Raw genomic sequence first — 136,871 nt, forward strand, 5'->3', positions numbered from 1 at the left:
CACCAGTTAATAAAGCATATATGCATACACAAAATTGCACCTTGACTCTAAGTAGAACAATAAATTTCTTCATTTAAGCAGTTCCATTTTTAACACAAATAATTCCAGAAAACAGTTCCCAGGTCATTACCATAAGTAAATTCAAAATTACCCCATTGCAATGAAATCTATTGTTCATTTCATTTCTTAGGTCCCAAAATTCAAATACATTCTGGTACTAGCCTTCCAAATATGAAGAATTCCATAACCAAAATCTTCTTGTAGTTTTATCTCATTATTTTAAGTTCAAAAAGTTAAAAAAAATAAATTTCACTTCCAAATATGAAGAGACATTTTACAACCAAAACTTTTTGTAGTTAACAATTTAGTTTAAACAAGCATCTCTGCAACTTTTATTCTCAAGCCAGAGGCCTTTTTAGTTACAGTAACATTTTAAACTGCACTGTTTTTGCTGTTAGCTCAGGTTTTTGTGTTGCATTGATTTTCCATGGATCTCAGCTGCAGATGCCTTGTGCTGGTTCTGGCGTTCGCCATTCTTAGCTTCTTAGCGGCTTCTGGGGCTTTTGAAACCATTCAGACTGCCTACTTTGCAGTCTACTAGGACACTACCTTCTGTGTCTCAGGTTCTTTTACCATATGCATTACGAATAGACTCACACTTAACATTTACATTTTTTTTTTTAACAAACTCACATATAACATTTTGCCTTGCAAAGCATTTAAATTCACATTCAACATTTACACCTTTTTCACAAACTCACGTTTATACTTCTTAAGGACACTATAGAACTACTTTAGCAAATACATTTCTTCTTATTTTAATCTTTTACAACTAACATCTTTACTTATTTACTTCTTATATTTTTATTTAAACTTACAAATTCTTATTTAAACTTAAACTTACATTTACAACTAGCATCTTTACTTCTGACATGTTTTTTGTCTTTTTTTTTTGTTTTTTTTTTGTTTTTGAGGCAGGGTTTCGCTGTGTAGCTTTGTGCCTTTCCTGGATCTCACTCTGTAGATCAGGCTGGCCTCAAACTCACAGAAATCCGCCTGGCTCTGCCTCCTGAGTGCTGGGATTAAAGGCGTGTGTCACCACTGCCCGGCTAATTCTGACATGTCTTAAGCCTACCTTAGGTCCTTCTTGCAAGCTTATATTCTTTTTTTTTTTTTTTTTTTGGTTTTTCGAGACAGGGTTTCTCTGTGTAGCTTTGCGCCTTTCCTGGAACTCATGTGGTAGCCCAGGCTGGCCTTGAACTCACGGAGATCTGCCTGGCTCTGCCTCCCAAGTGCGGGGATTAAAGGCGTGTGGCTTTATATTCTTAAAGGAACTCTGTAGATCTATTTTACAAACTTATATAGGGCTATCATTAGCATATATTTAGTTTAGCAAACACCTAAAGATTTCTTAATACAGAGATCTAACAAGACCGAACAATTTCTACAAACTCACATCTTATTTTCATCTTTTTCTACTTCTTACTCTTAATTATCACTATCTCTATTAGAGATTCTCTTAACTAGACAGGAAGTACGTACATCATTTCTAAAGTTTAGAGTTTATAATCAGTTTTGCTATACAATACTGGCATTTAGTGAGTATTGTCATTATAGAGTTGTGATACTTGTTGCTAGGGGACTGTACATTCTCGGGACAAAGCCACACCCCAAAGTTGCCAAGTTCTCTCAGCTGTTTTGGAACCGGCAGAGATGCACTGTCAGCGGTAAATGGTTTTTAACTAGCTCTCCTAATTGCCTCAATTCAGACAAATGTTTCTATTACAGCAGTACTTTTGGTTTGTTCTACTGAAAAACTTCACTTCATGCTGAGGGTGAAATTACCGTATTTAGTTGCTGTAAAGCTTGTCACAACGTACTGCACAGCTATTAGGTGATATAAAGTATTTTTCTAAAGGAGCTAGTAAAGCCAAAAGCAGCACAGCTCCAAACTCCATTTCCTCACTGTTTCCATTAACCAGTGACAAAACCTCAGAAACACTAATCGAGCCACTTTCATTCTGGTTCCTTTATAGGAACCTCATTGGAGCTGACCTTCCTTAGTTCCACGCTCCTTACCAAATGCCCCCGGTAACCACCAAGCTTCATTCTCCTCTTGTGAAGAAACACAAACATGTCCTCGACCCCATATTAAAACAGGATTGGGACCCTTCCATAATCCCGAGCAGAGATCTTTCCATTTCACTTGAGCAAAAGTCGCTTGGGTGCCACTGTGCCAAAATCTATCTGCGGCAGACTGCTCACAGACATCCATATTCAAAAAGTTCAGAACAAAGAGCATGATTTAATGCATTATGTGGTGATTGAGGGTAAATTTCTTCCTTTTTTATTTTTATTTTTTGAAGTTGTATTTTAAGATTGCTATGAGCCCTTTCCACAATACCTTGTCCCTGAGGATTATAAGGAATACCTGTTTTATGTACGATTTCCCATTGGGTACAAAATTATTGAAATGCCTTACCACTATATCCAGAACCATTATCAGTTTTAATAATTTTTGGTATACCCATATACGAAAAACACCTCAAGCAGTACATAATTACATGTTTTGTAGCTTCCCCAGGCTGTGCACTAGCCATTAAAAATCCTGAATAAATGTCAATGGTCACATGTACATATTTTAATTTGCCAAATTCTGCAATATGCGTAACGCCCATTTGCCATAGATGATTAGGAAGAAGACCTCGAGGGTTTACCCCTAAGTGAGGGACCGGAAAATATTTTGGACATCCCCCACATTGTTTAACTATGATGAGCTGCTTCTTTGGCAAGATTGAATTGCTTTCTTAAGGTTTTACTATTTTGATTATGAAGACCATGTGACTGTTGAACTATTTCCACTTGGGTTAATGCTACTATCTTTGTTAACTTATCAGCCATTACATTACCCTCAGCTAAAGGACCAGGAAGATTGGAGTGAGCTCTAATATGGCCCACAAAGCATGCAGCTTGCTTTTGTGAATAGCGTCTTGAATTTCTTGAAACATTTTGACTTGATTGTTGTTAGTTCCACTATTTCCACCCAAACTGTTACTATTCAAAGGAGTCAAGAAAATAGATGTTCTTTCCTGAAACATATCCTTCATTAGCTTACTCTGAGAAAAAGCATTTTCAGGATTTAGTATTTTCACTTCATTAGTTTATAACTCCTGATATTATCATTATTAGCAGCTGTAATATTTAGCATTGATTTCTTATAAGGAACTTTCAGGTGAAGCAACTTTTTTTTAAGATGGCTAGATTTTCTGAAGTTTGTTCCCATCTATAAAGCAGTCATTTCTTTTTGAATGCCTGTTTCTTTGTATCCTTATTAGATTTGCAAAGGAATCACTCATTGCAGGCTGTTTGTTCAAGAGGTAAAAAATTTTTAATTTTACATGTTTCTTCATATCTAAGACAACGTTCAGTGTATAAACTGCTTTCCCTCGTTTTAAGGATTTTAAAGGGGCTCGTTTGCTCTTATAGGTAGCTTTTTGTCTGATCTGATTAAGCTTTCTAGCATTGCTTTGAGAAACTTCACTCTGAGCTGAAAAGTTTTTTGGACAGTATCGCCATCTTTAGCTGAAATACTACATTTCCCAGAATGCATTTCCCTTCATCAGCTCACTGTCACAAGCTAGCTTTCAGACTTCATTTCCCATAGTTCTTTTCAGGTCTAGGAGTCAACTTCTGGTACTTTTACCGGACTTGCTTACGAAGTTTTTGCTTTTGCAACAAGAGATTTGAACCGAACGTTTTAGTTTTTTACTACGGGACATTGAGAGATTTCTATTCTCTCCTAAGCTGGCTTTAACAGGTGTTTCTCCTTCATCAGACACGGGCCGGATCAGAACTGCACCTGCCTCGTTAGTGCACACTGAGGCTGGCATTTCTGATAGCAACTTTCCTAGGGGCTTTCGTTTGCCTTAGCCAGTCAGTGAAAAACAAAAACATTTACAACAGAGCTTTTCCATGGCTCCTTCAGAGAGATTTCCTCCCACTGATCTTTATCTCATTTTGCTTGAGTCCCCCACCCCCCCATGCAGAGCTTCAGGTATCTATCTATGGCTCTGTACCTCTGCTAGATGCCTTTGGAGGTAGGGGCTTTTATCCCCCAAAATCTGCCTCAAACTCTAGCAGCTTTGTCAGGTCATGCATTTTCTGGGGAGGAATCTGTCCCTTCTCTGTTTCTTCTGAGTCAGTTCCCTGTTTGGTCTCAGTTTATCCCCTCTGCCCCAGAAACAGTTTCCAACACTACACTGGCCGCTTTCCCTGCTACTGGAGGTAGGGGCTTTTTGTCTGTTTCTGTTTTCGGGGTCTGTGAGGTTTGTGTTCATAAATCAAGTTTCTGCTTTTCTAACGGGAGGTTTTTGCCATATCTAAACTCCCATTAGGACAGGTATTTTGCCTCATCAGGCCTTCACCTGGCCCAGTCCCCCAGTGGGTTGTTTGTTTGTCCCTGTGCTCAAGGACAGAGCTTATGCCAGAGGCAATCACCCCTCAGGGCTACACTCCCTCATCTCAGGGAGTCAGTTGAAACAAAACTTTTCTCAAAAATATGCTTTCTCTGATAGAAAAGCTTTACTCCTGGATAGTTCTGTTCTGCCCTGGCTGGGCTCTTTCCCCAGACAGCGTTCTGACTCGGCAGCACAGCTGCTTCAGACACGGTTCAGCTTTACTGTTTTCCCAGAAAGGTCCTTTCTCTGATAGGAAAGCTTTTCTCAGATTTCTTTTTGCAGCTGTGGACCTATCAACCCGGGACTTGTAGGAAAGTGGACAACTGTGCCGTTCCCACCGACTTTAGCTTTGGTTGTTCATTAGCAATCTTCCCCTGGGTTCTGTACCTTCCTGCCTCAGCTCTGTGCTCCAGGAAGTTCACAACTGCAGGAACCCTAGTATCCCCGAAATGCACTCCAACTCAGAGATGCTGGCCAGTCGCCTCAGGGTTTTTGCTCAGAAGCGAGGATACAATGCTAACAGCTTGCATTGCTTCAGGGGAGCTTTGCTTTAGGACGATTAGGAACACCTTTTCATAGCTCACTCAGAAACAAAAACCATCAAGCTGAGCTTGATGCCTCAGCTCAGCTGTACCTGAAAAGCTTGGCTTTTTTGCTTTTCCCAGTAAACAGTTGCCTGCCCTTTTGGGCTCTCTGTAACTCTTTACCCGCACTCTCCCAAGCGTTTCCCTCAGGGTACTCTGACCCACTGTCTTTTACTAGCGTGAAGAGACAGAGCTTAGAAGAGGTTTTTAGGAACTCCATCCCTGCCTCCTGTATTGCAGGGAGGATTTTTAAAGCTTCAAAGACAGAACTTAGGTTTTGCTGTCTTAAGAGGTTTGTTGTTTTCCCTTAGAGCGAATCACAGGTGATTCCCATTCTAATTTTTGTCCTTATGAGAAAGTTAAAGGCTTTAGTTTTTAAGTTTAGGAGAGCTTGTAGTTTGAGAAACATTAAGGTTTTTTAGATTCTTCCCCAAAATTTTCCAAGAAAAGCTTTTAGTTTAAGAGAAAGATTTTTTTTTCCCAAGAGAGAAAGACAAACTTTCCCCAAAACTTCTGAACTTTAAATTTTTTGGCTTCTTACACCCACATTTTTACCTCAGGGAGAAATCACTTTCTCCTGCCACTTGGACTTAGCATTCCAGCTGTCCCCAGGACAAAAGCTTCCATAGGAAACTTTTTCTTCCCCATAAGCTCAAAGAAGAGATTTTTTACTACCCGTAAAGCTCAAAGAAAGATTTTTTTCCCCAGTTTGCGTTCATAGCCCCCAAAGTTAGAAAATTGAGTTTTGCTGTCTAGTTGCTTTTAGCTTAATTTTTCTACATGATCTTACACTTCTAAGTTTTTCCTACACTATATTACTACTCTATACCTTATACTTATTTTTCACAGATAGAAATTGAAAAGGGGATAGAAGATAGAAAATTTTGACAGAATTTTGCGCTGCAGCATCGGACATCCTTCCAGTCTGTTTTTCCTTTTCTCTTGAGGATAAAGCCCCTGCCCCTTAATTATATATATTCCATAACACTGGGCATGCCTCTTTCCACTGGCAAGCCAAAAAAACTCTGTAATAAAACTATTATTTTCCTTTATCTTTAGTCCTTATTACTTTGTCTTTCTTTAGTCCCTGTTCATTTATCTTTAGGCCCCCTCTTTTTTCTTCTTTTTTAAGTCCCTGTTCATGGCGCCATTCTGTGGGGCGTTTGCCCACCAACCCCACAGCTCCCCAGAGTTTTCTTGAGTTTGAGCAGCAGGAAATATTAGATAGAAGGATTTAGATTGTGGAGATGAACAGATAGAAAATAAAAGATAGCCCCGAGAGGGCCTGGAACCTATTCCAACCAGCCCTGACTGTCTCTGCCCCCGGGTATTTATAGAGACGCCAAGGGGTGGCGCAAAAGACCTCCTCCCCCAGCACAGCCAAGTGCAGACCATCTCAGACACCTGCACTCAGGCCCGTGGTCCTGATCATCCTCTATGCGGACCTGCTGGGTAAAGCCAGGAGGAACCTGAAAATGGGCTCCCACAGTGTTGGAAATGCATGCCTTCTAGAACATACTGTGCAGCAAGCGGTGTGACTTCCATTATCTCTGTGGTAATTACATTTACCCTGTATCTGAGAGGTGAGAATGTACACAGCCTCCGGTGAGGGCTGTTGGCGGTGCTCTGCTGACACAGTGCCGTGCTGACTGTGGCTCACAGGCTGTCTAGTCACCAACATCGTTAGGACGGCTGGAGCCACACAGCTGTGACAGCTGCTCCTTTCTAAAGAAATGTAACACAGAGTGAGCCGTTCCAGTGCTTAAAGGTGGACTAATACATATTCTTTTTTTGTTGTTTTTTTGTTTGTTTGTTTTTGTTTTTTGAGACAGGGTTTTTCTGTGTAGTCTTGGTTGTCCTCAAACTCACTCTGTAGACCAGGCTGGCCTTGAACTCACAGAGATCTGCCTGCCTCTGCCTCTCAAGTGTTGGGATTGAAGGTGTGTGCCACCTCCGCCAGATGACGAATATATACATTCATTATCAGAGCTTAGTCTCCAGAATACGGTCTTGACGTTTTCCACTGGAGAATTGCTATTTTAATAGGCTAAAGAAAAGCAGCCTAAGTGCAATGGTTTCCTGATAGAGACTTCTGAAGAAGGGAACACTCATTGCTAAGACCAGCTAAAAATTGGGGAGAGATGGCTGGAAGATTATCATTGTCTTGGAATTAAGGAATAACCTGATGGCTTACCAAAGAATGCTATGAAATGTAAAGTTAGACCAAGTTGACAGTATCTTTTATTTTCATATTAAAAATAGATTTCTCATCAGAATCTAAAAATAACTTATTAAGTCTCGGGGCTTTTAGTACATTCTTTTTCATGGTAACTAGACATACCAGTTATGGACTCAGTGTATGTGGTTAAAAATTCACTGGGAGAACAAAAACATAGCAAGACTGGGGGAGAAAAATAAAAATACTCCCCTTACATTCTGGTTTAGACTATCCACATCTAGTCCCACAAGTACATGTAATTTACAAAAACCACAGTATAAACGGTACAAACACAAACTGCAATGCATTTTCAGTCTTTGATTCACAGGGTCTTGGTAATAAACTGACGTTCCAATTAGGAAGTCAATGAGGTAGAGTAGGCATTTCCTCTTTGTTCACACAAGACTGTATTCCTGACCTCGGCTGAAGCTTCTTTTCCTACAGTAACAGAACAGAGTGGATGCATTAAACCTCTCTAACAGGACACGGTCATACAGAATGAGGTGGTGGTGGTGTGATGGCTGGCAAAGTAACTTGCTTAAGGGCCTCTTTGGAACCTTTTTTTGTAGTGCTGGGGGATGAATCTGGGGATGTACATGTGCTAGGCAAGTGGTCTACCATTAAGCCAAATCCCCAGCCCCCCAAATACTTTAAGGTGAACTGCTACAAAATCATGACTGAAAGGTGAATAGTTATCTTTTATGGGGCTGCCAGACTTCCAAATCTTCCAATTAAATGCCCGGTTGCTAACATACCCTTCAAGCAGGAAACTCAGTGGTGGTAACTGTGTGGTTTGGATGGACCCTGCAGACCTTGAAAGGAGCTCTAAGAAGGAAAAACAATTTTAAGCACAGGAGCCAGCCCCCAATCCTAGCTTCATCTCATAGTGTCCCAGATGTTGTGACAACCCCAGACTTGGACACGGTGCCTACAACTCACCTGCACCTCTAATGTAGAGGACCTCCAAAGCACGTGCATTTTTCTATATCCACGGCTCATAGATGCTCTTACTAAGCCCTTACTGAGTCTATTAAGTTCTGGAAAGCCAAGTGGTTTGGGCCTTTACCTGACTTGTCTCCACCACAAGTGTTAAGGCAATCATGTTAAAATCTCAGTCCTGCTGCTCATTAGCTTTGTGACCCAGGTAAGTCATTTGCCCCTCCTTAGGCCAACTAAAGACCTAACTGTCCCTGGACATTCTTTGGGACACACTGCTTTCTGGTAAAGGTAGGTTGGCCTGTACATCCCCATTTGTCCTTTGCTATATCCTTGACCTGTTGTTTACCACTTTATATAGTTCCTTACCTACATAAAGGGACCATCTGTACCTTCCAGGATGTAAAAATTAAATGGGATGTTGAATGTATAGTGTTTAACATGTACACAGAGTAAGCGCCTGGAAATCGAAGCCATTTTCTGCCCAACCATGTTATTGTTGGCCAGTTCCATGAGTTACTTTATGCTCCTCTTAAATGGTTACTAACTAGACCCCACACAGAAACCCTTGAGAGATTGAGAGTTTTATAAGACAGTGAAGAGGTCCGCATTCAAATGCCTTTGAGAAATGGGCACTCCCTAAAACCCAGGGAAACCCAGACTTGACCCCACAGGTCTAAGCTTTTCTTCTAAAACCGTGTTGTAGCTGTTTTGCCTGCATGTATATGTCTACATCATGTGGGTGCTTGGAAAAAAGGGTATTGGGTCCCCTGGAAGTAGAGTAACAACAGATGATTGTGAACAGCATGTGGGTGCTAGGAAGTGAATCCAAGTCCTCTGGAAGAGCAGCCAGTGCTTTTTTTTTTTTTTTTTTTTTTTTTTTTTTTTTTTTTTAAAAAAGACCTATTTATTTATTATGTATACAGTGCTGTGTCTGCAGGGCCAGAAGAGGGCACCAGATCTCACTACGGATGGTTGTGAGCCACCATGTGGTGGCTGGGAATTGAACTCAGGACCTCTGGAAGAACAGCCAGTCCTATTAACTGCTGAGCCATCCCTCCAGCCCTCAAGGTCTAAGCTCTACATCGATCAAGTAGAAAATAAGGAAATCTCGCAAGTGGAGAGACAAACTGACTACGTTTCTCCTGGGCCCTCCTATCCAGTTCCAGTTCACTAAGCCAGTTCCAGTTCACTAAGCCACCAGTTCGCCTTCTTTCTGAACCTATAGACCAGGTCAACTTTCCCAGGGATGGCAGACAAGGTTTTTGCCAAGACAGCTGGGAGTGCCATTTAGATCCCAAGTCTTGGATCCCCAACCCGAAGTTTTCAAGTAGTCTAAGTAACTCTAGACTCTTTAAGAGCTTCCCTCTTACCTGACTTTGTCCAAGCTGGGAGTCCTCCACAAGGGATGATTCTAGATGAGACAGACTGGGTGATGACGAGTCTACAGAGGTACTAGTGACCAGTTCTCCTAACGCATCGACTTGTCTCCTTAGACTGTGTAAGGTGCCCTCTGTCTGCTGCTTCCCTTTGATTAATACTTCTGCTTGCTTAGACATACAGTGTCGAAGTTGAGCCTGAAAGTGTTACCAGATGTGGGGTTTACACAGAAGAAATGCACCTGAACCATCACTCAGCTTCTTCACCTCTGATAAGCAAGTCTGACTTCAATCAACAGGAGTGAGGGCAGGGCGTGGCAGTATCCCTATTTAGTCCTGGCACTGGGGTGGCTGAGGCAGGATGGCCCCAGGTCAAGGCCCCCCTCTAGTTCCAGGACAGCCTAGGGTATAGAGGGAGACCCTGTCTCAAGGAAGCATTACACAGGTTAAAGAACACAACTTCACATCCGAATTCTGGACTGGACCATGTGCCCTACACTGCTAGGCAAGTGCTGTACCACTGAGCTGTACGTCCAGGGCTCTAGAATTCCAAGGGTTTCGAATAGTGACAGCCAGTTACTACTGTGTGAGGTCAGCTCCCCTGGACTTTTACAATGTGACCACTAAGTGGCCTCCTGAGGGCTGCAATAGAGCGGACTGAGCAGCATGCGGGCATGGAGACGTCTCCCCACTTGCCAAGTGCCAACTATCTCATACTGGCTTTTGTTGTTTTTTTTAAAAGGCAACCTTGAGTCGATCTTCACGGTGGCGCAGTCTCTCACGGAGTGCTTCTCCACGCCAGTGTTCATCCTTTTTCAGAAAGAAAGGAGACCAATGAGTCACCAACTGACATGAGTGGGAGCCTACCATCTTTCCCTCCTATCCTGGCACCCCCAAATCTGTTTTTAGCTTTACTGGGGGAGGTGGGAACCAAACTATCACTCTGTGAAGCCCAGGGAAGAACAGGATGAACTTTACCATGATGTGAACATGGGAAAAGTTGGATTTTTCTTCAAAAAGTCTCTCATTCGTGGTGAATGGGAAGTTCTCTTTCAAGCTTTCCAATGCTCCTAAGTTTTCGTTTCTTTCCAAAACAGCTGCTAGATCCGCTGGTAGTTCTGGAAGAAACTGGTTGAGGTTCTTCAGACTGGTTCTGATTTCATCTTTCACCTCAGACTTAAGTGTCCTCATTGCATCACTGATCTCCATTTGCCTTCTCTCCAGATCTTTTTGGTTTGCCATCTAAAGAATGAATTGAGGTCAAACACCAGTACTTAGAATCGAGTTGCTTATGTGCCATTTATGAAAGGATCTACAAATACTGGACTGGACCAGGAAAGTGCTCGCTTTGCAAGTAGAGGGCCACACAAGGCTGGGCGAGGTGGACCATGTTGAAAGTTCAGTACTGGCGAGGCAGGAACAGGTCAATCTTTGGAGCTCACTGGCTGGCCACCAAGCCTAACTAGTGAGCTGCTTCAGTGAGAGGCCCTGCCTCAAGGCATAAGAGCAACTAGAGGGGGCACCAGGGTCCTTCTCTGGTTGCTACATGAGCTACTCAGCGCATGTAACACCCTAACACCACACCACACCCTAACACCATACAACACCACACACACCACACAACACCCTAACACCACACAACACCCTAACACCACACAACACCCTAACACCACACAACACCCTAACACCACACACACCACACAACACCCTAACACCACACAATACCCTAACACCACACAACACCCTAACACCACACAACACCCTAACACCACACAACACCCTAACACCACACAACACCCTAACACCACACACACCACACAACACCCTAACACCACACAATACCCTAACACCACACAACACCCTAACACCACACAACACCCTAACACCACACAACACCCTAACACCACACAACACCCTAACACCACACCCTAACACCACACACACACCACACCACACAACACCCTAACACCACACCCACCCACCACACCACACAATACCCTAACACCACACACACACACACTCACTATACAATACCTTAACACCACCCCCCCAACAATACCCTAACAACACACACACCAAGCAATACCTTAACATACATATATACACACATACACCAAACAATACCTTGAGGAGATGGTTCAGTACAGTGCAGGCCATAAATCAGGACTGGAGTTTGGTTTCCAGTGTTCACATAAAAATCTGGGTGATGTGTCATTGTGCTTATAATTCCAGTGCTGGGGGACGTGGAGACAGTATGGAGCCTGTCCTAACTGGTAAGCCGCAGGTCCCAGTGAGAGACTGTGTTGCTTAGTTTTATGTCATTTGGGACTTGAGAAGATGCCTCTAAGACTGGCATGAGGTGACCCTGTCAGGCACTGTCTTGATTAATGACTGATGTCAGAGGCCCCAGCACACTGGTTGTTGCCATTTGTGGGCTGATGGTCCTGAGCTGAATAAGCAGACTGAGCAAGCCATGAGAAGCATGCCAGTAAGCAGTGTTCCTCCATGGCCCCTGTTTCAGTTCCTGCCTTGAGTTCCTGCCCTGATTTCCCCCTGTGATGGACTGTTACCTGAGAGTTATAAGCTGAAATAAACCCTTTCCTCCCCACATTGCTTTTGGTCATGGTGTTTATCACAATAGAAACTCTTAAGACAGCAGGGTCGATGTATTCTGAGGACTGACACCTGAGTCTGATCTCTAGCCTCCACATGTGTGTACACATGTGTACTGCTACACATGCACACACAACATAAGAAGTTGGGGGTGGAGGGAGCTGTCAGTCAGTCAATCAAGTACTTGGCTTCCAAGTACGAGGACTTGAGCTCAATCCTCAGAACCCATATAAAATGTTGGGCATGGGGACACATTTGAAATCCTAGTGCTGGAGAAATGGAGACAGGGCCTCCATGGAGTTCCTGCCCAGCTAGTCTAATCTCATAGGAAAGCCCTAGGACAATGAGGGACCCTGTCTAAAGAGACATGGCTAGGGTTCCTGATAATGATAGCCATGGTGTACTCCAACTCCACACATGCAGACCTGCACACTTAGGAGCCTGTGCCTACATAGCCATTTTAAAGTCAGTTGAGCTGGCTCAGCAGGTCAAGCCTGCCAACCTGAGTTGTATCCCCAAGACACAGTAGGAAGGAGAGAACTGACCCCCTCAAGTTATCTTCTGACCTCCTCCACATGTTCACTATAGTGTGTGTCTAGAGGGCATGCAATGGATAAACAAACACATGAATAAATAAACATCATTTTAAAAAAAGATAGTTGAACTTAAAATAATTTCAAAAGTCTATTTTTAACCAATACTTTTTCCTTAAATTTGTGTCTAAATTTTAGGGCTGAAAAAGATTTAACTTACAAAATATTCTTAACCATCAGCTTTTCACAACTCCCACATGCCTCTTAGAGAGAAATACAACAATAAAGCTGCCTGAGCCCTGGGGGAGGGCCTGTATGAAGCCCACATGCTGGCCCAGGCTGGCCAGCAGGCTTCAGGGGTGCACACCTGTTTCTTGAGCTCCAGGTACTCGTGCTGCATCTGGTTGAGCTCCTTCATGAGGCGCCTGGCTCGCTCGTGGTTGTCTTGGGCTACCAGTTCAATTGTGGCCATTTCCTTTTGCATGCAACTATTCTCCTGTTTTTGCTCCTAGCATAGAGAGGGAGGCAAATGGCTTTGTAGTCACGTATGGGCAGTTGTAGTTACTGGCTTCCACACTCACTAGCGCTGTAATGACCTCAGTTTCTATAGCTGTAGAATGGAGCTAAATCCATCTGCCTTCTGGAGGCAGGTGGGTGTAGTGTGGCTGGGAGTCTCCCAAAGTCTGAACCTCAGATCTTTAGCACTATCTCTGACAAGTTACTTTCTCCTTCTCAGCCCCATTAATTATCTATGAAATGGCAACAATATCATCATGAGTTGTATGTGTGAGGGGGTTATTTTATTTATTTATGTATTTGAGACAGGGTCTCACTATGTAGCTATGGCTGGCCTAGAACTTACCATGTAAGTCTAGGCTGGCCTCAAATTCAGAGATCTTCTGGCCTCTAGTTCTGAGTGCTGGGATTAAAGGTGTGTGCTACCATGTCCAGACTAAATTTTAGACATCTAAATTCTATCTCTATGGTCATCGTGTCTAAGTCTTAGGTGTAAGCACACCACCCTCTGGGAAATGCATCCAGATTCCTTTCATATAGCAGATTCCACTATTCCCTGCAGAGAACAGGGAGAACCCATTCCTTGAGAATCCACTGCTCACCGTGCTCAATGATGTAATTATCTCTCCCCTCAACATACTTAGTTCATGGGTAAAAGCATGGTACACCTGACTTCCTGGTTTTAGTATGTTTGATGAAAGCCAAAGTTGACCCAAAAGGGAAAACTGCAGCTATACAAAGGTTCCTACCAACCCAAACCCTGGCAGCCCACAGTAGACTGAACATAACTCTCTACTGTGCTGATAGTGTCCACAGGATGGCCCCTTTTCTCAGGAAAAACTCACTGTGTGCTTCAACAATAAATTATGATTAAATATACCAATAATAACTACTGGATTAGGGCCTGGGCTGATGGGTAATTTCTTTTCTCTCCAGTGAAGCAGTGTATAAGTAAAATGTCTATGTCAAGTCAATGTAAACATACCGTTTTCTCTAGACTTCCAGGGGAGCAAATACTCACCAGAAGGTTCTTCTCCAGCTGGCTCCGCTGGTTCTTTAGAGCTTCCTTTAGGCCAGCCACCTGCTTCTCCGCCTTTTTCCTTTCTGTTAAGAACTGGTTTCGCAGTAGGCTGAAATCTGCCCTCATAGCGTCAGCCTCCTTCTGCAGGGCCAACAGCTCACTTGACTTCTCCATCAGCTGCTGCTCCCGTTCTGAAAGCTGCTGTTCTGGAATGTGAGCATGCTTAGTACGTTTGGCCAGAGGCCCTGGACCATCTGTGGGCAGAGCTTTCTGTATCTCACGGGCAGACTACCTAATCGTGGCGTGTTACCCACTCTGCTGTTTCCTTTGGTACGGGTTTCACAAGCCTGCCCTGACCCACTCCACAGGCTCAAGAAAAGCTCACAAGAGAGAGCAAACTGACTCCGAGATGGAGCCCTGTACTCTAGCACAGCTCATGCGGTCACCTTCGGTGCCGACACTCTTTTTCTCAATAGCTGAAGCCAAATACACCCACGTGCACATTTCCTGAAAATTCGCCCTTCTGAGTCTCTAACTTCTCCCCTTCATGTCCCACTTACCCACTCATCTTCTGGAATGAGGCCGAAGGGCATGAAGGGCCATGCTGGCCAGTCTTGGGGTCAAACCTCCCCATAAAGACACACTCCCTCTGGCCCTGTGTCCTCAGCCATCTCTCCCAGGGCTGCTGCCCTCCTTCCCGCTTCGGTTCTCCTTCCTCCTCCTTGGACTCTGGCCAGGGCCTGGGTCTTCTTCACATACTTCCCAAGACAAGCAGAAGCGCACCCCAGCCAGCCCGACTCAGAGCCCTGAAGTGTACTCACTGGCCTGGGAGAGCGTCTTCTCCAGGCTCTCACTGCACCGCTCCTCTTCCTGCAGGGTCCGGAGGCGTCCTTCAGCGGCCATCACGGCTGTGAGCAGCTGCTCCAGGTTGGTCCTCTGCTCTGTCAACTCCTTCTCCAGCTGCTCCTGCTGCTGCCGCAGTGTAACTTTAGCAGCCTCTAACTTCTGTTCCTCACTTTCTCTTTCCTTCTGGAGCCTTTCAAACATCTGAATAGAAAAGAGCCCCAGTCAGTCACAAAGGGACAAGTGTCCCTGATGATCCTCAGAGAGATTCCAGTCCAAAAGAAAGGAGAGAAATGTCTGTGGGGAATGGGGGAGGGAGTGGGGAGACAGACAGGGAGACCAAATACCAGTGCCTTTATAAAGATGAAGCAGGGGCTGGGAAGCCACCTGGCTACCATGAGAAGAGGATGCATGCTGCTAACTCATTAGCGTGTGGCCATGAAGAGCTTTACCAATGCCTGGTGACTTTTGATGGTCCATAACTTATACTACTCAGAGTCACCCAGAAGATGCACACAGGCAGTCTGATCTGGGGTGGGGAGGTAGGAGGCACAGAGCTCCCAGGAAGCGCAGAACGGCCCCCCTTTCTGTGCAGTACCGTTTCTTGCTGGTCTAGCTGGAGCTTGCTCTCTCTGATCTCATTCTGAAGCTCCTGAAGTTGCTGTTCTTTATTCTCTGCCTCTTTCTGGCAGCTCTCAAACCTGGCAATCCATTTGCTGACGTCCTTCTGCAGCTGCCCCTGCTCACTGAGCAGAGCATTCTGGCGCTGGGTGGTGTGGAGCAGGTCCTTTAGGCGAAAGAACACATTGGGACTCCTCACAAAGCCATTCATTCCTAAGGTGACCAGTGTCTGTTCAGCACCAACCAGGTCTGCAAAGTGTCACACCCTTTACGATCAGCAAACTTACAGAAAAGTGCCCAGAACTCAGAGTTAACACCCAGCTTGCCTTCTCTTAGTGCCTAACAGGTAAGATGGCAAAGGATGGCAAAACCTCAAGAAAAGCTTCAACTGCCTTGTCACCAAGATGGGAATAAACACTGCTCTGCAAATAACCAAGACTGCTGAGGAAATGAAGAGAAAACTACACACAAGGGTTCCTTCTTTTGTTACTATCCGTGTTATTATTATTATTTTTTATTGTTTTTGATTTTTTTGATACAGGGTTTCTCTGTGTAACATTCCTGGCTGTCACTTTGTAGACCAGGTTGGCCTTGAACTCACTGAGATCTGCCTGCCTCTGCCTCCCAAGTGCTGGGATTAAAGGCGTGCTCCAATCGACAGATGCTCTGCAGCTCCATGAGCAGTCTTACAGGGGGTGGGGGTCACCTGTGTCATAGGTCCCCATGTCCCCACAGAGCCTTCTAGGGACTGCTGTTTGGCTCGAGTCTAGCTGCCACCTTGCTTCTTACTAGCTTTGGGTAAACATGAATGGAGGGCTGAAAGAGATCAGAGAACCACCCAAGGACCAAAGCCTTATCAGAAGGCTGTGCTGTGTAAGGGTCTAGGGTGCTGTGTGAGGTCTGTGGTGCTGTGTGAGGTCTAGGGTGCTGTGTGAGGTCTAGGGTCCTGTGTGAGGTCTGTGGTGCTGTGTGAGGTCTGTGGTGCTGTGTGAGGTCTAGGGTGCTGTGTGAGGTCTAGGGTGCTGTGTGAGGTCTATGGTGCTGTGTGAGGTCTATGGTGCTGTGTGAGGTCTGTGGTGCTGTGTGAGGTCTGTGGTGCTGTGTGAGGTCTAGGGTGCTGTGTGAGGTCTGTGGTGCTGTGTGAGGTCTGTGGTGCTGTGTGAGGTCTGTGGTGCTGTGTGAGGTCTAGGGTGCTGTGTGAGGTCTAGGGTGCTGTGTGAGGTCTATGGTGCTGTGTGAGGTCTGTGGTGCTGTGTGAGGTCTGTGGTGCTGTGTGAGGTCTAGGGTGCTGTGTGAGGTCTAGGGTGCTGTGTGAGGTCTAGGGTGCTGTGAGGGTCTATGGTGCTGTGAGGGTCTAGGGTGCTGTGTGAGGTCTATGGTGCTGTGTGAGGTCTGTGGTGCTGTGTGAGGTCTGTGGTGCTGTGTGAGGTCTAGGGTGCTGTGTGAGGTCTAGGGTGCTATGTGAGGTCTATGGTGCTGTGAGGGTCTAGGGTGCTGTGTGAGGTCTGTGGTGCTGTGTGAGGTCTATGGTGCTGTGTGAGGTCTATGGTGCTGTGTGAGGTCTAGGGTGCTGTGTGAGGTCTGTGGTGCTGTGTGAGGTCTATGGTGCTGTGTGAGGTCTAGGGTGCTGTGTGAGGGTCTATGGTGCTGTGTGAGGTCTAGGGTGCTGTGTGAGGTCTAGGGTGCTGTGTGAGGTCTAGGGTGCTGTGTGAGGTCTATGGTGCTGTGAGGGTCTAGGGTGCTGTGTGAGGTCTATGGTGCTGTGTGAGGTCTAGGGTGCTGTGTGAGGTCTGTGGTGCTGTGTGAGGTCTGTGGTGCTGTGTGAGGTCTGTGGTGCTGTGTGAGGTCTATGGTGCTGTGTGTCTGTGAGGTCTATGGTGCTGTGTAAGGGCCTAGGGTGCTGTGTGTGTGTGTGTGTGTGTGTGTGAGGTCTATGGTGCTGTGTGTGAGGTCTATGGTGCTGTGTGAGGTCTATGGTGCTGTGTGAGGTCTAGGGTGCTGTGTGAGGTCTATGGTGCTGTGTGAGGTCTAGGGTGCTGTGTGAGGTCTATGGTGCTGTGTGAGGTCTATGGTGCTGTGTGAGGTCTAGGGTGCTGTGTGAGGTCTAGGGTGCTGTGTAAGGTCTAGGGTGCTGTGTGAGGTCTATGGTGCTGTGTGAGGTCTAGGGTGCTGTGTGAGGTCTAGGGTGCTGTGTGAGGTCTAGGGTGCTGTGTGAGGTCTAGGGTGCTGTGTGAGGTCTAGGGTGCTGTGTGAGGTCTAGGGTGCTGTGTGAGGTCTAGGGTGCTGTGTGAGGGTCTATGGTGCTGTGTGAGGTCTAGGGTGCTGTGTGAGGTCTAGGGTGCTGTGTGAGGTCTAGGGTGCTATGTGAGGTCTAGGGTGCTGTGTGAGGTCTAGGGTGCTGTGTGAGGTCTAGGGTGCTGTGTGAGGTCTAGGGTGCTGTGTGAGGTCTAGGGTGCTGTGTGAGGTCTAGGGTGCTGTGTAAGGCCTATGGTGCTGTAGTGCCAGCAGTAAGAAGCCCATTATATTTGTGAAACTTACCTGCTTTGCTAGGTCCAAATGGTCTTGGGTACTATCTAGTTCCTTCTGTAGGGAGATTATGGCTTCCCGTTTATCTACAAAAACATTTCATAAAATGTTACTTACACATATACATATAGTTTTCCATTTGATCCCCCTTTCAAAGTTTATCAGAACTGAATTTATATTTATTTTTGTCAAATCAATGATGATGCCACACTATCTTATTAAAGGACAAAAGACAGTTACACATACAACCCAGGTAGGGGTTTTCAAAGTCTTCCATATTAAAGAGTAAACAGTTAGATAATAATGTTGGTGAGATTCACGGTTTAGAATGGGTCTACTGTACATTACTTGTGGAAATGTAACCCTCGCAGACTCTTTCCTGAAGACAATCCTAGATAAAATTGGTATCCATTGCTAGCTATGTGATCTTGAGCAAGCTGCAAGAACTTGTTAGTGTTATCACTGTAAATAGACAGAAAACTGGTTTCTATGTCACAAATGCTCCAAAGATTCTGTCTTTGAGACAGTGTTCCATTATGCAGCCCGGTTGGGTTTGAACTTATGTTCCTGCTGCCTCAGCTTACTGAGTGCTGAGTTTACAGGTGTGTATCACCAGATCTGGTTTTGTCATATGATTAAAGATGAGACAGTACATACATCATGACTAGAACATGATACATGCTTAACAAGTACATTATTACCTACAAATACTTAGCCATTTCTACTAAATAAATTAACAGAAGCATTGGTAATAAAAGATGTTTTTACTACTTGCATTCTCTCTCTCTCTCTCTCTCTCTCTCTCTCTCTCTCTCTCTCTCTCATTCACACACACACACACACACACACACACACACACACACACACACACACACGTCACAGTTATGACCTGAGGGGTGATGTTAATTTATTGTGTGTCTCTGTGTGAGTATGAGCATGTGCCATGCATCAGTGTGGAGGGCAGAGGTCAACACTGGGAGTCAATTCTTTCCTTTTATTGTGAGCTTGAAGGACAGGTTGTCGTCAGGCTTTATGGCAAGTGCTTTTTACCTACTGAGCCACCTCACTGGCCCCAAAGTAACTTTATATATATATATATATATATATATATATATTATTATTATTATTTCTAATTTTAAACTGTTCTCTAAGGAACATAAATTAGATTAAAAAAACAGCTTAAGATGAAATTCACATATCATGTGTGTCTTAAAGTCTATGATTTAGACGGTCTATCTATGGAGTGGTATAATCAAATCTGTAACTGAACTTTAGAAAGCGATCCCATGCCCCATTCTGCATCCATCACTTCTCTTGCGGGCAGGCTGTGGGCTGCAGAGTCCATCCCTTACCTTGTAGCTGCTGCTGCACTGTGGAAATGTCGCTGTGCAAGGCTAGCTTGTCTCTGCTCAGGTGCTCCAGCTCCTGCTGCAGCTCTCTGACACGCAGCTCTAGCTTCCCTAAGTTTGACCGCTCCATTCTGTTGCTTTCTTCTGTAGCTGCTAAAACCCTGCCATGGAACAAACCAGACTGCTAAGCAGAAAGCACCCAACACGAAGCCACCTGAGGGGCGGTGTCACCTCCCACAGCGTGCAGTAGGAAGCGGGGATGGGGATAAGGCTGGGATTTAAGATGCCAGAGCTCATTTTCAAAAGATACCTTACCAGCATTCCGAATAGGAGATTAAAACAAAAGATTCACTAAGTTAAAGTTTTACATGCGACATTCAAAATTCCAAAAGCAAAACAAAAGAAAAGTGAGCGATGAACACAGACGGCTAACTCATCAGCAGGTGAAAAAGCAGGAAACACACTATATCTACAATAGCATCTGCCCACATCACAGCCATTCTAGCAAGTGTGCATCTCACTGAGGTTTTAACTTGGGTTATCCTGGTGAGGAATGATGCTGGGCACCTTTTCATGCGCTTCTTTTCCATTATGTATCTTCTATGAAAAGGTATGTTCAAATCTTTTGCCCATTTAAAAAAACTAGGTTATTATTTCCTATCAAGTTTTGAAGGTTCTTTATAACACACATTTTGTGGACTTACATTACACACATGGCTGAAAAAATTTTTCTCCTAACCCTTGTCATATATTTTTATTACATTCAATGGTGTCTTTTGAAGTAGTCTTTTAAATGTCTGGTTTTTATTTTTAAATTTATTTTATTTTGATTTTTTGAGTAAGGGTCTTTCTACAGAGCCCTGGCTGTCCTGGAACTTGCTCTGTAGACCAAGCTGACTTCAGACTCAGAGATCCACCTGCTCTACTTCCTGAGTGCAAGGATTAGAGGTGCATACCATCACACCTGGCCTACACGCCCAGTTTTTAATAAGATCACTTGTTATCACTACTGTGCATATGTCTGAGCTCAGGCCAGAGCACAGCCTCCAGGGGTTCCCTTTCTCCCTGCTGTGGTTTCTCATCATGTTTCTGCTAGACTGTGTTCTCCAGGCTGGCTGGCATGTGGACTTCCAGGTGATTTTCCTATCCCTGCCTCACATCTCTCCCTAAGAGTGCTGGGATTCTCAATGCACAATCCCAGCATCTGGTATGCCTTCTTGTCAGCTTTAAATCTCCTGTTTTATTTATCTAATTTTATGTCTATGTGTAAGCACATAAGGTATGCTTACCTGTACAGGCATGCATAAAATGAGAGTTTCTCTCTGAACCTGGAACTCACTCTTGACTAAACAGGCTGGCCAGTGGGCCCATGGGAGCTTGCCTTCACTCCTCAACGCCTAGCTTTTAACATGCGTTCTGGTCCTGGAACTCAGGTCCTCACTCAGACATCTCCCCACCCCTGTACTTGATTGTTTTATATGGATCATGTTTTTGGTGCCGAGTTAAGAAAATATTTGTCCTACTCAAAGTCACAGAAGGCTTGCTTGCCTTCTCTTAAGTTTCACATTTAATTTTTACATTTACATTTATGGTTCTTTTTTTAAACTTATTTATTCAGTTGGGGAGGGGGCATGCACATGCCATGTTGCATGTGTGGAGATAAAATGACAACTTAGAAGAGTTGGTATTCTCCTTCTACTTTGTGGGTTCAGGGAATTAAACTCAGGGTGTCCCTGCCTCGGTAGCAAGAACCTTTACCCACAGAACCATTGTGTCTGCTTATTCTATGACACGGGTGTCCAGTCTGCATGCACGTCTGTGCACTGCTTGCATGCCCAGTGCTCACAGTGGCCAGAAGGGAGTGCCAGAGTGCCTGGAACCAGAGTTACATGTGGTTGTGTGCTGCCAGTAGGTGGTAAAAATCCAACTCAGAGCCGGGTGGCGGCGGCGGTGGTGGCGCACGCCTTTAATCCCAGCACTTGGGAGGCAGAGGCAGGCGGATCTCTGTGAGTTCGAGGCCAGCCTGGGCTACCAAGTGAGTTCCAGGAAAGGCGCAAAGCTACACAGAGAAACCCTGTCTCGAAAAACAAAAAAAACAAAAACAACAACAACAAAAAAATCCAACTCAGAGTCCCTGGGAGAGCGGCCAATGCTCTTAACTGCTGAACCATCTCTCTACTCCTCCATTTTTTATGTAGTGGAAATATGTATTGCATTTTGGGTTTTGGATCTTCAATTCTTACAATAATAAATCTAAAAAGACTATTTCTCTGTTGAAAAGATGTCTTTAGCTACTTCTCAAAACAGGTGCTTCATATATCACAGTTTATTCCTGGACCCTCTATTCCAGGGGTTCTCAACCTGTAGGTCACAACCTCTTCGGGGGTAGGTAGGACAGGGGTCGCCTAAGACCATCGGGAAAACAGATATTTACATAGGATTCGTAACAGTAGCAGAGTTACAGTTATGAAGTAGCAAGGAAAATAATGTTATGGTTGGGGTCACCCAGCACGAGGAGGGTATTAAAGGGTGAAGCAGCAGGACCATTGAGATCCTCTGTTCTAGTCTGTTCCATGGATCTACTTATCTGAAGACACCAGTATCATGGGGTTTGATTACTATCATTTATATGAAGCTTTAAAATCAAGTGAGGTCAGTCTTAAATCTTTTTCTTATTTCCTAAAGTTTTTTATTGTTGTTGTTTTTGTCTTTTTTTGTGTGCTATGTCTAAAGAATTCTATGAATTGTAGGTCTTTTGCATTTCTTTATAAATTTTAGAATCAACTTTTGAATTTCTAAACAAGGCAGAAAAACATGCTTCCTTGGATTTTGACTGCAACTGTTTTGAATATGTAGATCGATCTGAGAACAATCTGTCTTCTTACAGAAATGAACAAAATGTTCCTTTCCAATTGTTTTCAGCAAAAGATTTTGTATGTGTGTGTGTGCGTGTGCCTGTGTGTCAGAGGACACCCTCAGGTACTTATGAGCGGCTGTCTTTTTGAGGCAGGGCCTCTCTCAGTGGCCTGGAGCTCATGTAGCTAGGCTGGCCGGCCTGGGTGCTTCAGAGACCTCCCTATTGCTGGGATTACAAGTGTGGGTTTTCCTGTCGGGCTGTTTCTGCTTTTAACATGGGCTCTGGAGACTGAACTCAAGTCCTCATGCTTGAAAGGCAAGCTTTACTGTCCAACCCCAGGCAAAATAGTGTAGCTTTGCGCCTTTCCTGGAACTCACTCTGTAGCCCAGGCTGGCCTTGAACTCACAGAGATTCACCTGCCTCTGCCTCCTGAGTGCTGGGATTAAAGGCGTGCACTTGGCTTTTGCTACTGTTTTGAGACAGGATCTTACTAAACAGCACTGGTAATTGGAACCTGCTATGTAGGCCATGGTGGCCACAAATCCACAGCAATGCTCCTGCCTCAGCTTCCTGGGTACCGGGATTACAGACACAGAGCACTAGAGCAGCTCTCTTACCTTTTGGCGTGTGAAGACTTCTGTTCCCAAGTCTCACACTGCTCTCGGAGGTCTTCCTTTTCTTGAGTCAAACACTCCATGCATGACTGCAGTGCCTGCGTCTCGGCCCTCACTCGATCCAGGTCCCGCTTGTCCCTCTCTAGGAGCTGCTTCTGCCACTCAATTTCCCTGCTCTGCTGCTGAGCTGTCTGCTGCAAATTCTCCAGTTCCAGCTTCTCCTGAGTCAAAAAGGAGAGACTTCAGAACCCTGAGGAGAAAGGCAGTGGGCAAAGGCACAGGCTTTCCTCAGTACCTCCAGCACATCCACCTGCGTCTTCTCCAGCTCCGTCACCTTTTGGTCATGCTGTAGCTTCAGACCTTGGAGCGCACTGTTTTCAAGCTGCAGTATGTCTGCAACATTCTTTAGTTCTGAAAGAGACAAAGCAGGGTCAGTGCTAGTAAGAGAACCAGGAGACAGAACAGAACAGAACAGGACAGACTGTGACTCCTTGTTGACTGACACAGAAACACAATTATGTTGAACTGCCTAAATGTTGATTTTATTTGTAAAGGAAAAATATTTTTGAATGTAGTGTTAAAAACGCTAATTTTTAGCTGGGTGGTGGTGGTGGTGCATACCTTTAATGCCAGCACTTGGGAGGTAGAGGCAGGTGGATCTCTGTGAGTTCGAGGCCAGCCTGGTCTATAGAATGAATTCCACAATAGCCAGGGCTGTTACTTAGAGAAATCCTGTCTGGAACCCACTACTCCCCTGCAAAAAAAAACAAAAAAAAAAAACCCAAAAAAACAAAAACAAAAACAAAAACAAAAACAACCAACCAACCAACCAAAAAACAACACTAATTTGTTAAAAACATTTAATAAAATTCTGATTCTAGGAGCATTTATATCCACATAAAATGAGCTAAGTACATTTCATATGAAAAAATATTAATTAAAATAGGAAAAACTTGAAAATACAGGTATTTATTCTTTGGGGACAATCTGGAAAGTAAATGTCAGAAGCCCAACAGTCAAATGATAAGCACTAATGAATGTAGTAAAGAAATCTCTAAAGGGCTGGTAACATGGCTCTTACCACCAAGCTGGTAACCTGAGATCAATAGGAGGGACCCACATGGCGGAAAGAACCAACGCCCCAAAAGTTGTCCTGACTTCCACACTGTTCCTCACATGCACATACACAATGAACAAAACAGTGCAATAAAACAATTCAGAAGATGACTACTACATCAGCATTTTGGGGTGTTTTATTTCAGTACACTTTGTTTGACACGGCATGGCCTCAGACCCATAGTCAATGGTAATTACCTAAAATTCCCAGGAATCCCCAGTCCTCAGGTGGAAGCCAGCTTGACTGGGCAAAGCCTTCCTTCCCTTAGCTCACGAACACTGACAGTGTGTGCACAGACTAGCCAGTGCAGCTCCCTCCTCCCAGATACTTACAGCCCGAGAGACTTCCTACTGAGACTGGACCCCAACCCCACACTGGTGCTGCTCTGGCAGCATGAGTATAGCTCACCTGATCCCCACTGTTGTGTGTGCATGTCTGCCTATCTGTTTCCTCCCATCCCTCACTGCCCAGAAAGGTTTCCCGGACACTGCAGGTAAACTCATTTGCTATGCAGGTCTAAGGACTGGTGTGTGGCTGTGGTGTGGCTGTGCACCTATAACTGTAGTGTTCTCTGTGTGTATGTGCGGGGTAGGGTGGGATGCAGAGTCAGGAGGATCCCTGGGACCAGGTTTAGTGAGAGCCCTTGTCTCAAGGAAAGACAGAGAGTGACCCAGATGTCCTCCTCTGGGCTGTGTACACACATAGGCATGCACACACATGTGACTACACTATACTCACATAAAATAAAACATGATGGAAACATAAATAAATAAATAAATAACTGGGCTATATTCCACAGTCACCATTCACCTACATTTTTCATTCTATTTTTACATGTCATTAAATATTAAACATAAGCCTTTTCCTCCCAGTTTTGTAATTAGAAATCTTGCTGTGGTCCATACACAAAAAGGTATGTGTATACTCAACATAAATTGAGTTTGTTGTTTTTTGTCAGCTTAGTGGCAGCACCCAAATCTACTGAGATTTTAACTACCGTCTGTGGCCCTGCAGCCCTGAGGCCTGGCAGGATTTCCAGTCCCGCCAGCACCAGCTCAACCGAGGCAGCCAAATGTAGTTTTTAACTAAGTCTCTACTGTTCTATTTACCAATAAAGACCCTGGAGTCAGATATTGGGATGAAAACCTGCTAGCTAAGAGAGGCTGAGAAGCAACCAACTGACTCTCCTTTTTGGCCAGAGATCCAGCAAGAAAGCCTCTCTTCAGACGTCCCAAACAAAAAATACCGTGAAACTCAAGTCCCTCTCTACTCCTTCCTATGTGTCTTTCTATCCATCTTCCTGGGTCCTCTGTACTCTCTATGGCTAATTCTTGTCAACTGATCCAAGGCTGACTTTATTAACACAGCTTTGGGTTTCATGTGTGATCAAATACCCCACAAAATTGGTTTTACAAGTCTTAAAAACTGTCTCAGTTACACTTCATCAGCTCTACGAGTCCTTCCTTCCATCGGCATATGCTAATCTGCCACCAATATGGTTATTTTGCTTTAAATCAACCTTAACAAACTAATGTTTCTTTTATAACTTGCTCCTCTTGCTTATCAGTGAGCTTATACAATCCAGAAGATGTGACTCTGGCCAGCTGTGCTTTTCTGTGGCCTGCAGTCAGCTGTCCCCAGCCTCACACTTTGAGACTTGCTCTTTAAACTCACCAGTCTTATGTTTTGACAGCTGCTGTAAAACTACCTGAAGATTTTCTTCCTCTTTCTCCATCTCCTGCTTTATAAGTGCGAGCTGAGTCTTCTTTTCACTGATGTGGACATTCAGTTCTCCTTTCTGAAAACTCAGTTCTTCCAGAAGTGATTTTACTTCCTGTGTTTAAATAAAAGCCCCTCTGTGAAATTAAGAATTGGCATTCTTTTCACAGGAGTCAGTTCTGTTATTATTTTATCTCATATCTAATTTGTAATTTAGTTTATAGCAATTTTTGCCTTTGGTACCAAGAACAGCACTATATTTTGCACTAATATCTACTGTGTGATAGAAAAAAAAGTAACATGTTCATGCAAATGTGTTTGTGCCATTTACCCCAAACAAAGGCTGCTCCGAGTCACAGGACTGTCAGGGCAGAAGGCTAGGAGCACAGACATAATCACAGACTGAGATGCTCAGTAGACAAGCAGCTGCTATCAGATGCATGAGAAAGAAACTCCTTAAGAGCAACTGAAAAAAACCGGGAGGTTGCATGTGGCTGAGCTATGAGAAACAGGCAGAATGGGATGTAGCCTGTGACTGGGATAAGGGCACTCCTGGACAGGAAAGACACGAGAAAGCCAAGAAGCAAGAGAACCCAGAGTATATACAGATGCTACCTGATTGCCTCATCACCAACACATTAACACACACCCAAACAGTGCTATAGAGGAGGCATTTCTATGTCCATTTGGGAAGAACCAGGGAAAAACTTCAAAATAAACTTACAGCACTTCCGAGGACTTCTAAGAAAGCCTACTGCCCAACATACCCTGATGTGACTGCACTTCTCAGCGACTTCTGTCTCGCCCAGTGTCAGGGCTTCCTGGAGGTCAGCTTTTGCCTGGACCAGGCTGTCCTGGAGTAGGAGCAGCTCTTCCCTTCCATGCCCCAACTGAGTGTCTAGGACAGCCAGCTCCTGCTGCTGGCTTGTCACCTGAAAGGGGAGAGCCGGGAAGTGTGACTCCAGGATGTACACATTCTTAATACTTTTCCATCTTTTCTACAATCAAATAAACCTTATCCAGCAACCCTCAAGAAGAAATACATCTTAAACAGTCTTTTCCGAGGGTCTAGCCATACCTGGCTTTTCAGTGTTTCCAGTTCAGCTCTCTTGGCCTGAAGGAGAGTCTCAGACTCTTTAAGGACCTGGAGGTGGTGATCCTCACTGTGTTCTGCTGTCTCAATGTCTGTCTGCAGACTCTGGAGCCTACAAAGCAGGGCAGCACTTGAGCAGCCTCGAAAGGAGCCCGATGCCCACAGCTGCTGCAGCCCCCCAGCACAGCCCCCAGGGCCCTTTACTTACTCTTCTGTCAGTTTCTCCTTCTTCTGGCTCAGACACTGGAAATCTGCATCTTTGGCTGCTATAACTCTGTTTATTTCTTTCAAGATTTCTTCTTGTTTGATTTTGTGCTGCTCCAAGTCCTCTGCATCAGCCTGGAGCAATCTACAACGGAATATTTATGCCCCGGTCCTTCAGGCTTAGCATGCATCAACCATTACTCTGTGCACCTCAGCCCTCAGGGCCCGGGCCCACCCACCTCAGCTGCTGCTCAGCTTTCACGAGGTTGAGCGCAGTCTCTTGGGCTCTCTTTTCTAACGCCTCAGCATCTGACTCGGCTTGTAATAGATTTCTTTCAGCATCAGCAAACTTTTCAACAGCATTCTTTGTCTAGAAGAGAAACTATCATTAAAAACAATTTGCTACAGTACTCACCACAGTTATTCACAGTATTAACTGGTACAACTCTCAGAAAACAAGATAAAAAGAGAAAAACCTGAAAACATTCCTTTGCTGTGACTCTCTAATACTTAGAAAATTGTCCAGAAGCAAATAATTACTATGTAAAAATGTAACTAGCATTTTTAAATGTAACTAGCATTTTTAAATGTAAATGTAACTAGCATTTTTAAATGTAAATCTCAACAAAAGATGAAGTGACAGTGTATTAAAACAGAATACTGTCTAGTCTTTAAAATGACAGTGTAGCAGCACACAGATGTTCCAGTATTAGACCAGAAAAACACCATCGTAAATGGTATAAGCACTGTGAAAGGAACTATATAAAGCCACATCTGTGTCAACAAAAAGCATTTATGAAAAGGTTGTTTGAAGATGATAAGACTGACTGGAGATATCTTTTTATTTAAAATAATTTGATTACATCAAATCTAGCCAACTAAATGGCAATAATTTTACCAAGCTTCCAATCTTCCACATAGCTTCTTCTTACTTCAGACATTATCAGCTGAAATGGACTCTCACTTTGTGATGGGTGATTTACTTATAGTTAAGGAACACAAATACCAAATTCCTTTCAAGTCTTTGGAAATACTCCTATGCTAGACTTGGCAAAAACACTTTTTAAATATCAACTTGGTTTCTTGGTCTGCCTAGAATAAGAGGTTTAATGGATCTAAAAGGAGATTTAGTTTGTACTTGGCTGAATACTGACTCATATCCAGCCTCAAAAGTCAAAGGTGTCTGTGTGTGATGTCTGTCTATGAATTGTCCATGAACGTATACTCGCTGACAGGGTCCACAGCAGTAGACATGTCACTTCTGCTGACTCTTTAGCAAAGCCATGGGCAGAGCTCAGGAAGGAAGGAGCTTTAGTCTCCCAAGAAAGGTTTAAACATATCTGGCACCTTTAGCTGCTTCCTCTCCCCTCCTCCTTTCCAAGCTATGCCAGAGTCCCTGGGAGGAGAAAGCGGCTCCACTGTGTGCACCTCCTCCCTGCTGTGTGTGCGCCTCCTCCTCCCTGCTGTGTGCGCCTCCTCCTCCCTGCTGTGTGCACCTCCTCCTCCTCCCCACTGTGTGCACCTCCTCCTCCTCCCTGCTGTGTGTGCGCCTCCTCCTCCCTGCTGTGTGCGCCTCCTCCTCCCTGCTGTGTGCACCTCCTCCTCCTCCCCACTGTGTGCACCTCCTCCTCCTCCTCCCCACTGTGTGCACCTCCTCCTCCTCCCTGCTGTGTGCGCCTCCTCCTCCCTGCTGTGTGCACCTCCTCCTCCTCCCACTGTGTGCACCTCCTCCTCCTCCCTGCTGTGTGTGCGCCTCCTCCTCCCTGCTGTGTGCGCCTCCTCCTCCCTGCTGTGTGCACCTCCTCCTCCTCCTCACTGTGTGCACCTCCTCCTCCTCCCACTGTGTGCACCTCCTCCTCCTCCTCCCACTGTGTGCACCTCCTCCTCCTCCCTGCTGTGTGCGCCTCCTCCTCCCTGCTGTGTGCACCTCCTCCTCCTCCCCACTGTGTGCACCTCCTCCTCCTCCTCCCCACTGTGTGCACCTCCTCCTCCTCCCTGCTGTGTGCGCCTCCTCCTCCCTGCTGTGTGCACCTCCTCCTCCTCCTCACTGTGTGCACCTCCTCCTCCTCCTCCCCACTGTGTGCACCTCCTCCTCCTCCTCCCCACTGTGTGCACCTCCTCCTCCTCCCTGCTGTGTGCGCCTCCTCCTCCCTGCTGTGTGCACCTCCTCCTCCTCCTCACTGTGTGCACCTCCTCCTCCTCCTCCCACTGTGTGCACCTCCTCCTCCTCCCTGCTGTGTGCGCCTCCTCCTCCCTGCTGTGTGCACCTCCTCCTCCTCCTCACTGTGTGCACCTCCTCCTCCTCCCCACTGTGTGCACCTCCTCCTCCTCCTCACTGTGTGCACCTCCTCCTCCTCCCCACTGTGTGCACCTCCTCCTCCTCCTCACTGTGTGCACCTCCTCCTCCTCCCCACTGTGTGCACCTCCTCCTCCTCCTCACTGTGTGCACCTCCTCCTCCTCCTCACTGTGTGCACCTCCTCCTCCTCACTGTGTGCACCTCCTCCTCCTCCTCCCCACTGTGTGCACCTCCTCCTCCTCCTCCTCACTGTGTGCACCTCCTCCTCCTCCTCCCCACTGTGTGCCTCCACCTCCTCCTCCTCCCCACTGTGTGCACCTCCTCCTCCTCACTGTGTGCACCTCCTCCTCCCCACTGTGTGCACCTCCTCCTCCTCCTCACTGTGTGCACCTCCTCCTCCTCCTCACTGTGTGCACCTCCTCCTCCTCCTCCCACTGTGTGCACCTCCTCCTCCTCCTCCCACTGTGTGCACCTCCTCCTCCTCACTGTGTGCACCTCCTCCTCCTCCTCCCCACTGTGTGCTCCTCCTCCTCCTCCCCACTGTGTGCACCTCCTCCTCCTCCTCCTCACTGTGTGCACCTCCTCCTCCTCCTCCCCACTGTGTGCACCTCCTCCTCCTCCTCCCCACTGTGTGCACCTCCTCCTCCTCACTGTGTGCACCTCCTCCTCCTCCTCCCCACTGTGTGCTCCTCCTCCTCCTCCCCACTGTGTGCACCTCCTCCTCTCCTCCTCCCCACTGTGTGCACCTCCTCCTCCTCCTCCTCACTGTGTGCACCTCCTCCTCCTCCTCACTGTGTGCGCCTCCTCCTCCTCCCCACTGTGTGCACCTCCTCCTCCTCCCCACTGTGTGCACCTCCTCCTCCTCCTCCCCACTGTGTGCACCTCCTCCTCCTCCTCACTGTGTGCACCTCCTCCTCCTCCCCCCCACTGTGTGCACCTCCTCCTCCTCCCCACTGTGTGCACCTCCTCCTCCTCCTCCCACTGTGTGCACCTCCTCCTCCTCCTCCCCACTGTGTGCACCTCCTCCTCCTCCTCACTGTGTGCACCTCCTCCTCCTCCTCCCCACTGTGTGCACCTCCTCCTCCTCCCCACTGTGTGCACCTCCTCCCCACTGTGTGCCCACTGCCACTGCCGAAAACTAACACAAGTGAGAGGTTTTCTCCAGGGTTGTGACGCCCACTTCTCCACACAGTGACGAATGTTCACCGCACAAGGACTATTCAGAAGAGAAGAAATGAGGGCCGGGCGGTGGTGGTGCACACCTTTGATCCCAGCACTCTGGAGGCAGAGGCAGAGGCAGGCGGATCCCTGTGAGTTCCTGGCCAGTGTGGGCTACAGAGAGAGTTCCAGGACAGCCAGGGCTACACAGAGAAACCCTGTCTCAAAACAAAACAAACAAACAAAGAGAAATGAAAAGAAATGAGGACTTACTTCCCTGTTCCCAATGAAGACCATGTGAAGGAGGATTCCTGGAAGGGGCTATGTCAGCAAAGGCTGATGGACCTCAGCGATGTAAAGGGTCCAGAAACTCATTACAGTTTACACTGTGTTAGCGTCAGCCTCCTAAATTAGAGACATGCTTTGCCCACCTCTGTGTAGGACCCAACACCCTATGTGTGGACTAGAAGATAAAACCTGATCTAACATCCTGAAAAACAGGTTAAAAACCAAAACCAAACAAAAAAACCTTTGGGTGGTATTGCAACAACAGTCCACAGAATTTGTTTTTAATAGGTAAGTGAAACCATTCATTCAGTTCCCAAGTAGTAGGTTTCTATTAACTTAATAGATTCAAGTTGAACTAGCAAAGTGAAAATAGTTTCTGAGGTGTTTCATGTGCCGGGGGCTTTTTCCTCTCTAGAGTCTCATTTTATTAAAGAACTCTTGGGAAGGCAGAGCTTCAGCTGCGAGACTCTGGGCAGTTATGAGCCCTTCTGAGCTGCATGAGCAGACCGAGTTTAGTCACCTCGCAGGGCTGCTGGGGATGCTGAGTGAAACGGCACTTGTAAATAGCCACCACACAGGCTCGGGAAATCACTTTCCCTCTCTGGCTTTCTTCTGCGTGGCCTAAAAAATGTTATTATCACTCACTCAGTAGTCCACAGGGGTAAGTTACCAGCAAAGAACATCTCAGAATCTTTCTTGCTTTTTTAAATTTCAACTTGGCTGTACTTAAATGAATGGAAATCTCTATGACCCAGGAACTGAAAACATCATTACTTCTGTTATCATCGTGAAGAAAAGTATGACTTCTCTAAGAATCTGACTGGTCATTTAAAAAGACACAGGTTGAAGAGTCCAAATTAAAAACAAACAACAACCCCCAACATACACACTCAGATGGGGAAGAGAGACAAGCTGCTATCTCAACAGCTTTGGGAATTTAAAGCATGCTATTGACTGCCTACTGAACAGCATGTATGAAGTCTGAGGACCTAAACGACTTACTTACCCAAACGCCCAGCTCCTGACTGGCAGGGTCCAGACTTGGACAGTGTGTCCCTGCAGTCTTAGCTGGGCGGCAGTAGTTTTGTGTCACCACAGAAGCCCTAGCCTGAACCACAGCGGACTTACCTTCTCCTTAGTGCAGGAGAGTTCATGCTCAGCCTCTGCCAGAAGTCGGTCAGCTTCCCTGAGTTCCGAGCGCCGCTTCAGAAGAGTCTTCTCTATGCACGCAACTTCATCAACAATATCCTCATGGCGTTTGAGAGACTTTTCTATTTCTAGTTCAGTCATAAGATTCTCAACATTTCCATCAATGAAGTCCCTAAAAAATTACATATATATTGAGACATTTGAAACAGACCATATGTATAATCATAGAATGTGAATTTACTAACTTTCTAAGAGAGGTAGCTACAATTGGTTATGTTCAACTCGAGTACAAAATATACTCTTATTATAAACACGGAATATTCCTGGCAGTAAATGCACACTATGTAAAATGCCTGATGGATCTGTGCTGTCAACATCTGGCCAAGACAGTGCTGCCACATTATTTTTCTGAAAAACAGAACTACAGGAAATGACTACATGATAATATCCAGTTCCTCTGACAGTCTTCAAGGACAGCCCCCAGGTCAGGCAGCCCCTAACACTGCATGGTTGTGTGACTTACTTCTTTATGTCAGAGTAAAACAGTCATAAAAGATTTGACAAAAAAAAAAAAAAAAGGGACACAAAAGTCAGTAACTCAAGGCTAACATGACAAAATTAAATGAAAATGGACTGCTTCACAGAAAAACATGAAAACAAGCCCAGCACACTGATGTTTTCTTCTTTCTTTACTCAAAGGTATACAGGGAACTTTTTGCTTTTTTTTTTTTTTTTTTAATGTTCTTACAATTTTATTTGGTATTTAATCATATTTTATATTGGTGAACTTTTGCCTTTTTAAAACTCCGATTTGTGTCTCAGGTCTGACACAAATCTCCTGGAATGATCCTTTCGTCGCTCTAAGAGTGGCAGAAGTGGCCCCCTACTGCCCTGCCCACTGTCCTCTTAACACGCATTTGTCATTGGGAAGTAGCTATAACCCCACCCCATTCTTCTCAGCGTGGCTCTCGCTTTCCTCAGCACTGTAATCCCTCAGCTGTCCACTCCTTGATGGCAGTGATCCGCATGCCTCACTCCGCATGCCTCACAGGCCTCCCTACCACCCTGAGCCTTGGCTAGTCTGGATTAAATGACATGAACTAGGGAGCTGCCATAATCCATGGACCAGCACAGAAGACGTTTTAGATGACTGACCAGACAACAGAGGGTATGTGAACTGACTCTATGCTAGGTGCAGGCACCTACAGACGGAGGTCCAGCTATTACCCTTGCTGACTCTGGCTGCTCACAGCACTGCATGAGCAGGGCTATGTCAAGGGTTGCTAACCCTAAATTTTACAGGGTACCTGAGAAGAAGAAAAAAGAAAGGCTTTATGTAAAAGGGATTCCCTGACCTTATTTTAATTTGCTTTTTAGATTTTATGTGTATGAATGTTCTGCTTGCATGTATGTATGTATGTGCACCACTGCATGCCTGGTGTCCACAGAGGTCAAAAGAGGGTGTCAGATCCCCTGAAACTGGAGTTACGGATGTTTGTGAGCACTATGGGGGTGCTGGGAATGAAGCCTGCATCCTCTCCAGAAAGCAACCAGTGCTTTAAAGTGTTGAGCCCTCTCCCCAGTCTCTCCAGCCCAGCTCTGTTTTGAAAGGCAGGACAGAGAGACAGGGCTTGGGGAAGGCATTTCAGGAAGAGGACAGAAGATGTGGAGGTGTGGAGGTGGGGAAAAGTGGTGCGGGGAGACCGTAGAAGTGGGTCAGGTCAAGCACTGTGTGAGGCTGAAGGACGACAGGGAGGCAGGGGTCCGACTGCCTGTGTACTGAGATGGGACTGAGTCCAGTGTTTCCTGACACACTGGAGAGAAAGAGTCTACACATGACGGCAAGCGTGGAACCTTCTCTAGTGGTCTAGAATTCCACTAATTAAAGGGAACGATGGGGTTGGGGATTTAGCTCAGTGGTAGAGCGCTTGCCTAGCAAGTGCAAGGCCCTGGGTTTGGTCCTCAGCTCGGACAAAAAAAAAAAAAAAAAAAAAGGACACGCAGTGAAAATAACAGAAAATGGTCAGAAGGACAAAGAAACCAAACAGACGCCATGGGGAAAGAAGGTTTAAACACCCTATTGTATGTTCTGCTGTGGTAGCTGGGATGGAGAATGGTTATGCCGTTCACCAAAGACAACTACAAAAAGAGCCGATTTGTATTATTTACCAGGAGATCTTAGATATTTGCTGTCCTAAATGGTATTCACCATGTGGGCATTAAACTAACTGCAATTAAATTGTTTCTCAGTTCCTACTGCCACATCTAGAGATCTCCACCCACACATGGCTAACATTTACTATTTTGCCGTTTAGATCTAAGAAATTTCTAAAAAGACAGAATGTTTCATGAAGCAGTGCTGACGGAGGGTGCCCTTCAGAACTGATATCGTACATACCCTCTGGATTATAAAAATAGAATGGCAAATGCTTACTGTCGTTGTTGATGTTTCTGGATTGTTCTGTGCAATTCTTCTACTTCCTGTTCTAATTCCTTCTTCTCTTGCAAAAGGTCGTCAACATTGCGATGCAGCTCTTCTACTTCTTTCTCAGAATGCTGCTTGGATGTTTTCAGCCACTGCTCTTCCCGCCGTTTTGATTTTAGCTGCTGCACTATGTCTTCCAGTCTAGACACTTCATTCTCCTGACCACAGAAAGTGAATGCATTACTACGACATCAGAGGGCGTCTCTTCCCTTTTGCTGTCAAAACTGAAATCAACTGGATCAAGTGGTCTAAAAAATAGTGGGACATTCTAAGACTTCAGTATGGAAAGAAAAATCGAAGCCAGTGTTTTCACCTGGCACAGATGAAACAGACAGACTTCACAAGACCTTTCCACCAGTCTGACGATGCATTAGATTCTCTGTCTCTGGAGCTCCAGATCCAGCAGAACAAACACATTGAAGTCTCTCTTCACTCTCCACACATGGGAGAATTGTTGGAATAGGTTCCTAGAATGTTTTGCCTACATTTTGTAGAATGAATAAGGTAAACTGAATCTCAAGAAATAAAAAGCTAGCCAGGCAGTGGTGGTGCACGCCTTTAATCCCAGCACTTGGGAGGCAGAGGCAGGTGGATTTCCGAGTTGGAGCCCAACCTGGTCTACAGAGCAAGCTCCAAGACAGAGAAACCATGTCTCGAAAAACTTAAAAAAAAACAAAAGCAGCAGTAGCTGCTGCTAAAGTGTCGGAGGTGTGAAAGCACACTGGCGCAGCTGTCTGAGCCCTGTATTCTTGAAGGGCTGCAGGAGGCCCAAGCACAGCAAGCATGGCACTAACAGGTTTGCCCTTCACCTTTCTCTTTCTCTCTTGCTAAAACCATCAGATCACATTCCTAAAGCTGCCACCAAGGCCTGTTCCCTTATTTGGCCACTTCCTCCCCCTGAGGCTAACAAGGTCCAGCTATCAAAGTATTTTAGTCCAGCAATCAGAAGCCCCCTTTTGGCTCACCTAATTAACATGCTCAATCAAAATTAAACATCTCATCCTAACATGGGGGTTTCCCCTTGTCCCTTAATAAACTGTCTCCTCTCTATCTAGAAGCAGCCCTTTGTTCCTCCAGGGCAAATATTCCGCACCCCGCCCCTTCTCTTCTTTCTTGTCCTCTGCCTCCTGTCTTTGTCTCTCTGGGGCAAATAGATCTCTTTTGTGCTGAGAACTAGGTCTCAGTGTGTCCTGTGCCAATTCAGTCCTTTCACTTCTGGAGAGTAGAAGCAGCAATCCAAGCAGTCTCAGCAAATGCTTAACAGACAGATGGTTACAAGCTGAATGTACATCAGAGCCACAGAACATGTGGGTAATTACTGTAGTAGCCACACAAATGCATATGGGCCCTGTGGACCAAGTGTGACCTACTAGAAGGGAACACCAGGTGTTCTGAGGAGGGAGCAAAGAACACCAGTGGGCTGAGGAGGGAGCAAAGAACAAAAGCTCCAAGTGCTCTGAGCTCAAAAGAGGACTTGGAATGCAGTTTTATTATGTTAGAACCCAGAAGTTAGAAAGCAATCAGATCAGGAAGTAATCCCTCCTTAGAATCTAGCCTAAGAAAAGAATAAAAATCACACTTAAGAATCCACACAGTCACCTATTACATCTACAAATAAAGAAAGATTATATAGATGTTAACATGCTGTTTAAAAATATTTGTAGGGACTGTTGTATAACAGTTTCCTCCTATATTGAAACATTCCATACTGCAGGGAAGCTTCTTAAGCAAGAAGGTAAACAACTCAAAATAGCTCCAGGAAGTCCCTGAAACTGACCACATTTACTAAGCCCCTCCCTGCCAGAATAAGCAGAGCTAAGCTACAAAGACTCCTGAGATGCCTGTAAGTGGTTTAGCCCAACTCAGTCACTTGGAAAGGACACTCTCCAACCTGTGAGCTGTCCATGTGTACAGTGTGCTCCAGGTTCCCAGCTTTTGTGAGCCAGGGTGGGCCTTGGTGATGCAACTGTCTGTGATTTCTGTTCCTGTAAGTAACCCCTCACCCACATTCCTGTAAGTGACCCCAATAAACACTCATTGGTTCACCAAGCTGGACTTTGGTGGGATCTGTACTTTGTTGTGGGTTCCCTATACCAGGTGAGGAGATACGTGTGTTGTGTCTCCCCAGGAAAAGTTTTTCATACAACAGTTCTTTCAGAGGACTTAGGTCCCTTACTCAGAACCCACACCAGCTTCTCACAACTATCTGTAACTCCAGCTCCAGGAGAGTTGATACCATTTCTGCCTCTGAGGGCATCACATTCATATGTATACTCTCCCAACACACATATACATGTAATTAAAACCAATAAAACCTTAAATTGTAAACTACTAGGTATTATTTCTAACATTAAATGGGAAAATGGAATTCAAATGTGCATACAACAGTAACCATGGAAATAATGTATGATCATCAGTTAACCCAGAGGTAATTCCAACCCATACCTGCTATATGCTCTTTATACATGTCAGCATATACGGGCACACATGTACATGTGAAGCATACTCACATGTGCATAAGCTATAGGTACCAGTATGTGATAGCATTACATAAACACTCCTACACAGTTAACAAGAGAAAATCATAGGAAAATTGTTGGTTTTTAGACTGAAAGCATTTTAGAAAACAGCTAGCTGTGCCAGGATTTGGGCTTGAGAATTTATTATCCTGTTCAAAATCATATTTTAATAGGAGAATGTTTGGTTCGTAAACATCAATCCTATAATCTCACTCCTGAGGTAGGCCCACATTTCTGTGAACTCATCACATGTGCTGTCTGTCTCAGGCACTGGGAAGTGGTGTGGACAGACTTGTGTTTCCCACTTACTAGGTTATGATACAATGGGATAGAGCTGTGTTTCCCACTTACTAGGTTATGGTACAATGGGGATAGAGTTGTTTCTCACTTACTAGGTTATGGTACAATGACAGAGCTGTGTTTCCCACTTACTAGGTTATGGTACAATGGGATAGAGTTATGTTTCCCACTTTCTAGGTTATGGTACAATGGGGATAGAGTTATGTTTCCCACTTTCTAGGTTATGGTACAATGGGGATAGAGTTATGTTTCCCACTTACTAGGTTATGGTACAATGGGGATAGAGTTATGTTTCCCACTTACTAGGTTATGGTACAATGGGGATAGAGTTATGTTTCCCACTTACTAGGTTATGGTACAATGGGGATAGAGTTGTTTCCCACTTACTAGGTTATGGTGCTCTGGGACGTTGCAATGCTGCACACCCACAGGGACAAGGGGAACAGCAAAGTTGGTGGGAGGAGGTCCACATATGATGGGGGCCCCAGCAGGAGGTGGGCCATAAACCACAGTGCCAGGGGTCAGAGGTTGACTGTTGTTGGGCAAAGGAGGCGATGGTGCATACAAGGCCATTCCCTGGGGTACCGGAGACCCATCAGGAAGCACAGTATACATTATGTACCCAGGAGGAGGCACAAATGAGGGGTCCTCCTGGTCATCCAGTCCACTCTCTTCCTGGCTATCTCCTCCACTGTCCGCATCTTCTGTGAAACAAACAGGAGAGTGTACTAGGTAAGTAGATTTACGAAGAAACAATACCACTTCAATGGAAACAATGGAGACTTAGAACAAAACTCTAAAAATGGTCAACTGTAGTTGTGAGAAACAGATCAATACACAGTGTTTTTAGCAGCCAGCATTTCACGCCTCTTCATCCATTAATTAATAATGTACTCAACAATCATTTGAATATCTGCTTCATCCTACAGAAAATATGTAGAAGTGTTATGAGATCAGGCAGAACTCCAACTGATTCTGCCGTGACATGCAGCACTCTAGTATGGAGGTTTATCTCCCCTTAAGACAGGAGCTGGGCTGGCGGACCTGACATTAAATAAAGCAAGCACACAGCAGCACTCATCCAATACAGAGTTTCTGTTGGTTTGCTTTTGTGTTGCTAGGGGTGGAACTAACAATGAGCCACATCCCCATCCCAACAAATACTTTCTTAATTGGCAAATCATCAAAATGGAGCATTACTATGTCACAGATCAACAGTCTCAGAGCAGTAAAATGATTTGACTTGACCACATAAGTCTCATTCTTTGAACAGAGCTTTGGAAGACTAACCTCTGACAATCTTAGTAGAGCTACTACATAAAGCCATGATATTAAAAAAAAAAAAAAAAAAAAAAAAGGTCCAATGCCCCATGATCCAGAAGCACCAGCCACAGAGCTGTTCAGTTGGAGAGTGGAGGAAGGCACCACACGGGGAGCACAGTCTTACTAAACCCCGACTATGAATTGGTTTGGGGAAGGAAAGAGGAAGACAGCATTACAGAAAAATTGCCTTAAAACATGGAGGTGTAGAGGTTGAGGATGTAGCTCGGTGGCCAAGTGTTCAACCCACAGCACTGAAAACAAACAACAAAGGCAAAGGGGCTTGAGGAACTTGGCGTGCTACAATATCTTTTGAGCAGTGGTTCTCAGCCTTCCTAACGCTGCGCCCTTTAACACAGTTCCTTACGTTGTGGTGACCCCCAACTGTAAAATTATTTCATTATAGTTCGTAACTGTAATTTTGCTACTGTTATGAATCATAATGTAATTAATTATCTGATATGCATGATAAGCAGCCCTGTGAAAGAGTTGTTCAACCCCCAAAGGGTCGCAGTCCACAGGCTGAGAACCACTGCTTTAGACAGATAATGAAGGGACACTAACCAGCCCACTGGAGCATGTGGCTCCGGCAGGCCTTACCCTTCTCCCATTCCCTCTGCCTTGCTAAAATCCTTAGATTACAGTCCTAAAGCTAGCCACCAAGGTCTATTTGGTCAATGTGGCCACTTCCTCCTCCTGAGGCTGACTACCAAGGTCCAGCAATCAAAAGCTCCCTTTGATTCACCTAATTAAATTAAAATTAAACACCTCATCTTAACACAGAGTTTCCCTTTTGCCTTTATGAACTGCCGTTTGCCTAAGGGCCATTGTCCCTCTGGACAGATGCCCCTCCCCCTTCCCCCCCCACATCGTCCTTGATCTCCTCTACCACTGCATCCCAGCCCATCCTAACACAGACCTCCCCTTCTCCCTTAAAGAATGACACCTGCAACATCATTTGCTGCTGTTTTTCTGCCAGAGTCAGAAAGCAGCTGCTTTAACTTTTCTTCCCAGCTTAATAAAGGATTCTCTGTGAAAACAGGTATTTGGGTGGTTTGTGACTAATCTGGGGTCTTGAAGGACCCCCCCCCTCCCCGTGTGGGAGTCCCCTTCAGATAATCTATGGGAAGATAGGTTATTGGCCAACACAGGACCTCAGAGTAAGCTAAAGGACTTTGGAATGCATCTGTAGATTTCAAGGAAACAATAAAAGGTTATTAAATAGGTAAGAGAAATGCAACTTCCCTTATGTGATGTGACCTACCTCTATTTGAAAATGACTTATGCAACCTATTTCTGATGGGTGAATAGACCCAGTATCCTGAAGCAGGCAGAGGTCCACGGTTGTCCTTCTCTTCTTGCTGTCCAGGCTGTGGTTTTCTAAGAGGAGTAGAAGCTGTATACTTTAGACCTAAACCGGAGTCCTTGGTGGCCTGAGAACTATGGCTGGAAACCTAAAAACAGTGACAAGAGAGCACACTGCCTATTACCAATGGAAAGGCTGACCTTTAGATATATCAAAGTACACAGCTAAGGTGAGATACACACAAACTAAGAAAGGATTTGTTATTTCCTTATTATGATTCTTATTTTTCACAGAAATAAGAAATGATTACACAGTTATAAACTATGGTCTATATATATGGCTCAGCTTATTAACATTTCTTTAGCAGAGCAGTGTCAGGAAGGCTGGGCAGAGAGGAGTATATATGCACTGGCTAGAGTTATGTCAAACTTCTCTGTGAAAAGGGAAGGGATCTCTTCAGGAAGTTATGTAATAGCATCTGAAGGGTCCAGGAATATAGAAATATAAAATTGTAAACCTAAAAAATTAAAATAAAAGCTGACAGTCATCAGCTCTAAAGGTTAACTTCTAACAATGGCTCTCTGCTTACAGCCAGCTTCTCTATCAACAGCCAGGGGTTAACTTTTAGCCCCCTTTCCCCTGACAGCCAACAACTGCCCGGACCAAAGTTAACTTTAATAGTTGTTTCTACATGACTCCTAGCATGCACCCCGTGCCTGATGCTTACTTCTACTATAAAAAGGGGCTTGAAATCCACCCCCTTCGCCACAGCTTCAGAATCCCGCGCCCTGGCTGTGATCTCAGCTAACTGACAAGCTTTTGTGCCCTGTGGTAATTTTCTTTTTTTTTTTCTTTCCTTTTTTTTTTTCTTCTAGAATAAAGTCTGCTTCTGGTTTAACAGACTTTGGTGGTCTGTCCTCCATTATTACATGATCCCAGACCCTATATTTGGTGCTAAAACCTGGGACCTCTCGCAATACTGGTTCTGGGGGGCACCTCAGTCTCTGGCAACTTTATCCTACTGGTTTTGGCCAACTGTAAGTTTTTTGTCTGGTTTCTGTATCTGTTGTCTAGATAAAACCGAAGCTCAATAAGAGTGGGTTGACCCACCTGAGCTGGCAGGGATGAAGGACACCTCAACCCCTCTTCTGGCCACTGGTTGCTTCTCTGCGGCCCTTCAGGCCTGGACTGGGAGCCCCAGGTCCCTGCACGCAGTGTTCTTCCTTCTTTATGTCTTGTCTACTCTGTTTGTCATGTTCCCTGTCACCAGTCTCTTTGTGGTGATTGTTAGTAAATTAACCTTTACCCTGGGCCAAGGTTCCTCTATGCCTCAGGCCCCTTTCAGGTCTTGTTCTCTCATTTCCAGGATTTCAAGAACATAACAGTAGTTTTTGCCAGCCTTCCCTGTCTTTCTCCACTTCAGGAGTCCAGGCTCCCCAAGGCAGTTGAGCTGGCTCCAGTCTGTGCAAGCAGCCTGCAGCCAGGAAGAGGACCCTCCATTTCTCTCCGGACCCCAGATGCTGCAGCCTCCTGCCCGAATACCAATGAGGAGCCCAGCAGGGGAGGGCAAAGGAGATTATGAGGCCAGGTGCCTTCTCCTGGACAATAAATGTTTTAAATCTCACAGAAATGGCACATGCTCCAAAGCTGCACAGGAAAGACCAGAGCCGAACAGCAGCAGGAACATCCCCATCAGGAAAGCACAAATGGCATGCTGCCCGCCTCCCTAAAATCCAGCTAAATAAAGTAAGAAAACTTTTGTCTGGTTTGAATGCATAAAGGTGGCTACTAAATGCTTATTCTAAATGTATGAGTCAACTATGTTCAATGTATACTGGCTGCAGCTCTTATTTACTGCCCAAACTTAAAATTTACCTCTGGATTTTCTGGTCATTGGGTCTGATATAATAAGGATAAATAATAATATTTTAAAATTATACTATAAGCTCTTACCTCAGGACTAATAAATTGCTCATGAGATATGAGCTAAATCTATATAATTTATAACAAAATTTGGCTTTAAGCTTATAACAAAAGGCTTATAATTAAAATTCTATACATGGACACACACGGACGCACACACACACACACACACACACACACACACACACACACGCATATATATATATGGTTTGGCCCATATGTATACATAGTCAACTCCTGTTTAAGATGCATATATATGCATGCACATACACAACTTAAACGTAACTCTCTCTATATATATATATCTATATATAAATGAGCTGGACTTAATTATGCATATATGCTTATAACTTAGATTCAACTATTATAGAAAACAAAACAAAAAAAACCTACTGCTAGTTTCAGATGCTTTATGTTGGTACAGTGTTGATGCAAATTTAGAGTTATTTTGTTATGGCATATGTATGTTTAAAATATTGTAGCCACACAATATATTCTAGACTACTGAGGGGAACCACAAGAAAGACTCTGATAAATGTTTTTTATGTTTCAAAAATAAGAAAGAAGGCAGGAGATTGGAAAAATAAAGAGAAAGAAAAGGAAAGAGGAATTAGTCTGAAGCAAAAATATCTTAGGAATCAAAGGAACAGACTGAAGGTATATAGAAGGTTGTAGAAGGCCAGAGGGGATGTGAACTATGTTGGTTATGGTTTGTTATACCTGCAAATACTGAATTTGAAATTTGAGCATATTAGGTTAATTATGGTTGGTTTTCATTTTAAAAATAGCTGATGATTCTTCAGTGCAAAATGTTTATTAAAAAAAAGATATATACATATATATATGAACACATATATGACTTGGATTTAACTCTATATATGTGAATGTAAGCTAGCTTTAACTCTGTATGTGTATGTAACTTGGATCCAACTGTGCAAATGTGTGCATGTAATTACTGTTTAGAAAAACATGTTTTAAACAGCAACCATATGGCTTTCCTCCATCTTGGCTGGTGACCCCATCATGATATAGACAGCCCCCTGGTTGACAGCCAAGTTTTACTAAGGTTATAACCTTATATAGATTTTATAGATAGTAAAAGAGCTATTCAGGTTAACAAAAGCTAACTTAGAGATTTACACCTAAGTCTTTGCCAAATGTTCAATTGCAAGCTTCTAGAGAATTTAAACAGATAGCTACATATGTTTGATAAGATATTTAATAAATAAGATATTAAAGCTAACCTCAATGCTTTTATACACAAGAATGTACCTTGCTCTGGCAACTAAACTTTGCAATTTAAGAGTCGCCCAGGTGATAATGGCTTTAAAGGCATGAAGGGATCGTAGAGAACAGCTGAGGATGGCAAAGGAGAGTCCATTTGCAATGATGGATCCTAACAGTTTTGGAAATGCCAGGGCCAGATGACAGTCATCAGAAGCACCAGCCACAGTGAAATGGAGCAGGCTGAAATCTGAAAGGCAGGCTATGTATATGCTGCCAAGGGTGGGGCCAAAGAAATGATCCAAGCCTTTAAGTTAAACAACTAAAAGGATTGTGAATGAATCCCAGATATTGAACTTTGGGACTGTTTGCACTTGGAGCTTGGTTTTGCCTTATACAGGTTATGGTTATGATATGTTCTCTCCCTTTTAAAGTAAAAAAGGGTGCTTTATTGTTGATATTGCAGGAAGACATTTGAGAGATTTTAATTTTTTATGAACAGTTTTTAAAAATATCTAAATTTATAAGACTATGGAACTGAGGTAATTAATTACAGAGATAAATTTTACTTAGTTCCTTGCATGTTTTCAGGATAGAAACAAAGTTTGTCTATATACCAGATATACCTGGACAGGCTTCAAGTACTTCAGAGATCTGCAGAATATGGCATTTAAAATGTTGACTAAAAAGCTTATTATATCAGACAGAGACTCCCAGACCCTAGCAGTGACCCAAAGTCTCCAAAGATTACAGGGCACCACGATTTCTCTACCTGGATTATGGCGATCCTGACCACTGGGCAAGATGCCCTGATGAAACACTTGCCATGAGGACCCGGCCAGACTGTGGACAAGCAACAGGACACTGAAGAATCGATTGCACCCCGTTTGCCTAGACAAAGTAAGGTTGGTCTACCCCATGTCCCTCTTCCATAGGAAAAACTCTCCCCTTATAGGCCTGGCAGGTGAAGATTGATGCTGTTCTGATACTTCTGTCTGGGTATGGACTAGTCTGTCATATTCTGATAGATCCAGAAGCTGCTTGGTCTGCACTCAGGTACAATTTATCTTTCTCAGATCTCCGACAATATTGACGGCTAGGCTAACTATAACTCTGTCAGTTTAGCAGCATTGGACAACCAGATTAATATATATTATATATATATATATATTAATATATATACATATATTAATATATATACATATATTATATATGTCTCTTGATAAAAAAGACAAGCAGGTTTGCCTTACTCATATGCTTCATATCAAGAGACAAACAGATTTCAAATATGATTTGAAAAGACTGCTCTCAATAATAGCTGCTTATATACCTGATAAACAATTAAATGTAAACCTAGAAGATGTATCTCATCAGGCCAAAGACATCTCTGTCCAATCTATACCTGGCTTGTGGGACAGAAGAAAAATGTACATGCTTTTAACTCAAATACATAGTTTTTGCTAGGACTCAAAAATATAAAAATGATGTAAAATTCATACAGGCTTCAAAGGATCAAAAATGTCCTAAGACTTAAATCTATTTCTCATAGATCAAAAGGACTCCAGCCTAAATTTCCTCTACCTATCTATTCCTGAGGATGATGTCTCTCTCCCTCTCCTGTCTTGGGACTTCTCCCTTTCTCCAATTACTAAGACTTTGGGCCTAAAAGTTCCAATTATAATTTCCCCTTAAATTCCTAAATTTTAACTTGTCTCTAGTCTGTACCTGTTTCAGCAGGTTTCCACTTGACTGGCACACCTACGAATCAGCTGCTGACTTCAACCTGTGAGCCATGGGTTTGCTAAAAAGCTGACATGGACCAATCCAGCCGATATGAATGCTCCTTGTTTGCAGCTGGGTCAAATCAGATGCTTCTGAAAGTGTCTTCTGGCATAAATGCCCTCCTTACCTTTGATTAGCCTTTTAGCCTTCCTGGGTACTGACCATCAATCCCATTTCAGCTTGAAGCAGCTATAGAACAGAATAATCCCTGCCCCCAAAACAGGCTAAAAAGGCCAAGTCAAAGGCTTAAAAAATTATTATTTTTATATAAATCATTCAGGATTATAATCTGGCTCATATTTAGACATAGAAGAATCCAAGGTTTGATTCTGGTTATAACTTAAGGGGGGAAGGAAAGGTCCAGAAATATAGAAATATAAAATTGTAACCCTAAAAAAAAAAAATAAAAATAAAAGCTGACAGTCATCAGCTCTAAAGGTTAACTTCTAACAATGGCTCTCTGCTTACAGCCAGCTTCTCTATCAACAGCCAGGGGTTAACTTTTAGCCCCCTTTCCCCTGACAGCCAACAACTGCTTGGACCAAAGTTAAACTTTTAATAATTGTTCTACATGACTCCTAGCATGCATCCAATGCCTAATGCTTACTTTTGCTATAAAAAGGGGCTTGAAATCCACCCGTTCACCATAGCTTCAGAATCTAGAACCCTGGCTGTGGTCTCATCTAACTGATAAGCTTTTGTGCCCCGCGGCTATTTTCTCTCCTTTCCTTCCTTCCTTCCTTCCTTCCTTCCTTCCTTCCTTCCTTCCTTCCTTCCTTCCTTCCTCCCTCCCTCCCTCCCTCCCTCCCTCCCTCCCTCCCTCCCTCTCTCTCTCCTCCCTCCCTCCCTCCTTCCTTCCTTCCTTTCTTTTTTCTGGAATAAAGTCTGCTTCTAGTTTAACACACTTTGGTGGTCTGTCCCCCATTACTTTGTGACCCCAGACCCAACACGTCCATTTCCCACCTTGCTGTTTTGGCTATTCTCAGGGAATATGAATCCTCACGGCACTGCAGTGGTAAATGCAAGCTGGCTGTCTAACTGAGTTTATTTTATGGAAGAATTTTCCATGAGAGAAAAATAAAAATAAATTCTCCATAAGTGATCAGATCCTTTAGTGTCACATCATCCTTCTACCTGCACTCACCACTTAGTGTCTTCTTCTCTTCCTCTGCTTTGTCCTTAATGGCCCAGTAGCTAAGGTAAAGGAAACCACCCACTCTGGAGGAATATGGAGGTTAGTGTCTTGCTGTCCTGGGAATGTGGTATTTCTATTCCCCGTTTCCCACCACACTCAGCACAGGTGTAGTGTTTTCCTTTTACTTCCTGTTTTTGACCTCCAGCCTTGGCTGCACACAGGGTATTGTTTCCTTCAGAAACATTTCTGGGAGATGGATTCTGCTAGTAGGTTCTAGTTGAGACTACAGTCAGAGCCCAGGGACCCCAGTGTCTGAGCTGCTTCTCCAGCTACTGCTCCACAGCTGACTCGGAGGTATCATTCAGTCCCTCTGCTTTGGATTAAGTCCCACTTAGATCCATTCCTCACTTCCAAAGTCAGATAGCAAGCTCATCCTTTAACATTATCTCTTTTCCAGTGCCACTAATCTAGCTCTGGCCTCTTCTATCTTTCACTTGAATGGTTTCAAATAGCCCCACAAGCTCACCTAGCTACAACTCTAGGCCCCATGCTCAGCTAGAATACCTTTCTGAACTCTGACTCTATTAACAGTAATCTTATTTTCCCATAACATATATAATGTCCCTTTTAAAGAAGGATGGCCTGTGTGGGTTTGAATGAGAATGTCTCCATAAGGCTCTGGTATTTGAACACTTGGTCCATCGCTGGTGGTGCTGTTTGGGAGGTGTGGCCTTGCTGGAAGATGTACATCCTGGGGGTCCCAGTGCATGCTCTCTTTGCTTTGTGCTTGTGGTTCAAGATGTGTGCTTTCAGATTTCTGCTCCTGCTGCCATGCTTCCCCAACATGAGAGACTCCTGCCCTTTGGAACCACAAGCCCAAATAAACTCTTTCTTTTGTTGTTCTGGGTATGCTCATTTATGCTCATTTATCACAGTGGCAGAAAAGCAGCTAACACAGCTCCAATCTACTTTTCCAGCTCTTGTTTCTGCATTCCCAGCTAACTGTTAATACTACAGGTTCCTCAATATGGTTACACTACCCTTCCTCTTCACACGAGCTGTTTCCTCCCTCTTAAGCCCTCTATGGACGTTTGCTCACTGCTCACCTTACAGCCTCAGCTAGTTAGGTTTCTTTCCTGATGAGAAGGATCTTTGAAACCAACCTCTCAGCAACCAGAGCACACCGGCCAAGTCTGCAGTCACAGTATGTCACTGTTCTGTAACCACACTGGCACAGCATGGTTCTTCTGAGTGCAGGGATGCATCTGTTATCACAGCACCCCAGTGCAGCTTAGCACGTGCTCTAGACTTTGGTAAACACTCCAAGGCTTTTTTAAAAAGGAAATCAAACCTAGGTACTCATTACTCTGTCTACACCTCTGCACATTTCTATAATCATTTTCATTCAGCTTGTTGGGCTTAAGTCGCCTTATCCTTTATCTGCTTCATGGCACTGGCCGAGAAAGGCAAGCACTACTGTCTGTGGATAGCTCTATTTTTAAATCTCAAATAACACAAACACTGAAGAACCTAAACGTATGTCTCAGCAGAGAAGTATTTTTATCACCTATTAACAAATTTGGGGAAGGAGAAAAATGTCACTTTCAAGAAAATTCAGTATATACTTCTAGCAACACAGAATTCCTACTTTTGACGATGGCGGTGGTGGTATGAAATACCAATAGCCTTGTCTTTTGAAAGGATCTGTCATGTTGCTGATGTACTCATTCTGAGCAGAAACTTCATGCCGGAGTTCAGCAATTTCCTCTAAAACATTTTCAATGCCTCCTTTATTATCTGTAAAGGAAAGCCATTCTATGAAGTTCATGCATTCATGAACTTCCTTTCTTTTCCAACACAGAAGAGAGACACTGTGAGTCAACAGGTTCTACCATGTCCCCAAAGCTGACTTTCAGCCTGCCCTTGGGTAATTACTTTTTGCTGAACACTGAGAGAACATCCTTTTGTACATCGATTATAAAGTAATCCACAGAAAACAAACAGATTTGTAAACATTATTTTTTTTTAAATTACAGTCTACATGTTGTCTTTTTATAATCAAATCCCCTAACACCACATGGTCAAATGCTTTCTAAGATCTTTAAGTTGTCAAGTAAGCCATGACTCTCGAGATCAGGCAAGGAACTGACACTTTCTGTTAAGTGCTTTTTTCTAAAGGCAGAGAAGGCAGTTCAATTTGATAATTACAGAACCACCCAAATCAAAGCCAACAGTACTTTACCAGTCCCAGTGAGGTTTAGTACATCCCGAAGCCTTGTGATCTCAGCTCTTTGCTTCGCCATGGTCTCATTCAGCGTCTCCATCTCCAGCAGCTGTGAGGTTGCTCCTTTTGAACCTACATCTGCATTCTCCATCTCAATGCGAAACTATTAAAAAGCATACATACCAAGTTACAGGAGCATTTACCCTAAGAAGAGCATTTAACTTAAGAATCCCTCAGTTTTCATGCACTTTTTACAACGAGGACACCACCTTACCCTTTCGTTCTCATGGCATTGCAGAGCTGAGCTAAAGTGCTGCCTACGAGCGGACTTCCGTGTGCTGAGCAGTCACCACAGGGCCTAGTTTAGACACCCAGGACCTCACAAGGAGGGCGGCTCCAGGAACCAACACCGACCTGCCCTCTCTCTGCAGAGTGTCTCTAGGTACCAACACCGACCTGCCCTCTCTCTGCAGAGTGTCTCTAGGTACCAACACCGACCTGCCCTCTCTCTGCAGAGTGTCTCTGGGTACCAACACCGACCTGCCCTCTCTCTGCAGAGTGTCTCTGGGTACCAACACCGACCTGCCCTCTCTCTGCAGAGTGTCTCTGGGTACCAACACTGATCTGCCCTCTCTCTGCAGAATGTCTCTGGGTACCAACACTGACCTGGCCCTCTCTCTGCCTGAGAAGATGCTGTAGGAGCTCGATCTCGGCTTCAGCCCGGGTCAGGTCTCTGGCTGCTTGTGCGGCCTTTCTGCTGAACTTTTCTGCTTCCTGCAGCTCCTATTGGGACAGGACATGAGAAGGGCACGGCCATCATGATGGTCATCTTCAGTCAGTCTTCTTCTCAGAGTGACCCCTATGCCCCATCCTATTACCAGCCTTGCTTACTCCCGCACACAGGGTGCCAAGCCTGACCTGTCATGGGGCAAGAGGAGGGTTTTGCATGAAGAAAAGGACTTTCTCTTCATTATCCTACGGTCTCTCAAGACTGTCTTTCTGGGTTCTCTTCCTATGATCTACTAGCTCAATCTCATTGAAATCTGTGTCACATTGAGCACCTCAACCACCACTGCAGCCACAGCACTAACAGCATGTAAGGTAATGGGTTTCATACACATACACAACATAACCATTTGGAGGCTCATGATGAGCTTGGTGGTACACAGCTTTAATCTCAGAACTTGAAGCAGAGGCTGGTAGATCTCTGTAAGTTTCAGGACAGCCTGGTCTACATAGCCAGTTCCAGGACAGCCAGGGCTACATTGAGAGATCCTATCTCAAACAAACAAACAACCATAAAAAAGAAAAGAAAGACAAAACTTGAGGCTCAGAGGGACTGTATGGGGAGCTTTCAAAACTTCAATCCAAGCATGTACGGACAGTGACTTCTCTAAGGAGACTGCTAGCTTTTACTATTCATTTGATGGTTCCTTTCAGAACTCAGTACAATCTGGGGCCCAGATAGCCCCCATTATGATATAAAATCACTGGGTCTTAAGAAAAGCAGAGTATCGTCAGGTGGTGGCAGCACACACCTTTAATCCCAGCACTCAGGAGGCAGAGCCAAGTGGATCTCTCTGAGTTTGAGGCTAGCCTGATCTACATGAGTGAGATCCAGGACAGGCACCAAAACTATACAGAGAAAACCCTGTTTCAAAACACCAAATAAAGAAAAAAAGAAAGAAAGAAAAGCAGAGTATCACAGCAGTTTGTATGACCAAAGTCTGCAACAAGGATCAATATGTATGCTGCTGCGTTTTTGAGACAGAGCTGGTGAAGATGTCCAAACTTTATGGACTAACCTCTGCTCGCTCCTGATTAATTCTCATGACGGTTCCATGCAGAGACTTGAGCTGGTCTTTGGCGATGGTGAGCTCAGCTGCAGCTAGTTTATCAGAAGCAGCCACAGCTTTCTTCAGACTCTTCAGCTCTTGATCTAGACCAAGGAACTGCTCCTGAGATTTGGCGTCTTCACGCCTCTTCTAAAGTAAGAGAATCATAGCTGAGAGGCAATAAATTAAGATATAAGCTCCAAGAGGGCCAGGAGCTGTTCCTTGCAACATGCCCATGTCTAGAATAATACCTGATGCATACTAGGCAAAAACTGTGTGTGTGTGTGTGTGTGTGTGTGTGTGTGTGTGTGTGTGTGTGTATGTGTGTCCCTCTCAGTCCTTTGAGACAGAATCTTTCTTGGGGCTTGTGTTTCTCAGCTAGGCTGTAGCCAGCAAGTCCTAGCCATCCTCTTGTTTCAGCTTCCCTCACAGCTCTGACTGCAGGTGTATGGAGGAGTCCAGTCTGTTGTGAGGGTTGATTGTCTCTGGTCCTCATGATGGCCAGCACTGCTCCCAACAGCTAAATCATCTCTCCAGCTCCCCAAATACTTAAGATTTTTGAAATAATTCTTTTCTTAGTTAAGAATCTTGGACTGGAAAGATGGCTTAGAGGTCATGAGCACTAGATACTGTTCCAAAAGACCAAGGTTGGATTCCCGGAGCCCACATAGCAGCTCACAGCCATCTGTAACTCAAGTTCCTGGGAATCCAACACCCTCTTCTGGCTTCAGTGGGTACCCGGAGCACACGTGGTGATAAAATACCCATACACATGAAAACAAATGAATAATATTGAAACAAGCAACCTTCCAAACCCAACCTTATTTCTAGGAACCATAGCAGATGGACAAAGCTTTCAAAGTAACTGTATCAGGCTTGGATATACGATAATGAAGACCTTGACATTTTTGAGACTATTGAATGGGTCAGGGTCTTAGGTTTCAAAGACTTGGTCTTTAACAGTGGAGGTTGAGAGAGGAGGTTGGACTGACTACAGCCATTTCCCCATTTCACAGAGGGTGGACTGGTTGCTCTGTGGAATAGGGTCATGTGTAGAATGGAGAAATTGGCTCGGTAGCCCAGCAGCTGAGCAGGAGACTGGCTAGAGGGAGATGGAAGTCAACAGACTTGGAGACTGGAGGGTTCCTATGGGGTAAATCACTCACTGAGATGAAGAAGAGATGGCAGATGTGGAGAGGGACAGACCAAACAGCAAGATGGGAGGCGAGCTTACAGTGAAGAATGATGCCACGTGACACGTGACAGTGAGACTGTAGTGATATTACTGTGCTGGAGAAGGATATTCCACCTCCCCCAGGACCATGCAGACCCCAAGAAAGCAGTGATCTCAGTTTTGTCAGGGGAAGCGAGCTAGGAGAAAAAGAAGAGGGACTTGAAGCTACTTCTTGGTGACAAAAAGACTTAGCAGCTGGCTGTGGACTTGAGGCTGGAAGAGATTGAAAAGCTGGAGGCCAGTGAACAGAAGCTCGAGAAGGCTGAAAAAGCATTAACATGAGGAGCTTAGGAAGACAACAGGCTTCAGTCTGTAGTTTCAGAAGTGCTGAGTGAGTTTCTGAGTGTGACTGTGGAGATGACATGGGGATGGGGAAGGGAGATGGACAAAGGCCATCAGAGAGGCCAGGGCATTGGAAAGGAGAGGAAGAGGATGGACCCAGGTGGCCAAAGTGTGTCTAAGGTGGCGAGCTTACCCCATTATCATTTGTTAAGTGTCACCTACATGACCCTAAGGCGAGTTCTCCTATTTCCAAGTCTCTTGTTTCCCTGTATCAGGAGAGTCTCAGGCCCACAACTGAGTAACAAGCACCCAGCTGTGAGGTCAGCCTCAGCACGGTGCCAGCAGCAGAGAGCTGAATGGGTATTCTACCACTGACTCTGTCACCAGGGGCAGGACCTGAGAAGCAGGTCTCTTACTCTTCTAGGTTCCCCACCTTTTTCTCTAACTCCTGGAGTTGGGCCAGAATTCTTTCCTTTTCTTCATCTGCTTCCTGAAGCTGGAGGTCTGTAAGGCCTTGGATTTCTTCCATACTTTTTAGGTTTTCTTGCAAATAGTGAATTTCATTTTCTAATTGCTGGATTCTTGCATTATGTTGCCTTTTATCAAACTTAATCTGTGAGGAAATAAAATGAAGAACTTTTTCTTTTCTTTTCTTTCTCTCCCTCTCCCTCTCTCTCTCTCTCTCTCTCTCTCTCTCTCTCTCTCTCTCTCTCTCTCTCTCTTTTTTTTTTTTTTTGAGACAGGCTCTTGGTACACAGCCCAAGCCAGCTTTGAACTTGTGACACCCCTACCTACATCTTCCAAGTGATAGGATCACAGGCCTCGTGTGTGTGTGTGTGTGTGTGTGTGTGTACATAAAAACATGTGTATACATACAAACACATGTGACCAAACATATATGTAAGCATACAAACATATAAATATATGTGTATTTTAAGCAAAATAAAAGTGTTATGGAGCTATGGTTTCCTTACCAGGGAATATAAATATAACAAGATTTTATACTAAATAGCGACCATAGATGTTTTTATCTTGTTCTCTGGGATTTGAATGCTTGCCTCAATGTGAACATCAGTAGGTTAAAAAGAACTCAAGATTCTGGCACCACACTATACTTTAGCAATGTGGTATTATTTAATCTGTCCACTGTAAAGTATCTCTCATGTGCTTCCAAAACAAGGAAAGCACTGGTACAAACAGGTCTGATTTTGGCATCAATAACCACACTCAGGACTGGATTTCAGTCACAGACTAGTTCTGAGTGAAAATAACAAGGGTGTGCTCAATCACACGCTGAAGACATCAGCATGTGCTGAGGGTCCCCCTCTGGCTGTCTCTGCCCTTTCTTACTCTGGCCTCAAGCGCTCTTTCGCAGGCCTGCCTGAACTCCTCTTGTCCATTTGCCAGTCTCTCCTGCTGGAGAACCATTTCTTCATGGAGTTTCCTCTCTCGAACTTGTGCTTCCTCTTTTTCCCACTGGGATTGTGCAAGGATTTCACTGAATTGTTTCTGTAGATCAGCGAGACTTTTCCCCAAGATATCTGAAGGACTGTGGATTCTAAGGAGAAAAAACAAGAAGGTATAAATGTGACATTTAATTTGATGCAAACATGTCAAAATGAAGAGTAGGAAGTACTGTGCAAAGGGACTGTTGTCAATTGCAGCATTTTGCTCAAGACCTCCTAAGAGCAAATCACTGTATCAAATCACTGTGGCCACTCTGAAGACACAGGCTAAGAACACGTGTCCACAAATTTGAGGTTATCCTGTTTTGTACTCATTCTCTACTGAAAATGCATACTCTTCTATCGGATGAACTGTCAAGAAAGATTCTTAAACAAATACCTTTATGCTGTTATTAGAATGAAGCAATCCTGCATCACTGTCTTTCAGAAACATCAGTTAGTACTACAAAGACTGAGGACGGGGAGCTCATGGCTGGTCTCAGGCACAGCTCTGAGGTGGGAAGGCTCACTCTAACTTGGGGGTCCTGCTTCTCCTTACCTCATTTCTCCAGCTCCTAGTTTCAACTTTCTCCTTAGCTCATCTACACGAGCTGCCACTTCTTCTGGATGAATCAGACCATCAACCACATGGTTGAGGTGGTTCTGGAAATCTTTTAGCTGCTGCTTTAATAGGCTGTTGTCATCCTGTGTGTAGGGGGGAAATGGAGAAGATGTGTTATCTGCCAACAGATTCATTACTAACAGTTTGCAAGAGCATATCTTGACCACAGAATGAAATTCATATGGTACCTCTGTCAAATAAAAAGAATTGTTAAAATGTCCCCACAATATAAAGAAAAATGTTGTATATCCTAAGAGATAGACGAGTGCTAGTCCCTTGAATGCCTGTAATACCCTAGGGATTACTCTATTTCAAATCCAGGGCAGCACCACTAGTTACAAGGAGGATCTAAAATGGCAAATGCATTTTAAGTACCCACGGCATCTAGGTCTGATCTGTACCCTCCCTCCCAGTACCCTGAACCACAGTGTCCTCCCCCACTTTATGGGTTTTCAACTGTTCTCTCCTGATACTGTGTGGAGGCAAGGAGACCCAGCTCCCGGACTAGCCAGGCTACCAGGGTAATACCTCTATAGTGCACCCAGAGGCCATGTTTTTTACAGTCTTGTGTTTTTGAATGTCATCATGTTTCCAATAAGTAACAACAGATGGCCAACATTTTATTATAAAATAAGCTTTATGTTAAGGTAACTTTTCCTTACTAGACTAAATACATGTATTCTAAGCACATTTAAGGATAGTTGGGCCATAGTATGATATTCAGCTTAGGCATAGTAAAGGTATTTTCATGTTATTTCCCACTTGTAGTGGGTTTGTCAGGACATAACCCCATCATAAATCAAGGACCTCTCTATAGCCTAATCTTGGCCCTATGGGATCTGACTCAAGACCAGCCAACCCACTGAGAGCCAGAAAAATAGGCTCTTACTATCTTCATAGTTTAAAGCTGGATATAGTACATATAAAGTCTGTAAAAGAGTTGGACCTGAAACAATACATAAACTCAGGACTGGGGTTCAGGTCGTGTTAAATATGATACACAGAGAATTAGGAAGAAGAAATAAATATGAGAGCTATTGAGCCCCTAAAAGAGTGATCAATAACTTTGATTCTCAGCAAGTTTTGTGTTGACAGTTTCCTTCTAGATTGAAATATTCCATCCTGTAGGGAAGTACCTTAAGCAGGAATGTAAACAGCTCAAAATAGCTTCACAAACTCCCTGAAACTGACCAGATTCACTAGGCCCCTCCCCGCCAGAGTAAGCAATAGAAGCTGAGAAAACCTCTCAGCCAAGTAAGTTGGGCTGCAAAGAAGACTGAGACCAGAGCAGCTGTCTAGGAATAGCAGAAACCAGCTGAGCTGCCGGGAAGAGGTATAGACCGGTCGCTCAGGAAGGACACTCTTCAACCTGTTGAGCTGCCTGCAGGCTGTGCAGTGTGCTCCAGGCTCCCAGCTTCTGTGAGCTGTCACCTGTGCGCAGGTGGGCATTGGTGATGCAGCTGTCTGTGAGTCATTTCTGCTCCTGTAAGGGACCCCTCACCCACATTCCTGTAAGGAACCCCTCACCCACATTCCAGTAAGTGACTCCTCACCCACATTCCTGTGTTAACACCAATAAACATCCATTGGTTCACCAAGTTGGACTTTGGTGGTATGCATACTTTGGTTTGTCTACTCATCCTATCAAATTGACATTTGAGAAAGATAAAGGTAGAGGGTAAAAGCTATACTCTCCATCAGGAGGCTAGAAGGCCAAGTAGGATCTAATCCTAACCAAGGCAAACCATGGTAAGGCCAGGTTGTAAAGTGGACTTCAGTTTACACTTTAGAGAAAGGCCCCTGAAGACTTGATTTTAGTTCTTTCCAGTAAGAGATTAATATTAAGAAATATTAAGTATTTCTAGGTGAAAATATATTGGGCTTTTCTTTTCTTTTTGAGACGTTTCACTATGTAGTCCTATTGTTCTGGAACTCATTACATATAGACCAGCTGGTCCAGAACTCACAAAGATCTACCTGCCTCTGCCTCCAGACTTGAATTTTTCTTTAAAATATTTCAAAGAAAAAGAACTAAATGAAACAATATTAATAACTGTATAAAACAGGGCTGGAGAGATGGCTCAGCAGTTAAGCACACTGGCTGCTCTTCCAGAGGACCTGGTTTCAAGTCCCAGAACCCACATAGCAGCTTACAATTGTGTGTAACCCCAGTTCCAGGGGATCTGACACCCTCATACAGACACACATTCAGGCAAAACACCAATGTACATTAAAAAAAAATTGTAGCCAGGTGGTGGTGGCACACACCTTTAATCCCAGCACTCGGGAGGCAGAGGCAGGTAGATCTCTGTGAGTTGAGGCCAACCTGGGCTACAGAGTGAGTTCCAGGAAAGGCACAAAGCTACACAAAGAAACCCTGTCTCGAGGAAAAAAAAAACCACCAATAGGTTAAAAAAATTGTATAAAACAGGCAATGGATAAAAGGTCATGGGGTTATTTTGTTTTTGTGATCATCTTAAACTTTCATACTAAAAATAAAAATTAATCCAGTAAAGACTGCAAACACAAACACACACACATACATACACACACACACACACACACACACACACACACACACACACACACCCCACACACACATGGATGAAAAACTGATTATATTTTTAATTGCACCTTTACTGAGAAGACTGTGAGAACTGTTTTTAATTGGGAGACATTTCAATGGAGAGGGTGCACCGATCAAGCAGTCTTAGCTCGGTCTGCTGACAGTTCCTAGGAAGCAGGCAAGCAGCTGCTTTCACAGAGGAGAGTTGACAGATCCTGGCTAATCCAGTTAATGAAAAGCAGCATTAGGAAGACGCAGAGGCTCTGGTGTGACTCCTCCAGAGTTCATTCTCACCTAACAGTTCACGCTGCGTAGTGCATGTTAGAGCAGGCTGTTAACGCCTGAGTCAAGTCACCACAGCTCTGGGTGCTCCACGAGCTCAGGTCTTTACCTGCAACTTTGTAAGCTGTGTGCGGAGCTTGCTGTTCTCCTGGTGCTTCTCTTCTGAGGACTGGGCTTTGCCCAGGACATCCCTGAGGGACTCTCTTTCCTTCTCCAGTTCTGTCTGAAGCACAGACTGCTCTAGCTGGTGTCAGAGGAAGCAATGGTATCAAAGTGAAAAATGGTCACAGTTTATGATCCCAAACGCATAGGTATGTTTACATGTGCACACACACCATGACTATAGCTGTACATTAATACTCTGAAGTTAAAACCCGAGGTCACTTTCCACATGTCACTCTGACTACATGTGAGGAATTCACATCAGAATTAGCTCAGCCTGGATAGACCATCAGAATCTTCAGGGCAGTCTCTAATACCAATCTTTAAAAGCAAACTGTGGCCCTCAAACACCGGTATCAAAATAATTTCATATTTATTAAAAGTGAGGGGGATGGAGAGATGGCTCAGCTGGCTGCTCTTCCAGAAGTCCTGGGTTCAATTCCCAGCACCCACATGGTGGCTCACGACCATCTGTAACCTCAGGTCCAGGCATTAGACACGTCTGGCCTTCGCAGGTACCAGGAACGCATGTGGTGCACAGACAGCCAAGGAAGCAGCACGTGAGGCCTGGTTTGTAATCCCGGCACTTGGAAGGCTGAGGCAGGAGTAGTGAGAGGGTGGCCTGGGGCTACAAAATGAGAACTTGGAGAGAGGGGGAGAGACAGACAGACAGACAGACAGAAGAAAGAAAGAGGGGGAGGGCTCAGCGGTTAAGAGCACTGGCTGTTCTTCCAGAGGTCCTGAGTTCAATTCCCAGCAACCACATGGTGGCTCACAACATCCATAATGAGATCTGGTGCCCTCTTCTGGCCTGCAAGCATGCATGTAAGCAGAACACTGTATACATAACAAATAAATAAATAAATAAATAAATAAATAAATAAATAAATAAATGCATTAATAAATTCATAAATACATAAATAAATAAAATTAAATTAAAAAAAGAAAGTGGGGGAGAAGGGGTGGAGAGAGGGGACAGATAAAAAGAAGTAGGGAGGGAGGGAGGAAGGGAGGGAGGGAAGAAGGAGAGAGAAAAGGAAGGAAGGACAAAACAAAAGAGCAGACGGCCAGACCCCATCTCAGATTGACAGGTCAGAACATCTATGGACTCTGCATCTCACAAGCTTCACAAATGGTTTCATGTAACCACAGTATAGCAACACGAGAGACCAGAGCCTCCATGCTCTGTATTTTCTACATGGCCTGAAGCCCAATCCTGATGGTTAAGGGTAGAGTACTGCTTTCAATGACAAGTGAACATCAAGATCTTCTAACATTTTTGTCAAGACTTAACCAAAAATCAAAGTAGAAGTACAAAAGATAGCATCGTTCAGACTAGTTAGGGAGGACTTGAAAAAAAGTTTAAAGAAATGGCATTTAGAAATTTTATTTACTTTTTTTTTTTTTTTTTTTTTAAAAGTATTCACTTGTATTTTATTTTCCCCAACCTGCTGTTTTCTGTTACTCTGATCCTGCCAAGGGTCTTGTAAAACTTAAAGCTCTTGAAAATGCAATCCTAATTCTTGGCAAGATGCTAACCTCTGGAGAGTGAAGAACAGATCGTTAACCACTACAGTACAAGTCCTATTCTCAGTTCCTTTCCTAATCACAGGACACTCTCAGCATGTGCCTTTATGCTTTATTTATTATTTTATGTGTCTACGTGTTTGCTGGCATGGATGTCTGTAGACTATATGCATATCTGGCACTTGCAGAGGTCAGAAGAGAGCATCTAATTCCCTGGAACTGGAGTTATAATCAGTTGTGAGCCACCATGTGGGTGCTGAGAATCCATTCTGGTCCTCTGTTAATGTTCTTAAACGCTGAGCTATCTTTTCAGCTCCCCAAATTGTATCTTCTTTTTCTTTCTTTCTTTTTTTATTTTTTGAGTTAGGGTTTCTCTATGTAGCCCTGGCTGTCCTGGGACTAGCTCTGTAGACCAGACTGGCCTCGAACCCAGAGATTTGCCTGCCTCTGCCACCATCACCCAGCCCAAACTGTATTTTTTGCTCTGATAAATACTATGCACAGCTGACCTCCCTCTACCTTCTTATATTAAATTTACCCTCTTTCCTCACTCTTCTTTTGCCCTTAGGTCTGAAGATTCTTCTGCAAGGTCACTCACCCCTCCCTTCTCTGTCCCTTTCACTCCTGACCCTCCCTGTGCCCACAGCCTACCCACTCACCCTCCAGGTCACAGCTGAGACTTCATTTCTAAAGGGTGGTCACCTCTTTCTCTCTCTCACCTGTTTCATGTGCTGGACTATCAACTCCCCAAGACAGGTCCTCAGAGGCAAATGAATACTTATTGGATGAATATTGTTTTCTCTAATTTGCAAGTATAACCAAGAAATGGATCTTTCAATCATAAAAGGAAACAGCAAACTAAAATCTAACATTAACTTAAAAAGAAGGTCTTCGAGCTATTCTGAGAAAGGAAAACTAGGATTTTATCAAATCTAACTATACCAAGGGCTTTAATGTCCATTATCTCCATTATCTCCTTTATCTCATCATCTCCTATCTAACAGAGGAACAGGCTGGGAGGCTCAGAGCCCTGAAATGATGATGTGCCCACATTTAACATAGGGGTAATGTTTGAATTCAGAATGCCAGACTCCCAAAATATATTCTCTGACATGTTCCACCAATTCATATCCATTATATTAAAAATATTTACTATTAGGATTACGCCAGGTGTGATTGGTGGCTCATGCCTGTAATCCGAGCACTACAAAGCTGAGAAAGGGTGATTTCCATGAATCCCAGGCCAGCCTAGGCTACACTACATAGTGAGATGCTATCACAGGCTGCTTAGTCTATACTTGGCATATGCTCCACTTACCTGAGTGAGCCTTTTGAGTTTCTCCAGCTCTCCCTTGAGCTGGCTGGCTTCAGCATCCTTTAGTCTTAGCCGAGTCTCCAGCTCAGCTTCGTAGGCACTGAGATCTCCTTGGGCTTGCTGCAGGGATGCATTCACCTCACGCTGCTCCCGGAGGGCACTTTCTAGCTCTATAAGTTCCTGCAAAGATGCAGCATGTTTAAATGCAGCATGTTTAAATGTGTGATCACCTGCAAGTCATTGTAACTAACCTGTGCACCCAATGCTGGCCAACCGCTACTGCCTGGCACAGAAAGATTTATGAACAGCAGGATGGAGTGTCATGCTGGCATATCCAAGTCCTGAAAATTCACCAAGTTACCAACATGCTGTTTCCAAGTAACTATTTGAATGACACTCTACTCTGCAAGCATATGAGAAAGACAGGAGTGGGGAAAGTGTACAAAAAAAGAGAATAACTAAGTGTAAGTAAGGCCTGTTCTTCCCTGGACCTTGTGTTTCACTACCTTCCTAACAGGCCTGGAAGGCAGCTCACGGTTTGTAGGAAAGCAACTGGAGAACCATCTCAGTGACCACATCACCGTGGTGCTAGGAAAAGGAGGTGCATTATGGACCTAGATCTCTGAAGACAAAGTCCACACTTTTCTAAGTAAACCACAGTGTGAACACGGAAGGACTGGCATTCTTAAGATGGCAGTGACTGAGCAGAGTGCTGCCAACAACCAAGTGTTAGCCACTGAAGAAAGGAGAACACTTTCAAAACTGGATTCCTACACTGACACGCCTTCGTATGCTAGTGCACAACTTGGGCCTATTTATTTGGGTGTGGAAGAATTAGCTTAAACCACTGTGAATAACTGCAGTTATTGCACCTATTCCACAAAGGATTAACATCCAAAATACAAAGAATTCTTACAAATCATTAACAAAAGAAAGATGATCCAATACAAAAGAAAAAAATGGTCAAAGAATATCATTAGGAATCCATTAGGCTGAGGAAATCTGAACTTCAAAGAACAAATGAAGGGTGTGTAACCTCTCCAGTACTCAGGGAAAATGAAGTTAAAAGAAGATACTATTTAATATGGAGCACAGAGGAACAAAGTAAACTGTAGTGGGCAGCCATTCCAGCTTTGGTCTGGAAGTTCCAACCACCATTGAGGCTTCGGTAACTGTCACGCCTACAAGGCAGGGCCGAAAGAGGGCCCTGAAGACCCAAGACCCGGATGCTCCAGCCTCTCTTGGTTCCAGGACCCTGGATGCTGGAGGTAGACCGAGCAGAGTTCTCCAGAGAACACCGCTGGACTGTGCTATGCCTTTCCCAGACCCTCTTACCTATCCCTCCACTTGTAAGTTACCCCACAAAATAAACCTCCCTTTTAACTATGTGGAGTGGCCTTAATAATTTCACCAATAGTAAACCAGCACAAGGAACCCATCAAGCACAAGTACAGAATGGAGAGCAATCCAAAGCTTCGCCTGCCTAGACCGCGCAGGCACTCATGCACACAAGCAGGCACATGCGCATGTGCCCCCACACCCACACCACACCCACACCACACCACACCACACCACACCCACACCACACCCACACCACACCACACCACACCACACCACACCCACACCACTGTACAAGACATTTTTGGGGTAGGTAGGAAAATCTGAAGGTAGTTTAACCGTTAGATGACCCCAAGGAAGTACCCTCAGTTTTCCTAGGTGTAAGAATGGCATTCACTGTAGTGATGTCAGAAACTAACAAGAGTGATATGAAAGTATGATGTTTGAAACCTTATGAGCAGGAACAAAGCGTATATATTTATAAAATCCAAACCAAAATATGTATTACTCTAAGTAGGCTCAGAGATATTTAACCACTCTTTCAATGTTCCTGCAAATGTGAAAATTTTCATAATACAAAGTTTGGAGGAAGACACTTTTTAAAATTCAGCAAATTGACAAATAATTACACTTCCTGCTGGTGTGGTGATACACACCTACAATCTCAGCACTCAGGTAGTAGAGGCAGGAGAGTCACAAGTTCAAGGCCAGCCTGAGCTACATATTAAGATTTTTTTTTTTTTTTTTAATTTTGAGACAGCGTTTCTCTGTGTAGCCTTGGAACTCACTCTGTAGCTCAGGCTGGCCTCACACTCACAGAGATCTGCCTGCCTCTGCCTCTCAAGTACTGTGATTAAAGGCATGCACCACCACCACCCAGCTGTAGCAAGATTTTATCTGAAAAAGAGAACTGAGACAGCACAGAGAAATTCTCAAAGTGATGCGGATGGGCAACAAATGAAAGGTCTAACTTACAACCTTATGTCTACCAGCTATAAAACGATGTCAGTTACCAAGTAGTAACAGTAAGATGAACCATGTTATTCCTATAATTTTACTGCATACACCCAACATAAACATTTTATAGATCACTTTGAGTAGATACAATTTCATAATCTTTAGTTGTTTGGCAACCTTTGAGAGACAGAAACAAAGCTAGCATAATCTTTCTAGGTAAAGAAAGAATAACGCTTCCAAGTATACAGAATAAGAAATAGTAGTTGTCATTGTCCTCAACTTGAAAACACACACACACCGAAGAGCCACTAATCCTTTTGTGACTTACAGTGGCACTGTGTCTAACTAAATTTGGACAGCATTTACTTCCGAAGTGCAAACAAACAGGAAGAAAGAAATCATACCTTCCTCATATTTTCTGCATCCATGGCAACTATTTCCAGTTCATCCCTCTCCTGCTTGACGTCCGTCAGTCTCTGCAGCAATGTCTCTTTCTCACCCTGCAGCTTCCTGCATTCATTCTGAGCCTGAGTTGCCTGGCCTTTGATGGTCCCCAGGTACTCTTGCAACCCACTGATGACACCTTCTAAATCCTTCTTCAGAGCTTCATTTGCTGCTATTTGGCCTGTGCAAGGTTAAAACAGAGGGGGTAATATGTATTTTAGAAGTACTTTGTTTCCTTAGTGATTGGTTTTTAGCCCAGAGTGAAATTCTAAGTTTCTTATTTACTTTATTTTTCAAGATAGGATAATTTATTTCCTATAATATTATGCATGTATACAATAAAATAAGCATATTAATGACAAACATCTACAGAATGCCTAATGCTATAAAAATTTAATTTCTGTTATAATAATAAAAAAGGTATATTAAAACTATGAGTTCTTGCTGAATATACAACAAGACCACTCAATAAATGAGACTAACACCAATTTCAGACTGTCAGCATAAATATATACCCTGAAGAGTTAAAAAGAAAGTTCAAACAAAGTGCTATGTGGTATGGGGGTTGGAGAAATGGCCCATCAGTTAGGAGCAACTGGCTCCTGTCATGGCAGCTCACAACTGGCTGTTAACTTCAGTCCCAGGGATCTGACAATCTCTTCTACATTCCATGGGCACCACATGCACATGGTACACAGACATACATGCAGGCAAAGCACCATTCACATACATTTCTGTGTAAGGACTTAAAAATATATGCTGATACATGCTATTTTACAGGATACTTTAAAAACTCGTCTCCACAGCTACTTCTCAAGATATACACAGGTTTAAGGTGGCACACAAAGTGGCAATCAGAGGTGGAATCATGCTGTACACTAAGTGCAGGCTCTCATTACTACCCCACTATTCTGAGAGTGTTCCCATTTAAAACTGCCTTGCAAATGTGGACCCAGACTTCTTTCCACACACTTTCTGTAACTAGACAAGGAGTCTCCTAACGTCAACTGGCTCCTGAAAGGATTTCATGCCACAGAAGATAATCAATGACCAGCTCTTCCTCATCATACTGACTTCATGCTTACCAGTCGTCAATGTAACAAACCATAATAATACAAAATACTTTAAATTTTATCAAACATTCTGGATAAATTCAGCAAAATTTCCCTATCAAATATTAGTACTAATACCCAGACTGTATCCAGCCAAGTCCCAGACTGTCTGTCTGAGTAACTTCTGCTAACACTGAGACCATTCACTTAAATCACACTTCAATCTCACCATCAGTAAGCTGTTGTTCAAGATCCTTGATCTCTTCAGTCTCTTTGGCAATTCTAGAAAGGATCTCATCCAAGCGGCTCTCCAGTTGTGTGTACTGCTTGTTCATAATGTCAAGATGCTGTTCTTTACCCCTTTTCTGGGCTTTCATGTGGGACTGAATTTAGGGGAAAAAAAATCAATAAAACCTAAGTTTTTAAAACTCTTAAAAAAATAATCTTTAGCAACATTTTAAAAGGAAGGATAGAAAATAAAATGTGGCAATTGCATCTGCTTGAGTTAGGCCTGTAGTATTTTCATGTAAGTGGTTCTTGATAAACCCTAGGATGAGTTGAAATAAGATGAGAAATCAGAGCTGATCAGGAAGTGTAAAATATTAAGGTAGGTCATAGAGAAAATTTCAGTGCTTTATGCATAAATTAAAATGTGTCTTTTAAAAAGGTTTCCAGAGCACTGACTATATGGAAAGACAGTATATTAACAAGGAACATCCAAAAGTACATTCTAAAACATAAATAAGCATTATGTCTGTGTACAAGGACTCTAAGAGATTTTATTTATGGGTTTTTATATTTACAAAATTTTGGGGTTGGGAGTTTTATAACAGATAACTAAGGCCTTTTTAATGTGAAAAAAATATATGTGAATGTACTTTAAAAGGTTTCTTGGGAAAAATGGAGGCTTGTAATAACCAAATACTCAGAATTCACGTTTATTTCATGCTATCTTCTATTCAAACACTTTGTTTTTAGATATACTAAACTGGGAATGGTGAGGGTGCTCAAAGACCATTTATTGCAGCAAGTATTCAATGCAGGGCCTGTGAGAGACATTCCTCTCACACTATCCATGGCCTACACACCCCTGCCTCCTGACAATGATGGCGTTCTCCAGCCACTGCCACATGAAAAGAATGGATTCTCTTCCTCAGGTGTGCTGGGGGAAACCAGAGAACCAATGATCTATCTAACCCTTCATTTCACAAATGTAAGCCTGAGTCTCAGATCAATCAAACGTCTTGACTGGGGCCTCCTTTGGCAACATCATACACACAGTAGTTCTGCCTTCCCACTCATTCCGCCTTACCCAACTGCTCGGATAATACAATGACTGAGGGAGGCTGTCAGAACAGTTAGAGCCTGAACAACAAATGCTGAGGTTCTCAAGCCTGAGACCTGTTGGATAGACAAGAACGCCCTCTGTTTGAGAGGTCTCTTTTCAAATGGAGAACGAAGTCATGGCAACGCGCCCTCGTCAGCTTTTATTTTACTACCAGTAAATTTGATCAAGAGATGCTCAAATCTTACCTTTCCCCACACTCCCCACATACTCACACCTTCAATCTTTTGACACTCAGTTACTGTAGATAGGAGTTTACATCCTAATAGTACATACACCCTAGGCTCTAGTGGCTCAAAATGAACAAAAGCCCTGCTGTACTCCTGTCCTAACCAACAACCCTTAAAGTCCCAGCAAAGTACACGCAGCCTCTGCACGCAGGGCAGACATGTGGTTCAAGATGTCGGTGCTGGGCACTAAACACACGGAACGACAGCAGACCGCGGGTTTCTGCAGCAGTGGAGCTCACAAAAGAGGTACTGTGAAAACAGGAACTCGCAGACCTGACTCCTCCTCCTTCCAAGCCCTTTCTTTATACACAGAAGGACCATACCTTAACTCCGAATCTGTCCTGTCACAACTGAGCCATGGAGAACACAAATAGTGGGAGGAAAGCCAAGTTCATCTTGAAATTCATGTGCCCTTCCCTCTGACAGCCGCATCTTTACAAGTGCCTCCGTGCCTAAGTAACTTCCCAGCGCCTCAAACCACCGTCCTAGGCAAGCTGAGTGACAGCGGAGCTGGCCCAGTCACCAGCATGCTCTGTGAACAGCCCGCCCCCAACTTTAAATCAAAACACAGGAAGCTCCCCAGGGCCAATCACGCCCAGAGGCTGAAAGATCACTGGGCTAATTCCCTCCAGGAAAGCAGCACAGATCTTTAGGATGTTTGCTCAGTGATACTGTTCCTCTAGCTGGGAAAACTTGGTAACTACAAGGGGATTCGATTTTAAATGCCGTTTTCCATTCTGAAATCTAATGAAATGTATTTTTAAAAAACATCTGACTAGGCTTGGTTCCTGAGCTATTATTTTATTTCTCATTTTTTTTAATCTTTATTTTTGGATTTTAATCCTTTCCTGAGAATTAAGCAAGGGCCCCATCTCTTCCAGAGTGATCAGGGCAGATAACTCAGTTTTCCAAGTCACATTTCTACCCTCTGCAAACTGAAAACTTGAGATGAGGTGAACTGAGAAGGCTGTGCTCTGTGTGTCTCAGCAGATGGGTTCTAGCCACCCTCACGACATAAGCCACCACTCCTCAGTCTCTTTGGCCTCTCCTCTCTGTGACACTCCACAGAGACACAGTGAAAAGTACACTCCTCTTCTGCCTAGGGTGTCACATCATTTGCTGAAGCAAATACACAATTCAGGCTTTAACTGGACTCAGGACCATCAGGCCGCTTCCTTCCTGCCTTCCAGGGGGGTACAGTTTTCTCTTGTGAGGGCAATCCTTACACAGATGGAAGACTTCTTAATACATAACACATAATAATGTAAGATGCTACTGACTATTATACATCACGGTACTTAAAAATCTCTGAGTTTTCATCTAATAAAAATTCCCGAAAATAACCAAGACTCTTAGGGCTAGTAGGGAGATAGCCATATGGGCATGAGAAGCTGAACTCAGACACCCAGCTCTTACATAAAGCAGGCACAGCACAAGATGGGGGGAGGGCAATCCTTGGATCTCACTGGCCCGCCCGCCTAGCTGAATTACTTAGTTCCAGATTCAGTAAGAGATCCTATCTCAAAAATAAATGAATGAACAAATAAATGAGTGCACAAAGACAGAAAACAAAAGAGGATGGAAAATGGTACTGACTTCTGGCCTCCACACATATACAACATGCACATGTACACACACATAATGTGTGTGTACACTACATATGCATGCATACGCACAATTAAAAATAATACTTTCAGTAAGAATAGTAAGTCTTAAGGCCTTTTTTAGAAAATATGACAATAATGTTACCCTTTGTCAAAATTACCTGACCCTCTATTCATAGGTATGAAAACATGAAGGAATCAGTTTCACCTATTTCAGAAGAGTGGCTAAAATGTAAGCCATTAGTAAGAATCACTGACAAAACACAAAAGTCTGACCCTACCATTCGGCATCTGACTTCATAACTCAGGATGACAAACTCCAGAGAAATGGTTTATTTTTAAGGACAAAATGAACAGGAACAGCAAACAGCTTTTGTGGAATATTTGCATGAAGAGACCTCTGACCCCACCCCTGCTTCAGCACTTTCTTCCTTTAAGGACAGAGAAATTTACAGGGCACCTTGAAGCAAGTCTCTCTTGCTCTAAAATACAATGAATTCAAGCACTGCCCCCCATCTTCCAAAGTGTACCACACAGCCTTCATTTACTGAAAGCCATTCTTTCAAGACTTAGGTTCTTTTGTTTTGGATATGAATGCTTCACATGAATACATAGCATATATTTGTATCTAATTATAGATACATACATATATATCACTTAAATCTGTGTATCAAGCTAAGAGACTTTCAGAAGGGTTCTGCCATTTAAAATGATGAGGCATGTCCTATCTACACACAGAACAAGTCATGATTTCCTATCGTACTCACATGCTTTGGGTCTTTGGAGTCCAGGCTATCTGTGGCTAGTTGCAGGTTGCTGATCTCCTCCTGCTTTTCGGCTGTTTCTTTCCTTTGCTTTTCCATCTGCATTTCTAGATCCAGAGCCTCCTGGCGCAATTTGTTTAGAAGTTGTATTCTATCACTCAACTGCTTGAGAAGAAGGTCCTTCTCTGCTTCTGAAATCTAATTCTCCCCAAACCCCAGCGTGTAATTAACAAAGGAGCAACAACAAGTTATGAAGTTAACATCTATAATTTAAAAAATGCTTCATATCCTAGAAAATGAGTAAAATAAGAGATGTGGCTGTGGTGGTTTGAATGAAAATGGTTCCTATAGGCTCATTTATCTGAATGCTTGATCTCCAGTTGTTTGGGAAGAATAAAGGTTTGGCATTGCTGGAGGAGGTGTACCACTGGGGGCAAGCTCTGAGGTTTCAGAAGCTCAAGCCATTCCCAGTTAGCTCACTGTCCTTGTGTTGTACCGCAAGATGTCATCTCTCAGCTACTGCTCCAGTAAGTACCATGCCTGCCTGCCTGCTGCCACAAAGGTCATGGACTCTAACCCTCTGGAACCCCGAGCCCCCAAATTAAACAATTAATTAATTAATCTTGTTTTTTCAAGACAGGGTTTCTCTGTTTAACAATCCTGACCATCCTGGAACTCTCTTTGTAGACCACACTGGCCTTGAACTCACAGAGATCCACCTGTCTCTGCCTCCTGAGTGCTGGGATTAAAGGTGTGCATCAGCACTACAGCAATTTTACAGGAAGGAAAATAGCATCACAGAAAACTCGGGTATCTTGCTCAAGGTCACATTAGGAGGTTATAGAACCAAGACTATGTGTGACTTTAGACAATTTTACTATTGTATTACAGTTTAAATATGGACATAGTATACCAGTGAGTTCCGAGGATTGACACAGTAGCAATAAATTTATATTCATCTACTACTTCCAACAATTTTTTTCTTCTTTTTGGTTTTTCAAGACAGGGTTTCTTTGTGTAGTCTTGGCCATCCTAGAACTAGTTTGGTAGACCAGGGAGGCTGGTCTCAAACTCACAGAGATCTGTCTGCCTCTGCCTCCCAAATGCTGGGATTAAGGGTGTGGACCACCACCACCTGGCTACTTTCAAAAATTTTTAATGTAGAGATTTATACAAAGTAGCAACGCTTTTCAGAAGTGTAGGATTGAGGATGGACCACACCTTTAATCCCAGCACTTGGGAAGTGGGTGCAGGAGGAAGAATAAGTAGTTCAAGGTTATCCCCAGCTACATAGCCATTTCCAGGCCACCCTGGGCTACATGAGACCCTGTATTTAAAAAAAAAATCCAAAATACATTAAAAATATTTTTTAACCTATGCAACTACATCATGGATTTGAACTGCATGAAACACTTGGCAATTGCTGAAGGTAGTTTTTGGTCGTGTGTCCCCCACCTGACTCACAACCTTGCGTCTGACCATGTTCATGCCCCAGCAGAGGTGTTCTTTGGTTCTTAACCCAAGTCCCAGGTGAAGAGGCTTCATCAGAAGAGATGAGTCAGGGAGCAACACAGTATAGGAGACCGAATACATGTTCTTGTGAGAATTTTTAATATTTATTTTTACTATTTTAATTATTTGTGTATCTGTATGTGAGTTTGTGTGTGTGAGGGCAGATGCCCATGAAGGACAGAAGTGCTAGATCCCCCTGGAGTTGTGAGCTGCCTAACATGGATGTGGGAACTGAACTCTGGTCCTCTGGAAGAGCAGTAATTGATCTTAACTTCTGACCCATCTCTCAGTCTCTGTGTCAATTTTAAGTAATTTATTTCTATACATTTTATGAAATGTTAATAGGATGTTATCATGAATGATATGCTTTAACCATATTCAACTCTAAAAGTTTCCAACAATTAATTTAAAAATGATTTATATGACTATATATCCCTGGTGGTCTGGAACTCACTCTGTAGACCAAGTGGGTCTCGAACTCACAGAGATCTTCCTACCTCTGCCTCCCGAGTGCTGGGATTAATGACATGTGCCACCACTGCTGAAATTCTATAGGTAGGAAGCAAACCCAGTAAAATTATTTCTTTAGCTATGCTTCCACATACCTTTTTTTGTTGTACAGCTTCTTCTAGCTGCTTTAACTCTTGAGTAGCCCGTAGTATTTTCTGTTCCGCTGTTTCTATTTCGTGATGGAGCTCCGACAGTCGCATTTGTGCTGCAAATTTAAAACAATTCTCCTATACACACAAGAAAAACGCTGACTTCTCAAGTTCTTACTGCGTTTCCCTTCTCTGCAGTGAGCTCCAACCTCACTAAGTTGTCCCACTGCAGAACAAGGAAATCATTACTTATGATGGCTTCCATCTCTATTCAGCTCCAGTCTACAAAACTATAATTGATCCTTTTATTTGTATACTTCTTAACGTGAGAAGGACTTGATTTCTCTTGCCACTGTGAACTGTTTTAAGAGAACAGAACTTCATTGCAAAGTAGGTACTTTACATGTTACTAAGTCATAATTCACCCAGGATATTAACAATAACACCACTACCATCACCTTTGTTACAGATTAAATGCTTTATGATGGGATTCAGTATCAAGAAGTTCACCATTTGGAGCTGGGCATGGTGGTGCATGCCTTTAATCTGAGCACTCAGAGGCAGAGCAGGGGGATCTTTGTGAATCTGAGGGCAGCCTGATCTACATGGTGAGTTTCAGGACAGCCAGAACCATAGAGAGATCCTGTCTTGGAAAAAAACAAAAATTGAAACCCAAGTAGTTCGTTGTGGGAAGGCTAGAGCTGGATTTGAGGAAGGACACTTGTCCAGTATGTGCACAAGGCCTTAGGCTTGTTTCCTGGCACCGATGAAGAAAAGAGAAGGAAAGGAAATAAAGAAAAGGGAAGAGAAAGAAAGAAAGAGAGAGAGAGGGAGGGAGGGAGGGAGGGAGGGAGGGAGGGAGGGAGGGAGGGAGGAAGGAAGGAAGGAAGGAAGGAAGGAAGGAAGGAAGGAAGGAAGGAAGGAAGGAAGGATAAACTTTCCTTCGAGGGGACCTCAAATCAGCTACTTTCTACCATAGATTTCATTCTACCCTTTCCCTTGCTCACACTTCATCCTCTCACAAAACCCTCCTGAAGCCAGTTTATACACACATCTCATTTATTTCTGCTTTCTCCTGCCAAAGCTTCCCATAAAATACATGTAAAAAAAGAAATCAGTGTCCACCTGGACTCCTATGTAACTATCAGCTAAGCAAGAATGTGCTGATAATCTGATTAGTGGGCGCCCCACAGTGGACCAGGAGTCCACAAGGTGCACAGACTCCAGTCAGGTTCCCTTTCTTCCCAATCCACACAGCCAGGGACTAAGTGGACTCAGAGCTAGCCCTGGCAGAGAACCTTTAGTACCTCTTGGCTTAACCTCTTCCTGTCCTGGCTTACCAGGAGTGCCAAGATCCCTTGAATTAAACTGGGGGCTGCACACAGGGTTGAGGAACCAGACCGCAGGGCATGTCAGGAAGAGTCAGAGGCCGGCCTGACTTCTAAGCCTAAGGAGAGTGCTCTTCTCCAGTACTGGAAGGCTTTTGCCCTCATGGTTCTTTACCTGCTTCAGTGATTATTAACTATATCTCTAAATGAGTAGTTTCAGTGCCTGTTGGCAGAATCCGATTTACATACTTCCCTCCCCAGACAGGTTTTCACTTTGTAAGAGGTCTGGCTGACCTGCATCTTACTCTGTAGACCAGGCTGGCCTGGAACTCACAGAGATCTGCCTGCCTCTGCCTCCCAAGTGCTGGGATTAAAGACGTGCACCATCACCACCTAGCCAGACTCTTATTAGATCGATTCCTTGACATGTTGCCATCAATTACTGTCAGAGATCTCATTCTCAACTACAACAGGAATCATCTAAAAAGCGGGCTCAATTATCACTACTTAAGCTTTAGACTTTTCATGTAAATAATAAGTACCACCAATGTTCAACTAAAACTTATAAGATAAAAATCAATCTGCACGTCCTGTTAGTTTATGGTTGTCTGTCTGTATGCATGCATTACTTCTCGTAGTGCTAGACACTGAACCACAAGACTTGCACATGCCAGGCAAATGTCCATGGAGCCACATCCCCAGTCTCATATTTTTTAAGAACTTAAGAATAACTTTGTTTAACCTGCACTTATTTTTTTTTCTGTGTCTTCCAACTGTACATCCGGTGATGCATGGGCTCTCAGGGGCACGTGCTCATGTCTAAGCTGTCCTCCTGACGTCATCTTCTGGATCTGAACTGCCTGGGCATCGCTGACAATGTAGGTCTCAGTGGCAAACATGTTTCTCTTGTATCTGGATTTGCCAATATAAGGGCTTTCATCTGGGGATTTGTCAATTTCAGCATACTAAAAGCAAGCATAGCAATAGGTTTCTAGATTAAGAAGCAACCCAACATTATTCATCTTATTGGTGGCAAATATATCACAGAATTACTTATATTTATATTAATCTTATATGTCTAAGAGCTAAAAGATAGAATGTTATTCTTTATCCTCTTTTTCTTTTTTTTTATTTATTTTTATTTTATTTTTACAATACTATTCAGTTCTACATAATAGCCACAGATTCCCTTGTTCTCTCCCTTCCTGCCCCCCTCCCCTTCCCCCCAGCCCACCCCCCATTTCCACCTCCTCCAGATCAAGGTCTCCCCCGAGGACTGGGATCGACCTGATAGACTCAGTCCAGGCAGGTCCATTCCCCTCCTCCCAGATTGAGCCAAGCGTCCCTGCATAAGCCCCGGGTTTCAAATAGCTAACTTATGCAACGAGCCCAGGACCTGGTACCACTGCCTAGATGCCTCCCAAACAGATCAAGCCAATCGACTGTCTCACCTATTCAGAGGGCCTGTTTATCCTCTTTTTCATATAGCAAAAAGGAACTAGAACTAAAAACGGTCTCAAAAGGATTCTCTCTACTAACAAGCTCGGAATAACTAAAGACTACCCATGGCTATAAAACTCCTTAATATTGTTTCATCTTTCAGTCAAAAGCCTGTGTGTATTATGTTGCTTCCTGACCAATATAAGTAAGATCCCAATCTAATACATTTTAATATTAACATTTTAAAACCTAAACATGATACTGTTGGAATTACTGGTCTTGGACATTTGGCAGTTCCTTGTTTCTATGGCATTTTTACTAGTAATGGCTGCCTGGTGCTGGCTCTAGAGAGCAGTGGACAAGCCATTTGAGGAGGTGACCACTCGGGTGCTGATGCACCCACATTCAAAGTATACATTGAACTGACCCACACCCAGAGTAAGGTCACAGTGGCCAAGACGACTGCTTTCAATGATAGATGTGGCTATAAGCAAGGATCTCCTTGGAATGTTTATCTTCTTAAAACACTTTAACTCCACGAGGCAAATAACACACACTCAACCAAAATACAGTTTACTTTGGTGATATCCTTACATCAAGAAAATGGAGTGTGACTGGTGGGCTGGCTCAGCAGGCACAGGCACTTGTGGCAAAGGCACCTGCTGCCCAGGCTGACCACCTGAGTTCAATCTCTGGGACCCACACAGTGGAAGCCAAGAAGTAACTCCCAAACTGTCTAACCTCCACACGCATGCCCTCCCTATACATACAAACACAAACACGTATTTAAAAAGAAATCCCTCCCATCCTGGCTTTAATTTAGAGTGCTAAAAAAATATAAACTTACCTCTGATGGATAATAATTTAGTGGCTCAAACTTAGCATCAATTTTATAAAAGGCCAGTTCCTGCTCCAGCTCATACTGCTTTTGACACGCTCGAGTTAGTTCCATTGTTTTCTGTTTTAGCTATTGGTCAATATGAGATGAATCAGTATCAGTGAGTTAGCATGACCCTATAATGATATAGGTAGTTCTCACTATAGCTACACCAAATAGCACAACACTGAGACTTTTTTTTTTTAAATCTCAATCCTATATTACAAAAAATGAAACACAGAATTATCATTTTAGAAGAGGTCACATAAAAGACCTTTGAAGCTTGTATGCTATTTCAGGATATAGTGAGTCAAGTTTTAAAAAGCAATTTAGGTTGTTTCATCTACACATGAAAAGAAATATCAGCCATTTTGTAGTACTTGCTTCCTGGTTTCCCAATTACTAGCACTAATTTATTGAACTTAACTCTTTGCTTACTCTTTCATTTTAATGACTGCTTCAATTCATGGAGAGACATTTTACAGAGGAGAAAGATTGGCTTTAGTAAATGACTCTTAACTGTGAGTGGTGTGTGTGTGTGTGTGTGTGTGTGTGTGTGTGTGTGTGTGTGTATCTCACTGTGTTTCCCAGGAATCTGCTATGCAGTCCAGGCAGGCAGTGTGTGATCTTTCTGTCTTAGCCTCTTGAGCACTAGATTACAGGCATGTGCCTCCATGCTGGGCGAGAACATTACTCTGTAGCAGAGGTAAGGAACGTAAATAAGCTCAATCAGATGCAAATATGTGGCATTAGTCATTTTTTATACAGTAACTTTAATTACAACCTTTTGGTTACTCTTGGAAGATTTTGGAGTGAGAGAAAAATGTAAGGATAATCAATTTTCAGATTGATGAACTGCCTTGCCACAGGTTACCAGACTACCAAACTAATCCTTTGAGTTCAGTTCAAAGGTTCACTAAGTGATTTTTTTTTTTTTTGGGGGGGGGGGGAGGCAGGCATTCTGAGAGTTGATTTCAAACAGAAAAGCATGCAGAAATATTTCATGAATATCAAAATACAAGTTGAAAACAAGAAAACATACAAATGAACATTTTACAAGACCAGGAAATCAAAATCGTGCATGAGTTAGCGTGCAGTCACCTCCTGAGTACCATTAAAGGAGTAACACCGATCTTGAGCTCTCTCTGAGAGCCAGACATTGTGTGGTTTACACTGCTACCTCACCCAGGCTGCACAACCCACTCTGAGGTGATAAAAGCTGCTCGGAGAGGTTACTCCACTTGCCCAGCTGAGTAGATGGTTGAAAAGGTCAAGTACAAAGCTGTGTGACCCAGTTTCAAGTCTAACGTGGTCTACTGTCCTATGCTGCCTTCAGGGACCTCTTGCAGGCTCTCTAGCACATTGCCCACATTGATGTTTCCAGTGAACGCTCAAGAGACCGAGTCTCAGAGATACAATTCACAATCAACAGCATCGACTTAGGTTCAGGTTTGTTCCCAAAGCAAACTGACCACAGGGCCAAAACAAAACAGGGCAAAGACCGCTGGAAGCCCCGAACAAGCCTGGACCACTTCTACACTAATCTGTGCTTTCAAAGTACTTTCTGTTTCCCATAGTTCCAGACTTAGATGATGATAAGCCCTCAGCAAACATCTGGAAGCAGAAGTGCATACATGGGAGCAACACAGGCCAAGGGAAGTAGTAGGCCAGTAGTATATTGGCTATGGGGAATCAAGAAATGACTGCAGTTAACACACTACAAACAGAAACAATAATACACATTTCCTCTCACATTCAAATCTGCTCTTCTGTATCCAAAGTCATTTACAACATTATTACCCAAACACATTCCCAAAAAGGCAAACCAGTTTCAAAACTTAAAATGTAAACAAGCATATCATACAAGTTACCATGCAACATCACAGAAAACAGTGCATTCAGTCCTGAAGGAACTACCTGAAAGAAGAATAAAGACCCAGCAGAAAAAGGCCTGCAAGAGACCAAGAGAAGGAAGGGCTAAGAGAAGCAGCAGACAGACACACATTACCTGCAGCACACTGGAGAGAGGAAGGCTCTGCAGCCCCCAGCATTTCTCTTGATGGCTCACCACCGATGGATGGTGTCAGTCCTGGTGTCACGCTTACTCTAACCCTCGTGTCACTGAGTGTCAATTTACCACCTTACATGCCTTAGCTGGCTTCACTTGAAGTTATTCTCACATTTAGAACCTTACTAAATCCTCACAAGGCCATGAGGTGGCGGGACAAGTAAACCTTCCATTTAAACAACAAGAACACTGAAAGGTCAGGGTTAAATACCTTGGAAAATGACCAGGAGGAAGTTGGGTTAATATTTGCAGATGGTGGGGATAGGGGCCCACTACAGTTTAGATAACCATCAAAACAACTTTGTTTTATAAAGGAACTAGTTTAGTACACAAACAATCACTTAATAAAATTGCACACTGTTATATAATTGGAGTGATATTATCATCACATATCTTGCAAGAGACAAAGGGAAATGTAAGCTCTCAAAAGACCTAGAATTCGACTTCTAAATATACAGTAGTACTTTGAGATAACATAAGAGACAAAATAATGAAATGGGTAATTTAAAAGAAAGACAAAATGATCAATTAATATTCACTCCTCCAGCAGTTAAAAAATATAAACTAATAAGATTCCACTTTTTTCTCTCTACTAAGTTCACAACAATAAACCCAGTTAGACCCTTTTACTCACTGCTATGGAAAACACAAATTAGTAATAAGCTTTTTTAAGTGGACATTGGCATATGTGAGTGTGTGGTGTGTGTGTGTGTGTGTGTGTGTGTGTGTGTGTGTGTGTGTGTGCTATGTTATGTTAACAACTTGCAGGGCTGGCTGGCTGTCATCTTCTACCATGTACATTCCAGAGACTGAACTCAGGTCTGTATACTCAGTGGCAGGCACCTTGACCTGCTGAGTTATCCTGCTGGTCTCATTTATCAAAACTTCAAAAGAAATTTGCACAGTAATTGTCCTTGATGTGATTTATGCTAAAGAAATACTACTGTGAGTGTGTGATACACACACACACTCAATTTCTATGTGGTACTATTTCCAAGAGCAAAAACAGCTATCTAAATATCTATCTGCAGAATTGGCTAAATTATGGAGGAGCCATTCAATGGAACAAAAACCACAGACTTTTAGAATACTGAGGAAGATTTATATATACGTTATTTTTTAACTGGGAGAGCTTTGACTGTGTTATTAAAAATAAAATGCAGTATCTATCTAAATTGTCTATAGATACATATATATTAAAAAGATTTCTTTTTAAAATATTCACAAAATTATTCCAGTATATAATGTACTTATTACATATGTAGTACAGAAATATGGAAACAAAAAGGCTACATATTAACATCTGGGGGAGTGAAAGCCTTCATTTCCACATGCTTATATTTCAATTATCTGAATTTGTTAAAACAAATATGTTAATTATATATAAAAAGGTTTTAAAAATGTTAACAATAAAAATAGTACGCTTGCAGAAGAGCATAATATGACTTGTAATAAAAATACAGAAGAAAGAACAAAACTGTTGACAGTTTATAAAACACGTAAGGTGTAACATTATAACAAACGATAGGAAAACAAGGGACTGGCAGGATGGCCCCGTGGGTAAAGGCACTTGCCCTCAAATCTTATGATTTGAGGTTGATCCCTAGGGTTCACACAGGGCAAGGAGAGAACTAAAAACTGTTAAGTTGTCCTCTGACCTCCACATGTGCACACACCAAATGTGTGTGTGTGTGTGTGTGTGTGTGTGTGTGTGTGTGTGTGTGTAAATTTACAAAATCATATTGTCTGTGTTGAAAGGCCTTTCTTGGCCAGGTGGTAGTGCATGTGTTTAATCCTAGCACTTGGGAGGCAGAGACAGACTGATCTCTGTTAGTTCGAGGCCAGCCTGGTCTATAAAGCGAATTCAAAGCTGGCCAGGACTACACAGAGAAACCCTGTAGGAGTGAGGGGTTGAGAGGTGGTAGGGCCTGGGGAAGGCCTTTCTTGAAGCACCAAGCACACAGTTAATATTTGCTTATTTTAGGACAGTAGGTATATTCTGATTATTGTAGTATAGTTCAAGACTCATCAGATTCACTACTAAATGAAAACATGTCTCTGCTAGGTCTTAAATTTACCTCACAAGGCCCGATTTATATAATTACAGCTCTAACTCTTCTTGTGTGAGACAGCGGCAACTGGTAGAGCCCCATGAGCTGCCTCCAGCCTGGACAACTAGCTGCCTGACCCTCTCCAGACCTCTCCAGTTCTCAGTTAGGCTCCTTCTCAAATATTTGTCCAAACTCTTCTACATTTTAATGTTTTTCTCCACATTTCAACTATAAAGTAAATTATGTAAAAGTTAGACTTTACGCCGGGCGGTGGTGGCGCACGCCTTTAATCCCAGCACTCGGGAGGCAGAGCCAGGCGGATCTCTGTGAGTTCGAGGCCAGCCTGGGCTACCAAGTGAGTTCCAGGAAAGGAGCAAAACTACACAGAGAAACCCTGTCTCGAAAAACCAAAAAAAAAAAAAAAAAAAAGTTAGACTTTACAGAGATACATAAAGGTCACCTTGGAAATTTCCTAGATGGTTAATCCTCAGAAACAACTCCTGTTAATCTTCTGCTATTTTCCCCCAGAAGACCAATGTGTATCTTTCCATGCAGGATCATGACGGATTCACCGTTCTCACCACTTGGAATTTTTCACATAGTAAAATATGCCCGGCACCCTTCTATGTATATACTGTCTGGCTTCATTTTATTAGGAGCTTATTAGAAGTTATTCAACCACATGGATACCCAATGATGGATATTTTAGTTATTTGAAATTTTGCATGTCATATCTGTGTGTGTGTGTGTGTGTGTGTGTGTGTGTGTGTGTGTGTGTGTGTGTGTGTGTGTGTCTGTGCATGAACACGGGCTTACTTTTACACATTACTGCTACCATTTCTACAGAAAAGGAGTCTCCATGACACAGGGTGCATATGGTTAACCTTTGGATAACTCTGCCAGCTTCTAAACTTTTGACAATATACAGTCAAAAGTTATTTTAAACATCTCCTAACCAGTGTGACCCAGTGTGAAGTATCATGTTCCCTTCATGCTGGACACCATACCTCACACACTAGCCTTTGGGTAGCATATCACAGTCAACTACAATACCCAAAGCCTTTGGCCACCTTCCCGATGCTACAGTCAGGATGTTGTGTTTTAATGTAAGCCTCTCTACCTTCACAGAACACAGCCAAAGCAATGTGTAGCACAGACTCACCAACTTGTTTTTTGTGCTGAGGTCACTTTCTAGCTCTTCACAGCTCTGTTTCTGCAACATGGCTTCTTCTTTTAAGGACTTGTTTAGCTTATCTTGATTTTTAATTTCTTCAAGAAACTTTGTTTGTTTGTTCTTAAGCTCTTCTGTTTCCACCGTCTTCTTTTCCAAGGCTTTTTCTAGTCTTTCGACCTCTTCTGGGAATAAAAACATAATAGCAACAGAGTGTGCTTCTCAGAGCAACAGCAGAAGAGGTCTAAGAACAGGCAACACAACTTTGAAAATTATACACCGTGGGCTTTCGGGGGAAAAAGAGGACCACCTTGGATCTGGATCTGACGTAAGAAAGTAGTAATTGGAGGGGATCTTTATTATAATTATTACTTGTGTGACACATACACAGGAAGCCATGATGTGGCACAGAAGTCACAGGGCAGCTCGGTGGAACTGGTTGGTCTCTTCCACCTGTTTGTGGTTTTCAGGATGGGACTCAAGTTAGCAGGCTTGCTCAGAAGTGCTTCCTCACTAAGCTATACCACAGTGTGAAACTGCCATCTCTGTAGGTCAAAGTAGACGCATGCCAATTTCAGACTCAATTTCCACTTCAGACTAACAGAGGCCGGCTTCTCGACATTCTAAAGTGGTCATTTTGCACCTTCCTTTCTCCTCAGACTTCCCACACTCCAGCCAGTCCTTCTCAGCTGAGCTTCACATTTCATTAAGGGAATGCCCTTATTTTCCTACTCCAAACAACAAAAGCACCAACATCTACACATTCTTCTCTCCTTCTTAATGGAGAATGTGTCCCTCTTACCAAAGGATGATCACTGATCTCTGTCTCTCAAATTCTAATCTCATGGTCCTCATTTTTATGAACTAAAAGAATCAAGGTGTGATTCGTCTCTCCTGATCTTAGAAACACTATTTCATCACTACAAACTTCGAGGTTGAATTGCATTTTGTTTCTTCCCATTTCCTGGCCTTGAAGCTATTGGTGAACGTTTAGTCTCGGATCTTTTCTTTACCTTTAAACCTAAAAATCACAATTATTAAGTATTAGAAGAGTGAAGCTGTTATAGGAATTTCAGGTCTTTGCTCAAACATCTTCCTCCCATTCTTTAATCTGTTCACATCTATCATTAGCTCCCATTCCTCTTGGATTGCTCCAGGCAAGAACACCAAACCAATTCAAAGCAATTCTTTTTGTCTGTTTGTTTGTTCTGTTTTTTGAGTTTCTCTGTACAGCCCCAGCCATCCTGGAGCAGGCTGGCCTCAAACTCAGAGATCTGCCTGCCTCTCCTCCCTACTGCTGGGATTAGAGGTGTGCACCCCACTGCCCAGTCCAAAGCCATTCAGTCATCTCTGTGCCTGTCTTCCCTCGTGTGTCAGCCATTCACCATGGCGACCACTATTCTCTTGAACTCGTTTCTGGGCTTTTGAAACAATTTCCTGTTCTCTGATCTTGCTAGCCTGTCGTTTACTGTTTTCTTGGCTGTCTGCTCACCATTCTTCCTCTTCTCACACCTTAGAGAGACACACACACACACACATACACACACACACACACACACACACACACACACACACTCAGGAGATCATTTTCGAGGCAGGGAACTTTTGGTACATAGTATATGCTCAACAGATACTTGCTTAATTAACCAATTTACGGTGCCATTTTCTATGTAAATTTTAGTAGGATTGTAAGGTTTATAATTAATCCTTGTTTAAAAAACAAGTCAGGTGCAGTAACATGTACCTTTGAAAGTGAGTGTTTGTGTGTGTATTGGAGGTGGTAGAAGTGCACACCTACGGACATGGCGTAAGTGTACAGATCAGAGAACAACTTGTAGGAGTCGGTTCACTCCTTCCTTACCCTCTGAGCTGTCTCACCAGACCCCATCCCTCTAGACAAGTTCCTTCCTCAGTCAACCCAGAGGGCTACCGGCTCTTTTTTTTTTAAAAAAGATTTATTTATTTATTATGTATACAGTGTTCTGTCTGCACATATCCCTGCAGGCCAGAAGAGGGCATCAGATCTCATTATAGATGGCTGTGAGCCACCATGTGGTTGCTGGGAACTGAACTCAGGACCTCTGGAAGAACAGCCAGTGATCTAAACCGCTGAGCCATCTCTCCAGCCCCCAGTCAGGTTTTTAAGTATCACCTTACCTAAACTGAATCTCTCGAAAGCCTCTTGTCTGTCCTGGGTGGTCACTGGCTGACCTTCCAAACTTTCCAGGGAACGAAGGTGGAAAATGGTAAACTGGAGGTAATGAGGAAGGCCTGCAACTGGATTCTCAATGAGGACTAGAGAAGTCAAATCTTGTAGTGGTTTCAACTTGCTTACATCCTGGAGCTGAAATGGTACAACAGCAGCATTGGAATAACTTACTTTAAAATCATAAACTAACAAAGAAAGTAACAAATCAGAGGATTGCTTTTAGCATGTCCAGAAACCTATTTAAAAACCTACTGCCTCAAATTAGCAAGGTAAGAAAGGGACAGAAAAGGAGTATACGAGCATTGGTATATCAGGCAGTAATATTTGTTTTCCTTTGTGGCTCCTCCCAAAACCCATGCTGTAAGTGTTACCTGACTTTTACAGGTCAAGGTCTCAAGATTCAAAGATATGACTGAACAAACTGGGGGCTTCAATCTAAGTCTGTATTATTCTAAACTAATGTCTTTATTTTGTATTAATCAAATAAGCATGAAATGAACCGCTATGAAGGATTCTGGTAAATTTTGAGGTAACAATTATAACTGATGGTTAAAAAAAAAACCTACAAAAATATGTATAGATACCAACATTCTTTGAAGCTTCTTGTTTATTCTAAGGACTTATGTAGGTTGAGAAACACTATCTTAGACAGCTTGTACAAGTATATATTTCTCCTAAATAAACATATATTACCCTTAGTAACGCCAATTCCAAACATACAGATGAGAAAATGATATACAATTACATTTAATAAATACTGAACAGTCTTCCTGTTACTCAGCAGACACTGGGTACGACCTAAAATCAAGAACTGAGAAATACTTAGGGTCAATTTTTGATCCCTGGCTATTTCTTCCTATGGGCCTGTGAGTTTCAAGAGCACGAGGTAACATATAAGAATGGTGTTAGGCTTGGACTCTGAGGCTCTTGAGCTGCTGCAGTAAAATAGTCTCCTTCCCAGATCTTTATAAAAATGGAAGAAGGGAAGATACTTGCTGAGTGTGGCAGAGCATGCCTGTGGCAGCAACGTGTGGACATGAAGGCGTGAGAGCTGTAAGTCTGAGTTGTGCTTGACTTACAGAGAAAGACGTCAGCACAAGCTCAGTGTTATAACAAACAAGAAAGATCATCAACAGTAAGATGAACAAACGGTGCCTGTTCTAATGCGTCTTCACATTTAAGGAATAACGAACACACCTAAGTCACTCATTCTCTGAACGTTCCTCTCATTTCTCCTGAGTCTCTTGACACCTCCGTAAAGAGGCCACACAGAATTATTTTCTCTAGTTTAAACAGTTCATAGAAATCAAAGGACTCCAAGGTACATTAGGGCAGCCTTGGCCCGTAGCTGGTCATGCCTTTCCATTTTTAGTCTAACAATTTAAGTTATGTCATGATTGTTTCAGTTCTAACACCCAATGTAACACCAATTAGGTGCCACATTTATTCATTAGGTGTTCAGAAGGCATTTTCTAACTAAACATAAATTAATTTAAAATAGGTATGTATTACACTTGAAGCACATATTACACTTGAAGCATGGCACTAGGCAACAAGGCTAAAAGAAGGTGCAATGAAATGATGGATATAAAATACTAAGAGATCAATTCTTGGTTATTATGGAACCTTTGCAAAATGAGATCAGTCTATGTTTCATTACACTCAAGAATCCTAGGTTATATCTGAATTTAGCATCTGGTCAATCAAACAAGGATGTTAAGAGAAATATCATACTTTAAAAACAACTTAAGGTTTCTAAATATTTTTTCCCAATAAATAAAAAAATTTGAATAAAGAAGTTTTTAGGAAGATAACAGGGACTAACTGGAGGAGGAAGGGGCCTAAAAAGAGAGGGCACTGGCCTAAGGGATCATGTTCAATATAAAACATAAACATGGCAGAGTTTACAATTCAAATAACCTAAGTTTTAGAAAAAATAAATCTTGCTACTTTGAATACTTACCGATGATACCTTATTGCCTTTTAGATTGAGGACTCGCAGAGATTTCAACTTCTTTGCGAACCACACTGGAATATGCTCGATTTCATTGCCTGCTAGGTTTAGCTTTTGCAGATTACACATGTTTTCTAGTCCTTCAATCTTGCTGAAAACCAGAGTACAAAAATCACACTTCGCACATAAAATGATTAAGTTCTTTCACAGTAGTTTACAGTAAATAGCATCAGCTTCACGAAGCTGCTTTTCATAATTACAATTGATTAACTTTTTCCTGAATGACAACTAAAGAAAGTGGCCAGAGTCAAATTTCCCCACAGAGCTGAACTGCAGCCCTACTCGCCTTCCCGTACTCGCAGATCTCCTAACAGGAAGGGACAGGTGCCCATGGCCGCCCCCTGGAGAGTGGAGCACTCACCAGCACACTGCTGTGAGGCGCAGTGCTGTCCGGTGTCCACCACAACTACACTGGCCTCACCAAAGATGAACTATACCAGCAGCACATGCGGCCCATTCTAAAATGATACCGTGTTTACGAATATATGCACTGCAATGAAAACACTTAAATAAAACATTTGCCATTCATCCCACTAAACTTTCATTGATAGCATACCCTTTACATTACCAGCAATTTAGTTGTCAATTTAATTCCCTAGTCAATTTACTATACTGACCAAATATTCCTGAGCTGCTCTGTTTTCATGAAATTATTTTCATTAGATCAATTCTTCTGAAAGTTTTCATATTGTGAACTTGATTTGCCAAGTTTTTTTACATTTCATTTTTGTCTTAATTAGAACTTCTCGTTATTACAGTTGTTTTCTCCCCACCCCCAACTTTTTAAAATTTTATGTTTATATGTTTTGCCTACACGAATTTGTCCATGCAGCATGTGTGTGCAGTGCCCACGGAGGCCAGAAGAGGGTGTAGGATTCCTCTGACACTGGGGTTACAGTCTGGAGCCACCACGTGGCTGCTGGGAACAGAGCCTGTGTGCTCTGGAGGAGCAGCCAGTGCTCTGCACTGCTGAGCCATCTCTCCAGCCTGTTTTCATTTACTGACCACTGTATTTAAGAAGTCTAAGTTGGGGGAAAAAAGTGTTTAAAGATTTCCAAGATTTCCTGCTTCAGCTTCCCCATTACAGTTTTCTATACCTAGCCTTAGTCATCACTAGGTTTTACATTTATTTCTCCCAGTAGTTGTATATTTGTATGTGAATCTGAATTAGAAATGAGATGTACAGTGTTATTTCTTATAACAATGAGCAAAGAACATGAAGATAAATACACAGGATCAAGTTATTTGGAATATCTTCCAGATCAAAATGCCATTCTCTTACATAAACATTATTATATAATAAGGCAAAGAATCACAGACAACATCGAGACAAAGTTACTGCTAAAAATATAATTAAAAGTTGGTACAAAAATATATCTGCTTTAATAATGCTAAGTAAAATACTATCCTCTAGTTAAGTAATGCTGACATATGAAGACAGATGGGAAGCTCCAGCACAATCCTTCAGTGGAGTCTTTCAATGACCTGGACGCCCTTAGTCTACCGCTGACAGGAAGACCTGCAAGGCTACCTAAAAGAGCAGTCACTCACCTGATTTTGTTATATGATAAGTTGAGTTCACGTAATCTTAGCAGCTTGTCCATTTTCTCAATCTTTGCTATGAGATTATAGCTGAGATTCAGTACTTCAAGTTTAACACACTTTTCCAAATTTTCGATGTACTAATTGGAAATAAATGGTAAATACTTTATACAAGAGATTCCTTGACAGAACACACTAAGGGAGGTGCATTAGAGGCTGCTTTGATCAGTGAATGCTAACAGCTTTCCTAGACCTCTACTGCTTTCCCTGACCAAGTAGGAAGGTCCTGCCAATACTCTCCCTGACCCTCAGCAATGCCCATGCAGTAAGCAGCACAGACTACTCAACAAGAATTCTCCACCACCGCTACTCTTTACAAACTAAGGACTGCACTATTTAACGGCCTCTCCCCCTTCTCAGTTTAAAGGCAGCCACTTTACAATCGATATGCATCACATGGCTAATATCAATGAAGTGGGATCCATTGCAGCAAGGCTATGGCAGTGGCCTAGACCCCCCCCCCCCAGTTCGTATGCGCCATGTTCACGTTTCTCCTATTATCAGCAAGGCGCACTGCACCACAGCAGGGTTTCTATTAGCCCCTCATTCACCACGAGTATACTCACAAGAATTGTCTACATTTCTTTCCCTGCCTTCCCTGTTACTGCTATTGTACTGGTAAGGCAATACATTTCCAGCACATCGCGGCCCTCTATTACCATCTATTCAGCAAATATTTATCAAACGTGGATTACGTGCCAGGAGCTGTTCTATGTACATGAAATATAGTGGCAAGTAAGGAAAATAGGGTTTCTTAACTTTAGTGGCATATAAACATCAAACAAGATTGTCAGACAGAAAATTCAAAGAAGACAATAAGGAAAACATCGTGATAGTGTGACACAAACTGGGCACTAAATAAGTATCTGTTGAATGAAGAGGAGAAGGTATCTGTCTAAAAGTGGGTAGTAAGAGAAGGCCTCGCAGAGGAAGTACATCCAGCACAGACTTAATAACACGAAGTCATTTGTGTGTACACCCTGGAACACAGAATACTAGGCCAACTCAAAAATAACAAAAACCGCCAGCAAGGGTCTGGAGGGATGGCTCTGCAGGTAAGAACACTTGCTGCCCTAGAAAAGGACCCACGTTTGATTCTCAGCACCCACATGGTTACTACAATCATCTGTAACTCTAGTTCCAGGGGATCCAGTGCCCTCTTCTAGCCTCTGTAGGCACGAGGCATGCACAAGGTGCACAGACATACATGCAGGACACACACACACACACACACACACACACACACACACACACACACTAAAAATCTTAAAAACAAAACTCTGCAGAGGCCTTGAAAGAATGGCCCGGTGGGTTGAGAAAGCCATGACCTCTGTGCTCCTCTCTGGCTAGTCTGCGTCACTTCTACCATCCTTCTCCGCAGCCTCCATGCCTCATGCACTCGGTCTTTTCCACACTGGCTTTGCCTCCCCAACCCAAACTCCCTGATTCTCCCTAATCTCACACTCAACCCTGGACACTTTCACACCAAACTCTAAAATCCTAGACTACAAGCTAAGCTTATTTACCTGTTTCCACCTCCTTAGACTGACATATCTGGTGCATATAAGAGCTACAAGCAACTACAAACTGATTTGATATTTCATTTCTACAACTCTAAAACTACCACAGGTTCCTTCTCCTCCATAACTATATAACTGAAACCTGAGTGTATTCTATTTAAATCTTCAAATGAAACATAAAACATTCACTAAGATAAGAGTTTCACGGTTCAGTGAACCACTGTTAAGAGGCTGATGTGTATGCGCTCAGGTTCTTCTATTCCTTTCTGGCCATACATACAGCAAACAGAATTTTTAAAATAGCTTGAGATTATACTAAATAAAACACTTTTAGAATTTGATTTCCACTGAAACTAATATGAAGAAAAAAGAAGAAACCATTGTGGTGGTTCAGATGGGACTGGCCCCATACACGCACATATTTCAAGCTACGTCCCCAACTGATGGGCTATCAGGGAAGGGTTAGGAAGCGTGACCTTGCTGGAGGAGCTGTGTCACTGCTGCCACGGTGATAACGGACTGACCTCTGAAACCGTAAGCAAGCCCATAGTTAAACGTTTTCTTTTGTAAGAGATGTCTTAGTCTCTTTACAGCAACAGAACCCTGACTAAGACATGTTAACACAGGATTCTAAATCACTTTAGAAAATTGACACATTAGTTCATGGTATATTGCACTATAATTTATTTTGCCAATCTCCAATGAGACGTTTAGGCATTTCTAAATTTTCTAATCTAAATAGTACTTAATAAGCATCACTGTAGTGGCATTTTGGTATATATGTTCAAATCGTGTTCCTAGAGTAAGTGTAATAGAGTAGAAGAACTGCTGGGTGCTGAGTGTAAACTCAGCGAGTACAAACCAAGTTACTGACCAGAGAACAAGCACATCTGAACACTACCTGCTCTCCGTGCTCGCTCGCTCTTGCTCACGCTCACACACGCTCACGCTCACACACACACACACACACACACACACGCACACACGCACACGCGTGCACACACACACACACACACACACACACACACACACACGCAAATATACACACACAACACCCCTTCTCAGACCTCCGGGATAGTGAAAGCTTTCAAAACTTGACCACTGGCTGTACAAAACATACAATGCTACCAAACCATTGTTTTATTTGACAGTAATGAACCAACGGGTCAGGTCTCAGGTTACTAGCGGTCCTTGACACCACATTTTGAACTGCCTGCTCACATTCTTTGCAAATCTCCCGTCTCTGTCACTAAGTCAGAGGACATCTTTTGTATAGCATGAATGGTGCTGTTACAAGTGATGCCCACACCCACTGCCAGACCTGTCTGCCTTTGGCCATTCACAAAGCGGTCTTTAAAATCTTCAGGAAGCTGAATCTATAGCGCCTTCCTTTATGGTAGTGTGCTAGTGTTTATTCAGGAGGAAAACAACAGTCTCGTTTTCTTTTGAAGCATTTCCTTGTCGGTTTTGCTTTCCCTGAGTTCTTTCCCTCTGCGCTTAATGTTTGGATGCAATGCATTTTTTAATTAAAAATTAAGCTATTACATAGCCAGACATAGTGGCGCACACCTTTAATCCCAGCACTCGGGAGGCAGAGGCAGGAGGATCTCTGTGAGTTCGAGGCCAGCATGGGCTACAGAGCAAGTTCCAGGGCAGTCAGAACTACATAGTGAGATCCTGTCTCAATAAAGGAAAAAAAACCAAAATAAAAACAAAAAAAGAAATCAAGCTATTACAATGTGCTTACGTAACACAGTCTGAGATAAAGTAGTAAATGCTCCAGAGCAAGGAGAGCAAACCTTTTCTATAAAAAGCCAGCTAGTACATACTTTTGATTCTGTGGGCCACATCTAAACTCTATTATTAGAGTGTGTAACTAGCTGTAGACAGCATGTAAACAACTTAGTGTGGCTGAGTACCAATACAATTATTTACAGAAACAGTAAAGGGGCTTTCCAGTTGCTTCTCTAGAGTCAGTGAAGTATAGAATACTGGACAAAGGCACTAAGATATTGAGATATCACACTTCTGACAGAGAACTCCGCTGGAAACAACACAGCAAAAGCTCTGCTGCCAGTTAGGTAAGAAGATGACATCCCCACGGAAAACAAGAGGGCACAGAACTCTGGCTCCTCCCGTCTGTCCTCCCTCTTTTCTGGCTGCCAGGAAGGAGCTGGGCAGCTTTGCTCTGCATGTCTCTCTGCTGTATTTTGCCTCACAACAGACCCCCAAATACCAGAGCCAAACAACTATGAACTGAGATCTCTAAAAGCAAAACAAATAAAGTGAACCAAAATAATAATTACCCCCACAATACATAATATAAACAAACTGTTCCAGCTTAAAAAGCAATATAACGCTGCCAGTACATGGTTTTTAAAAGTCCCAGTAGTGAATAGACATTTCCTAAACACAAACACTATAAATCTGAAACGAAAACTTGATTTTGCCAAAGCAATACTTGCTAAAAGTTTTCACTGAAGGGTGCTGGAGAGATGGCTCAGCAGTTAAAAGAGCCTGTACTGCTGGTGCAGAGGACCTGAGTTCAATTTCTAGCACCTACATCAAGTAGTTCACAAATACCCACAGCTCCAGCTCCAAGGGATTCAATGCCTCTGACCTCCTGCACTCATGTGTGCAAACACACAAAACTAAAATTAAATTTTAAAAAATAATTAAAGGAAAAAATAAAAGACATTCTAAAAAAAAATTCTGGCAGGTTTAAGACATAAAAAAAATTAAATCAATGTTTATGTTTAGAAATTGCTGGAAACCTACCCTAAATTTCTTGCCACCATCTTTAGAAAGTGAAAGGTTCAGAGAATGTACCAGGGTCAAATTGTCTTGTTTAGTGATTTTTTTGATGAGGGCCTCTGTAATATACCGGACTCCTACATATGAATCTGCTCCTGAAATCCAAAAATAGGTCATTATCAGTAAGAAGGTATAAATATCATAAAATACAAATCACTTTTACACTATAGTTAAGGAAATTTTAATCTATGTAGATGTACAGAGTATCTGGCTAGTTGTAATCACAGTACCTTAATATGTCACTTTATATCACTTCACTATCATGATGAAAAGTTACAGTTTGGGCTTTGTGATAAATGTTTTACATTAAAAATGTAATTTGTATAAACCTTTGAAGAAAAATTATTAATGTTCACATTCTATAAAAAATTGTTTGATCAAGAGAAACGGCTCATTAGTTAAGAGCACTGGCTGCTATTCAGAGGACATGGGTTTGATCCCAGCACCTACACAGCAGCTCACAAAGGGATCCAATACTCTCATCTGGCCTCCAAGGGCACCAGGCATACAAGTAGTGCATTGGTACACATGCAGGCAAAACATGAACATACAAAAATAAATATTTTAAATTATTTTTCTCAATATCCTGCAACTAATATATAAAACCATCAGATCAGCAGAGGTTGATGGGATTTCAAGACCTAGTAAAGAATAAAGTATTTCTGAAAACAGGAACTAGCACAGCAGAAAGTTTTTAAGAAAAAAAAAAAAGACTTGAAATGCTGGGGGGCCATGTGCATGGTCCCTAAGTGGAAATCAGTGCTCTCACGGAGAGGCAGTTTGAAAAACAGCAGACTGAAGAGGTGAGCACGGCTAAGCACATTTCTACTGAACGTCTACCTTGAAAGCACTCCTCTCTCAGGTAAGGAGGATGTCCAACCCCACCTAAACAAAGAGGGTGGAATATTCCTAGGAAGAGCTTGAAAGAACTCAACAAGAAATCCAACCTCCTCTTCTAGAAACTCCCCACCCCTGACACCTTCACAGACATCTCTTTCCTCACCCAAAGCCTCAGTCCTCTCCCCATTCTCACAGTTTGTACCAGTTAAAACAGCAATTCAAGTTAGTTCAGGAGGGTGTTACATCCGGGTCCTACATCTAAGCTCAGTACTTCCCATCTCTACTTACGTGTGAGAGCAGACACATTTTTAGCAGTACCTTTATGGTGTTGGGAGTCCAAAGGCATGGTGTTTTCCTCTGTAAGCTCAGCCTGTACAGACCACTGTCCGCCAGTATGAAAAGGTGGAGTCTCAGACCCAATTAAAGGTGAAAGTGACCTGGATCGCATACTGGACATAAGAGGTGATGACCCAGAAAAATGAGATGACAGTGGCATCTTTGCTTTGGAGAGCTTTTGTTCAGATACTTTCTTCATTGCCAGCAAGAATAAAACCAGGTGGCCATCAAAACCTGTAAGAGTTTTCAATGTATTTAATAACGTTAACTCTCTGCAGTTATTAAGAGTATTAGATTACCTCTAGAGCTCTAAGACCATAAGGCTGTGAACTCAAAGGCTATGGAGACTTGGCCCATACTTCTCTAAACTTATGGAACGGGTGCTGTCTTAAATGCTGATCGCCCCTCCACAGGGATGAGACCCTGGAAGGCCTGCCACTGACACATGCTCAGGTCGGAGTCTTTCTTGTTACTTCTTTTCTCAGTTTATCAGCCCGAACTTTTCCCAGTCCTTCCCATACAGGGTCACATATGGGAATACATGACAACCAATACTTGTAAGCACCCTTTCCTCCCATCAACTGGTCTGTGACAGCATGTTCTATTGGCTTCCTTCTGTCTTTCTGGCTACTCCATAGCCTCCTTTGCTGGATCATGATCCTCTACTCAGTCCAAATGCCAGTACTCCGCTAAGTTTCCCTTTTGTCCCCTTTAAATGTCACCTTGGATGATCCAACACATACCTTCAGCTCTCAAATACACAGTTAAGTTTTAGGAAAAAACATTTAAAGTAGTTTTCAATCTAATGATAAATTGGTATCAGAAGGAGATACTGTAATAGAATGATGTATACACATATTTATGTATGTTGAAGAATTTGGCCTGCGGTTTGCATTCCTTTGGCCTTGAGTTTCTATACAGCCAAACACAACCTTCGTGTACAAACTAAACTGAAAGTCTAACTTAACAATATACTTTTGAAACAAGTAGCTGAGTCTTAGTCCAGCTTTTCTTAATCGCAGGTTTGCTAAGGTATCAAACCATGTTCAAATAAGACAAGTGTTGATCTGCAACCAATGAAACTGTTCCCAAACCTCAGTTCCATTTCTGTCCCTCAGTGCTGCCTGAGTCTCCATTGACAAAACCTGTAATCCCAAACCTTGGCTCACAGGATAGTTACCCCATGAGACAGTATAGGTTCCAATATCCAGACTCGGGCAACTCAAGGAGGGACCTGCAGGTGCACTGTAACTTTGGAACCATCACTTAATCTTTCAGGTCACAGGTTATAAAAAGGTTTCTGGAATCCACAGAATACTTTTCTAATTCTATGACTGGGTAAATAAAATTTTACTTAGCAGGAGAGGTAACAAGACTTCATAATAATTTAGTGAGATGATCACTAGGATTTTTTGTTTTGTTTTGTTTTGGTTTTTGGAGACAGGGTTTCTCTGTGTAGCTTTGCGTCTTTCCTGGAACTCACTTGGTAGCCCAGGCTGGCCTCGAACTCACAGAGATCCGCCTGGCTCTGCCTCCCGAGTGCTGGGACTAAAGGCGTGCACCACCACCGCCTGGCAGATCACTAGGATTTGACAAGAGAAATTCTAGATGGTTTACAATTTCGATGATTTGGAGAGAAGACTAAGATGTAAGATGCAAAATAATTGAATTGTCTAAAGATATAGGGTGCTTTTTTTTAAACAAAAACAAGAAAAATATAAAAAATATATCTATAGTATATGATACACATTATTCTATTTTTATAATCATCAGATATGCTGAGACAGGAAAAAGGATATAAGAGGATGGGCCTGTACCTCCCTGTTTTGTTTTGTTTTGAATTTCTTGCCTTTATGAAAACTATAACCTAGAGTATTTGTCATCCATTAATTAATTAATTTTATTCGAAAGTGTCTTAGTTACTTTCTATTGCTGTGGCAAGACACTATAACAAGGCAACTTAGAGAAGGAAGAACTTATCAAAGGTTACAGTTCCAGAGGGGTAGTTCATGACCATCATGGCAGGCAGCATGGTGGCAGGCAGGCAGGCAGGCATAGTGCTGCAGCAGCAGCTGAGGCCTCACATCTTCATCCACAAGCAGAAGGCGAACTACCTGGCCCACCCCTAGTGACACTACTCCTCCAAAAAAGCCACTGCTCCTAATCCTTCCCAAACAGTTCCACCAGCTGGGGACCAAGTACTCAGATATATGAGCTTATGGGGGCCACCCTAATTCAAACCACCACAAAGAGTAAATACATTTTATCTAAGTGTTTGCATCAAGCCTAGTTCCTCAAGCTTGAGTGTATTGTTCATATCTGAAGGAGAATGCCAGTTCACCTTAACATAGAATCAATAATATGACCAAGAGACCCTCTTCCATGAAAGAATAGTATGATATTAGACACAAATGGGTTTTTGTTGTTTTAGTTATTTTAGCCACCCTTTTAAAATAAAGAGCAAAAAGTTTTGTGATGGTGGTATAAACAGTAGTTTTGTGACTTCGGGAGAAAGCTTTTCTGACTTATATGGTTAGTTACACATGAGAAAAATGAAAGAAAAAGTACAGACATATGTAAGTTAGCAGTTTAAAGTAGTGATGTGTGTGTATGTGTGCAGTGAACTAACTATGTAATATTGTAGTGAGGCAGAAGTCACTTAGAGTTTGTTTTGTGTAAGGCATGTGGTGCCCTGCAGGACACGATGAAAACATGATCCAAACCCCAGAAAACTCATTTAGCTATGTGACATGGTAACAAAGAGCACAGGTTTGGGGATCATAGGAGAATTAAAATTTTGGCTTATCCAATTAGTGTGGAACTTTGGCAAATGAACTCTTCATCTGTAAAATATGAGATAGTATGTATTTAGTTCTTCCAATGTGACAATATATGACGTGTGATCCTAATTAGTCTTATCAAATAAAAACCCAAAGTCAGATATTAAGGGTGAAAGCTAAAAGATCAGAGAAGCAGAGCAGCGGGCCATCAGAGACTTCATACCTCTATGAAATCTCAGACTGAATGGGGCGGAGATCCTGTCTCCATGAATCCTCAGACTGAATGGGATGATATCCTGTCTCCACTTGCCTTCTAATTCCTGTCTGCACCTCCTTAGTGCTGGGTTTAAAGGCGTGCACCACCAGTGCCCAGCTCCATTTCTCTTTTAGACTGGTTCAATATGTATAGCCCAGGGTGGCCTTGAACTCCTGATCTTCTTGCTTCCTCCTCTCAAATGCTGGGATTAAAGGTGTGTGCCACCACTGCCTGGCTTCTGTGGTTAACTAGTGGCTAGCTCCACCCTCTGATCTCCAGGCAAGCCTTATTTGTCAGAACACAAACAAAATATCACACAACAAATACAAGTTTGTTATGGTATTTGGTACTTGGTAAACCCTGTGTAAATACTGGCCACTAGCATGTTCTAGTTAACTTTGGTTGTCACCACTCATTTCTTAAGGAACAAACAGAAGTATGGCCCTGGGTTGTTGTTTGCAATGGGTTGAAGTTTGACCCCAGAATGGACAAATGGAAACAATGGAAAAGAGAAGACAGGGAAAGGTAGTGCTCGTGCTGTCAAGGAACAAAATAGAAACAAGAAAATGAGTGGAGAGCTGGAGATTTGTTTTTAAATGCCCAGCAGATGTTCAACAGAGCAAGAGAGCCACTGGAGTGTTGTGACAATTAGATTCATATGACTAAGCTATAACACACGACATCCTGCCACTCACAAACCCAGATACTTGCCCTGACCTAACAACCCCAACAGTTTTTCCTTAGCGCTTTAACATCTTACTACTGTCCCTCTGATTCTCTTCATTCTACCCCTTCTGGCTTAGTTAACTATTCTCGTTAAACGTCATCATCCTTCAAGGTCTCTAACCTCGGCACAATTCGTCTTAAAGCCAACGCCCCACTCCATGCCACCCACTTCCGCCTTTTACTTTTCACCACCATCTGAACTGCCAAGTTTCCCCACAAGTCCTGTCCCCGTTCCCAGACACCAGTCTTCCCCCCATTTCTCCACAGTTCTACTGCTCTCCCTTAACTTCAGTATCGATCCCATCTTCCTCACCTGCTTATCTCTCAGTTCAACAAGTACCACATCCTTCTCCATTCGAACACTCAAACAACACACCCAACCGCCGCTCATCTTCACTTCAACCTGATTATCTCAGAACATGCCTTTCCATGTTAACACCCTGGCTAGTATACCTTCCTCTATCTATTTACAACCTTAGTTCTTCCCTCCACCTCACAAACTTCCCGTCCCTCTCTATTAGTTTATTTATCCAACTTCACTGAACAATTTTTATGACTTGAGGAGCGAACACACAGCTGAGGTCTCTACACTCAGAATGTACGAGAAGACAGTCTCTGCACTGTGGACTCTGCACTAACTGATTTATACACATTCATTCCATTGGATGTGTTTCTCCCATCAGACTGTAAGCCCCAGGAGAGTAGAGGAAGGCTGCCTATTGTGTGAACAATAAGAAGGCCTACTGCCTGGAAGGGACAGGTGAACACTCCAAAGACACTGCCATTAAAAAAAAATATACAGCACCATGTGGGTGCTGGGGACTGAACTCAGGACCTCTGGAAGAGCAGCCAGTGCTCTAAACCTCTGAGGCATCTCTCCAGCTCCAGACATTGCCAAATTTAAATCCTTAAGATGCTATGTTACAACAAAATGACTCATCTCATTTACAAGTGGTAGTTAGCAATCAAGACCTTGGATTCTAGAATTACATGGCCTAAATCAAAATCGTTTTTCATTTACTATCTAACATTAAGACAAATTATTTACTTTGAGGTTACTTGCTCAGTTTTAAAGTGTGAATGCAACTTCCAGTTACATTAAATTCTAAATGACTTTATACTTAAGTAGTGTTTAGAACTGTATCTGACACATGGCGAACACTCAAAAGTGATTAGATATGACTCTTACAACATGAAGAAACAGATCAAGTGTGCTGATTGGTTTTTGTCAACTTGACACAAACCTAGACATAACTGTGAAGAGGGAATTTTAATTGATAAAATGCATCCAAAAGATTGGCCTGTAGGTGCCAGGCAGTGGAGGAGCACACCTTTAATCCTAGCACTTGGGAGGCAGAGACAGGTGGATCTCTGTGAGTTCAAAGCCAGCCTGGTCTACATATGAGTTCCAGGATAGCCAGGGCTGTTACACAGAGAAACCCTGCCTTGAAAAACCAAAGATTGGCCTGTAGGACATTTTCTTGATTAATGGGAGAGGGCCCAGATCCCTGGGGACCATACCACCCCTGGGGAAGTGGTCCTGGACAGTATTTTGAAAGCAGAATGAGCAAGCCAAGAGGGACAAGCCAGTAAGCAGCATTCCTCCACTGCTTCTGCTTAAATTCCTTGGTTGAGTTCCTGCCTTGATTTTCCTCAGGGACTTATAAGACAAACCCTTTCCTCCCCAAGTTGATTTTGGTCACAGTGTCTTACCACAGCAATAACTAAGACATCAAGGAAGTAGTTAAGAAACATGCCCAGGGGGCCTGCGAGGGGGCTCAGTGGGTAAAGGCATCCGGTGCTAATTTGATGACCTAAGTTCCATATCTGGAACCCTGGTAAACGGCGGAGGACAGAAGTGACTCCACATGTGCGCCACGGCATGTGCCCCGTTCACATACTTTAAAAAGGGGCCCTGCCTAGAGCCACCGAGCTAAGGTTTAAGGAAATCAAGTGTGGCGTCCACATTCACTGCTCCCGTCTCCGTGGCAGGCATTCGGGGGGACACAGCCGGGCCTTCCTCCCAGCGGGACCTCACCCTTCAGAGCGTCGCACCCTCCCTGCCCTCCCTCGCCCGCCCCTGCCCTTCCTCCCTCCCGTCCAATCCCCTTTCCAAGCTCACACCCCCGCCCCGAATCCGTCCCGAGCCGGCCCACCTCACGCTGGCCCCGGGCCTCCCGGCCTTAGCCGCACGCCTGCCCCGCTCGGTGCCGACGCCGAAGCACGCTTCACCGCCTGAGGAGCGGGAGGGACAGCCTCGCGGGACGGGCCTCACGGAGACGCGGGCCCTCAGGCGACCGGCGGCGCGGCGGCCATCTTGTTGTGTTGTGCCGGTTGCCGAGAGGAGCCGCTCGGTGTGGGCGGGGCTTGTTCTCGCCACGCCCCCGGCACGGAGCTAGTGGGCGGGGCGGGGATGACTTCCCGCCACTTTTGCCGCCTCTGGGCGAGCTCCGCTTCGGCTGCGCGGCCTCCGTGTACCAAGCTGGCGGGCTGTGGTCAGCCTCCTGGGCACCGAGTCTGTGAAGGGAGGCTTCCAGGCCAGCCGTTCCTCTCCCCCAGGTGTCCACAACATTCGCACCTGGCATGGTGGAAGGCTGGCCTTGAGCTCCCCTGTCTCGAAGCAGCTTATCCCGTACCTGACTATTTTGGAGGCAAATTTGGGAACCTATCCAGCCGGACGTGGCTGCGCGTCCTTGGGCTCCAGCTGTCATCGTCCTGAGGTTTAGGGAGCTATGTGAGCCTGAGATATTCAGCCCGAGAATGCTCTTCATGTTAGCACAAAGGAACTAAAGCAAGAAGGATTTGCAGAGACTTGAGCTGGGTATGCCCCAAAGTGCTGTCTTCTACTGCATTTTCTGCTTTGATTGCATGTTTGTCTGCGCCACGTGCATGCCTCCTGCCTGTTGAGGCCAGAAGACGGCGTCAGATCCCCTAAAACTGCAGTTACACACCATTTTGAGCTGTCATACGGGTGCTGGGACTGAGCCTGAGTCCTCTGGGAGAGCAGCCAGTGCTTCCAAGCACTGAGCCACTTCTCTAGCCCCTCCAGCCTATTTTTTAACTACCTTATTCTCCAGTCCAGCATTAAAGTTTTCTTTCTTTACCACTAACTTCCTGGTTCATTTTTCTAACACTTTTAGGTATTTCCTCTCTGCGTCGGTTTCTTCTCCCACGCAATGGGTAACCATCTCCATTTCCTGCAGCTTTCCTAATGAGCAGAAACTTTAATGATTCAAAAGAACTTAGAGCAGTATCTGACATTTAGTAAGTTCTCAGTATGCTCTAATTGTTTTTTATCATTAAGCAAGACTTCTTAGAAATCACTTTTCATCTTAACTCTGAAAGAAGAATTTAACCGGAGGGCGGAGATTTGCTTGGCCAAGAGAACACCTTGTCCAAACCCCAGAAAGAATTGGGGAAGAGAACTTGGCAGGGAAGTGGATATTAAGTAATTCCTTGTGGTTGGAAGAAAACGTAAGTAATACATAAATGTAGTTCAGAATGGCTTGTGCAATAGTCTGGAGTGCAGAAGCTGAAGGCGGAAGAGGAGCCTTACAAGCAGCTTTCAACCTTGCTGTTTTATAGAAGCAGAGGTAATTTCACCGGACAGGAAATTCTGGTAATTGCCAACAGGGGGTGCTATTTACTCCCGTTTGAATAATGCTCCCCTCCCCATCACTATGCAGCACAATAGTCATTGCAGTTGAAAAGCAAACTTTATACAAAGATCTGTTTAACCTTGGAAAGAAGTTGTATCCATTTCTAGTCGAAGTTCAAATGTTATGTATTAGTTCCATATGTGTACATTGCTGAGGTTCCGTTCTGTTCTTTAATACCCGTCTACTTGTCTTTTCAACCAGAGACTTGGGTTTATTGCACAAGCTCATGGCTGTACCCTTAATCTGTAACAGTGTTCAGATGAGTTACATTGTCAGATTACACTGTGCCAGAGTTAATTCATCAATCCTGTCAGTAGCTCTCAAAAAATACACACAAAGTTCCAGGGAGTTGTGTAACTCCTGTTTTCATCTGGTTTCACATTGCCCTGTTTTTCTTCTTCATATGGATCTAGTAATTAACCTTCCCCGGGGGTTTAGCCCAGTGAAAACCTTGGATATACCTCCATCCAGCCTTGGAGACTTCAGAAGAGAGACTGAAGTTGTCATTTTTCTGGGTTGCATGTAATTTACAATATAGATATCACCTAGGAAGATGTGAAGGTAGCCTGGCTGTGACATGTCTCCAAGGTTGAAAAATGGGCCACGGCACAGTGACTTAGTTCTCGCGACTCTTTTGTCCAAGCCCTAGCAAAACTCTGCGTTCTTACTGCTTCCTCCTTTGCACTCCACACTAAGCACCGTGTGTCGCCCTTAAAAGAGAGTCAGAGGGACTTCTCAGGCAGAGGTGGCAGCCTCCACTGTCCCATTTCTGTGACTTCTTAGCATGACTTTACAATAATTAACTAAATTACAGCTGCGTTTAAAAATAAAGCTTGTTTCTGTTGTTTGGAAATTTCATACGTACATGCAGTGTGTGCTTCTTTATTTATTTTGGATTTTTGAGACAGGGTTTCTCTGTGTAGCCTTGACTGTCCTAGAACATTAGTATTCACTTATGAGTGAGTACATACCATGTTTGTCCTTCTGGATTTGGGTTACCTCACTCAAGATGATATTTTCTAGTTCCATCCATTTGCCTGCAAATTTCATGATGTCATTGTTTTTCTCTGCTGAATAGTACTCCACTGTGTATATGTACCACATTTTCTTAATCCATTCTTCAGTTGACGAGCATCTAGGCTGTTTCCAGGTTCTGGCTATTACAAATAGTACTGCTATGAACATAGTTGAGCATGTATCTTTGTGGTATGATTGAGCATTCCTTGGGTATATGCCCAAGAGTGGTATGGCTAGGTCTTGAGGTAGATCGATTCCCAATTTTCTGAGAAACCACCATACTGATTTCTGCAGTGGTTGTACAAGTTTGCATTCCCATCAGCAGTGGAGGAGTGTTCCCTTTGCTCCGAATCCTCTCCAACATAGACTGTCGTTAGTGTTTTGATCATGGCCATTCTGGGAGGTATAAGGTGGTATCTCAGAGTCATTTTGATTTGCATTTCTCTGATGACTAAGGATGCTGAGCATTTCCTTAAATGACTTTCAGCCATTTGAGAGTCTTCTTTTGAGAATTATCTGTTTAGCCCTTTACCCCTTTTTAAAAAATTGGATTGTTCAGTATTTGATGTCTAGTTTCTTGAGTTCTTGATATACTTTGGAGATCAGTCCTCTGTTAGATGTGGGGTTGGTGAAGGTCTTTTCCCATTCTATTGGCTTTCTTTTTGTCTTATTGACCGTGTCTTTTGCCCTACAAAAGCTTCTCAGTTTCAAGAGGTCCCATTTATTAATTGTTGTTATATTTAGGAAGTGATCTCCTGTGCCAATGCGTTCAAGACTACTTTCTACTTTCTCTTCTATTAAGTTTAGTGTAACTGGATTTATATTGAGGTCTTTGATCCACTTGGACTTGAGTTTTGTGCATGGTGACAGATATGGATCTATTTGTAATCTTTTATATATTGACATTCAGTTATCCCAGCACCATTTGTTGAAGATACTTTCTTTTTTCCATTGTATAGTTTTGGCTTCTTTGTCAGGTGTTCATATGTGCGTGGATTAATGTCAGGGTCTTCAATTCGATTCCATTGGTCTGTATGTCGGTTTTTGTGCCAGTACCAAGCTGTTTTTATTACTATAGCTCTATAGTAGTGCTTGAGGTCAGGGATGGTGATGCCTCCAGAGGTTGCTTTATTATACAGGATTCTTTTAGCTATCCTGGGTCTTTTGTTTTTCCATATGGAGTTGAGTATTTTTCTTTCCAAGTCTGTGAAGAATTGTGTTGGGATTTTGATGGGGATTGCATTGAATCTGTAGATTGCTTTTGGTAAGATTGCCATTTTTACTATGTTAATCATATCTATCCATGAGCATGGGAGATCCTTCCATTTTCTGATATCTTCTTCAATTTATTTTTTTAGAGATTTAAAGTTCTTATCAACTTTTTGTTTAGTTAGCTTAACTTGTTTAGTTAGTGTTATCCCAAGGTATTTTATATTATTTGTGGCTATTGTGAAGAGTGATGTTTCTCTGACTTCTTTCTCAGCCCCTTTATAATTTGTGTATAAGAGGGCTACTGATTTTTATGAGTTGATCTTGTATCCTGCCACTTTACTGAAGGAGTTTATCAACTGTAGGAGTTCCCTGGTAGAATTTTGGGGGTCACTTATGTATACTATCATATCATCTGCAAATAGTGAAAATTTGACTTCTTCCTTTCCAATTTGGATCCCCTTGATCTCTTTTTGTTGTCTTATTTCTCTAGCTAGAACTTCAAGTACTATATTGAATAAATATAGGGAGAGTGGACAGCCTTGTCTTGTTCCTGATTTTAGTGGAGTCGCTTTGAGTTTCTCTCCATTTAATTTGATGGTGGCTATTGGCTTGCTGTAAATTGCCTTTATTATGTTTAGGAATGTTCCTTGTATTCCTGATGTCTCTAAGACCTTTATCATGAAGGGGTGTTAGATTTTTGTCAAAGGCTTTTTCAGCATCTAATGAGATGATCATGTGGTTTTTTTCTTTCAGTTTGTTTATATGGTGTATTACATTGACAGATTTTCGTATGTTGAACCATCCTTGCATCCCTGGGATGAAAACTACTTGGTCATCGTGAATAATTGTTTTGATGTGTTCTTGGATTCAGTTTGCCAATATTTTGTTGAGTGTTTTTGCATCAATGTTCACGAGGGAGATTGGTCTGTAATTCTCTTTCTTTGTTGCATCTTTGTGTGGTTTGGGTATCAGGGTAATTGTAGCCTCATAAAAAGTTTGGTAATGTTCCTTCTGTTTCTATTGTGTGGAACAATTTGAAGAGTATTGGAATTAGTTCTTCTTTGAAAATCTGGTAGAATTCTGCACTGAAACCATCTGGTCCTGGGCTTTTTTTTTTTTTTTTTTTTTTTTTGGTTGGGAGACTTTTGATGACTATTTCTATTTCTTTAGGGTTTATTGGTCTATTTAAATAGTTTATCTGGTCTTGATTTGACTTTGGTATGTGGTATCTATCCAGAAAATTGTCCATTTCTTTTAGATTTTCCAATTTTGTAGAGTAGAGGTTTTTGAAGTATGACCTGATGATTCTCTGGATTTCCACGTTGTCTGTTGTTATGTCTCCCTTTTCATTTCTGATTTTGTTAATTTGGGTGCTCTCTCTTTGCATTTTGGTTAATTTGGCTAGGGGTTTGTCTATCTTGTTGATTTTTTCAAAGAACCAACTCTTTGTTTCATTGATTTTTTTTTTATTGTTCTCTTGGTTTCTATTTCATTGATTTCAGCCTTCAATTTGATTATTTCCTGCCATCTATTTCTCCTGGGTGAGTTTGTTTCTTTTTGTTCTAGAGCAGTTGTGCTGTTAATTTATTGGTATTAGATTTCTCCATCTTCTTTATGTGTGCATTTAGAGCTATGAATTTTCCTCTTAGCACTGCTTTCATAGTGTCCCATAAGTTTGGGTATGTTGTACTTTCATTTTCATTGAGTTCTAGGAAATTTTTAATTTCTTTCTTGACCCATTGGTGTTTCAGGTGGACATTATTCAGTTTCCATGAGACTGTAGGCTTTTTAAAATTTTTGTTGTTGTTGAAATCTAACTTTAAGGCATGGTGGTCTGATAAGATACAGGAGATTATGCCAATGTTTTTGTATCTGTTGAGATTTGCTTTGTGATCAAATGTAATCAATTTTTGAGAAGGTTCCATGGGGTGCTGAGAAGAAGGTATATTCTTTTGTGTTAGGATGGAATGTTCTGTAGATATCTATTAAGTCCATTTGAGTCATAACATCTGTTAGGTCCTTTATTTCTTTATTAAGTTTCAGTCTGGTAGATCGGTCTTTTGGTGAGAGCAGTGTGTTGAAATCTCCCACTACTAATGCGTGGGGTTTGATGTGCGATTTAAGCTTTAGTAATGTTTCTTTTATAAATGTGAGTGCCTTTGTATTTGGGGCATAAATGTTTAGAATCGAGACTTCATCTTGGTGGATTTTTCCCATGATAAATATGTAATGTCCATCCTGATCTCTTTTGATTGATTTTAGTTTGAAGTCTATTTTATTAGGTATTAGGCTAGCTACACCAGCTTGTTTCTTAGGTCCATTTGCTTGGAAAGCCTTTTCCCACCCCTTTACTCGGAGGTAGTGTCTGTCTTTGAAGTTAAGGTGTGTTTCTTGTATGCAGCAGATGGATGGGTCCTGTTTTCTTATCCATTCTGTTAGACTGTGTCTTTTTATAGGTGAGTTGAGACCATTGATATTGATGGATATTAATGACCAGTGATTGTTAATTCCTGTTATTTTTTGTGGTTGTGTTGTGTTGTCCTTCTGTGGTGTATGTTGGTGTGGGATTATCTATTGCTTGATTTTTCATGGATGTGTTTAGCTTCTTTGGGTTGAATTTTCCCTTCTAGTGCTTTCTGCTGTAGGGCTGGGTTTGTGGACAGGTATTGATTAAATCTGGTTTTATCCTGGAATATTTTGTTTATTCCGCCTATGGTGATTGAGAGTTTTGCTGGGTATAATAGTCTGGGTTGGCATCCGTGGTCTCTTAGTGTCTGCATAAGATTTGTCCATGATCTTCTAGCTTTCATAGTCTCTATTGAGAAGTCTGGTGTTATTCTGATGGGTTTGTCTTTATATGTTACTTGGTCTTTTTCCTTTGCGGCTCTTAATATTTCTTCTTTGTTCTGTGTGTTTAGTGTTTTGATTATTATGTGGTGAGGGGACTTTTTTTTTTTTTTGATCCAACCTATTCAGTGTTCTGTAAGCTTCTTGTATATTCATAGGTATTTCTTTCTTTAGGTTAGGGAAGTTTTCTTCTATGATTTTGTTGAATATATTTTCTGTGCCTTTGAGTTGGTATTCTTCTCCTTCTTCTATCCCTATTATTCTTAGGTTTGGTCTTTTAATGGTGTCCCAAATTTCTTGGACGTTTTGTGTTATGACTTTTTTGTCTTTAGTGTTTTCTTTGACTGACGAATCTATTTTCTCTATTGCGTCTTCAGTGTCAGAGATTCTCTGTTCCGTCTCTTTCATTCGGTTGGTTATGCTTGCTTCTGTAGTTCCTGTTCGTTTAGTCAGGATTTCTATTTCCAGCATTCCCTCAGTTTGTGTTTTCTTTATTGTCTCAATTTCAATTTTCAAATCTTGAATTGTTTCCTTCATCTGTTTAATTGCTTTTTCTTGGCTTTCTTTGATTTCTTCCAATTTTTTTTCTTCCTCTTTAAGGGAGTTTTTTATTTCCTCTTTAAGTGCCTCTATCTTCTTAAAGTCATTTTTAGGATTGATTTCTTCTGTTTCTTCTGCCTTGGTATGTACAGGTCTTGCAGGTATAGAATCGCTAGGTTCTGATGTTGTCATATAGGTCTTTATGTTGTTGCCTGTATTTTTGCACTGGCATCTACACATCTCTTCCTCTGCTCAGTGTAGGTGGTGTCTGAAGGTGCCTCTCTTTTTCTAATTGTTAGTCTTGGTGCACTAGGAGTTCTTGGTTAAATCGGTGCTGTTGGGCTCTATTACTTCGGGAGCAGCTTAGTCCAATGAGTGTTAGTGGGTTCTGTCTCAGGGAGCAGTTGTTCCCAGTTGGTGCAGGGTGTGCTTATGGTTTCAGTGGTGGTTAGGTTGGTAGGGGTTGTTTTTTGTTTGTTTGTTTGTTTGTTTGTTTTTGTTTTTGTGTTTTTTTTTTTTTTTTTTTTTTTTTTGGTGGGGGAGCAGGGAAAGATAGCTGTCTGGTCCCTGGGACTCCGATGGGTAGGGACCTGATCTGCCAGTCTTGAGATGGGGGCTTACCTGTTCCCAGTCGGTGTGGTGTAGGCTTATGATTCTGGTGATCTGGTTCCGTGGCTGGGTGGCACCTTCTTTTGTGTTCTCAGGTCACGTTTTGCTTATTCGTCATCTCCTCAGCTGATCTTGTTTTCTCAGACTGTAGACTGTAGGATTTTGAATCTTCTCCCAAAGGATCTCAGCTGAGCAGGTTGTTCAGTAGGGCAATCTCACCAACACCTCCAAGTTATTGGGTTTCACAGGATCCGCAGCTGGGCCCTGGGTTGGCCTCAGACAGAGTGTTCGGATCCATTCTGGTCACATCCCACGGAGATGGCTCCTTCCCCGGGTGCTGAGATTAAAGACGTCCCTGTTCCAAGCTCTTAATAAGAAGATTAAGAAGGTTTTCACTAACTCCTCAGCGCGGGTAATAGCTCAGTTTCTGGTCTTTATTAGGACCGCGTCTCTCACTGCCTCTGCGGCCACTCTCCCCTCATCATCTCTTTAACAGAGTACTTGGAAGAAAAAACTTGAGGGGGAATTTCATCATCTTATCTCACAGTTTCTTAACTCTGAGTCAGGATAGAAAGATATGGAAAATTTGAGGGACATAAGAAGGTGAAAGGAGTCCCTCACACAGGAGTCCAATATATCTTCACACTAACGACCTCTGTGGCTTCCAGCATTCTCATGGCTCACATACAAACATTCAGATACACATACTATATATATATCTAAAGAATAGAGTTTGGATAAATACTTGATAACTACAGGTCACTGTCTTCCATGTTGGGGATCTTCCTCAGATGCTTTAGCAATATTTGGCTCTGTTGAGTAGAGGTCTTTGAAATACCCAATTTGAACATACTGAGTTTCACATACTAATTAGATACACAAGTAGAGACTTTGTTTAAGGCAGTTCTAGTTGTGGTGTTTAATAGGAAGGTCCAGGAAATTAAGTGAAAGTTTGCTTGTGTTCATATCTTAGCCAAGTGAGCTCAGTTGGATATGACTATGTAAACTTTCACAATTTTCTACAGTAACTTCAAACTGCCCCCATGAAAAGCCTGATGGATGTTTTATTTTTAACAAGGACACAGGCCTCATTCTCCACGAATTCTAAGCAAGAACACAACAACCTGGAGATTTCCAACAAGGGACCTCTTTGCTCTCCCTGAAGGTTCTACTGCCATCTAGTGGGTGGAGGCCAGGTTTGCTTCTAAGCAGCCTGCAGTGCTCATAATAAAAACCAAGCTGCCATTTCCCCATCTTGTAGCAGAGCTGTTGTGGAGAAACACTAACGTGACCGATGTCACGTTTCTTCTGCTTGTCACCGTTGGAAAAAGAACTCGAAAGTTGCAATGTTTGAGAATGCTGAAGGTTTGTATGCTAAGTTGCACAACCACTGCTAACTGTGGAATTTGCCCTGAGGAGTTGTTTTGGCTCTCAATCTTTGTTCCTTTGTTTGTTTCATTCCTGGTGATAATGTGAGTCCATGCACAAAAATCAATACGAAACAAGAAAGATAAATGATTTTCTGTGGCTAAAAGCGCAGGACCAGTGTGGGAAGAGCACATGGCAGAGCCTGTGAAAGAAGCTTCAGGTTTTGTTTTTTCCTTATGTGGTTTCATTGTTGCCCAAATAATGGCAAAGATACTTTCTTTTAATTAGATTTCTCCTTCATGGCCCAGCTGGATCATTTCACAGATGTTCTTTTGAAGTAAATGCGCTAGGTGGTGATAGACCCCAGACCCAGGGTACTACCTTCTCGAGGGGGCGCCCCAAGAACCCAGACTCCAGTCCAGTTTATGCAACAGCAAGAGGTTTTTATTGAAGCGACTGTACAGACGGGCAAACTCTGCTCCAAAGAGCAAGAGTTGCATCTTACTGCAGCCCCATGGGGGCTTTTAAAGGAAAAACCCACAAAAGCCATAAGATTACAATTCCCATACAATTTCGTTTCACAAGATCATGGTCTGATCACAGGGTGATCACAGAGTGGGTACAGTCATGCCTGCATATACATTTTTCCTGCAACCTCAAGGGGGGTTTCAGGGCGGGGAGTGGAGTTTACACAAAGGTCACAGTGGTCCTTCCTGGAACACTTGCAACTATCCCAGTCACAGTTGAGCACATCTCTTAACAGAAATCTTTTTACATTGTTACATTGTTGTAGGGGTGATTGAATAGTGGTTGAGTCAGGTTGCCCTTGGAACTAGTTTTCTTTTTGGTTCCTTATTCTCCTGGGGCTTGGGGGGGGTGTAAGCCTGAAGGGTTCGGGTCTTTCAGTGGTCAGACAATATTAGTGAGTTTTTGTCACTTTGGTGACACGTGTGAGAGACACCTTCAGTGGAGTGTGCACATCAAATCCTGCCTTGTGCTCCTTTAGCCCTCTAATAAATGTAAAGGTGTTGCTAAGTGTAGCTGAGGTGCTACTGGATGGTTGATGGCCTCCAGGGGTGGTCCCTGATAGAGTGACCATGCTCCAGTACGTAGTCCCACACCCACGCATGTGTGGACAGCACTAATTAGACTCAGTATGACATATGTGTGTGTTAATATATATAATATATGATATATATAAAATAAGGATGTGCAGTAGGGAATAGGGGCATCTGACTGGGAGGAGTCGGAGGGGAGGAATGTGCTGTGAAAATGATTGATGTTGTACGAATCCTAAATGGTCTTATAATAAAAACCTGGAGCCAGATATCAGGTTGAAAGATCAGAGAAGCAGAGCAAGCCACAGCCACCACCTCTTACCTCACCAACTCCTCAGCCTGACAGCCTCTGCAAGAGACCAAATTCCTGTCTCCTCCTACCTTATATTCCTTTCTCTGCCCAGCCATATCACTTCCTGTTTCAACCTTCCTAGTGCTGGGATTAAAGGTGAGTGATCCCATGGGCTGGAATTAAAGGTGTGTGTCACCACTGCCTGACTCTGTTTCTTTTTTAGACTGGATTAATCTTATGTAGCCCAGTGTGGATGGATCCAAATGGATCTCTGCCTCGGAGTGCTATGATTAAAGGTGTGTGCTACCACTGCCTGACCTCTGAGGCTAACTCTGTGACTGGCTCTGTCTTCTGATCTCCAGGCAAGCTTTATTTCTTAGATGACAAATATCACCACAGATTGAAATACATTATTTGCATGAATAAATTCTATTTTTGTTTTTTTCAAGACAGGGTCTCTCTATGCAACTTTTGCTGTCCTGGAACTCACTCTAGACCAGATGGCCTCGAACTCACAGAGATCCACCTGCCCCTAGCCCTTGAGTGCTGAGATTAAAGGTGTGCACCACCACCACCTGGTTTGCATGTATAAATTCTTAAATAGAATACATTTTTTTAAAATATGCTTTAAAAACATTGGTAAATAGGACTTTGGAATGCAAAGTGAACAGTGCCAACACAACATCAGCAAGTAATGTCAGTTTATACAAACTTGTTTGAGACATTATTTTCTTTCTACAACCAATATATAGGAAGATAGAAAGGATAATAGAGAAATGTATAAATAAAACATTTCTACTGAATAAAAAAACATGAAAATAAATGTATCTTAAAATCTTAAAGGTAGCCGGGCGTTGGTGGCGCACGCCTTTAATCCCAGCACTCGGGAGGCAGAGCCAGGTGGATCGCTGTGAGTTCGAGGCCAGCCTGGGCTACCAAGTGAGCTCCAGGAAAGGCGCAAAGCTACACAGAGAAACCCTGTCTCGAAAAACCAAAAAAAAAAAAAAAAAAAAAAAAAAAAAAAAAAATCTTAAAGGTAAAATTTAATTTATGTATACACTTATTTACACATATTTACATATGATTTTATTTACATATAAATAACTAGAGTCAGTTGCAACAGGAATCTTCTTCAGTTCTGAAATGAAAGCTATTTAAAACCTACTGAAAGGTATGAATTTTTAAAATAAACTACATGTCTATATGAATGCTGATTTTGAATACGTGGCTTTGGGAGTGTGTGCACTCCCTGCTAAATCCTAAACTATTGGGTCACTTAGAGCGTAATGCCAGCATCCTCAGTGTGACACATCAGTGCATTGCTTCTTCTCTGGGCTGGGCAGATGGAGGGGTTTTCCTTGGCCCTCCTTGGAAGAGGCAGGTTGTTGATAGAATGTTTCCAGGACCAAGGATGCTGTCACTCAGGTGTTCTCTACAAGGGATCACCTTGTCAGCCTTGTCTAATTCAGACCCATCCTCAAATGGTGTCAGCACGAAAACAAACCTAGGTCGGTGTCTGCACTATCAGAAGCAAGCAGACCCTACCAGACACTGTTAAGGTGTGAGTCTGCAGTGTCTCCCCAAACACTGACATGTTAAAGGCTTTGCCAGCTGGAAGCTTCATGCAGCCATTGACTCCTGAGTGCTCTAACTTATCAATGGGTTACTCCACTGATGGGCTCAGTCTGGTGGCCATCTTGAGAGGTAGTGAAGACTTAGGAGGTGGGCTCAGTTTCAGGAAGTAAATCATGGAAACATGTCACTCCCTGCCTGTCCTCCTCTTTCTTCTGTCTATCGTGAGGTGAAGGTGTTCCAGGGCAGGCTACCCATTGTTATGTGTGCCTCACTATGCCTGGGCCAGAAGCAGTGAGGACAAGTGACCATGGGCTGAGACCCCAGAAACCAGGAGCCCAAATAATTCTTCCTGCCTTTGCATTATTTCAGGTATTTGTTCCAGGGAGGAGAAACTGACTATCACAGGCACGCTCAGCGATACCAGAGCGTCAGAGCAAATGGCCTGCTCTAGAGGAGAAAGCCCAAGGCAGCAAAACTCTTGCTGTCCAGCACTGAGCCTTTCTTCACAGGACAGGCTCCCACATTCGATTCTTATTTTGTATTAACCAATTCCCACACAGTACCTCCTGCCTGTGTTTCTGGGCATGAAAGGGTGTTTCTGCTCTGATTTCAGTTGTCTTTGTAGCGATCCCTTTTCCTGATGTTAATGATTAACACAACCTCATTGATCCCATGTTCTCGGTCCTTAAATGGAAAGTGGATCCAAGGAGGTGACACACGTGGTTTTGATGCCATCTCAAGCCATGGGCTTTTGGGGAATACTTCTGGGTTTGGTCTTCCTGCAGCAAAGTTGGGGACAGGAACAAACGTAAGTGAAGGAAAGCAAGCATCTCCATGTTATAGTGCGTGTGAGTTGTGGGTGTGATCAGTAGTCATCAGATTGTGTGGCTCTGACAGCACCGTCTCCTGAGGCACCAAGTGTGTGGGCTCATCTGAGTGAGAAAGTCACAGGAGCACCTAGATCAGTGGGCGGCTAACACACACAGCTCTGTGTCACCACCCACATCGTGTGTGTGTGTGTGTGTGTGTGTGTGTGTGTGTGTGTGTGTATGTGTGTGTGTATATATATATATATATATACATATATATATATATATATATATACACACTTGGTTTTGCTTTTTGCTTTGTATGTGGTGTTTAGTTTCTTTGTGTTTCTTATAATTTTGCTACAGTTAAGCCACAGTTACTTGGGGATCAGCTCCTTTTTAAAATTAATTATTTTAATTTTTAAAAAATTTCATACAATATATTTTGATCATATTCTTTCACCTCCCCAAATTCCTTCTAGATCCTCCTACCCAACTTCATTTTCTTTTTCTCACATATAAAAACAAACAAAACAGCAGTGGTGTCAGAACTAGGGTCAGAACCTGGGCTTGCATGTTTGGTGTCAAGAAATACTCTGAATTCTTTCTGCAGCACTGTATCAGCCCTTACTGAAAGGCAGTTCCTCCTCACTTTTTCTGAAAAGTGGCAAAGTGTACCATGAACACCATGGGGTCAATCACTTAATGGATAAACTGTTTGATTCAATAGCTACCTGTAGAGCACGGAATACATGACAGGCAGTGAGGGCATAGCATGTGGAAGAGCAGTTCCATGAGAGATTGCATCAGCAAGGATGGGGGTGGGCGTAAAGGTGTGTAAGGAGATGTAGAAGTCCAAGGGCAGAAGTGACGGAAGGGTCAAGCTATGCACATACCTGGGTGAAAGCATGCCAGAGTAATGTTCCTTCCTCTCTGCAAGCTTGGGGCCATATCCTCTGCTGGTGGTTAAAGAATATAAAAAGGTGAAATTCTTCACATGGGCACATGATGTTGCAGATACATCATTGAGGACTGAAATGTGTATGAAGGACTGCAGCCAGATTTAAGGGCTTGGACACTGAGTGTGCCATGTCTCAACACTCTATCACAGAGACAATGGGAAAAACCACTAAACACTGAAATTGAAGCAGCCTTTAATTCCTAAGTTTTTGTCACATTTCAAAATTCTTAGTAAGTTTGGTTCAGAACAGTTGTTGAAAGTTTTAAGTCTGGAAACAGACTTAAGTTCTTAATTCTATAACTGTCTAGCCCCATGGCCCTGGACAAATGAATAGCAGGTGCTGGTCTTACAATGGGAGCAACAGTAAAACCCCCTGTACCAAATGTTGTAGCAACACAGTGAGTGATGTCTACATAACATGCTGAGAATGCACAGTGATGTCTACATAACATGTTGAGAATGCAGTGGCATATACATAACATGCTCAGAATGTCACAGTGACATCTACATAACATGCTGAGAATGCACAGTGATGTCTACATAACATGTTGAGAATGCAGTGGCATATACATAACATGCTCAGAATGTCACAGTGACATCTATATAACATGCTGAGAATGCACAGTGATGTCTACATAACATGTTGAGAATGCAGTGACGTCTACATAACATGCTCAGAATGCACAGTGATGTTTACATAACATGCTGAGATGCACAGTGATGTCTACATAACATGCTGAGAATGCACAGTGACGTCTACATAACATGCTGAGAATGCAGTGATGTCTACATAACATGCTCAGAATGCAGTGACATCTACATAACATGCTGAGAATGCAGTGATGTCTACATAACATGCTCAGAATGCAGTGACGTCTACATAACATGCTGAGAATGCAGTGATGTCTACATAACATGCTCAGAATGCAGTGACGTCTACATAACATGCTCAGAATGTCACAGTGACGTCTACATAACATGCTGAGAATGCACAGTGACGTCTATACAACATGCTGAGAATGGGGTCTGCTCATACAAAAGTTTCAGTAAATGAATCTTATTACCCATTCTCATTTCCTGTGTCCCTGCTAAGAATATACATCCAATGAGTAGATTTACAAATTTCTCAATTGATCTATAAATGAATCCAAATTACTTGGATAGGAGAAATGCCAGTTTTGGAAAAGGTCTTAATTGTTGACTAAATTTATTGTTATAAAAGTCTTGCTGGTTGGTGAAACTCATAACTTAAGTTTAAGTTATAATTTAAAATATAACAATATAACTTAAAATATTATAATATCGGTAGATGCCTGCAATAATTCTCGGGTTAGGTGGTGTGTAGGTACCCATGTCTGTTGGCAGTGGCACACACCTTTAATCCCAGCACTTGGGAGACAGAGGCAGGCAGATGTCTGTGAGTTTGAGGCCAGCCTGGTCTACAGAGTGAGTTCTAGGACAGCCAGGGCTACACAGAGAAACACTATCTCTATAAACTGGGAGAGAGAGAGAGAGAGAGAAGGCCTTTGGGGTTAATGCATAATTCTCTTCTTTGTAGTAGAAACCCAGTTATATTAAAATTAGATAGTCTTGTGATGCATTATTATTGTTGTAAGTTTCCACTTAATAAGATAATGAAGAAAACCATGCATTTTAAAATTTGTGTTTCGCCGGGCAGTGGTGGCACACGCCTTTAATCCCAGCACTCGGGAGGCAGAGGCAGGTGGATCTCTGTGAGTTCGAGGCCAGCCTGGGCTACCAAGTGAGTTCCAGGAAAGGCGCAAAGCTACACAGAGAAACCCTGTCTCGAAAAACAAAAAACAAAAAACAAAAAACAAAAAACAAAAAAAAAAAATTGTGTTTCAAAACCAGATGTTGCTGGGCAAGATGTTGCACACCTTTAATCTCAGTACTCGGGAGGCAGAGGCAGGAGGATCTCTGAGTTAGAGGTCAGCCTGGTCTACTACACAGAGAAGTCTGTCTGGAAAAAAACCCAAAACAACAAAACAAACAAACAAACAAACAATTGTTCCAAAGCTTGCCTTCAATTCTGGTTTTGTATAAACTCCATCCAAAATAAAACTGAAGAGTCTATGATTGTAGACTTGTAACCTTGACCCTAATTATAAACATAGAAACTAGAGTACTCTGAGTCTGGCCTCATTCACTTATAAACATGTGGCCTTGAGCAAATTACTTTGGCTCACATGTAACATAGGAATAACAGCTGGGACATCCCCAACTTTCTGTGGGGAGTGAATGAGCTCTGTACATTCCTCCCAGAGCTTGGGACAAGAACGACTCAGTCCTGTGATAATTGTCACACAAGGCAGCCCCGCCACTGCAGCTTAGCTCAAGCTGGACACTAGATAGTTGTCTGGTTCACTGTGTGGTGGATGTATCTTTACCCTCCGATGTAACACGTTTCTAAGATCACTTTCTTTCAACTACTTCTCTGAGTGTCATTATTTCTTAAGTAGTCACCTGCTGATGTTTTGTAGGCATGTTCTTATTTAGCACACCACAGAAAAAGGGGTCAAAGGTTACTGGCTTTACCTCGCTCGGCCATCAGAAGACAGAGCTGTCGTTCAGTGACTAGTGCCTGTTGATTGATAGACCCCATACCCAGGGTACTACCTTCTCAGGTGGGTGCCCCGAGAACCCAGACTCCAGTCGAGTTGATGCAACAGCAAGAGGTTTATTGATGCGGCTGTACAGTCGGGCTAACTCAGCTCCAAAGAGCAAGAGTCGTGTCTATTGCAATCACATGGGTACTTTTAAAGGAAAAGCCCACAAAGGCCATAAGATTACAATTCCCATACAATTTCATTTCGATTGATTTATGTCTAGAGGCTAATTTCATAAGATCATGGCCTGATCACAGGGTGATCACAGAGTGGGTACAGTCATGTCCGCATGCACATTCTTCCCGAAACCTCAAGGGGGGTATCAGGGCGGGAGTGGAGTTTACACAAAGGTCACAGTGTCCTTCCTGGAACACTTGCAATTCTCCTAGTCACAGCTGAGTGCATCTCTTAACAGAGATCTCTTTACTTTGTTACATTGTGGCAGGGGTGGTTGAATAATGGCTGAGTCAGGTTGCCCTTGGAACTAGTTTTCTTTTTAGTTCCTTATTCTCCTGGGGCTTGGGGAGTGTAAACCTGAAGGGTTAGGGTCTTTCATTGATGCTTTAATTCTCTGGGGGAAATACCCTCACTTCTTGTTATAGTCAACCTTAGGATTTGTGTTTTTATTTTTACTTTAGCATAGAAAATTATGGCCTTCTTTAGTCCTCTGCAGGTAGAGTAGGCCAGAGACTCACCATTAATTACCTTTTTAACTGCAAACCAAATTCCATACTCTGTTTTTCAGAGCTTAACTTCAAGTTATTTCTTGGAAACTATGCTGAATTTATCATAGATGACAAAAATTAAAGTATAGTAGAAAACATGACTATTAGAAAATACATCTCCACTGAGACGAACATGAACCGAAGTACAATGTGTCTCCAAAGCTATTGTCCTGTCTTTTCCTGTTTCAGCAGATTCATCATTTCAGCACCAGTGGTCTTCCACGTTGGAGTGTCGGAAAACATCACAGTCCGAGCCCCCGGCCACACTGATGCCTTTGACGCAACCATCTCTGTAAAAAGCTATCCTGATGAAAACGTCTGTTACTCTTCAGGCTCTGTTAATTTATCACCAGAAAATAAATTCCAAAACTCTACAATCTTGACAGTATGTATTTGTCTTTTTAAAATGTATATGCCGAATATTTTTGGTAAAATATATATAGTTTTGAACATTGATGGCAGAGACTGAATCACTTGTATCAGTCTACCATTATATAAATTATTAGACGATTATCATTAACTGATCATCTGAGTTTAACAAAATTCTTTTTTAAAGAATTTATTTTTTATTTATGGGATGTACCTGTGTGAGTTTACGTGTGTGTATGTTCAGGTGTCCAAGAAGTCCAGAGGGTGTCAGGTCCCCTGGAACTGGAGGTGGTGAGCTGCCAAGGGTGCTGGGGACAGAACTCCCGGACCTCTGCAAGAGCAGCAAGTGCCCTACCCACTCAGCAATCTCTTAAGCCCTTGAGTTGAACAATATTCTAAACAGACATCGTGTTGGCTTTTTGAGCAATGCATGTAAATGTTAACGTTTTTATTGGAAAATATAATTATACCAGTATGGAAACATTTGGAGATGAGTTAGAAATACTTTTGTATTTGTATTTGTAATAATGTATAATGAAATTATACATTAAAAACAGCAAAGAAACAAAAACACGCATGCTTTTAACATTTGTCTATGAGAATTATCATTAAAAATCAGTAGAGAAACATAAATGTGCATGCTTTTAACATCTGTCCAGACTCCAGTAGTCTATGGTTATATGCACTGTCCCAAACTGATAAAACAGTTGTTTTCATTTATTTTCTTTCAAAATCTATGGCTCCCACCCTCCTCCCAGAGGAGATGGTGCATGAGGGTTGAGCCAGGGTCTTCTGTTAGACCAGAACTCTGCTGCTGAGTTACAGCTGCAGCTGCAGCCCCAGGGAAAGGATTGGTTACCGCAGTGGACAAGGGCCATGGGTAACCAGCAGAAGAAACAGCAAGCTGAAGCAAATGCCCTTTTTTGGGGAAAAGGACTTGCAGCCCATCTTACTAAAATTCTGGTCACAGAAAATCAGAAACTTGAGAGAACCTCAGCCCTAGTTGAGGGAACCCATTCCCCATGCTGGGTTGCCTGGCCCAGCCTTCATGCAGAGGGAAGAGCTTGGTCCTGCCTCAGCTTGATGGGTCATGTCTGGTTGATACCCATGGGAGGCCTGCCCCTTTCTCAAGGGAGGGGTGGATGTGGGGGATAGATGGCAGATGAGGAGAGGGAGCAGGAAGAGGGAAGGGAGGAGAAATTTTGGTAGGTATGTAGAATAAATGAAAAAAATTAATAAAAAATACAAGAAGAAGGAGAAGAAGGAGGAGGAGGAGAGGCCCTGTGGCTCCATAGAAACAAATGTTTCTCTGCAATGAGAAATATATAAGGAAAAGTAAAAATGAAAATGTTACAAAGGACCCAAAGTTAGGATTCTATGGGTTTTCTAATATTTTTTAAGTTTTTATTTTTGATTTTAAAATCCTTATGTGCGTTTGCGTGTGTGTTTTATGTGCACCATATATGTGGCAGCCCTCAGATGCTAGAAGGCTGGCCAGAGTCCCTGGAAACTGTAGTTACAGGTGAGCTGCATGATTTGGGGGCTGGAAATAAAACCCAGGTCCTACCCAGGTCCTCAAGCACTGAGCCATCACTCCAGTCCCGATTTTAGTGTTTAAATCATAGATGTAAGATTTCTGCTTAATTCAAGTATATAGATAGATGATAGATAGACAGATAGATGTTTGAAATATATATATTTCATGTTGTAAATATATATATATATTTCATGTTGTAAATGATTTTATGGCATTGTAAGCAACAAAATGTCAATGCTGTGAATCTTCCATATCTTTTATTCTTTAAAAGCATTAGTAATATATACTATTACTCATATTTCAGACACACTGCTTGGAATAAATTCTAACCAGACATAGGAATTGTTTCATTAATGCTCTTAAGAATAAATGCTTTGATCTCTGTAAAAGAAAGTTTCCCAATTACTAGGTTTATGAAAATTTAAAGTTCATTTCCCCAAACTATTACTTTCTCTGGCCACTTTATTATGAGGCATGGTAGCCACTAGCCACATTGGCCTTTAAATTCAAATCAATTAAATGCAACTGATATAAAACTGCAGTTCCTCACTGGCACTGGCCATGTTGTAAGTGCTAGAGCAGCCGTGTTTGGTCAGCTTGGTTACAGGACATGTCCTTCATCCCAGGAAATCCCACTGAGCCGTGCTTAGATGGTCAACTGAGGAAGCTGAGGAGCATGGAGGAGTCAGCATTGACACACATAGACTTAATTTTATGTTACACTATAAAATATCTTTTTGTGCCAGACAGCAGTGGCACACGCCTTTAATCCCAACACTTGGGAGGCAGAGGCAGGTGGATCTCTATGAGTTCAAGGCCAGCCTGGTCTACAGAGTGAGATCCAGGACAGGCACCAAAACTACACAGAGAAAACTTGTCTCGAAAAACCAAATGTATATATTTGTCAATTAAATGTTTTGTCACAGTCTTGTCTTTGAGACCACTATAAAATCTTTTTTAAAATTGTATTTTATACTATTAATGAATCCTCTTTGTAGTCATTTACTTATTTTTTGTTTTCAATACATCCCAACTGCAGTGTCCTCTCTCTCCACTCCTCCCATTTCCCCACCACCACCACAACGTCCCTTCTCTTCCAGATCCACTTCTCCTCTGTAACACCAATCTTAAAAGGTCTTATTAATAAAAACAAACCCGGGAGCCAAGTATTGGGGTGAATTCCGAAAGCAGAACAAGCCACAGCTAACCTCACCTGGACAACTTCTCAGCTGATTCTGTTTCCTCAGACTGGAAGCCTCTGAGTCCTCATCCGAATGGATCTCAGCTGAACTGCTACAAAAAGCTTTTAAAAGCTTAAAGGCCTAAAAGCGTCTAGTTCCTGGTCCTCATGCCTTGTATACCTTTCTGCTTTCCTCCATCACTTCCTTGGATTAAAGGAATGTGTCACCATGCCTGGCTGTTTCCAGTGTGGCCTTGAACTCACAGAGATCTGGATGGATCTCTGCCTCCAGAATGCTAGCATTAAAGGCATGTGCTACCACTGCCCAACCTCTATGTTTAATATAGTGGCTGTTCTGTTCTCTGACCTCCATATAAGTTTATTGGGGTGCACAATATATCAACCACACTACTCCATCTCTCTTCAGAAAAGAGCAGACCTCCCAGGAATATCCACCAAACATGGCATAGCAAGATTAATAAGACTGGGCACAACCCTAGTACCAAGGCTGGGCAAGACACCCCCACACTCGCTGTTAGGAGTCCCACAAAAACATCAAGTTAACAACTATGATAGATGCTGTAGTTTGTTTTTTTAAAGTAGAGAAAGAACTCAAAGACATCTATAATGCATCTCAGTGCAGAAAATCTATAAATTTTTACTGTTTTCAAATTTTTATAATAATCCCATAGCAGTTATTTCAGTGATGAACTTTACCCCCATGTTTCCAAACCCTATATTTTCATAGAAATACCCTTTCTTTTGATTACCTACACTAATATATTAAATCCCCATAGCACTGAATATAAAGGTGAGGATTGTGATCACACTCACAAACTGAAATGCATATATCTATGCTGTGTGCACAGAAGCATGTGGTGTAATGTCAAGTGTCCAGGCCATTGGCCAGGATTATGTACGGAGAGAATGGAGAACACAATTCATCCAGAAGCCAATAAAGCAAAGGTTTCAAACAAATTTCTGTAATAGTAGTTCTCTTAAATATGTCTGAAGTTTAGGAAACATGGCACCAAAAAGATTTTCAACTGCTTAATGATAAAATTGTAATATGATATGAGACTATGAAGGGATTTTAGCAAAACTAATTTATTATTTTTGTTCCTGTAGTGGTTTTAGTTAATTTGGTTGGTTGATTATGTTTATGAGACTGATTCTCACCGTGTAGTCCTGGATAGACTTGAAAACAAGATCCTCCTGCCTCACTTCTGAAGTGCTATACTGTACTATTATTATTATTAATTGTTGTTTCAAGACAAGGCTTGGAGAGGAACAACCTAGGGAGGGTGAGGGTGTTACCACCTGTTTAGACAGAGCGTCATTGCCAGGACCATTGATTAAGTCCAACACAACAATCTGGTATACGAGACGGTAATTTCTGCCTCTAAGAATATTCTAATAGCTCTGTCTGACCTGGAGCTGGCTATGTAGACCAGGACGGCCTTGAACTCACAGAGGTCTGCCTTCCTCTGACTCCCAAGTGCTTGTGTTAAAGGCATGCGCCACTACAACTGGCTCATTATTATTTTTTAAAATTCCATGTGTATGGGTATTTTGCCTGCTTGTATGTTTGGGTACCATTGTGTACAGAGAACAGATGAGGGTGTAGGGTCACTGACCTGGAGTCAGAGGTGTGAGCTGCCAGCTGTGTGCTGGGAACTGAACCTTTGTCCTCTGGAAGATCTACCAATGTTCTTAACTGCAGAGCCATCTCTCCAGTCCAGTGTACCTCTTTTAAAATGTTGCAATACACAAGCTCAATGTTGGTCTTAATGAGGTTACAGTGGTTTTTTCTGTACAAGGTCAGCATGCTTTCTGACTTTACAATCACACTTTCCTATCGTGGTGTTTGTTTCTTGTTTTACAGATTCAGGCCCAACAGTTGTCTGAAGGACAAAGCTCATTTTCATTTGTGTATTTGGAAGTTGTGTCAAAGCATTTTTCAAAATCAGAAAAAAAGCCGATCATCTATGACAATGGCTCTCTCTTCATTCACACTGACAAGCCTGTGTACACTCCACAGCAGCCCGGTAGAGTATCTGATTCTTTTTTCAGGGGAGAATTGACATAAATATGTGGAACTTTTAACATCTGGAATTGAGTGGAGACCTGTTTCTACTTTACTCAAGAGAAACTCAAATCCTAACGACTTTCATACTCTCAAATAGCATTTTCATTTTTAATTTATAAAGAAAGTGCTAAATAAATAACATAACCAATGATTACTTTAGCTTCCCTGCTAGAGAAATTATCAAAAATACAGAAGATATAATTGCAATTATGATTTTGGCACTGAGAAATGATTTATCTTAAAATATTGTTTGTAGAACATTCTTGGATTCACTAGCTAGTCCTCAAGTTGGAAAAAGAAATCCAAATGAAGAGGGTTAGATGTCTGTCAGAGTTAAAGTACATCACAGGGATGCCTAGATGCCAACTGTCTGAGGTCAGCCACCTAAGAAAGTGTCTGTTAAGCATAGTTTCTTTTTTAAAAAAGTTTTTTTTTCTTTTTTTCCGAGACAGGGTTTCTCTGTGTAGCTTTGCGCCTTTTCCTGGAACTCACTTGGTAGTCCAGGCTGGCCTCGAACTCACAGAGATCCGCCTGCCTCTGCCTCCCGAGTGCTGGGATTAAAGGCGTGCGCCACCACCGCCCGGCAAAAAGATTTGTTTTTTTTTTATGCTATGTGCATTGGTCTTTTGCCTGCATATATGTCTGTGTGAGGGTGTCAGATCTCCTGGAACTGGAGTTACAGACATTTGTTAATTGCCATGTGGGTGCTGGGAATTGAACCCAGGTCCTCTGGAAGAACAGCCAGTGCTCTTAACTACTGAGCCATCTCTCCAGCCTAAGCATGGTTTCAAACTTACACTTTTACTGTTGAGGGAGTGGCAGGAAAGACACTGTGATTGAGGAAAGACATAGAAAAATGTCAACATTGCTTGTAAAACCTTATGTCTTCACCCACCACTTGCCATCTCTCTACAATTAGAGATGGATTATGCAAGATGTGCATGTGTTGGGAGGAAGCTGGGATGTTTTATTCATGGCACTTAGGGGTGCCATGCAGAGGCAGGCAAAACTGTTTTGTTTTTTAACCTTGTGCACAGCAGAGACCTTCTAGTTTTGGTGGACGCTGGTGATGTCCATAGTGAGGTGCAACAGGGCCATAATAATCTTCACATTCAGCACTTGTTCCATTGGCTTGGAAAGGAAAGACCTAGTGAGGATGTTGCCACCAGCTTAGACAGCCAGAAATGTTGATCTGACTCCAACAAGACGATGTGGTATACAAGATGGTAATTTCTGCCCATAAGAACATTCTAAAGTTCTTTATTCTATTGATGTATTTAATGTGAAGATACTTGAAGGATATTTAGCATAAGCATATATGAATAAAGACTTAAGTCTCCAAGGCTCTAGGATAAAGGACCTTAGACTTTTGTCGAGAGTCCTTCAGTTTTGTGCAGCCTGTGTCCCGCCCTCTTCCTCAGCCCCCTTATCTACCATGCCCTCTCCACTGTGGCCTCATCATACTGACCTCAGTTCAGTTGCTCTTCCCGCCATTCTCATCCTCATGGAGGTGGGTACAAGGTGCTGTTACCTGTGCATAGTGCATTTTTAACCTCTCCTTTCCTCAGTAACTGCTGCTGGTGCCCTCCGTTTACACGAATCCCTCACAGGGCCCTGCCATTACAGCTTGCCCTGCCACCCCACTCACATTTCCACACTCTCTTCCTCTCTCTGTCTCCTCTCCCTCTGCCAGTGCTAGGGATAAAAACCTGGGGCCTCCTGCATCCTGGGCAAGTGCTCCATCACTGAGGCACATCCTCAACCACTCTTCTGTACTCTCAAAAGCCAAAGGAGTGTGCTTTGCAGCACCCTGTGCTCCTGGAAATTTACATAACTGTACTTCTCCTCTCCTACAGAACATTAGAAAACATCCACATCTGACCTGCTTCACAACTCTTATTTCACTGTCTAGCACAAAGAACGCGTTTCAATTAAGTCGTGGCTTCGATATACAGATTTTATTGATCTTGCCTCTGATACACTATGATTAATATTATAAGTTAACTAAAAATTAGGTTAAAAACTATGCAAATAATAATCACTGAAATCATAATGATAATGTAAACATTTGTTACTTCTGTGCTGAGTCATGTGGAGATGCTTTTTCATGTCTGTGGGTGTCACTGTGAGGCAACACTAATTTTTCTGTTTACCAATTGGGTTTAACGGCCAAGCTAACTCTAGAACAGGGAAGGAAAAGCATCAAGACAAGATGCTACAGCTTTGAACTTCAGAACTTGTGATCTTAGCTTTTGCCACATGCTGCTAACAGTTCCTTCTTGACAACTGGACAGGGAAGGCAGATTTGTGCACAGACAGGAGGGAGCCATGAGGTGGGTGACAGCATGGGAGGAAAGAGGGCACAGAACGCGGGCGACTTGTTGACCATATTGGATTTACCTTGTTACCTTGGTAAACAGGTTCTAACGGACTTCTTTGTAGCGCTTGCACAACACTGGCCAAGAGCCAAAATGGTGTTGGGCTTACAGCACTGTCCTAATTTTCGTGTGTGGATCAAGACTCGGCTGTGAAAGGAAGAAAACGCGTCCCTGTGTCCCTGCTGCGTGAGCTCTGCCGGCGTGTTCAGTTAGGAAGCAGACAGTGCAGCTCAGGCAACCGCAGTTCCGAGACACCCTCACGGACATCCTGCTCCGCTGCATCTTTCAGTCTTTCCGCTGTCTGTTCATACCGTGCCCTGATCTCTGGAGTCGGGTTGTGTTGTAGCTGTACCGTTCCGTGCTGGGCACCCCATGGTCACGTGCTCTCTGTATTTTGAGTTGTTGTGAATCTCTGGAGTCGACATACCAACCCAGATGGGGGAATCATACCTAGATAAAGAGCTGTAGGTGGTGGTCGCCAAGAGAGGGGAGTTGGTTTTATCCAGCGATGAGCCCCCACAGCTGATCCAGTCCCGAGTCGTCAACCTAAACACATGCACATAGGCGCAACACTGAATGAATGTGTGCATATGTGTGCATGTGTGAATATAGCAATAACAGGGATGCAGTTATAACACTTATGCATGTAATTCTAAAAACAACGTGAAGTTAGAAAGTCCTGAAACAAAGACAAGGAAGATATTTTAAGGGATCAAATTCAAACTTGTAGAGATTAAAACCTACAATGGCAGAGATGAAAATACATCAAATGTTCCACTAATTTTTTTTTGAGATGCGGTTTCTCTGTGTAACAGCCCCTGGCTGTCCTGGAACCCACTCTGTAGACCAGCATGACCTTGAACTCACACAGATCCTCCTGTCTCTGCCTCCCAAGTGCTGGGATTAAATGCATTTGCCACCACCACCCGGCTCTGTGTACCTATTTTTAAAGTGAATAAAAATAAGTAAGAAAATAAAAAATTAATCGGCTTTGATATACATACAAAATTTAAGAAGTAGAAGGTCTTGTAGGGCATAGCGGTGCATGTCTATAATTCCAAAACTGGGAGGCTGATGACGGAGGGTTGTGAGTCACAGGCTAACCTGGGCTACTTAGCAAGAAAACAAAGTGATGTAATTCTGTGACAGAGTGCTTGCCTAGAATGTTCAAGGACCAGCAGTTCTGGGATGTTGCCACTATTGTTTTTTTGTTTGCTTGTTTTTGTTTTTGAGACAGGGTTTTTCTGTGTAGTTTTGGTGCCTGTTCTGGATCTTGCTCTGTAGACCAGGCTGGCCTCGAACTCACAGAGATCTGCCTGGCTCTGCCTCCCCAGTGCTGAGATTAAAGGTGTGTGCCACCACCGCCCGGCTGCAACTGTGCTTTTATTGAGGAGAGAACAATCACAGGACCTGGTGAAACAAATGTAATAAAATCTCCTGACCACAGTGACTTCCTGGAAGAGCTAATTTGGAGCCTTGCTAGTTTTCTTAAGTGGGAGAGGGTGTGTTATCCGAACCAAACACCAATTTGCCGTTCAACTCTTCAGCCCTAATGTAAGGCAGTATTGTAAACTTTCATATAAGCTACAGTAGATCTCACTCTTTTGATATTATGAAATTCCTGATGAATGATGGCTAATTACAGAAATAACTAATTTTATGCATACACATGTTCCCAGTAGTTGTACATAAGTATTTTCATAAAGTGAACTATCTTGTTCACTAGAAGTAACTCATGAGTATTTGCTTTAAAATGAAAGAATCATTGGTAATATATATGTTTATCAACAACTTTCTTTTAAATATGTTTTTATCTATAGGTTATATATGATTTTTAATAAGACTTTTCTCACTGAAGATGTTTTTTAAAATGTATTATTTTATTAATCTTTGAGAATGTCACCCAATATATTTTAAATCATTTTCACCCTGAAGGTGTTTGTTTCAATAATTAGCATAGCCTTTGTTTAACAAGGTTTTTGACACTATCACTTATTCCTGCAGTAAAGGTTGGTGTCTATTCGCTGGATGAAGAGTTAAAGCCAGTCACAAAGGAAACTGTCTTAACTCTCATAGTAAGTATTCACTTGGTATTCACATGATGCTTCCCTCACAGACGTATAGACTGAGCAGGGTTGTTCTCAGGGGAGAAAGCTTTCTTGAAGGGAGAACAGGAACGCAGTCTTCATAAGCGCTTGCTTGCTGTTCTGCTTTTCCATGCAGAGTTGAAGCAGGCAGCCCCCCTCTCCACACAGTGTCTTCTCCTTGCAGCCCTAGCCTCCGGAACGTGGGACAAGCCAAGTCTCCCTTCTTTAAGAAATTACCTGGTCCCAGATATTCTTTTATAACAACAAAAGAGCAGCTAAGATGGGCAGTTTCTCTTGTTTCCCTAAAGGACCCTGAAGGATCAGAAGTTGACACAGTACAAGGAAGCAACCATACTGGAATCGTCTCTTTTCCTGACTTCAAGATTCCTTCTAATCCTAAGTATGTAAAAATGTTTGTTAATAAGTTATTTTCTGAAAAACACACCTGGAACTTGTGGTTGTGAGGCGGAGAAGTAGTTAAGAGGAGCCACTTACTGCTGACAAAGACAGCACACGTGTGGCTATGTGTATCTAAAGGATACTAGAAGTCAGGCCCACTTCTCAGCCAAACAGAAATGAATCCCAGATACCAGAGCATTGCCTAACATGCCAGAAGTCTCACATATCCAGGACCGAGGAGAGAGGATCACTTCCATCTAGGAATACCAGCCAGCTTCAGTAGATAGCAAAACCCTGTTTCAATAAATGAAAACACACACACACACACACACACACACACACACACAGAGAGAGAGAGAGAGAGAGAGAGAGAGAGAGAGAGAGAGAGAGAGAGAAACAGAGACAGAGACAGAGACAGAGACACAGAGAGAGAAGAGACAGAGACACACACACAGAGAAAGAGTTCCCAAAATTTCTCACCCATTCTTTTTATATAGAGAACAATATATTTAGAAGAGAAGAAAACTTTAAGTAGTCCTTTTTTCTTTTCCAACCTAACAGAGTGTCCATTTAAGGGAAGCAAGGGCTTGGGTTATAGCTTATTGGAAGAGCACTTGTGCAGAGATTTGGGTTTAATCAAAATGTGTGTGTGTGTGTGTGTGTGTGTGTGTGTGTGTGTGTGTGTGTGTGTAGGAAATTTTGTTCTGTTTGGCCTCATATGCAAGGATTTAAGACCATGTTCATACAGACGTTGATGAAATACATATTTAATGAGCACCCCTGGTGTGTGTAAATCTCAGAAAGACAGCAAGCTGCCAAATAGAAACCAAGCGTCACAATCCCTGCTCTCACGGAACACAGAGCAGGATGCCTAAGACAAGGGCAGCGATAAATAGCTACCACATAAATTTAAAGTAGAACCACTTTATAGTTTCTCCTCTGTCCTCTCTAGGGGAGTTTGTATTTAGCTCATTTTGAAAACATTTTTCCTAAAAATGTAGGCTGAAGTTGTGAGGTTGAAATAACCTGGATGATGTAAAGTTATACAATTTCTTAAAATGCCATAGGTTTCCTAGTACAGAATTGACTTTGTTATATTATTATGATTCGTATTTCCCAGACTTGACCTCATGCCCGCTGTCCCATGGTGGATTATTGGGATCCATCATGACCACACTCTCCCGTCTGAGGAGCATGCCAGCTATTGTCCTCTTTGCACAGAACACATTCTCCTTTCTAGCTCTCTTCTTTGGGACGTGGGAAAATGATACTTTGCATAAAAAACTTCTCTGGATACAATGTAATGTCCACTTTACTCTGGACTTCCATGTCCTGTGTATTTTTTTTATCTCCATGTCTCCATTCATTATTTATTCATTCACACCCCACCCACAATAGACTCTCAACTCCTCAAGGGCAAACCCCTTGTCTATAGTGTTCATCTTATCTCAGCAATTCAACAGCATAGGTACTTTGTCAAGTACTTGTGGAGCTGCTGATAACAGTCATGATAAGCATGATATTCACCTCCATTGATCACATCACTTCTCTGCATGGTAGGTATTATTTTTCTTATTTCCCAAGTGAGATGCAGTAACTTGCCTGACTCAAACCTGCTAGAAAAAAACATGTGAAAATCTGAATTGGCGTGAACTGTTCATTGTAAAGTCTGCGTTCTTCTGTCTTGTTCATCTTTCTATCTCAGTATAGTACTCACTAATTTTTTTTTTTGCGTGTTTGTTTTTTGGTTTTGGTTTTTGAAGACAGGGTTTCTCTGTGTAGCTCTCGCTGTCCTAGAACTCACACTATAGTCCAGGCTGGCCTTGACCTCAGAGATCCGCCTGCCTCTGCCTCCTGAGTGCTGGGATTAAAGGGTGAGCCACCACCACCCAGCTTCACTAAATATTTTTGGATGAAGATTGTTGAACAGGTTATTTTACTCTTTAAACAGCCATGCTTTGTTTTCTAATACAATTTTGCTCATATGAGGTATAAATTTCATCACTAGCATGCCATCTTTCCAGAAACATTATTATCAATTTTTACTATATTGTGACTTTAACTTATATATTCCTGGATAAGTAAATTCTGAAATTGTCATCAGTTCTCCAAACAAAATTACTATATTAAAGTAAAATATGTAGGAAAAGAATATAATATGAAAAACTAATTGTTAAACAATTTCTTTTATTTTCTAAATGTTCAATTATGTCTTTATTGTTCAAAAATCTTTCCTCCAAACTTTAACTTAGGGTGTGTGTGTGTGTACGCTCATATGTATATATTCTTTCCTCCTCAAGATAGAAATTACTAGATTTCCTCTTGATAAATTAAAACTATTTGGTACCATCTATGATTTCAAACATCTGGCTTCCACAGATATGGCAGATGGATGATTAAGGCTAAATATAGAGAAGATGCTTCAACAAATGGAACTACATACATTGACATTAAAGAACATGGTAATCTTCGATCTAAAACTTATTTATAAAAAGTTAGGTCTTTCCCAGTAATTCTTTTCAGTAATGTAGCTGAGGCAAATTAGTTCCAGGTGGGGATGAGGGCCAGGGTGATGGGAAGACCTGGTTGGGCATAGGGCTGGGGAGTCAGTGCTTATTGGAGGTTGTTAGAGGGCCACAATGATGTAGAAGAGAATACTGTCATGGGACTGTTCTAGAAAGACTTAATGCCTTCCCTGCCCCCTTCTGTCTCTCACAGATAAAGTTTACAAAATAACTCTCATGCCAAAAAGTGATCTGCAACACGAAGTAGAAAATCAAGGTACTCTAACAATTAGGTGGCTGTTTGGGTGTCTGGGGTCAGCTTGCCTGTTAGTCCCGAGGAAGGCAGCCAGCCTTTGTAGGTTCATGTTCTTCCTAAGAGAAGTGGTAGAGTTCCCCAGGGAGCCTGGCTCATGGAGGATCTTTCTAGGCTTATAATTTTAGGAAAAATAAAGAGTTACTGACAAGTCAAGTAGTTAAGTCAATAAATGATGAACTCTAAGCTGAGCAGAGTGTAATGGGTGATGATATTGCAGGGACAAGACCTATTTAAGTGATATAACAGTAGTATGACACTGAACACTCTTCCCCCATTCCATTCTCTCCCTCACAGATGAAGCACTAGGTGTGATTCTCCAGCCAGAAAATTACCTGGAACAAAAAATAAATGAACAAGGTACTCCACAAGCTGTAAACCACTGCGATTATAGCAAAGACCAAAGGGCATAAGACACGGGGTTTCCCTAGTTAAAATACAGCAGCTGGGGAAAATGATGCATGTGGAGATTTAGTTCATCCCTCAAAACTGTTCCATCAGGTAAAGTCAGGATATTCTTGGCCATATCCTTAACCTGAGAAAAACAGTTCTTTATTGTTTTCATGCCTAAAACTATCTAAAATATTTGTTTTCCCCAAATACATCTGGTGAGGGAGTCCTATGATGGTAGAGAAAATAACCCTTGAGATTCCTAAGCCTAAGGTGTTATGGCTGTTGGTGATAAGGACACGTGTATTTACATCATTTCAGCTTCTACATACAAACACCCAGTGCTAAAGAAGTGTTGCTATGACGGAGCCATGTATAATTATCATGAAACCTGTGAGCAACGAGCTGCCCGTGTGAAAATCGGCCCACGCTGCCTCAGTGCCTTCACCCACTGCTGCACCATGGCAGACCAGATCAGAAGCGACTCCTCCTTTAAACGCATCGCCTTGGCGATCCCCCAAGATAACTATGGAACCTTGCTAAATCTGGGTAAGTTTGTGCAAATTAAGTTCTCTAAGAAAAACAGTTTTCAAGTCCTAGTTATGATTAAGAGTTGAAAGGAAGATAACTTGTAATGCCCAGAGGAAAAGCCCATAGTGTTTTGAGGAGTGGAAACACTGTAGAACAGGCCAGAGAGCACTAATCCAGTCCATTCTGCAGACACAAAGAGTGTTCATCCCAAGTCTCACACAAGAACCTGAGTTAAATATCTCCAGTCACCCTCTGGATGACAAAATGTGATAAGTCTGTCACATTACAGTCACCAAAAGTTGAAATCTTATTTCAGCATTAGCATTATTAGATGTTTCAGGATTAAAGAACTTCCTTAATGTTCCCAAAACTTTAAGGACTCTCATTTATATATTGTTGTTAAAAAAACAAACAAGCAGAAAGATGCCTTCTGATTTCACTCTGATTGTTTTTCTTTTTAAATTATTTCTTTTATTTGGGAGATTATGATATAATCACATCATTTCCCCCTTTCCTTTGCTCCCTCCAAAACTGTCCGTATACCCCTCCTTGCTCTCTTTCAAATTCATGCCCTCTTTTTTCATTATTTGTTATTAAACTTACATGTGTATATATGTCCACACATGTGGACAAAGATGTTGGGTGTCTTCCTCAATTACTCCCTATTTCACGTTTTTGAGACATGGTCTCTCACTGAACCTGGGGCTCCCTGATTTTGCTAGGTCACCTGGATGGCGGCCTCCACGGATCTTTGTGTTCCTGCCTCTCCAGTGCTGGGAATGCAGATGTGCACTGCTGTGCCCCACATTTGCATAGGTGTTAGGAATCCAAACGCAGGTCCTTAAGCTTGTGCACCAAACCCTTTACCCACTGAGTGTCTCCAGCTATTAGTTTCTCTAACTTAAAGACGGCTTTTAAAAGAGAGAGCATTTATGGGTTGTTTATGGTCATAAAATGCAAGTTTAGGCCCATAGACTTCTATTCTGTGACTAATGTTCTTTAAAGTATGTGGGGGACCCGCTCCCACTTTTACCCCAGGGTACTCTTGATGAGGGAGGAGTGATAAATATTTAGATAGAAGGATGAAGGGAGAGAAACAGAAACACAGAATAGCTCTGGGAGGACCTGGGTCAATACCCAACAGCCCCTTCTGTCTCTTCTAAAGGGATTTTTGTTTTGTTGTTTTTTTTTTCATTTTTATTTATTAAGAAATTTTCTACTCACTCCACATACTATCCACAGATACCCCTCCTCCCTCATCCCTCTTCCCACCCCCCAGCCCTCTAAATCAAGGTCTCCCATGGGGAGTCAGCAGAGCCCAGCACACTGAGCCTAAGCAGGTCCAAGCCCCTTCCCACTGCACCAAGGCTGTACAAAGTGTCACACCACAGGCACTGGATTCCAGAAGCCTGCCCATAGACCAGGGACAGATCCCGATCCCCCTGCTTGGGTGCCCCCCAAACAGTTTGAGTCAAACAACCATCTTCCATATCCAGAGGGCCTAGTCCAGTCCCATGGGGGCTCCACAGCCACCAGTCCACAGTTCATGGACTTCCACTAGTGTGGCTAGTCATCTCTGCATGTCCTCCCATCATGATCTCAACGTCCCTCACATGCAGTATCTCTCCTCTCATCAATTGGATTCCCGGAGCTCAGCCTGGTGCCTGGCTGTGGATCTCTATATCTGCCTCCATCAGTCACTAGACAAAGGCTCTATGATGACAGCTAGGTTATTTGCTAGGCTAGTCACCAAAGTAGACCGATCCAGGCACCCTCTGGACCACTGCCAGCAGACCAAGGTGGGGTCAACCTTGTGGATTCCTGAGAGCCTCCCCAACATCCTGCCTCTTCCTATTGCCATGATGTCCTCATCCATTACGGTATCTCCCTCCCTGCCCTCCCATTCTGTCCCTGTTCCAGTTTGACCCTCCTATTTCCCTATGTTCTGATCCCAGACTCCTCGCCCTCTGCCACCCCCCACCCAGTCCACTCGTGTAGATCTCATCTACTTCTCCTTCACAGGGTCATCCATGTGTTCCTCCTAGGGTCTTTCCCTGTTAGCTAGCCTCTCTGGAGTTGTGGGTTGCAGTCTGGCCATCCCTTCCCTCACATTTAGTATCCACTTATGAGTGAGTACATACTATGTTTGTCCTTCTGAGTCTGGGTTACGTCACTCAAGATGATATTTTCTAGTTCCATCCATGAAAATTTCATGATATCATTGTTTTTTACTACTGAGTAGTACTCCATTGTGTATATGTGTCATATTTTCTTTATCCTTTCTTCAGTTGAAGGGCATCTAGGTTGTTTCCAGGTTCTTGCTATTACGAATAATGCTGATATGAACATAGTTGAACATGTGTCCTTGTGGTATGATAGAGCATTCCTTGGGTATATTCCCAAGAGTGGTATAACTGGGTCTTGGGGAAGACTTACTCCCTATTTTCTGAGAAACAGCCATACTGATTTCCAGAGTGGCTGTACAAGTTTGCATTCCCACCAACAGTGGAGGAGTGTTCCCCTTGCTCCACATCCTCTCCAACATAAGCTGTCTTTAGTGTTTTTGATCTTAGCCATTCTGACAAGTGTAAGATGGTATCTCTGAGTTGTTTTGATTTGCATTTCCATGATGACTAAGGATGTTGAGCAATTCCTTATATGCATTTCAGCCATTTGAGATTCTTCTGTTGAGAATTCTCTGTTAAGCTCTGTAGCCCATTTTTTTTAATTGGATTGTTCAGTATTTTGATGTCTAGCTTTTTGAGTTCTTTATATATTTTGGAGATCAGCCCTCTGCCAGATGTGGGGTTGGTGAAGATCTTTTCCCATTATGTAGACTGTCATTTGGTCTTATTGACCATGTCCCTGAACGGATTTTTAAAGGAATGCCAAGGGGTAGAGCAAAAGACTTGCCCCCAGCTCATCCAATGCAGACCCTTCCAATCACCTGGTAACCACACACATGGTCAAGCAATCCTCTAATGCAGCCCTGCTGGGTAAAGCAAGCTCAGATCTTACTAGGAAACTGTGAGCCTTCACAAAAGTTTAGTGTGATTTTTTTTTCAATTTTAATACAAATTCCATGAAAATTTTACTTAGAAAATGAGTTGACTATCTGACTGTATTGAATATCTAATTGTTAACAAACCAGAAGGAAATAATAAATTATATTACAGAGAAAAAATACTGTTAAATAATTGTCATCATAATAAGAAAGTAGCTCTATTGTAAAATCCTTCTGATTGAGGCGATGGTGGCACACAACTTTAATCCCAGCAGAGGCAGGAGGACCTCTGTGTGTTCAAAGACAGACTGGTCTACAAAGCAAGTTCCAGAACAGTCAGGGCTACACAGAGAAACTCTGTTTCAAAAAACCATAAATAAATAAATAAACAAATTTAAAGCACAAATAAATAAAATAAAATCCTTCTGATCAACCTCCTCTCATATCTGATACTGCAATCAAGATTAGTTCAGGGATCACTTAGCTGAGAGGAAATCTTATCAGGAAAGAGAACCCAGTTCTAGAACCTTGGACAGTGGTCTGGACGCTGATACAAGCTATGACCTTGAAGAAAGGACCTAAGCTGAAAAATGGGGTAAGACTTATATCTAACGTGCTGTTGTACAATAAAACATCGCTGTCCCAACACACTAACAAGGCTGTTGTATCAGGTGAAATCATGATGTGAAAATACCAAGAACTCAGCTCCCAGTCACAGGACCTGGGATCTCAGGCTTGAGCTGCTGCAGCCAAATGGCAATCACATGAAAATGACATGTAAAGAATAGACAGACGGGGGCTGGAGAGATGGCTCAGTGGTTAAGAGCACTGGCTGCTCTTCCAGAGGTCCTGAGTTCAATTCCCAGCAACCACATGGTGGCTCACAACCATCTGAGATCTGGTGCCCTCTTCTGGCATGCAGGCAGAACACTGTATACATAATAAATAAATCTTTAAAAAAAAAAAAAGTATATAAAAAAAAAAAGAATAGATAGACGAGCAGTGCCGAATTCACTGCCCAGCCATCGATTCCTTGCTTGTGTTCCAGGGAAGTATTCTTCCACATAAATAGACAAACAGACAGACAAACAGCAGAAACAGAAACAGCTCTCAGTTGCTATGGAACCTGAGTAAATGAGGACTGTCTGCATTTAATTACAGTAGTGATTTCTAGGTTACAACTGAAGTTGATGACTTGCCAATAACTTAAAGATTTTTTAAAACAAATCTCATAGGCAGGTGGATCTCTAGAGTTTGAGGCCAGCTTGGTATACACAGTCTGTTCACAGGCTGCTGGGAGCTGTATAGTGAAACCCAGTCTTAAAAAATAAAGCAAGTATCTCATTTAAACAATATCTTTTTAAAAAAGAAAACAACTTGGTTCTTTAAGAAATAAAAAAAATTAAAAAATCTCTTGGTTTTCTGAATAACTTCCTAAATGTTCTCTTGTCCTTTCCTCAGATTTTCAAGCTTAATCTGTCTCCATACTGGAATATGCTCAACGTTACTTCCTGCAAGATAAAGTAGTTGAAGATTACACATAGTTTTTGCTGGAAACTAATGGACAAAACCAAACTTCATTCCTACAGCATTGAAATCCTTCCATTGTAACTTTACAGTGAGGAACCTTGGCGGCATGGAAGCCTTTTCCATAACTATAATTTACCAGTCTGTCTCACAAGTGAGACCAAGGCAATAAAACATATCACCAGAACAGTTTAGTAATCCTCCCCTCCTTACTATCGGGTGTTGAGGTGTGTTGACCCAAAAGAGGGTGCTCACAGCACTGTCCTGCCACAAAAAATGCCGACATTCTGCCCAGGGAGAGCTGAAGACTCGACAGCACATGCTGCTGTGTGCCACCAAGCTGCCCAGATGCCCACATGTCCATAACTCTACATTAAATCATCATGAGTGATCAGTTATGCCAGCAGAACATGGGAGCCTCTAAAATGATACTGTGCTTATAAATATGTATCATAATCAGAATATTTAATTCAATAAAATACTATTACCCATGTTGAGAAGTTTTCAGTAATGAAATTTTCCCATGTTGTTTATATCTTATCTATTTATTTTTCTTGGCCAATTTTCTATACTAGGCAATTTATTTCTATTTTTCCCCATTTTCATTTCTATTTTCTCTGCAATTATTTACATCAGGATCAACTCTTTTTATGAAACGTTTATTTTAAGACCGATTCATTTGTTTGTTTTTTCATTTAATTTTTGCCTTTTAGAGACTATAATTGTTAGTTGTTTTAATTTCTTGACCATAATAATTTAATGAATACAGCCTGGGGTGTATAGATATTAGCATCTTCAGGGTTTGGTGCGATGGAGTGTCTGTTAGTGGTAAGAGCCAGCTGACAAAAGCTCTTGGTTTAATCCCTAGCGCTAATAAATAAATTCAAGATTTAATCTTGCACCATTTTGATTATAGCATGTTTTCTACATGTAGTGTTACCCATTGTCTGTTTTAGTGTATTTATTTCCCACAGAATGTACATTATAAATTTGAAGCAACATTGAAAGTGTATTTCTTGTAGCAGTGAGAACAAAGAACACAAAAGTAAATGCAATCAATTGAGTTAAATTCCTTTAGTATCAGAATTCTTTGTGGAATGAAGTCATGCATTGTAGATAATATCTTGGGATGGTTCCTACTGAAAGAGAATTAAAAATAAAAGTTGATGCTCAAAAATGTTTTGCTTCCTGGTAATGGTAGGTATTCTTCCACACATAAATGATCTCAAAGTGTAAGGGCAGCTATCATATGAAAATGCTAGCCCATCAATGCATGTGCATCAAAGTACCTGCTGTTATAAGTGATTCTTTCAGTAAAATAGGTAGCATTAGTATGCTTCTCTAACAAGGAAGACCCTGCCAAACTATCTAGAGAAGCAGTTACCTGTTTTTGTTGCATAGTAAGCTGAACTCATATAATTTTAATAACTTTTTCACTTTCTCATTCTTCCCTTTTGGGCTAGAGCAGAAATAAAATACCATAATTTTTAATATATTTTTCCAAACTCTCTGTGTACTACTTGGAAACAAATGAGTGGATGCTTTCTGTCACACATTTCATGGCATAAAGCACATAACATCAGGGCCTGCTGTGATCAGGCAGGAAAGCAGTAGGGCCTTTCTGTTGTCTAGACAGTCCCTGGTAGACTCTAGCTGACCACAATTAATAAGTCTCCTAGAGTCACTCTCTCCCGGTGACCCTCAGTAGAAGGTAACACTTCATACTAAGACGCTCAAATTATCCAACATGAATCCCCGCAGTGTTGTCTGTCTTTCCCTCTTCTCTTCTCCCCTTGAAGTGATAGCATTCTCCTTCAAAACTGGGTATATTTTATATCATCTCACCCTCCTTCCCTTCTCTAGGGCAGTCAGCATCCCTCTCTCAACCTCAAAGTTAAAAGCAGTCACTTTAGGGGTTGGGGATTTAGTTCAGTGGTAGACCTGGGTTCGGTCCTCAGCTTTGAAAAATAAAAAAGCAGTCACTTTATAGGACATATGCATTACGCACTTACTGTGTCCAAATTGTAGCAGGAAGCACCTGCTCTGTAAGTATGAGGATCTAAGTTTAAATCTTTAGCATCCATGTGGTTTTGTGTTGTTTTGTTTCTTGTTGTTCTTGTTATTATTGTTTTTAAAGCCAGTGTGGTAGTTTGAATGAAAATGGCCCCCATGGAGTGACACTGTTTAGGAGGTATGGCCTGGTTGGAGGACGTGTGTCACTGGAGGTGGGCTTTAAGGTTTCAGTTGACCAGATGTAGAACTCTCATCTACTTCTCCAGCATCATGTCTGCCTGCATGCCACCATGTTTCCTGCCATGACGATAATAATCTAAGCCTCTGAACTGTAAGTCTGTCCCAATGAAATGTTTCCTTATAATTGCTGTGGTCATGGTTTCTCTTCACAGCAATAGAAACCCTAACTAAGACAACCAGACATCTTATGCTTGCCTGTGATCCCAGTATTAGGTGGTGTGGCAGATCCCACTGTCCAGCCAGCCTCATGGAATGGCAAGCTTCCAGTTCAATGAAAGGCTCTGCCTCAACGCAACAAGGGAGTACACAATAGAAAGAATCCAACACCCTACTCTGTCCTACATATGTATGTACATGAGCAGGTGCACCCCCACACTCTGCATACATGCATCACACACATATACATGCACCCCCAAAAAAATTGCACAAGAAAGTAAACAGCAGATAGAAGAGATAGCATACAAAAGGGAGAAAATCTTTGTCATCCATTAATCTCTCAGTGAATTATTAGTCAGAATGTATAAAGAATTGGAAAACTAAATGCCAAATAAACGATCCAACCAATAAAGGGGTAAATGAGTTGGATGCAGTTTTAAAAAAAAGTATAGTTGTTGGGCGGCGGTGGCGGCGGCAGCGGCGGCGGCGGCGGCGGCGGCGGCGGCGGCGCATGCTCGCCTTTAATCCCAGCACTCGGGAGGCAGAGGCAGGCGGATCTCTGTGAGTTCAAGGCCAGCCTGGGCTACAGAGTGAGTTCTAGGAAAGGCGCAAAGCTTCACAGAGAAGCCCTGTCTCGAAAAAAAAAAAAAAGCCAAAAAATACTTGAAAACATGTTCTTTACTGCTGTGTGACTTCTTTAAGAGTCACAAACAAATATCTCTTCACCTGGATAGAGTATCTAAGACAGGTCAAAGAAACAATTCTACTCAAGTCTAGCTTGACGAACCTAAGAGTTCATTGGGGTTACAGGAGAATTGGGTGATTTGGGGGCAACTGAATTGCCAAAAGATGCACCCTAATGTGGGTAAAGAATCAAGAAAGCTGGATCCTGGAATTTCCTGCCGAATTTCCAGGCAGCTTCACTAAGATCCCTTCTCCTCTAGCAATTGTATACTGCTCACACAAACTCAGGAAGGGGTCCTGTGAGCATGGTAACTCTGGTGCTTTCTGAGCACAGTTTCATGAGCTTCCTGAGCCTTATGAGTTTCCTTCAGTATTGAGTCTTATGAAGCCCCTACTCGTTTTCAGAACGGTTCAATTTGGAGGAAATGGTTACATTAGCTATTAGAGAAATAGAAATCAAAACAACATAGAGATTCCATTTCACCAGTCAGAGTGGTTATCATCAAGAAAAATTCTGGGGAGGGTGTAGGGGAAAGGAAATCAGTATCAAGGTTTCTCAAAAAACTAAAAATAAAACAGCCATATGATGACCCATACCAACCCAAAACGTCAAAGTCAGCATATGAGAGAGATAGCTGCAAATTCATGTTTTTATAGCAATATTAACAACAGTTGATTTAAAGGATTGTCCTAAGTGCCCAGCACTGGATGAAGGATAAAGATAATGCAGTATATGGACACAATGGAGTTTTATTCAGTCATAAAGAAAATAAAATTGGAAAATAAAATAACTCAGTGGTTAAGAGCATACACTGTTTTTGCAGAGGATCCAAGTTTTGTTCCCAGCACCCATGTGGAAGCTCACAACCATCTGTAACTCCAGCTCCAGGCGATCTATGCCCCTCTGGGTTCTGAGAGCACCATCACTCACATATGCACATAGCTACACACACACACACACACACACACACACACACACTTAAAAAACAAACCTTTAAAAAAAGAAAACAAAGTTACATCATTTGCAGAAAAATGGATGAAACTGGAGGTCAACATGTTAAATGAAATAAGCCAGTCTCAGAAAAACAAAACTGTTTTCTGTAACATATTGAGTCCAGTGTCTTAATTACTTTTTTATCACTGTGACAAAACACCATGCCCAAGACACCTTATAAAAGAAATCATTTAATTTGGGGAATCGTGATTCCAGGGGATTAGAGTCCATGACTGTCATGGTGAGGAGTATAGCAGCAAGAAGGCAGGCATGGTCCTGGAGAAGGAGCTGAGAGCTCACATCTGAGTGTGAGCTTTTGAAAACCCAAGCCCACTCCTGATGGCACACCTCCTCCAACAAGGCCACACCTCCTAATCCTTCTCAAACAGTTCCATCAGCTTGGAACCAAGGATTCAAATATGTAGGGAAAACACTCATACATATAAAATTTAAAAACAGCCTTATGGTGCTGGGCATAACAGTATACCCCTGTAATCCTAACCTCCCAATAGGTGGAGGCAGGGGGACCACAAATTCAAGGCCTGTCTGGGCTACATAGACAGTTCCAGGCCAACATTATGATCTTGAATGGACTCTGCCTCCAGCTGGAGGGGTGTCCTTGTCTCTTCCCTGAAGAGTTAATCTGCTGGGCAGGTCAAGGTGCTGGCTCAGTGAGCATCCTTAGAAAAATGGGTTCACTTTAAAATAATTTTGTTTTCCTTCCCAGAATTCCTGCCCTACCCATACCCCACCCCACCCACAAGTGCAGTCCCTACAAGTGGTCATGAGCTTTAGCTTTCTTGCCTTTCTGAGTCCCAATTCAGAGAGATTTAATTATTCCCTTTTTTTCTCTTCTATCTTTTCTTGTGGATGCTAGACAGACCCTACATACGCTTTCCCTGTTACCTTGGGCTTCCTCACTGTTCTCTGTAGCCCCCTCCTCACCACTGCCTGCCGCCTGCTGTCAGAAACAGCACGGCAATTTTCTCTCTCTCCTCCAGCAGCTTCGAGATTTACAGCCTGCCTTCTCTGGCTTTTTTGTTTGTTTTTCTTTTAAACTGTAATTGTTGTTAAGCTTCCATTTGAATATGTTTTTAAATTATTTTATCAATGAGACTAAAAACACCAAAGGGGACTCCAATATTCCTGGTATAATATGATGGTTCCTCCTGGACTCCCCAAGATTTACGACAGTGCTTCCATTTCTGTCTTGTATAATATTAGAAGGACCAGCCTTAATATTATACATCCCAGGAGCTCAGGAGAGAAACTATGAATGGCAAGGACTATTTTCGGGGAAATAGAATCTCAGCACACCGAGCTCTTAGTCCAGTCATTTATTCTTCCAAAACTTCTTCCTTCGGTACCCTGGGAGTCCCGGTATATATACACCTACAATCAGTAATCTCTTGGCAGTGCAAAGCCAGGCTTCCAGGGTCAAACAGAGGGGTGATAAAAACCACAAAGAGGATCAATAATTGTTAGTTATCATTTGCAACCCAAAAGGGAAGTGACTAATGGGGAAGTGAATTAACTAAAGGCTAAATTCAGGTAATATCTAAGAAGAGGGCTCTTATGTGCTCAACTAGAGTCTTAAATGTGATTGGTAGAAAATGTTAAGAATCTATAAGTTGCTAGGTCAATGGGAGAAAATAATACTGTCTTCTTTTTTCCTGTGGCTCCTATCTGTCTAAGCTATCTGCCATTTTCCTGCAGGGTG

General features: G+C 42.7%; 2 protein-coding genes across 17 annotated transcripts; one reads left to right on the forward strand and one right to left on the reverse strand.

The window, feature by feature from the left end:
* Positions 1-7,254: 7,254 nt before the first annotated feature.
* On the reverse strand, positions 7,255-95,800 carry Cntrl (centriolin). 15 transcript variants are annotated; one of them, XM_028886088.1, is made up of 44 exons: positions 95,614-95,798; positions 89,678-89,929; positions 88,484-88,614; positions 84,135-84,265; positions 82,533-82,674; positions 80,518-80,704; positions 78,352-78,545; positions 73,041-73,160; positions 71,496-71,718; positions 69,432-69,541; positions 67,318-67,512; positions 63,601-63,754; positions 62,280-62,500; positions 59,584-59,760; positions 56,686-56,820; positions 53,666-53,811; positions 53,012-53,219; positions 52,095-52,274; positions 50,116-50,292; positions 48,977-49,093; positions 48,329-48,473; positions 47,735-47,883; positions 39,981-40,170; positions 37,784-38,100; positions 34,527-34,735; positions 32,072-32,264; positions 27,440-27,570; positions 27,205-27,345; positions 26,982-27,108; positions 26,671-26,835; positions 25,859-26,018; positions 23,363-23,478; positions 23,071-23,288; positions 19,600-19,757; positions 18,260-18,333; positions 15,699-15,887; positions 15,079-15,304; positions 14,258-14,463; positions 13,088-13,228; positions 10,553-10,816; positions 10,322-10,384; positions 9,569-9,772; positions 8,015-8,084; positions 7,255-7,697 (listed from the first exon to the last, which is right to left on the reverse strand). In XM_028886088.1, the coding sequence occupies exons 2-43, from the start codon at positions 89,892-89,894 to the stop codon at positions 8,031-8,033; spliced, it is 7,005 nt and encodes a 2,334-aa protein (XP_028741921.1). In that variant the 5' UTR covers positions 89,895-89,929; positions 95,614-95,798; the 3' UTR covers positions 7,255-7,697; positions 8,015-8,030. The 15 variants fall into 15 exon arrangements, 14 of the variants coding, with proteins under 14 accessions (XP_028741921.1, XP_028741920.1, XP_037060390.1 ...); XM_028886087.1 differs by having other exon boundaries at positions 50,116-50,295; XM_037204495.1 differs by lacking the exon at positions 8,015-8,084 and having other exon boundaries at positions 23,378-23,478; positions 50,116-50,295; positions 95,614-95,799.
* A 12,531-nt stretch (positions 95,801-108,331) lies between these two features.
* Positions 108,332-117,946, forward strand: LOC114704720 (complement C5-like). Of its 2 annotated transcripts, none has more exons than XM_028886127.2 (3): positions 108,332-108,442; positions 112,946-113,141; positions 117,728-117,946. In XM_028886127.2, exons 1-3 carry the CDS (start codon positions 108,363-108,365, stop codon positions 117,929-117,931), a joined length of 480 nt encoding a protein of 159 aa, XP_028741960.2. In that variant the 5' UTR covers positions 108,332-108,362; the 3' UTR covers positions 117,932-117,946. The 2 variants fall into 2 exon arrangements, with proteins under 2 accessions (XP_028741960.2, XP_037060400.1); XM_037204505.1 differs by having other exon boundaries at positions 112,949-113,141.
* Positions 117,947-136,871: the final 18,925 nt, after the last annotated feature.

Source organism: Peromyscus leucopus, chromosome 4 (assembly GCF_004664715.2).
Source record: "Peromyscus leucopus breed LL Stock chromosome 4, UCI_PerLeu_2.1, whole genome shotgun sequence".
In the NCBI taxonomy this organism is placed as follows: Eukaryota; Metazoa; Chordata; class Mammalia; order Rodentia; family Cricetidae; genus Peromyscus; species Peromyscus leucopus.

What these genes read in the sequence shown, in the direction of transcription:
- LOC114704720 (XM_028886127.2), top strand. Translation starts at nt 108,363, where the DNA reads ATGCCATCTCAAGCCATGGGCTTTTGGGGAATACTTCTGGGTTTGGTC. An exon ending in AGTTGGGGACAGGAACAAAC is followed by an intron (nt 108,443 to 112,945) that starts GTAAGTGAAGGA and finishes TTCCTGTTTCAG; the next exon opens with CAGATTCATCATTTCAGCAC. An exon ending in AAAACTCTACAATCTTGACA is followed by an intron (nt 113,142 to 117,727) that starts GTATGTATTTGT and finishes CTTGTTTTACAG; the next exon opens with ATTCAGGCCCAACAGTTGTC.
- Cntrl (XM_037204493.1), bottom strand. Translation starts at nt 89,894, where the DNA reads ATGAAGAAAGTATCTGAACAAAAGCTCTCCAAAGCAAAGATGCCACTG. An exon ending in ATGGTGGCAAGAAATTTAGG is followed by an intron (nt 84,266 to 88,483) that starts GTAGGTTTCCAG and finishes ATTTCCAATTAG; the next exon opens with TACATCGAAAATTTGGAAAA. An exon ending in AAAGAGCGCTTGAGGCCAGA is followed by an intron (nt 52,275 to 53,011) that starts GTAAGAAAGGGC and finishes ATTTCCTCACAG; the next exon opens with ATTAAGTTTGATAAAAGGCA.